Consider the following 144,179-nt stretch of genomic DNA (forward strand, 5'->3'; position numbering starts at 1 on the left):
CTCTCTCTCAGCAACCTTTCAGATGGGATGTTAAACCATTTACACAAAGAAATCTGATGTTCCTATTTCACTCAGATTGGACATACTTTGCTCCAACTTTCTTTTGCGCAGCTTGAATGCTCCATATTCTTCCACATGATAAGCAAACTCCTGGCTTTACAATGCAATAATTTCAGACTAGAAAATAAATTCTTAATGTACTGATGTTACTTTGAGTGGGTTCTTTAGGTTTTGTTTTTACTGGAAAAATATTAAAAGGGTTATCTTGTATGCATGATTTCATTGTGCAGCTTCTCCATGTTGGAACATGATTCTGCTTGCTTAAAATAGACAGCAAAGACACAAGATAATTATCCATACTGTCCATTCACAAACCTCTTCCATTAAAATTATGTAACCATCATACCCCATTCAAAGACCAGAGTAAATTTATTATCAAAGTGCATTTATATCACTATATATTACCCTGAGATTCATTTTCTTGTGGGCATACTCATTAAATCTATAGAATAATACTATTAACATAATCAATGAAAGACTGCCCACTTGGATGTTCAACCAGAGTGCAGAAGACAACAAACTGCAAATACAAAAAGAAGAAATAACAATAATAAATAAATAAGCAATGAATATCAAGAACATGATATGAAGTGTCTTTGAAAGTGAGTCCATTGGTTGTGGGAACATTTTGCCCGATGGCTGACAGGTAGTAACTTCCTAAATCTGATGGTGTGAGTCCTGAGGCTCCTGTACCTTCTTCCTGATGGCAGCAGTGAGAAGAGAGCATTCCTGTGTGGTGGGGGTTCCTGCTGATGGATGCTGCTTTCCTGTAACAGTGTTTTATGTAGATGTCCTCAATGGTTGGGAGGGCTTCACCCATGATGGACTGGGCCACATCCACTACTTTTTGTAGGATTTTCCATTCAAGAGCATTAGTGTTTGAACACCAGTCTGTGATGCAGCCAGTCAATATACACTCCTCTACACATATACAGACGTTTGTCAAAGTCTTCTCTTCCTTGTGCATTTATTTATCTTGCTAGCTTCCATGAATTTCAGACCTCTGGAGAATTAATTTAACAAATTTATTCCTGTTAATTTTGTAACAAGAATCAGGTTTATTAATACTGATTTGTAGGTCAAGAAATTTGTTATGTCAATTATTACTCTTTTTATTTTTACTTGAACATCAAACTTGATGGAATAGATGTTGAGATGTTTCCAAGAGTGAGGGAGTAGCAAACAAGGGGGCATTATAAAGTGCCAGTCATTTAAAACTGAGTTGCATAGATTCACTCTGAGTATAGTGGATCTCTGGACATTTGATGCTGAGGGTATATTGATAGATACTTAAAATATTGAGGGCTATGTGGACCTGCCACAGAAAAGCAGTTAAGGCCATCATAGATCAGCCATGATCTTTTGAATGCTGGGATAGAAATGAGGGGCTAAGTGGCTCCTATTTTCTTGTGGGTACAAGCATCATTTAAACCATTATCATTCAAACAATCTTCATTCAATCCATCCACAAAGTAGATCTGTGACAAATTCATTTATTGGGGCACTATTCCCTTCAGTAGGAACCACTTCATTGACTGCCTGTGCACTTCGTACCTGAGGGATATTTCAACACTTTATTCCCTTTGGAAATTCAACTATCTCAAATGACAATCCAACAAAACACTGTTGAAATACGGGACCAAATTAATTAACAAGGAGAATTGATGGATAATCACTGCAAATGGTTAAGTCTCAAACAAGGCATTTTGAAAATTCAGACAACTTGCCTAATGAGCCACCAATCTCTTTACCAACTGACTGACAAGCCACCTGGCTTCTGACCTGCAGTAACTGTGGCTAGTCTAAATGTCTATCAATGCAAAAAGCGGGTACAATGCAAGCCCAGAATACAAGGGCTGACAACATAAAAGTGTTCCTTGGCAGTATGAACCTGGATGGCAATGATGCACAATCATTTAGCCAATAATGGCCAAAGCTTCCTCTCAGAGTCACAGATAGAGGTAGCATAGAAAGAAAGACCTTCAGCCCACCAAGTCTGTGCTGACTGCTAACTACTCATTCTCTCCTGCGAAACCCTTGGAAAAGTGATGATAGTTGCTATCCTAGACTGTTAAATGAGCTTCACCTTGCAGTGCATGACATCAGTCAGCCAAGCTGTAGTGCCTCAGAATGCAGCCGTGAATGGGCTAATGAGTTAAACCAACTCTTCAATAGGTTTGACAATGGCCAGCCTGTTCACAACAGTTCAGGTACCAAGGCATGCAATGCTCCCTCAGCACCAATGCCTCCTCCAGTTCAACATGTGGATGAACAAAACAGGCTACCACTGTCTACATCCCCTTCTTGCCCTGCACCTACCAACCGCTATCGTCCCGATCTTCACCTCCCCCAGCCCCCACCTTCCACCAACTCTCCAGTCATTGTTGTCTCACCTTCACTCCGGGGCAGTTGAGAAGGACTCTGGGGGGAACTCATACACACCAAAGCACTGGATAGTGTGAACCCCAGGGAGTGTGCTGAGCAGCTGAGTGGAATCCACCTGCACATTGTCAGTCGAAGTCTCAGCCTGGAAAAGATCCCAGCTGTGTGGAAAACATCGTGTGTGGTCCCAATACCCAAGAAGGGCCAGCCAAAAGTCTTTAATGACTACCGTCCTGTTGCCTTGCCCTCACACATCATGAAGACCCTAGAGAGGTTGGTCCTGGCTCTCTTACAAACAAGGTCAGATCAGCCATCAACCCCCTGCAGTTTGCCTACCAGGAGCACATTGGAGTTGACGATATTGTCGTCTACCTGCCGAACAAAGCCTACTCCCATTTGGATAAGCAGGGCAGCACTGTTAGGATAATGTTTTTTTTTTGATTTCTCATGTGCCTTCAATACCATATAGCCCCCATTGTTTGGGGGGGGGGGGAAGCTCCATTCAATGCAGATTGGCACTTCCGTTGCATCCTGGATAATGGACTACCTGACCAGCAGACTACAGTTTGTGTGGCTTCAGAGCTGTGTGTCAGGCATGGCTATAAGCAGCCCTGGGGCCCACAGGGGACTGTATTGGCTCCCTTCCTGTTTACCCTGTATATCTCTGACTTCAGATACAACATGTCATCTGCAGAAATTCTCTGATGACTCAGCTATAGTTGGGTGTATAAAGGGAGGACGGGAGGATGAATACAGGGCCCTGGTGGAGGACTTTGTCAAATGGTGCTAGCTGAATCACCTGCAGCTCAACATCAGTAAGACAAAGGAGATAATGATAATTTTAGGAAGGCTAAGCCTGCACTGCTCCCTGTTACTATTGACGGCGACGACGATGTGGATGTGATGAGGACTTAAAGAGTACCTGGGAGTGCACCTGGATGACAGACTTGAGTGGAGCACCCAACACAGAGACTGTGTACAAGAAAGGCCAGCCACCTCTACTTCCTGAGGAGACTGAGGTCCTCTGGAATATGCAAGCTTCTCCTTCACATGTTCTACCAGTCTGTTGTCGCCAGTATAAATCTTCTACTTGGGGTTGTGCTCTGTTATAGGAGTCAAACTGGACATAATGCAAACAGAGCAAAGAGTTAAATTGCACACAGAGGCAAAATTCAAAATGGCGAAGAATGCAGGACTGAAGGTGTTGTATTTAAATGTGCGTAGCATTCAGAATAAGGTGGATAAGCTCATGGTGCAATTAGAGACTGGTCGGTATGATGTTGTGGGCATCACTGTGTCATAGCTGAACGAAGGCCATAGTTGGGAGCTTAACATCAAAGGATATACAGTACTTTGTATCAAAAGGACAGACAGGAATGCATAGGCAGTCATGTGGTTCTGCTGGTAAGAGATGAAATTACATCTTTAGAAAGAGGTGACATAGGGTCAGAAAATGTTGAATCTTTGTGGGTGGAGTTAAGAAATTACAAGGGTAAAAAAAAATCATGGGAATCATATATAGGCCTCCAAATAGTAGCCAAGGTGTGGGGTTGAGCTTGCAAAGGGAGCTGGAAAAGGCATGTAGTAAGGGTAATGACACAATTGTAATAGGGGGCTTCAATATGCGAGGGGATTTGGGGAAATCAGGTTGGTGTCAGATTACAAGAGAGGGAATTTGTTGAATGCCTACGAGATGGCTTTTTAAGAGTAGCTTGTGCTTCAGCCTACTCGGGGAAAGGCCATCTTAGACTGGCTGTTATGTAATAACCCAGGTCTTATTAGGGAGCTTAATATAAAGGAATCTTTAGGAGGCAGTGATCATAATATGATTGACTTAATAGTGCAATTTGAGAGGGAGAAATACAAGTCACATGTAGCAGTATCGCAATGGAATACAGGGAATTACAGAGGCACAAGAGAGGAGCTTGCTCGGGTGGATTGGAGGGGGATACTGACAGGGATGACAGCAGAGCAGAAATTACTGAAGTTTCTGGGAATAGTTTACAAGGCGCCCGATAGATATGTCCCACAGAGGAAGAAGTTCTCAAATAGCAGGGGTAGGCAACAGTGGCTGATGAAGTAAGTTAAGGACTGCATAAAAGCCAAGGAAAGGGCAAACAAGGTAGCAAAAGTGAGTGGGGAGTTGGATGATTGGCAAGCTTTTAAAACTCAAGGGCACAGCCTCAAAATTGAGGAGTGACCCTTTAGAACACAGAGGTAAGGAGGAAGATTTTTTAGCCAGAGAGTAGTAAAATCTGTGGAATGTTCTGCCACAGATTGCAGTGGAGGCCAAGTTTGTGGTTTTATTTCAGGCGGAAATTGATTGATGCGCTGATTGATCAGGGAACTAAGGATATGGCGAGAAGGCAGGTGAATGGGGTTGAGTGGGATCTGAGTTCAGCCATGATGGAATGGGGAGCAGACTTGATGCGCTGAATGGCCTAGAACGTAGAAAACCTGCAGCACAATACAGGCCCTTCAGCCCACAAAGCTGTGCCGAACATATCCTTACCCTAGAACTACCTAGGCTTGCCCATAGCCCTCTATTTTTCTAAGCTCCACGTGCCAATCCAGGAGCCTCTTAAAACGCCCTATCGTTTCCGCCTCCACCACCGTCGCCGGCAGTCCATTCCACACACTCACCACTCTCTGCGTAAAAAACTTACCCCTGACTTCTCCTCTGTACCTGCTTCCAAGCACCTTAAAACTATGCCCTCTCGTGCTAGCCATTTCAACCCTGGGAAACCCACACGATCAATGCCTCTCACATTATCTTGTGCACCTTGATCAGGTCACCTCTCATCCCGCTCCAAGGAGAAAAGGCAGAGTTCACTTAACCTATTCTCATAAGGCATGCTCCCCAATCCAGGCAACATCCCTGTAAATCTCCTTTGCACCCTTTCTATGGTTTCCACATCCTTCCTGTAGTGAGGCAACCAGAATTGCGAATTGGCCTAATTCTGCTCCTATATCTCATGGATGCTGTTGTGGAACAAAGTATCCTATAGAAAATCCTGGCAATTCTGGACCATGTTTCTCACCCTCTGCATGCCACCTTGGCTGAAAAGAGGAGCACTTTTAGTGATAGACAAGACAACTGCACTGCTCCAAAGAGCACTATATGATGCCTTTCTTACCCTTGACCATTAGGCTCTATAATGAGTCAACTTATAGACGAGCAAGTGATGACCCTCTCCAGTTAGACTGTTCGAGGTAACTTATTTTTTGTTCTGTCTTACTTCTCTTCTAATATTTGTATATCTGCACACTTGTAATGCTACTGTGACACTGATTTGCTTTGGGATCAATTAAGTATCTGTTATTATATTAAATTCTTTGCTTCTATATTTTTAAAAAAAATCACCATCTTTAAAAACACACCCTCTGTAAGATACCAATATAGTGAACTTTGTAGATTTCAGTGAGGATGTTTCTAGAATTGTGTGAAAGGTTCTAAGTGTACTACAATTTGCATATTCTCGGTTTTTTAAGTCCATCCTAACATTTTTAAGTCCATCCTTAGAGTGCTGCTGGTCACTTTTAAAAGTAAACAATGTCTGCTTTTAAAAAATATAATACCAAGAATTGACCATTGGTATTCAAAGCTGAAAACATGTAGAATGTCTTTGGAAAAATTGAAAAATATGAAGCACAGTTAGACAAATTTTAGCATTACAGTCAGGAAGTAAAAGAATTAGATAAAATGACAGATTACAATTTGGAAAGGATGATTAAATCTTTTCCAATAAAGAATAATTTCCCAAAGAGCTATCTGTTTCTTTCCAGTTGCTGACAAAACAATTGCAAAATGTTCTTTTGTCTCTCACCACCTCCTCTTGAGCTAATTTCCTGCAATTTTGAGAGGCTCAACTCACGTAAAAGTGAGATTAATGAGTGAATGCACCACCTTTGCCAGAAATTAATGTGTCACCACATAGGTCTAGAACAGGAACATTTTGTGTGGTAGGACTACCACACAAACTAAATTTACTCTAAATCCTAAATGCAAGTGCCTCAGATTTTAATACAAACTGTGTGAGCAGTTAAAACAACCAATACACAATGCCATTTGTTACATTAATCCCATACCAACTATACAAAATTACTAAAAAAAAATATTTCTGCAAAACAGACAAATACCGGCCTTGTGGAAAACAAGCAACTACTGCTTTGACATTTGGGCTATGGAATCAAAAGGAATTTCAGCCATGTCAGGATTTATTCCATATATATGAAATCAATACTTCCAGTTATTCATCAATGAGCAAATGTGGTCTTAACCCTCTCATTTCCTGACCATTGTGTTGCAAAATTGTTCATGATTATGAATCAGTGACTATAGTTTCAAAGGATGACTCAGACTCTGAAATTCATAACCCATTTATTCCCTTTAAAAAGCCATGAAATACAATTACCCCATAGATATAAGCTATCAAAAGAACAAGTGTAAATTTTAAAAGATACATGCCAAAATACTCATTTACTCATGAAAAAAAGTAAAACCTACAAGCAGAAAGACTGCCTGATATTCTGATCAAAACAAATTCTGAAAATATCTGTGCATTTTATTTTTATTAAATGCAGCATAGTTATCATTAGTAATCAAACAGCTTTATCAACACTTCACAAATGTAAGCAATTTTAAAAACAACAATTGCATTACAACCTGGTTGTCAGCTCAGAACAGGTCAGTCTGTATAAATAAGAATAAAAGAGTGAGCTGAATATTATGTGATGATCCGATGGGGCAGTGAATTGTATTTAGGGTTTCAATGAAGTTACACAAATCTGAGACAGTCTGGGTTATGTAATGCTAAAGAGTGCAACCAAGAAACAGAAAGGTTTCTGGTAAGAGGAGTCCACAGCAAGGAGTATCAAAATACTTCACTGTAGTGCATTGTACATTTGCTCAATAATTCCCACCATTAACCAAAATAAAAAGCAACGAAACTACAAGCCACATTTCTCTCTATTCACCCAATATGGGCGATCAAGTCACATCCTAAGACTTCTTTTAGAAATACATTCTCATTGTAAAACCATTTTCTTTTCTCAAAGTATATTGGCAACAGTCAGGTAATATTACAAAAAAAAGATGTTAATTCACAAATGTAAGCAATTAGTACATTTAAGAGGTCTTATTCTTAAATGACAATCATTTGCTTCTCAGTGAGGATCTACTAACCTATCGTGATATTGCACTTCCAATGTTAGAATGAAAAACAGTTTGCTGCAATTGTATCAGCAACTGTGGCCAAGGATTTCATCATTTAAACCTGCAGCATTTTGCAGATTTTGAAGTGCTACTCAGTGCAATGAAATACATGAACCACATCAGTAGGAACCAGCAAAGCTAAATTTATATTGCGCTTGCTCAACAATTGTACCTACAACCATGTCATTACAAATGAAGATGCTAATTCAGACTGCATTCTTGACAGTTCATTTCATACCACGTTAGTTAGGTTGTTCACTTCAAGTCCAGGGCTTAGGTCTGTTTGGACAGTTTATTTAACATCAAGTGGTGCTTAAGCTTCTGTAGTTCCGTCTCCATTCATTTCCTGCGGCTGAAGCTGCTGCCGTTCGATGGAATCTTCACGCGGTGGTCGGACACGTTTGAAAAAACCAATCTGCACGTAGATATGTGTAAAAAAAAACATTGTAGTCCTTCTAAATTAAATCACATCACTGAACAATACCACATTTAGTGCAAATGCAAATCTAAAAATATGCAAATTGTAGAAACTGGAAATAAAACAACATGATAGAAACAATTAGGAGGTCAGGAAATGGTGGATGGAGGAACAGTTGATATTTCCGTTCTACGACTCTACACCAATATTTTGGTCTTGCTGAAAATGCAGGAAGGTACTGTAGGATGAAGGATTTTCACCTCTCATCAGTACTAAGCACGAATTTACTGAAAACATTTAAAGTTTTCATTTAAGAACTTCAGAGAGTTGATGCTGGCAAGAACATCACTGATGAACAAATCTCTTTTCATCTCAAAGAAACTAAAGCTGTTCCCTTCCAGCAACTGGGTAAAATCTTATAAACATATGGCACTTTGCAATATAATAAATTAAAGAATGCTTTGCTCTTTGGATTTAACTAGAGTTGGTGATTCTGATCATAATGTTATCCAAAACAAAACAACCTACTTCTGCTTCAGGTTGAGTGAACGCGGCCTTTTCTCCATGGAGTGACGGAGGATGAGAGGCGACCTGATAGAGGTGTATAAGATGATGAGAGGCATTGATCATGTGGATAGTCAGAGGCTTTTTTCCCAGGGCTGAAATGGCTGCCACAAGAGGGCACAGGTTTAACATGCTTGGAAGTAGGTACAGAGGATATGTCAGGGGTAAGTTTTTTTTAAATATGCAGAGAGTGGTGAGCGCGTGGAATGGGCTGCCGGCAACGGTGGTGGAGGTGGATACAATAGGGCCTTTTAAGAGACTTTTGGATAGGTATATGGAGCTTAGAAAAATAGAGGGCTATGGGTAACCCTAGTAATTTCTAAGGTAGGGACATGTTGGGCACAACTTTGTGGGCCGAAGGGCCTGTATTGTGCTGTAGGTTTTCTATGTTTCTATAATATCCACAGATTATCAAGACACTGTCTTTTGCTCTCATGGAAGCTACCAGATGCTGTGAAGCACTTAAATTCAGAACACTCCAGTATCCTAAATAAACACCTGGATGAATCGTATAATCTACCTGAAAAGCACAGATCCCAACATTAAGGTTCAATTACTGATTTTTAAATAATCATGACAAATCCCTGCTATGTTTGGATTTACACAGACTTATTCAGATTTACCAGCGACAGCTGGCACCCAGCAATAAAACCTAAAGCTTAAACCTCATCCTTGAAGAGGATTATTATTCCAAACATTACAAACGTAATTATGTTACTTTGCGCCTGTCTTTTAATATGCTTTTTTTTTTATATAAGTAGCTCAGGTAACTAATTAAACCACCACATCTTTCCAAAGATCTATGGTTTACCAAGTTGAGTAATTTCATTTGCCTCTTTTACTTTTCACACATGCTCCTGCAGTGTTAATTACAATATCTTCTGGCTGTCTACAATTTTAGTTTCATGGGTTCATTATTCTCTTTAGTAGTTTCAATGTATTGCATCAAGATTATTTGCCAAATTTATATTGTCTATGTATATTAGAGGAATTTAATTTCCTGCCAACCTCAGTTTACAAATTAATATTGTAACATTAATCATATTAAACTACCAATGAATGCATGTTCAGTATGATAAATAGCTAGCATAGAACAGTTAAACATACACTCAAACATACAGTCAGTGGCCACTTTATCATATACCTAATGTACCTAATAAAGTGGCCACAGCATATTTTATGGACTTCTGCTGTGATAGCCCATCTGCTTCAACAATCGATGTGTTGTCCATTCAAAAATTATATTCTGCACACCACTGTTGTAATGCGTGGTTATTTGAGTTGTTGTCACCTTCCTGGCTGCTTGAACAAGTCTGACCGTTCTCCTCTGACCTCTCTCATTAACAAGGTGCTTTCACATACAGAACGTAAACTCTAGAGCTCTAGTGCATAAAAATCGTAGATAAGCAGTTTCTGAGATACTTACACCACACCATCTGGCACCAACAATTATTCCATAGTCAAAGTCACTTAGACTGAACCTCTTGTCCATGTCTACATGCTTTGATACACTGAGTTACTACCACATGATTGGCCGATTAGATATTTGCATTAACGAGGTGTACAGTTTACTTAATAAAGTAGACTCTGAGTGTACACCCAAAACCTGCCTGTAACTCGGGCCCTTTAGTCCTGACAACATCCTTGTAAATCTTTTCTGCATTCTTTCCAGTTTATCCAGGTCTTGCCTGTAACAGATGGCCAAAACTGTAGAAAGTGCAGCCTCATCAATGACTTATGCAACTGAAACACAATGTCCAAACTTCAGTACTCAGTGCCCTGACTGATGGAGCACTGTGTGCCAAATCCTTTCCATCACACTGTCCACCTGTGATGCTGTTTCACTGAGCAGTACACTCGTACCCCAGAATCTCTGTTCCATTACACTCCTTACTGCCCTACCAATCATAGTACAAGTCCTATTCTGGTTTAACTCTCCAAAATGTCACATTTGTCTGTAACAAAAAAAGAGGGGAAAAAAAAAAGGGAAAATGGTGAGGTGGTGTACATGAGTTTAATCTGCATTCAAAAATTTGATGGCAGAGGGGACGATGCTGTTCCTAAAACACTGAGTGTTTGTCTTTACATTCCTGTACCTCCTCCTTGATGATAGTAATGAGAAGAGGGCATTATCCTGGGTGACAGGGGTCCTTAATGATGGATGCCACCTTTTTGAGGCATCGCCTTTTGAAGATCCAAGTTCAAAGTACATTATCAAAGTATGTATTAAATTATACAACCTTGATATTTGTCAACCAAGAAACTCGAAAGAATCCAATTAAAAGAACAAGACCAATGCGCAAAGAGAGGGAAAAAAAACAAATCATGCAAACAATAAAAGCAAGCAACAGCATTTAGGGCAAAAGTGAGTTTGAACAACCAAAGCAGCCCAGGCAGCCCCATAACCTCAGTCTCAGTTCATCACACAGCAGGGCAAACCGTTGCGAAGCTCGCAGACACAAAACCCGAAGCAGAGCACAGCCTTAGCACCGAGAAGAACAGAATAAATGTCGCAGAGCAGAACCAGCTCCAGCCCTCGCCTCCGGTCCTGCCACCCTTCCTTTTCAGTCCATCTGGTTCGCCATTTAAATTGTCCAAGTACCAAGTCGTCCCCGACACTGGGTTGTCCTCAATGCTTGTGAGGCTAGTGCTCATTTTGGAGCTGGCTGAGTTTGCAACATTCTGCAGCTTTTTACGATCCTGTGCAGCAGCCCCTCCAAACCAGACCTTCACCTAACCAGCTGTCCCTGGATTCCACGAGGTCCACCCATCCAGACCAGCCAGCCATGCAGGACTTTGATGGCCTCTGCATCCACTGGCCTACCTTCATCTACTATTTTGGCTACTGAGTGAAAGATTAGTCTATTATCCAGTGACCTCTCTGCACTTTCCAGAGATTGATCGAAGTTAACTGCCCAGCAATATATAGCACTTCGTAAACACAAGATAATCTGCAGATGCTGTTGTCAAAGGAACACTCACAATGCGCTGGAGGAACTCAGCAGGTCAGTCAGCATCAGTTGGAAAGATTAGTCGACGTTTCAGGCCAAAACCCTTCGTCAGAACTGAAGGAAGATCTTTGGGGAGGGTTTGAGTGTTCCTTCAATATATAGCACTTACCTTGTACATGATAAGTACCAAGAGACCGAGAAGCAGGAGGCCTGCCAGGAGTGCCAGTATAATCACCCAAAATGGCACCTGGTGAGGAGCAGTTGGCTTGTCCCAAGTCACTAAAGTGGTGACCTGCAATTAAAAAAAAACTGCTGGTTATACAACAAAGCTTGATTTTCAGTTGTACTAATAGATCCAAAATAGGCACTTACCACCATAAATCCAGAGGGAAGCTCAGCAGAAAAATTTTTATATGGCATTTCTATGACATTGTATGTTGCTGAAGCATTCAAGGAGTAGGACTGATTTTCTTTCTAGTAACAAAAAAGAAAATGGAAAGACCATTTATTTTGATATTTTTTTAAGAGACTTCCAAGCTGTCTTCTTCAAGAAAGTTCCCATAAGATCCAATAACTGTTTACTAATAACTTGTATATCCTTGCCATTGAATGAATGGTCTCTCTCTCTCTCCCCTACCCCCCACCGCTGCTGTTGGGGGATGGTGCCAGAGGAAGGTTTAATCACCACGGTTTTTAGTTTGTGTGAACTCTAATTCAAGTTTACGATGTGTTCTCGTTTTGGTTGCTCCCTTCTCGTTGCTACTTCCGACTGATTTTTGACTCAGGGCAGCTTGCAGATAATGAACACTGAGCTGAACTGAAATATGCCTTCTGATTTTGCGTTTTATATCCTATGTTTTCGCTCATTTTTTTGCAGCTGTTTGTGTGATTTTTTTTTTGTTTGTGGACGGGGTGTTGATGATTTTCTTTGAACAGGCCGGTTCCATGGTTTTTTTATTTTGTGGCCATCTGTGCAGAAGACAAATTTCAGGGTTGAACGCTGCATACATACTTTAATAATGTACTTTGAATCTTGATTATCCCATAAAATTAACTGCTGGAATAATAAATGTTTTTTCCCCCCCGTCTCTTCCCTGTCTTGAATTGAGTATAATTTGTATTCTGTGCATTGTCTGTACCGACGTGCCTGTAATGCTGATCCAAGTTTTTTGTTGTACCTGGATCTCACTATTGTTGTGCACGTGGCATTAAATTAACTGGATGCGAGTAACAAATAGAACAAAGTTTATGCAGAAGTTACTGTTATAATTCAAACTTCCTGCTACTCACCTGCATAAATGTTTCAGCCCATAATCGTGACCTGATGTGCAGAACTACACTCCTGCCCCTTTCCAGTTTGCCAATCTGACAGCTTATTTTCATACAATCTGCAGAGCCACATTCCTAGGGGAATTAACATATTTAAGAGAACTTATGTCAATGGATTCAAATATGTTCTAAAAAAAGAGGCTAATTACAGGAAACTTAGGACATTCAAAGTATATTTATTTTCCCAACTACATTGTAAATAATTATGAATTAAAGAATTAATCTCAGCTTTTTTCCAATGCTTCATTTTAAAAATGGAAAATGCCACAAGAGTTCTAATAAAACTTGCAGTTTCAATACTGATTTATACTATATCTGCACCATCCACTGAGGGATTTATAAAATAAGTAAAGCCTGATTTATTGGAAGAAAAACTACCAGGCTCCCATTAATGTTCAGTGATACTTTAGGAAGGAATATGGGATTCATGGGGGCTGCATTGCCTCTTGGTTTAGTATCTTGCTAAGGATTGTCATCTAGTCAAAAATCACTGACTGGCACATGTGGAAACAAAATCTGCTGCAAATAAGCATCTTTGGAAGAGGAAAGACATTTTGGAAATGAAAAGGCATTTTAGAAATTACTTTATGCTAGGTTTCCTATCACTTGAAATGCAGAGGACTGGAAAACTGGGTGTTGAGTAAAACTAGAACAATGATATCCTTTAGAACTCAGTTTCTTCAAAACTCCAGATTCAACTTGCCTCTCAATATTGTTACTTATACCAATCGATATTCCTGGTTGAAAGGCTTTGTGCATTGAGGTTTTGAACATCTGTGGGAACACAATTGAGAGTCAAGCATTGGTTTCTGCTGGATACGTACCAGCACTTGAATCCCCTCTAACTCATTCGTACTTCTGCGTTTTCGGTGGTGTCGAGTTTCTGGTTTTGCAGTTGCAGGTGACAACTGGTTTGCCTCAGAATCTGCTGCCTACAATAAAATGAATAATAAAAAAAGGTCATTATTTCTCATCAGAGTACATGCATGTCACCAGATGCAACCCTAAGATTCTTTTTCCTGTGGGCATACTCGGAAAATCTATAGAATAATAACTGTAAACAGGATCAATGTAAGAGCAAGAGTATATTAGACAACAAACTGTGCAAATGCAAATATAGATAAGTAGCAACAAATAACAAGAGCATGAAATAATAAGATAGAGTCCTTGAAGTGAGACCATTGGTTGTGGGAACATTTTGATAGATGAGTGTAGTTATGAGTATAAGTAGATCTTTGACGATGGATGCTGTTTTCATGTAGATGTGCTCAATGGTTGGGAGGGCTTTACCCATGATGTACTGGGCTGAATTCACTACCTTTTGTAGGATTTTCCACTCACAGGTATTGATGCTCCCATACCAGGCTGTAGTGCAGCCAGTCAGAACATTTTCCTCTATACATCTATAGAAGTTTGCCAAGGGGGCGGAGTTGAATGACCACCTCTGACCACATCTATTATTGGGCTCCAGCGCTGCAATTGGCCACATCCACCATCGATTTCAAACAGACACCCATTCCACCACAACTACGATGGGGTTGGGGGGTGGTGGTTTGCAGTTTTATATAATTTCTTTTATACTTTTGTGCATGAAACAATTATCTTCAATTTTCAGTTTGTCATGATAGATCTTTGCTTGTGTCATGATCAGCATACCATTAAGTGGTATATGTTCATTCTGACACTGATGAATCCACTATTTCAATACACAATCAAGATATTCACTTTCTGCTTTATGCAGTGTTTTTCTATTTTTTTTATTAATTTCTATTCATCACATATATAAGCCTTAAGGTAATGTTACAGCTATATAAGACGTTGGTCAAACCCCACTTGGAGTACTCTATTCAGTTCGGGTCACCTCACTACAGGAAGGATGTGGATACTATAGAAAGAGTGCAGAGGAGATTTACAAGGATGTTCAAGCAACACACACAAAATGCTGCTGAATGCAGCGCACCAGGCAGCATCTTATAGAAGTAGTACAGTCAACGTTTCGGGTCGAGACCCTTCATCAGGACTAATGGAAAAAAGAGATAGTAAGAGATTTGAAAGTGGGAGGGGGAGGGGGAGACCCGAAATGATAGGAGAAGACAGGAGGGGGAAGGATGAAGCCAAGAGCTGGGAAGTTGATTGGCAAAAGGGATACAAGGCTGGAGAAGGGGAAGTATCATGGGACGCAAGGCCTTGGAAGAAAAAAATGGGGGAGGGGAGCACCAGAGGAAGATGAAGAACAGGCAAGGAGTTATTGTGAGAGGGAAAGAGAGAAAATAAATAAATAAATTAGGGATGGGGTAAGAAGGGAAGGAGGGGCATTAACAGAAGTTAGAGAAATCAATGTTCACGCCATCAGGTTGGAGGCTACCCAGACTGAATATAAGGTGTTGTTCCTCCAACCTGAGTGTGACTTCATCTCGACAGTAGAGGAGGCCATGGATTGACATATCGGAATGGGAATGGGATGTGGAATTAAAATGTGTGGCCACTGGGAGAAGCGGTCTCCCAATCTGCGTCGGGTCTCACCAATATATAGAAGGCCACACCAGGAGCACCGGACACAGTATATCACCCCAGCCGACTCACAGGTGAAGTGTCACCTCACCTGGAAGGACTGTCTGGGGCCCTGAATGGTGGTGAGGGAGGAAGTCTAAGGGCATGTGTAGCACTTGTTCCGCTTACAAGGATAAGTTGCTTGAATTTCCAGCATCTGCAAATGTTTTCGTGTTTACAAGGATGTTGCCTGGATTGGAGAGCGTACCTTTATGAGAATAGGTTGAGTGAACTTAGCCTTTTCTCCTTGGAGTGATGGAGGATGAGAGGTGATCTGACAGAGGTGTATAAGATGATGAGGGGCATTGATCGTGTGGATAGCCAGAGGGTTTTTCTCCAGGGCTGAAATGGCTAACACAATGGAGGATAGTTTTAAGGTGCTTGGAAGTAGGAACAGAGGGGACGTCAGGGGTAAGATTTTCACACAGAGAGCGTTGGGTGCGTGGAATGCTCTGCGGGTGCTGGTGGTGGAGGCGGATACAATAGGATCTTTTAAGAGACTCTTGGAGAAGTACATCGAGCTTAGAAAAGTAGAGGGCTATGCAGTAGGGTAACTCTAGGCAGTTTCTAAGAGTACGTTACATGGTCAGCACAACATTGTGGGCCGAAGGGCCTGTAATGTACTGTAGATTTCTATGTTCTACGAGAGATCACATCTCAGAACTGGCTGTGCTACAGAGACCCACACATCGCCTGGGAACCTTCCCAGTGCCTTGTGAAATTTTCCATTTGTGACATCATGTCAGCACTCAAAAACATTTGGGAGGTTTTCTAATTTTGGTATTCTGGAAAAGGGGTACTCAACATGTACTTGCACAACTATATTGCTCTCTGTATAATTTTATTTTAATATCTAATATTCCTAAATTATTTGTATATTTCTCCATTCTATTAATTATAGCATAAATTCATTGCATAAAGTGTACATGCAATCAGTTTCACATCAACATCAGTACAGTACTTTAAAATGCCAGTTTTATGAGTATCAACATAATATAATCTCTTTTTAATTTTCCAAGTGCAATACTGTGGGAAACTGAACTGTAGAATATTATGTTCTGATTACATGCAAATTTGCTCATTCTGCCGATAATGAACCTAATAAAAAATGATTGGTTCAATATAGAATACAAAGAGGTCAGGAGCAGTACCATGCACACCTGAGAATAATGCAAAACCTTAATGAAAATACTTACACTGGCAAGTTAAACGCCACAAAAATCTCAAGAAAAATATCAGTCTCACAACCGATTAGGTTAGATGAAACATACATCAAAGTTGCTGGTGAACGCAGCAGGCCAAGCAGCATCTATAGGAAGAGGCGCAGTCGACGTTTCAGGCCGAGACCCTTCGTCAGGACTAACTGAAGGAAGAGTGAGTAAGGGATTTGAAAGCTGGAGGGGGAGGGGGAGATGCAAAATGATAGGAGAAGACAGGAGGGGGAGGGATAGAGCCGAGAGCTGGACAGGTGATAGGCAAAAAGGGATACGAGAGGATCATGGGACAGGAGGTCCGGGAACAACACCTTATATTCCGTCTGGGTAGCCTCCAATCTGATGGCATGAACATCGACTTCTCTAACTTCCGCTAAGGCCCCACCTCCCCCTCGTACCCCATCTGTTACACATTTTTATGCACACATTCTTTCTCTCACTCTCCTTTTTCTCCCTCTGTCCCTCTGAATATACCTCTTGCCCATCCTCTGGGTCACCCCCCCCCCCGTCTTTCTTCCCGGACCTCCTGTCCCATGATCCTCTCGTATCCCCTTTTGCCTATCACCTGTCCAGCTCTCGGCTCTATCCCTCCCCCTCCTGTCTTCTCCTATCATTTTGCATCTCCCCCTCCCCCTCCAGCTTTCAAATCCCTTACTCACTCTTCCTTCAGTTAGTCCTGACGAAGGGTCTCAGCCTGAAACGTCGACTGCGCCTCTTCCTATAGATGCTGCTTGGCCTGCTGCGTTCACCAGCAACTTTGATGTATGTTGCTTGAATTTCCAGCATCTGCAGAATTCCTGTTGTTTAGGTTAGATGAAATCTCTCCTGCTCTATTAAATCCAAAGTGATTGGCAATAGGCATTTAGTTGATAACAAGCACCGAATTCATATACATCACCATATTCAATCATGGTAAAGCACACAATGCAAGCAAAAAGGTTTGAAAAGTGCCTTGCAAATTACTTATAATCACACTAAGTTCCTTTACAGGATCAACATCAGATCCTTTATTATCGCAGTTTTGAGGTTTTCACTGTAGCTGCAGGACAGAGTTAAGGCCTGTATACTCTAATAAATGGCTCACTTCCAAACCCAAAGCCTCCCAATCATCCACAAAGTTTGGCAAAAATGCAGCTGAATTTTCATCACTCACTAAAAGGCTGTTTGTATAGCTTCCCTGCTCTATTCACTTTCCACTTAGGACTATATGACTAACTACAGCTCCAATGCCATATTCAAGTTTGCTGATGATACCACTGTCATAGGCCAAATCAAAGGTGGTGATGAATCAGCATATAGCAGCAAGACTGTTATAAAAACAGTCTCTTAATGTCAACAAGACCAAGGAGCTGATTTTAGACTTCAGAAGGAGGAAACCAGAGGTCCATGAGCCAGTCCTCAGAGGATCAGAGGTGGCGAGGGTTAGAAATTTTAAATTTGTGTTATTATTTTGGAGGGCCTGTTCTGGGCCCAGCACGCAAGTGCAATTACGATGAAAGCACGGTAGCACCTCTACTTCCTAAGGAGTTTGCGGACATTCAGCATGACATCTAAAACTTTGACAAACTTCTATAGTTGTGTAGTGACAAGTGTACTGACTATCTGCATCACAGGCTGGTATGGGAACACCAATCCCCCTGAATGGAAAATCCTACAAGAAGTAGTGGATATGGCCCAGTCCAACACAGGTAATGCCCTCACAATCACTGAGCATACCTACATAAAATGCTGTCGCAGGAAAGTAGCATCCATTATCCAGGAACCCACTATCCAGGTCATGCTCTCTTTTTGCTGCTGCCATCAGGAAGGTGTACAGGAGCCTCAGGACTCACACCACCAGTTCAGGAACAGTTAATACCTCTAAATCATCAGGTTCTTGAAGCAAAGAGGATAACTCAACTTTACTTGCAACATCATCGAAATGTTCCCACATCCAATGAACTCACTTTCAGGGACTCTTAATCTCATGTTCTTGATATTTATTGTTTAATTTATTTACTATTATTACTTCTTTTTGTATTTGCACAGTTTGTCATCTTATGCACTTTGGTTCAACACCCTGGTTGGGTGGTTTCATTGATTCTATTACGGTTATTATTCTTATATAGATTCAGTGCACATGTCCATAAGAAAATGAATCTCAGGGTTGCATATATTGTACTTTGAACTTCGACCTGGGTACAAATGCAAAAAAGAAAAACAGGATCCATGAGAGAGCATTTTACAAATGATCTCACTGAATACCCTTTTCACCCCCAAAGATTACTTGAGATTGAGTAATGTCTCAGGAACCTTCAAGTTACGCTCTGTCCCTGTTAGATAATTTCTTCGTTGTGCTGGATTTAAATTCTCTATCGACCATGATTACGAGAGCATTACCAAAAAAATTTCCAGTCACAGTGCTTTCTCAATACAATTAAGTCATGTGTCCATACACCAAAAACACAAACATAAAAATACAGTGCTTGCTAAAACTAATAAATGCAATATCTACCTTTAAATTCAGAGGGTTAATAATGGTGTCTGACGTACAATTCATAGGACCCTCAGCTGTGTACTCCATAACGTATAACAAGAAATTGTCCTTAAGCTTGTAGGGCCATTGCAGATCAAGCATGGCTTTGCTAAAAGCACTTGGTCCATTATTCCGTAACTTCAAAAGAGAAAATTTAGTTAACACTCATGTTTCCATATTAGCAATTATGATAGCAATAATATCGTTATGTTACTGCGATCCACACTGTTTAGCACACCATTATAGGCTATGGTGTTTTTTTTTAAAACCCTGTCAGTCACTTTTCGCGACACACTCTAGCCCCATGTTGACATTATTTGTACTTATGTAATATTGCCATTGCAGAGGCTACATCTGCATTCTGATGAACTCGAAGGCATGGACTGGATCTTAATTCTTACCAAGTTCAGCCTTCTAAGTGCCAGGTGCTGCATTTCATTAATATATGCACTAGATCAACAGATTCTTAGCTAGTGGTTTTAAATTTAAATCCATTAATGCTGCACCATTCTTGAGAACGTGTTTCCAATAAACCAGACCAGTTCTTTGTATTTCACTGTCTTTCCTGGCACGTTTCCTGCAAACTTTACACCATTAGAACCATGTGAAGAACCTTGGGACTGGGGAGGAAGACAGCACTTTATATCACAGAAGGTCATTTGCTCATCTTCTCCAGGAATTCTGAAAAGTTTTTCAGAAAGAGTTTATTCCCAGTCTTTTACTCTTTTGTCATATCCATAAATATAGGGTCTCGGCCTGAAACGTCGACTGTGCCTCTTCCTATAGATGCTGCCTGGCCTGCTGCGTTCACCAGCAACTTTGATGTGTGTTGCTTGAATTTCCAGCATCTGCAGAATTCCTGTTGTTTGCGTTTATAATATTAATAATGTATTGACTTTCAAAACCAATTATTGTGGGCACTTACTTCCCCACAATTTTAAGTGGATATTGCCAACTTAAAAACAATTTTCTGTGATTAGTTTTTCCTCATAGCTGTTTGCTCCAAGGAAGCTGTACAACACCATCTTCAAATTACAGCTATTAATTGTGTTAAATTCTTAAATTAATTTAATATGAAAAACAATTCTTAATGAAGCAGTTAGTTCAATGAAGGTTTCAGTACTCGGATATCTAAAAGAGAGCTACTTCAATTCATTGGAGAATCTTGGTCTGCCTGCAAAACAGCCTTTTCTGCTATGAAGATCAAAGTCAAGAGGAAGTCTGAAATGCAACCCCTAATAATATAGCAACCACTAAAGTTCAGCTGCAAGGATAAGATTTCTTTCATACATTCATGGAAATGGTAATTTCATCCTTAATGATTATAAATAATGAATCTAATATTAAATGGATATTCAAAATAAGGCAACAATATTATGCCCAAGGACAGATAGAACAGAGCACTCTTAACGAACAAGTCAGTACTAACCTCATAGACATGCATGACTAATGGACCCACTTCCTCCTCATTCTGAGGGTCTTCTTTCCAGTTTGCAATGGGTAAAAACAGCTGATCAGGAGAAGAAACGCTAGCCAAATAATTAAAAATATTAGAGTGGGAAAGAATATAGCAAACTTATAACAAACTATTCACCTACCCAACATTAATAATATAATACTGACATTGGAGCACAAGAGACTAACACTTTACAGCAAAATAACAGAAAGAAACAAGGGAACAGAAACTGCCCATGCTTTCTCTAAGGCACACAATCAGCTTTGCACGCTGCCCCAATTCTGTTAATGGAAGTCATACAAAGAGGTTCAACTAACAGGGTTCACAGAGTCATATTGTCGTTTTCTATGCTGACATTGTTGGTTTCAGCACTGTGTTATAGTCCTCATGTAGGCTAGCAGGTGCAATCTCTGCAGCCAGCTCAAAAGGGAAGCATAATAGAAACACAGCTTTTTCAGTTTTGCCATTGCATGAATGGAAGCAGGTGAGGAAATGCTTGCAAAGGATAAGGAGGACTTGAGACAGGCTAGTGAAGAATAATGGACCTAGCAGGCATGGTCGTTGCTCAAAAGGACTACGGAGATCTCCAAGTCCACCCCAGCTATCCTTGACAAGAGGTTCCCAGAGAATTTTTGAAAATTGACTGGAGTAGAGCATTTTGTGAACATTCACAAAATGTTGGAGGAACTCAGTAGGTCAGGCAGCATCAACGGACATGAATAAAGAGTCGAAGTTTCAGGCTGAGGCACTTCATGTGGACTGGAAAGGAGGGGAGAAGATGCCAGACTAAGAAAGTGGGCAGAGAGGAAGAAGTACAACCTAGAAGGTTAAAGGTGAAGCTAGGTGGATGGGGGAGGGACAATGAAGCAAGAAGCTGTAAAAGGTAAAGGGCTGGAGAAGAAGGAATCCAATGAGGGAGGAGAGTAGACCATGAAGAAAGGGAAGGAGGGACAATAGGGGCAGGTGAGGAGATCTAGTAAAGGGGGGCATAGTGGGAAAAATTGAAGAGGGAAAAATTATCAGAAGTTGGAGAAAATGAAGTTCGTGCCATTGGCCTCATCATGGCAGTAGACCAACATATTGGAATGGGACTGGGAAATGATATTGAAATGGTTGGCCCATCAAAAAATCCTGCTTCTTGCTAGTGGAGTGAAGGTGCCCAAAGTGCTCCCCTAATCTACGTTGGCACTCACCAAAGTAAGGAGGTCCCATCGGGAGCATCAGATACAGTAGACAACCCCAACAGATTCGCAGGTGAAGTGTTGCATCACCTGGAAGGACTGTTTAGGGAGCTGAACAGAGGTGAGGGAGGAGGTAAAGGGGCAATGTAGTACTTCTTCCGCTTGCAGGGATAAGTGCCCGCAGGGAGATTAGTGAGGAAGGACAAATGTATTAGAGAATCATGAGAGGTGGGGGTAATCACTTTAGAAAACAAAGGGAGGGGTATAAAGATACATTTGGTGGTAGAATTCCAATGAAGAAGGTGGAAATTGTGGAAAACGATGCGTTGGATGCAGAAGCTCATGGGGAGGTGGGCGAGGACAACAGAAACTCAATCCCAGTTAAAGCGGCAGGAAGATGAGCTGAGCATGGAAGTTTGGCAAATGGAGATGCAGGTGAAGGCAGCATCAATGGTGGAAGAAAGGAAACACTGTTCTTTGATGTCCTGGAAAGGAAAGTCCTCATCCTGGGAACAGATGCAGTGGAGGTGAAGGAACTGGAAAAAGGAAAAGGCATTTTTACAGGAGACAGAGTGGGAAGAGGATGATGCACTGGATGTAGAGTCAAGATAGCCATGGGAATCAGTAGGCTGTTAAAAATCTATGGGTTTGTTTGCAGAGATGGAGAAAGATCGAGGAGAGAGAGGTGTCAAAAATGGACTAAGTGAATTTAAGATCAGGGTGAAAGTAGGTGGCAAAGTTGATGAAATTGACAAACTCAGCATGGGTGCATGAAGCAGCACCAATGTAATTGTCCATGTAGCAAAGAAATTCCATGAACATCGTTTGGGTAGCTTAGAGGCCCTCCTTGGCACCTTTTTAAAATCTCACTAGTCCTAATGGTCCCAAAATGTTTTATTTCATTCACAGAAATAACAGATTCTACAAATCATTTCCTGCTGAAACCAGGCTATTTAATAGGGTTATCATGGCTATAATCTATGAATGCCTATACTTTGGAGAAGCTATTGCCCACTTAGCCTCCTTTGGAACTGTGATGAAGTCTACTCTCATTGAATACAATCTGAGTGCCCTTCCTAATGCAACAATGAAAAGCAAATTGAGCAGTGGCAAAGTTCAGTGACACCCTGGTATGATTACAAGGATGGGAAGCGAACAGTAACCTTGGGTGAAAGTCAAGATACGTTGGAGGTCATAGGAAATCACAGATCTTGAAGAACAAAGAACAAGCAATACAGTTTGAATGTTATGTCTTTAAGTCACAAGGTGCACATCAGGACCAGTGCATTTGGCCCAATTAAATGTCTTCCCAATTAGCCACGTTTCATAGTAATAGTTAAATAGGCACAATAAAGACAAACTACTGTTTAACTGAGTAACAAATTACGTATTTAAATGAAATACAGAACAAATTGGAACACTACTAAGACTACAACAGTACTATAAAACTGTCTATTAGTTCTTAATAGATACCGACAGCGGAATTCATCCGGAGTACGCTGCCGTGGTCTTTTAATTGACTGTAAATGAACAAAATCAGTGCAGGCACCTTGTACAGATAATGAACTGCCTTCATATAATATTTTCAACAATTGCATCTTTAAAATCTTTATTTTTGTTGTAATATTCAAGATGATTTTTGATGCCTTTAAATTCTTTGTAGTTTCTAACTTGCAAGTAGTGAAATCATTTCATTTTTTCCCCTCCTGGCCTTTTCTTGCACCTCCTCACCTGCATGCTTAAAACCGCAGTGAGCAAAAGAGTTCTAAATGGTCTTACTGCTATTTCTCACCAACTATAAGTGACAATAATCACTGTTTTTTGAGCACAACCATACTCAACTGACACCATTTAAAATCTGTTCGCTCCAAACACAGCATAGTGTCTAACAGCCACGTGTGCACATGACTGACGCTAGTTAGAAACTGTTTGGCAGCTGTCTCCCGTCCCTGTTAAGTGGCAGAGTATTCCAAATAACAAAGGGGATCCTGGCTATTTTCTTGATTACTTTTTGTTCTCTAAGAATTGTTCCAAATATGCAGCTGCCCTGATTAACCGATGGCCCAAGTCACCGGAATGTCTAAGGGATGGCTTTTTAGAACAGCTTGTTGTTGAGCCCACTAGGGGATCAGCTGTGCTAGATTGGGTGTTGTGCAATGATCCAGAGGTGATAAGAGAGCTTAAGGTTAAGGAACACTTTGGGAACAGTGATCACAATATGATCAAGTTCACTTTGAAACTTGAGAAGGAGAAACTAAATTCCAATGTGTCGGTATTTCAGTGGGATAAGGAAATCACAATGCCATGAGAGGGGAATTGGCCAAGGTTGACTGGAAAGGGACACTAGCAGGAAGGACAGCAGAGCAGCAATGGCTGGAGTTTCTGTGAAAAATGAGAGAAGTGCAAGACAGATATATTCCAAATAAGAAGAAATTTTCTAATGGAAGAAGGACACTACCGCGGCTGACAAGTGAAGTCAGAGCCAAAGTAAAAACAAAAGAGAGGGCATACAAGGAAGTCACAATGGGAAGATAGAGGTTGGGAAGCTTTTAAAAATTTGCAGAAGGAAACTAAGGTGGTCAGAGAGTTGAGGGTAGATATAGGACCAATACAAAATGACGCTGGAGATATTGTAATGAGAGACACAGAGATGGCAAAGGAACTAAATGCGTATTTTGCATCAGTCTTCACAGTGGAAGACATCTGCAGTATACCTGACATTCAAGAGTGTCAGGGAAGTGAGGTTTGTGCAGTGAAAATTACGACTGAGAAAGAGCTCAGGAAGTTTAATGGTCTGAGGATGGATAAATCTCCTGGACCTGATGGAATGCACCCTTGGGTTCTGAAGGAAGTAGCTGGAGAGATTGCAGAGGCATTAACAATGATCTTTCAAGAATCGATAGATTCTGGCATTGTACCAGATGACTGGAAAATTGCAAATGTTATTCCACTATTTAAGAAGGGTGGGAGGCAGCAGAAAGGAAACTATAGACCTGTTAGCCTGACATCAGTGGTTGGGAAGTTGTTGGAATATATTGTCAGGGATGAAATTACAGAATACCTGGAGGCAAATGACAAGATAGGCCAAAGCAAGCATGGTTTCCTGAAAGGAAAATCCTGCCCAACTAACCTACTGCAATTTTTTGAGGAAATTACAAGCAGGGTAGACAAAGGAGATGCAGCAGATGTGGTGTACTTGGATTTTCAGAAGGCCTTTGACAAGTTGCTGTACATGAGGCTGCTTAGCAAGATAAGAGCCCAAGGAATTACAGGGGAGTTACTAGCATGAGTGGAACATTCGCTGGTTGGCAGAAAACAGAGAGTGGGAATAAACGGATCCTATTCTGGCTGGCTGCCGATTACCAGTGGAGTTCCACAGGGGTCGATGTTGGGACCGCTGCTTTTTACGATGTATGTCAATGATTTGGACTATGGGATTAATGGCTTTGTGGCTAAATTTGCCAATGATACAAAGTTAGATAGAGGAGCAGGTGGTGTTGAGGAAACAGAGAGCCTGCAGAGAGACTTAGATAGTTTAGAGGAATGGGCAAAGAAGTGGCAAATGAAATATAATGTTGGAAGGTGTATGGTCATGCACTTTGGTGGAAGAAATAATTGGGCAGACTATTATTTAGATGGGGAGAGAATTCAAAATGTAGAGATGCAAAGGGACTTGGGAGTCTTTGTGCAGGATACCCTAAAGGTTAACCTCCAGGTTGAGTCAGTGGTGAATGTGGCGAATGCAATGTTGGCATTCATTTCTAGAGGTATAGAATATAAGAGCAGGGATGTGATGTTGAGGCTCTGTAAGGGACTCATGAGACCACACTTGCAGTATTATGTGCAGTTTTGTGCTCCTTATTTTAGAAAGGATATACTGACATTGGAGAGGGTTCAGAGAAGATTCACGAGAATGATTCCAGGAATGAAAGGGTTACTGTATGAGGAACCTCTGGCAGCTCTTGGGCTGTCTTCCCTGCAGTTCAGGAGAATGGGGGGGGGGGGGGGAATCTCATACAAATATTCCGAATGTTAAAAGACCTGAACAGATTAGATAGGGCAAAGTCATTTCCCATGGTAAGAGATTCTAGGACAAGACGGCATGACTTCAGGATTGAAGGACCTCCATTTAGAACAGAGATGCGGATAAATTACTTTAGTCAGAGGGTTCTGTGGAATTTGTTGCCACAAGCGGCTGTGGAAGCCAATTCATTGGGTGCATTTAAGGCAGAGATAGATAGGTTTTTGATTAGCCAGAGCATCAAAGGGTATGGGGAGAGGGCAGGGGTGTGAGGATAACTGGAAGAATTGGATCAGCCCATGATTGAATGGCGGGACAGACAATGGGCCAAATGGCCTACTTCTGCTCCTATATCTTATGGTCTTATGGAATCCATTGTATATATAGTGCCTATAAAAACTATCCATTCTGCCCCCCCCCAGATGTTTTCATATTTGATTGTTTTACAATATTGAATCACAGTCGATTAATTTGGCTGTTTTGACACTGATCAACAGAAAAGGCTTGTGTGTCAAAGTGAAAACAGATTTCTAAAAATTGGTCTAAATTTACCACAATTATTGAACACAAAATCATTGACTGCAGAAGTATTCACCTCTTCAAGTCAGTATTTAGTAGATGCACCTTTGGTAGCAATTACAGCCTTCAGTCTGTGTGGATAGGTCTCTATCAGCTTTACACATCTGGACATTGCAATTTTTCTCAATTCTTCTTGATCATGAGTGAACAGCCCTTCTCAAGTCCAGCCACAAATTTTCAACTGGACTGAGGTCTGGACTCTGACTTGGCTACTTCAATCCAGCCATTTATGCTGGGGGTCATTGTCTTGCTGGGAAAAAAACCTTCTCCCAAGTCGCAGTTCTGTTGCAGACTGCATCAGGTTTTCCTCCAGGATTTCCCTGTATTTTGCTGCATTCATTTTACCCTCTACAATTAGGAAGCACAGTGATTCTACTCAGGGAAATGGATGAAAGAAATCACATTTTTGACACATTTAGTGCTTGATTCTGCCAATGTGAAATGTTTGATCACTCAATCAATGGCTTCATAAAATTGGCAATAAATTTAATTAAGAGCAAATTAGTGATGATGTTGGAAATCGAAAATAAAACAAATTTTCAAAAATAGTCCGTAATATAGGCAGCACCTACAGTCAGGACAACAGGGTTAACAATGGACAAGGTTTGGACAGCAGAGGAGGGTGGCTGTTCTGATTTGTATGTGAGCATGCACGTTCTCCCTGAGACCATGTATGCTCCTTCCAGAAACTCTGGCTTCCTGTGTCCCAAGAGTTGTCCGCTAATTGATCACTGTGAATTGTCCTATGGTCGGTGGTAGAATCTGAGGCAAGATGATGTGAAAGTGTGGAGAATGAAAAACGTTAGGGTAGGGTTTGTACAAAATGGGTGCCTGATATTCAGCATGGACTTAGCGGGCTAAAAGGCCCACTTCCATATTGTTTCCCTGTGGGACTATGTTTCAGATCAATGTCCTGTCATTAAAATAAACAATCTTATAGTTTTGGTGTATGCACTAGCATAACTGCAGATCACGATGGGCATCCATGCACCTTCAAATGAGCAATATACCATTCATCAAAATGCCAACCTACAGTACATACAGCATGACCTTGGGCACAGATCGATTAATCATATGGGAAAACTCAATTTAAGAAAAAAATAGCCCTTTTTCCATTCTAGGGCATCTGTTAAACAAACTGATTTAATAAAATGCAACTGATGCACAGCAACAACCTAACACCTGGAAGTGAACGTGCATTCTAATTATACAATGTCCTGTTGAAATAAATGCTGGAGTTTCTTTCATGGTGTTGCAAAGTTATTAATCCTGCATGAATTCTTTACGCCATCCATCATTCCACAATTTTAGGAAGAACTTAAAATCAGTCATAATAGCAGATGATATTAATGTTAATTATTTTAATAATTACCCTCTGATATCGACTTGAGCCAGCACAGCAATGTCAACTGCATAGGACACCATTTCACTCTCCCCATTGAATTTGTTGGAACTACAAAATAAACAAATAAAATGTGATAAGTTATGGAAAATATCAAACTAGTCAAATTATTCTTCATTTATTACTGCCATTTGACTTGTTGAAATAACGTAAATCATTTTTTTTAAAACAGATGCATTCACTGAAGTTTTACTCTTTCATTTTGTGTTAATTTATTGCATGAACTAATGGCAATTAATAATCTCATTAATTTTTATTCACCCCCACTTGTTTCTAATAATATTTCCTAAGCAGTGAAGCAGTCCCCTGACTGTATGAGGTGTCAGAAGCCCATTTGTGGACAGGACTTCAGTACTTGCTACTTGTTCTATTGCTCTCGTGCTTTAGGAGTTATGCAACTGCTAAAACTCATTGGCATGGTAACGATCATGAACATGGAATTCAAACAGTACAATCTAACCCAGAATCAAATTCCAAGAAAAGGGGGTCCAATCATGACTTTGTTCACCCCAGGAGCATTTCATCACTATGTACGTGGACAGCTCAGTAGCTCACCATTATAAAATATTCTGAACTGCCTTTCTCATATCTACAATGGCTGTACTTAGTCTTTCCCACTTTAAACTCCATCTACTGTTGTCATTGCCAAAGAAGACCGATGGTAATCATCAAAGTATTTAGTAGTGACCTCAAAGGTCAGACAGGGAGTGTTCTGCTTTTCAGGCAATTGATTTATGTTAAGCACATTCATCTTCTATTTTAAAATGAGCAGTTTCAGATCTGTATTAGGTCACCTCCTGTGCAGCCAGGAAGTAGTAAGTATAAAAGCAGTAGCTGGCAGTAGGCCAGAGTTCTATGTTAGGAGTGAAAGTTTCTATTTAAAGCTATCTTTGTTTTCTCTGCTCCTAGCAGAAGTATTGCTTTTTCAATCCTCATTCACTATGTTATGCCACTGAGTCTGCAATATGGAGCAACTAAGGAGCTCAGAGCCTATACCCTGACTCTCATATCATTTTTGAATATGGAGCTTGGCTGACTGTCTAGTTGATGTTACAGCACCTTAAAGAGGGCAGTACCCTTCAAAGTTCAAATTCAGTTTACTGTCATTTAACTGTACGCATGCATACTGCCAAATGAAGTATTGTTCATCCGGACCAAGGTGCACAACACAGTACATACAACTCATAATATTACCACAAATGAATTAACAAATGAAATAGTGCATATACAAAACCAGTTAAAAGCTGGTGCTTCATACGTGATAAGACCTGTGTGGGGCAGGGAGTTCAGTGGTCTTATGGCCTGGGGAAGAGGCTGTTTTTCATCTCAACAGTTCTTGTCTTAATGCTACAGTACCTCGTGCCCGATGGTAGAGGGTCAAAGAGATTGTGAACTCTGTTACTTACTGTACTGCATACGTTAGAATCACCTTGAAACTTTCTTCATCCTGGCAATCAATACAAGGTTGATGCATTCCCAGGGAACACCAACAGTTGGGGGGGGGGGGGTGGTGTTCAGGGAGGACTGAAGGGTAGTGGGGGGGCAGGGGAAGAAGAGGAATTAGAATTGCCTCCAGCTGGGACAGCAGGATGCATCTGAAGCCAGGCAGTATTGTCATTGCATTGTACAAATTATTTGCTCTCCAATGATTTGTGATATAACATCATGAAGTACAAGCAATTCCAGTTCTAACCAGAGCAAGCCTTTGATACACCAATTGTCGCAAAGATTACAACCTACCTTTTAATTTGCAGGTTAAAGGCAACGACTGCTTCAGCTTCCTGTAACTTGTGTACACTGAATCGCAGGCCAGCTAAGAGCTGTAGAAAAAAAAATTACAAAAATAAATTCTCGATTCTTCAGCTTTTCAATGTAACACACCAAGCTCCTGACTCTACTGCCCAACTCCTGGTAAGTGGACTGAAAAATTTCCTGGAAACATGCCAAGTCAAATCTCTATCTCTCCCTTTGTAACAAAACATGTGCATTGCTTAAAGTGCATCTGTGCAATACAAGGAAAGCATTCTAAAACAACACAATCACAGCCCAAACGGATCCACTAGCATTTTTCACTACAAGTCCCGTTCAACTTGACGTCCAGAGAGGCTGACTGCAGCTACATCGTGGCCGGATTCTGGTGATCCAGTCTGAGGAGCGTCACCACAGAAAGGCTCCAGTTCTTCTGCTCCAGAAGCAGGAGTGGCGGAGTGATGCAGCTGCCTCACAGCAGAGATTCTGGTTCAATACTGACCTTGGTGGGCTGTTTCTGTGGAGCATGTACATTCTCTCTGTGACCATCTGGGTCAGAGGTGTGAGCTTGGTGGGTGAACTGGTCACTGTAAATTACTCCTTGTGTGAAGGGGTACAGAAATCTGAGCAGAGTCAATGGGAATGTGGGGAAGAGTTTAAAAAAAATGGGAGAGTTGGACTCCATAATTTTGTCTTACATCTGGAATTGTAAGAATTACAGGATTTCGAAAATCCATTTGCAAAAGCCCAAGTCTGAAGTAGGGTTGGGATTACCTGTATTCAGACATTATCATTGGGCTGTCAATGTTAGAGCTCTAATGTTTTGGCAACAGGGGGCTCTGGATAACTTAGTTCCTGGGGCCCCCTTGTGGTTATGTATGGAGTCTAACTCTGTTGTCAATTCCTCCTTGCCAGCTATGCTGATCTCCAAGTTAGAAAAGCCTGGGATTTCAAAAAGTTTAAGTTCTGTTTGGAAAAATTCCATCAGAGTTCTAAACCAGAATTTACCAGAGACCTCTGTATAAACACCAATCTGTTTCAGTCACTCCTTTCTACCCTCATGGTCAGATAAAACCTACCATGGTTGGAGGGAGAAGGGTCTAGTTTCTATAGAAGACATGTACATAGAGGGACGGCTTGCAACATTTAGTCTCCTGAAAGAGAAATTTGAGCTGCCTCATTCGCACTTTTTTCATTACTTACAAATTAGACACTACATTCAATCTAAGATTTATAATTTTGAAATCCTTCCAGGAAAGCATATATTTTTTGATATCTTAAAGAACCCTCCTGACTCCAAGCATCTCATTTCTAAGTTTGTACATTTGTTCGATGGTTGTACTATAGTCTCTACTGTGAAGATCAGGGAGGCCTGGAGAGAGGAATTGGGCATTGAACTATCTGAAGCTGCCTGGGACAAGAGTTTGTCTATGATAAGGCTTGCTCTGTTAACAGCAGACACCAAATGATCCAGTTTAAATTTGTCCACCGTCTCCACTACTCTAAACTCAGGTTGCACAGGATTTACCCTTCAGTCTCGCCAATGTGTGATAGACATCAGGGGATGGAGGGCATGTTGTCACACACCTTTTCGTTTTGCCCATCACCGACTGGATTTTGGTCCACAATATTTGACTGCTACTCAAAGGCTTATAAAAGATCCCTCCCCTTGGAAGCTGGTCTCGCCATCTTTGTCTGTTCACAATCCACTCTATGCTTCCCTAGAGCCATTCAACAGTCTCTGATGCTGGGGATGACTGTCGCCAAAAGACTTATCTTGAGGGAATGGAAATCACCTTCTCCCCCTTCTTTTCGGAGATGGATGGCTAACATGACCTCAGTCATACAGATGGAGAGACTTAGGTTCTTGAGAACCAATTCAATTATAAAATATTTGGCTATTTGGGATCCATTTCTTGCCTACCTAGACGAGGCCAGGGGCAGATGAGTAATTTCCCCCCAGCTGATTTCTCACGGCCCTCTATTGAGACTTAATGTTTAGCACTTTTGAGCACTTTGTACAATAGGCATCCCTCTAATGTTATGTTCCTTTTTTTTTCTTATTTTATTTTTATACATGTCTGAGCTTATATGTTCTTGTTGATTTCATTTTTTGAAAATTTTTAAAATAAAGTATTTTTAAAAAATGGGATTAATGCAAGATCAGTGCAAAATGGGTGGCTGATGACAGGCACGGACTTGATGGCCTGAAAGGCTTCTTTCTGTATATTTCCAAGTAATAATTTCTTCAAACACCAAGATTAGTCTCCTTACATTTGTTCCTGCTTTCATAGGGTTTCCAAGATCACAAACTACCATCCGGGTTTCATTTTCTATCTTGTAAGCACAGGACAGTCTGGCAAGACTCTGAAAAACAAAGCAGATAAAGCACGTGTACCAGGAACATGTAGCACAAGCTGTATAACCACCAGTATGAATAGCACACAAAGAAGGAGACAAGTTTCTGCTACATCAATCATAATTATATATAGTAATTTATCAGACAAGTTGTTCCCACATGGACATCAGCATAGTCCACAAACTCAATTTAATGTGAAAGAAAATATTTCCCAGAGATGTGTTCTTTTAATTCTTTCAGATGGAAATAATAGTGAAGATAATCTGTTTTCTTTGCACATCCATCTGACACATGCAAACTTTCTGCATCTGTGAAGCTGTATTTAAACTGGTGGTTCACCTTCCAATTAAAGGCAAACTTTACCAACCCAAGAGAGCTATTAATTAATCATTAAATGGTGGTCAAATGTAATTCTTATTTTACATTCAATACATGGAATCATTTTTTTTTTCCAGATTTCCAGTGACATTCCTTTTTTTTTGTTGTTTAAATTGCAGATCCACTAGGCTTGCAATTACTTTTAGACTATACTTAATGACGAGGATGTAGCCAAGTAGTTTATTTATTCTGATTTAGCATTTGATACCATTCTCTTATTTTTAAACTTCATGGTCACGCTTCCAAAATCACCTTCTAGGGTTGATTCCATTTGGTTAGTGGATACGACTGAAACAGCTCAAGTTGCATTTATGCTGCTAAATTTCAATTTTATGGTTTTAAAAAAGATGAATCAAATGGAACTTGAGTAACATACTGAAAGTGTGTTATATTTTGTTTGTATTTTTAATCCGTGACATTCCTTTGAACATAAGACTAGTAACTCCAAGTGTAATGCTAAAATGGCATTTTAATCATTCTCTTCATTTTCCTTAACTATTCCTTAATTCAATTTCAGATATCCTAAATGATAAATGATTACCTTGAAATTAATAGTTCTTTGTATCATTAAATTTGTTTCCAACATTTTCCAGCTCTGATGACAGACTATCAGCATGAAATGTTAACTGTGTTTCCACTATATACTGAGTTTTAAGCAACATATCCACTTTAGTGTTACGATTTTTAAAAAATAAAATGCTGTTCCAAAAATCTGCATAGCTAAACTATTGCTCCTGTGCATCACTCTACTTAGAGACCTAAAAATGTAACATGTTAAAAACCATCAGCATCACCTTCATATTTTTAAAAACATTGTTGACTGTTCCCAATGTTGTGAGGCGTAATCACTCTTTTACATTTTATCGAAATACATGGAATAACAAGCTTAAAACTTTATTATATTTATTTAGGTAGAACAGCACAATGGACTGTTAGTTAACAAAGCGTACAACTTTAACGTACAAAGTTCATAATGTCTACCTTATTGTTGCGAACAACCCCAACATAGTCCGCCTGAGGTGGTAGTTCAATGTGTAGCTCAGCTTCATAGGCTCCTTCACCTTCATTTTGTGCATTTACAGTCAGAGTTAAGGGATTATCATCCCCAATATACAGCTGCTTTTGATCCCTGAAGATGAAATGGGTCATGACTAAGTAATTTTAAATTGACAGCTTCAAGTAAATCACATTCATAGCAAGTTAAAACTGTCAGAAATACTCAGCAGGTCGGCCTGTATCTGTGGAGACTTAACATTTCAGAAGTTACTATTTAACATTGGAAAAGCTGGAGATAAACACCTTTTAAGATTAAAGGGATAAGGGATAGAGATAAGGAAAGGTTCTGTCATGGTATGCAAGGCAAGAACAATTGAATTGCACAAGGGATGATAGTGCAAGATAAAAAGGGTGTCAATCAGAATACTTGGCTTAGAATTTGCTGACCACAGCTGCCTACCAGACACACAAAATATTCAAACCTGTCTTTAGTCAATCTAACAATGTGATTTTCATATAGTGCAAGGCCTTACACAGACAATATTGCATAGAGTCAAACATGGCTTAAGTTCTGATTGATGCATGACATCACAGAAATCATCTGAAAACACCTTGGTGGTTGGCAAAATCACTGCTGTCATTTTGTTGGCTATCAAAGATGCTAAGACTTTAACATACAAAGGGCTGCTTTGAGGTTACTGAATGGAATGTGCTTTGTGAACCATATGAGGAAGACATTAACGGACTTACTGATCGCATCACTGGCTACATCAGCTTCTGTGTGGGCACTAATACCATCAAGAACTGTTCGCTGCTTCCCTAACAGCAAACCATGGGTCACCAGTGATCTAAAGGCTCTTCTCAACCACAAAAAGAGAGCCTTTCGATCAGGAGACAGAGAGGAATGCGCAGAGGGAGCTAAAGGAGAAGAACAAAGTGGCTGAAGAGGAATACAGGAGAGAGCTGGGGAACAAGCTTGGGCAGGGTAGTACTCGGGTGGTGTGGGGAGGCACGAAGAACATCACTGGCTTCAATCAGCCCAGCTACAGAGCCTCGGAATAGCCATGAATGGGCTAATGAGTTAAACCAATTCTTCAATAGGTTTGACAACTGTCCTCCTAGTCATTCCCCCCCCAAGAACATCGATCCAGATGTAGAGGCACCCAATACTCCCTCAGCTCCAATGCCTCCACTCCCTCCTCCTCCAATTCAACATGTGGATGAACAACATAGGCTACCACTGTCTACATCCCTTCCTTGCCCTACACCTCCACATACCAACTGCTATCATCACAGTCTTCACCTCCACTACTGAACAGGTGAGAAGGGCTCTGGGGAAACTCACACAGAGCAAAACATTGGATGGTGTGGAACCCCAAGGTCCTAAAGGAGTGTGTTGAGCAGTTGTGTGAAGTTCTTTAACACATTTTCAATCTGTTTCTCAGCCTGGAAAGGGTCCCGACTGTGTGCAAATCATGTGTGGTCCCAGTACCCAGATGGGCCAACTGCAAGTCTTGAATGACCCCCGTCCAGTGGCCCTGACTTCACACATCATGAAGATCCTAGAGAGCTCACCTCCAGCCAAGGTCAGAACAGCCCTCAATCCCCTGCGGTTTGGCTATCAGGAGCACATTGGAGTCGATGATGCTGTCATCTAGCAACTGAACAGAGCCTACTCCTATCAGGATAAGCAGGGCAGCTCTATGAGGATCATGTTTTTTGATTTCTCAAGTGCCTTTATACCATACGCCACTCATTGCTGGGGGAAAGCTCCATTCAATACAAATTGGCACTTCTATTGTACCCTGGATAATAGACAACTAACTGGCTGATCGCAGCATGTGTGGCTTCAGAGTTGTGTGTCAGACATGGCGATAAGCCACACTGGAGCCCCACAGGGGACTGTATTGGCTCCCTTCCTATTTACCCTGTATACCTCAGACTTTAGATACAACACAGTCATGTCATCTGCAGAAATTCTTTGATGATTCAGCAATAGCTGGGTGTATAAAGGGAGGACGGGAGGATGAACACAAGACGCTGGTGGAGGACTTTGTCAAATGGTGCAAGCTGAATCATCTGCAGCTCAACATCAGTGAGACAAAGGAGATGGTGATGGACTTTAGGAAGACTAAGCCTGCACTGTTCCCTGTTATTATTGATGGTGAGGACATGGATGTGGTGAGGACCTACAAGTACTTGAGGATGCAGCTGGATGACAGACTTGAGTGGAGCACCAACACAGAGGCTGTGTACATGAAAGCCCAGAGTCGCCTCTGCTTCCTGAGGAGATTGAGGTCCTTCGGAGTATGCAAGCCTTTCCTTCACATGCTCAACCAGTCTGTTGTCACCAGTACAATCTTCCATGCGGAGTGTGCTGGGGCAATGGCATCAACACAAATGATGCTAACAGGCTCAATAAACTGATTAGAAAGGCTGGCTCTCTTATTGGAGCCAAAATGGACACACTGGATGATACTGTAGAACAAAAGGACCCTATGGAAAATTCTGGACAATGTTTCTGACCCTTTGGATGCCACCTTGGCTGAACAGAGGAGCACTTTTACTAATAGATTAGGACAACTATGCTACTGCAAAGAGCACTATATGAGATCATTCTTACCCTCACCATTAGGCTCTATAATGAGTCAACCTACTGCTAGAGAAGTGATGACCCCCTCCTATTAGACTGCTTGTGGCTACTTATTTTTTATTCTTTCTACTTCTTTTCTAATATTTAGATCTTTGCACTTGCAATGCTACTGTGACACTACAATTTCCTTTGGGATCAATAAAGTATTTACCCATCTAAATGTCATGGATGCATTCCAACACCAATTTTAAAAACAATGAAGCAATTACAACTTGGAAGAAAAAAAAATATTAAAAGTCACAAAGAATTATTACGAGCAGGGAAAAAAAATGATTCCATCCTTGACAGCAACACACATAAAAATTGCTAGTGACTGCAGCAGGCCAGGCAGCATCTATAGGAAGAGGTACAGTCAACGTTTCGGGCCGAGACTCTTCGTCAGGACTAACTGAAAGAAGAGATAGTAAGAGATTTGAAAGTGGGAGGGGGAGGGGGACATCCGAAATGATAGGAGAAGACAGGAGGTGGAGGGACCTGGAAAGTTGATTCGGCAAAAGGAATATGAGAGGATCATGGGACGGGAGGCCTAGGGAGAAAGAAAGGGGGGGGGGAGGAAGTTCAGAGGATGGGCAAGGAGTATAGTGAGGGACAGTGGGAGAAAAAGGAGAGAGAGAAAAAAAATAATAATAATAAATGAATAAATAAGGGATGGGGTACCAAGGGAAGGTGGGGCATTAATGGAAGTTAGAGAAATCAATGTTCATGCCATCAGGTTGGAGGCTACCCAGACGGAATACAAGGTGTTGTTCCTCCAACCTGAGGGTGTCCATCCCTGACAAATGCTTTCAAGAACTTGTCTGCTCCATTCAAATGAAAGGGCTTGCTTTTGCTGTGTCAGGTTCAACAAGAATTCTGATTTTCTCTGCTTCCCACCAAGCCTGCATTTGGGTGTTGGATGTTGACACCTGAAGTCATTGTCACAGTCTGGACACCACATTTGCAAGGGAGACCCAAACTTGCTGACATCGTCAGGAACCGACATGGGCAGATTGACACTGAACTATTGACATTTCACAAAAGATCAGTCTAGTATGCTGCTGATGTAATTTGGGGAAGAAAAATCGTGTGACCTGGAAAGTTGACTGTTTTTTCTCCACATACAGTGCCTAACCTGCTAAGTATTTCCACAACTTCTGTCTTATTTCAGATTTCCAAAATCCATATGATGCCATTGTGCAAGCCATTTATAATAAACACAAGAAAATCTGCAGATGCTGGAAATCCAAGGCAAATCACACAAAATCCTGGAAGAACTCAGAAGGTCAGGCAACATCTGTGGAAGTGAATAAACAGCTGATGATTCAGGCCGAGACCCTTCATCAGGACTCTGGATTTTTGTTAAATTGAATCTATCAGTTTTATAAATAGCAATCAGGAAATCAAGGCAACTGCTGGACAGTCTATTTGAACATACCCTTGTACAGACAGCTTAAGATCAGGCTTGCAGATGTCGTCTTCTCCACAATCCAGTAAAATGTGCGCCTGCAGGAGAAGAGGGGTAAAACTAAATCACAGATCAAAACGATGATAAATATATGAAGCAGGTCCATTCAGCCCCCAGAATACAACTTAATTCTAGAGCAAGTATTATTAGAAATGAAAAGTCAACTTCTCTGCTAAACCCAGAAGAAGAGTTTGCGAAAACACTTATGTAGCACTTCATAAAGCAGAGACTCTGCACTGTAGCTGTAACTTTGACAGGCAGAACGCCAGGATGAAATGTCAGAAAAACTGTGTTCAAGCTCTAGTACAATCGGTTTTGAATTCAGCACTCAAAAATCATACCGAAAACCTGTTTAGGCACAGGCTGAACCATCAGTTCTAGGGACCATTAAATACCTTGCACAAGAAATCTGCTGAAATGGGCGCAAACCAGTAAAATGAAAAGGCATTCATCTCAGACGACAAGTAGCTCCCGATCGCAGTTTCCGATTCAAATGATTGATTGGGGGTGGCAATGAAGCATAAATAATGAGTTGCACACTTCCACTCCCAACTAGGAAGAAAAAATGTTAAGGCAGCCAATAGGGCTGCTCTTCCCCCATCTCCCAAAATGAGGCTGCTTGCAATGAAGGATGGGTGGAACAGGTTCCTTACCTGCTTTAGTGGCCAGGGAATGGTCCATGGCCTAAGTATTTGGAGGGCTTGGAGAAAAGGGACAGAGAGAAATAAATTGAAGGGATAGAAGTATATGTGAGCAGTACTAGCATTTTAAAACCACGTAAAAATATCTGAGGTACAAACCATTAGCCAAGTGCACCTCAGTTCAAAATATGAGAAAAGTGAAGATTACTAACCTGTTTGGAAATATTATCTGGAGTAAATTGATTGAGGATTGGTTGCAGCCCATTTATCTTTGTTGCAGTAGTTAAATCTAGGCTGTATTTCATATGGATAACAATTTTATTTAATTTGTCTCTGAACTCCGTCTCATCCTGTAAAGTAAGATAAACACCATTTTGTATGCTTTGTGTGCTTCATTCTTAAAACTCCTACAAGCTGATTAATGAGAAAAAGGCATGATACATTGCATAATCCACAGTAAACTAACTCATTTCCAGATTTCAGAGACTAGGGATTATAATTTATGACCATCGCCATAAAAGGAACTAAAACGTTTTACTGCACAAATCCATTCAGGTGATCGATCATCAGCAAGACAAACTGTTAATACAATAGCAGGCAACACCAGTAGTAACATTAATGTTGGTTTGTTAACTTGATACCAGAAGTAAAACCCCAACTCAACAATAAAAGCAATACCACAAAGATTTATGCAACAAAGATTAAAGCACCTGTGGCCATGTTAAGATGCACTAACTGAAATGAATACATGCTCAAACCCATTACAACAAATATAACACCTATCCAAATGGTCTACATCAGAACTTGTTAATTTTTTTAAAGAACATTGGTGTTTGTACGTGTTTCCATTTTCAACTAAATAAAAACAGTTCAGCTAAAGAATAACAAATGTATGCTACACATATTGAAAGTGGTAATACGTGAAGAAACAACAGATGGTTCTTATGCCACCTGCCTCAGAACAGCATTAGCATGGCGAGGGTGACGACAATCTGTCGACCATCTTAGCCGAAGATAGTGTAGTATATACATACCTTGAGGGGACTAAGAAATGGAGAGCAAATGCTTTGCACCATAAACCAATTATACGTTTTTAAAAAGCTGCTTTCAAGAGGAAAAAAATCCAAATATTAGCTACGTACTCTCAGATAGGCTTGTAATTCTTCACAAACTTTTCTTCGACTATTTTCCGCTTTCATTTTCTTCTCATAAGAAGAAAGCGAACTATGAAGAAACATAGCTCTCTTAATAGCACCCTTCTGCTTTAGTTTATCCAACTGTAATTCCACATTAAAATCTGAAAATATTCCAAGGAAGGAAAATAATAATCAGCAAATTAACAGAAAAAAATTCTTTGAACACTGGCAATGAAACATGCCTTTGCAACGTGACTATTGTCTCAATGGTGTAAATAAGTGGTGTTCATTAATAAAAGTGAAGTTTCTCCAGTGACTTCCTGCAGAAACACCATCACATCTACAGTCTTTACCAATACAAGCAGATGTCTTAGAGCACGTTAGAATGCAGAGGAAAGAGATGGTCCTAGACAGGAAGGAAATGAAGTTACAAAGGAGATACTTTAAAAACTAAGAGAGGGCATTATGTAAAAAATTAAACTCAATTTTGTCTGATGCAGTATTTTGAGATCCTTTACAGACTATTCTTCTCACAAAGAAAGCAAAAGATTATACACAAGAGAAAAGGTCAAAGATTAAATTCCAAACTGTTTCATTAGCAGGACACAAGCTGAAGTGAATGTAGAGGAGCAGAAAGGCACTTCAATGTCTCTGATCAAAGAGGCAAGGTGACCACTGCTCTTCGGCACATCAATTGAACTCTGCATGCAAGTCCACTGCTAATTAAGCAGCCAACACTTGCTGTTTGAGCTCACAGATGCAAAACAAATTGTTCAACTTCTAAAAGCACAGGACAATATTGGAACTTGCATGCAAGTTCTTCAGGTCTCTATCTACCTTAGAGGGGAACGGGGCAGTGGTGAGACAGCTACTGGCTGCAGCTTGGCACGGCAGTAACATTACATACACGATGCACAGCGACAGCACGCAGATTACATCTGCGCCACAGATGGTCCATCCAGCCCACCCACTGACTTGGCTCCGGCAGCCCCGTGATGTTTGCTTCAGTCCTGCCCACACTCATTGCTCTGGCTACTCTGAGGTTTTCTTTTCCCAGTCAAGTTTCCAGTTGCATGCACTTTAGTACTTGTGGTGTTAATTTACCAATTCTGATTGATTGAGGTGTGGAATTTTGTTTGGAATAGTTCATCCAGGAAGTTGTGCTGGTCATCTGAAACAGTAATATGCAGCACATGGCCTGTTAACAACTACCTCACAGGCTCCGTCTAATTGGACAATTAAAGTAAAAACTGTTTCTCATCAAGAGATACATTTAAGCATTTTTTTAAAAATTGTTTATTTATTTGTATACAGTGCCGAATATATCCATCTGGTCCTTCACGCCACGCCGCCCAGCAATCCCCTGATTCAACCTGAGGCTAATCATGGGGCAGTTTACAATGACCAATTAACCTATCAACTGGTACAGTTGTGGACTGTGGAAGGAAACCGGAGCACCCGGAGAAAACCCACATGGTCACAGGGAGAACATACAAACCCCTTACAGACAGAATTGAAGCCGGGTTGCTGGTACCATAAAGAACTGTGCTAACCACTATGCTAAACTGCCTGGGTCATTCACATGATAGTAAGAAATACCAGAATGGAGTGGACCAGTAGAACAATGGCATTTGGCTGTATCTGGTCATGTGCAGTTAAAATAAAACAGCTTTGAATGGCCATTGAAAACTGATTACTGTGCTCATTTAGTCCTCCTGGAAAATAGTAGGGCTCCATTGCATTCACCTAGGGCTATGGATAAAAATAACTGCAGTAGTACCTTTCTAGCATTAGATGGCACCATAACACGCAATGACAAATATCCAGGGCACAAAAACAAGAGAACTCCTTTGCAAGGGAAGCTGGGAAGAGTTTGGCTGATCCTGAAGTAGGTTAATATAGGTCAGCACAACATCGTAGGCCAAAGCGCTATACTGTGCTGTACTGTTCTTTGTTCTAGGAATAATGTTACAGATGTACCAAGACGTGCTTCTAACAGTCACAAGAAAGACTGGTCTCATAAAAGCTTTAAATCCTTTCGTGCAAGATTTAACACTAGAACACCAAAGTACCAACCAAATAGCAAAATTAATGCTCACTGGCTACAATAATTTTGGCAAATATCAATGGATTATAAAGTTTCATGGTCATCTGTTCAGTATGTTTCAGAACATTAAAAAGAAATTTTGCACATCAACAAATCAGTGTTAAAACAAACAAAAATATTCAGATAACATACATCAAAGTTGCTGGTGAACGCAGCAGGCCAAGCAGATATTGGCCTGCTGCGTTCACCAGCAACTTTGATGTATGTTGCTTGAATTTCCAGCATCTGCAGAATTCCTGTTCTTTGCGTTAACAAAAATATTCAGATCTCTTCCTTCATCGAGATTAAACACATACTTTTAGCCTGTATTTATCATGAAGCTAGGGAATTCAGGGAAGAGAACAGAGATGTCCTGAAACATATTGATTTAACAAAAGCGATTTTGTCAGTAATGACGTGTGTCAGACATTAGATGTATCAAGTTGGGTAAATCCTCAAGTCCTGACCAAGTATATCCTGGAATGTTTTGAGAACTGAGGGAAGAACTTGCTGGACAGCTGGCAGAAATTTTTTTAAAATCTTCCTTAGCCACAGGCGAGATCTCAGAAGTCTGGAAGGCGACCAATCTTCTGCTTTTTTTAAATGAAAGGCTACAAGTACAAGCTAGCAGTCCCTTAAAGTAATTTCTGCTTTTATCTGTACATTGCAGACACCAGAAGGTGTTAAAAGCTTTACAGAGAAATGGTGGAGTCTGTAAACAGTTTTGCTGTGATGATAATTGTAAATTCTAGGCCAATACTTTCTTGCTAACTGTACCAAGTTGTTTGTGAATTACACTTCATTTTCAATTTACATATAATAGATCATACCATGGCATTTCACTTGTGTCCTATCACATCTCATTAGTCGCTAACTTAGATCAGCATTGAAGATAATTGAGCCAACCACCTCACTAACTCAGAGCACACAACCTTTTCACTTTAAAATCAGAACTCAAATGGCAGAATCAATAACTATAGTTTTATAGAAATTGAAAACACTGACAAGACAGAACTCACCCAAGTACTCTGTGGCATTTTTTCCAAAGGCACTTAAGCAAAATGTAACTGTGAAGCTAATAAAATACAAGGTTATCAGCAAATTTTACAAACCCAAAATGAAAACTTAACTTCAATTTTAATTTAATTTCAAGTATGGATTAAATACAAAGAGCTTGATGTGAAAATTCAACACGTTCTGAAATTAATTCCCTAAGCCTCTACTTTCTTTTTTGCTTCATTTAAAACACTGAAATCTAAGTCCATCTGTTCTGATGTTATATGCGGTCATCTGTTTTTAAATATTAAGCAAAATTTGACAGTCATTTATTACTCAATTAAAAGCTGTATACATTGTTATATAAACCCTTGTACATATAATTTTTATAAAAATGTTGAAAACTATTGTTTTTTTTAAAAAAGTGAAGGTACAAGTGCTGAAAACTAGAACATTTTCCATTTCAAGCATCCAGGGTAACAATATGGACATTTGAAAACCATCAACTGCAAGATTTCCCCATCCATCAAAATCTCTAGAAGGAAATCTGAATGGAGAATATAGTAACAAAAATGAAAATCAAAAAGTTTGAGGAATGAAAAAAACCTAATCAGCTTAATTAACTCTGAGGTGAAAGATAGAATGTTCTCATGCCCATCTTTCAATGTATAGCAAATATATATGAATAAGGCACCCAAGGAAATACATGAGCCTTTCAATGTTCTTTACTTCAAGCAACTTGTGTTAGACAAGCAATACCACGGTTTGCATGTAGTCACTGAATACCAAGTGCAATGAACTGCTCTGGTTAAGAGGAGTAATTTTATTCCAAATTTGGAATTATTTCAACTACTGTACTTAGTTCTTTGGCTTTACAGCAAACAAAGTTTATAGTGTGTCATCCATGCAAACTGTAACACAAGTGGCTTATTTAAAATTGGTTTGGGGCACTTAAGAGCTGCAACACATGATCAAGTGCTCTGTGTGGCTCTTGTAGCAATATTGCTGAGAAAATGTTTGCCTTTGGGAAGAACCTGTCTGTTTAGTAGAACACAGTAGAGATGTGTTGTTCCTCTCCATAGTTTATTAGAACATTATGACGTATTAAGCTACTATACTCCCATTAAAGGATGTTGACAGAGGCATCAGAAGAACTGGTTGAAGAAAATATGAAATTTGTGCACTGTGTCTGAACTGAAATTTCAAAGGCTGGGTGAAATCCTCCCAACTGAGATAATATACGTGCAGGCAGTGAAACTGAGATTCAACTGAGGCCATACAACAGGGAACAAAAAGTCACACAAAAGGGAAGCACGTCATCCAAAGAATCGAAAAACGGTGAAGGAACAGATTTAGACTGTTTGTTGAGCTGTCAAGAAAGCAGAATGTGAAAGCTAGAATGATTTCGCACTTCACTGGTTATATGGGAGGTGGAATAAAACTCTCATCCAAGACCCCCGAGAGATCACCTGAACACTTGCAACCCACCTGGAAATGAAACAATGTACCATCACCAGTTCTGGACTCACAGCAGGAGCACAGCATGGAAAATTTTAATACTTTGCTAATGCAGTGAAATTGCTACCAGTTGCAGCTATTTTGCAGGTTTGAATGACTCAATCATCAGAGATGAGATTATTTGTGGAATAGGGGAGAAAGGGCAGTCTGTAATATCTCAACTTGACTCAGGAGCAACAAGTAATTTCTTCCTGATGCAAATCATCAAACTTAAGGTGGTGCTGATAAAAATTAAAAAAAAAACGTGTATTGTTTGTGTACAAGATTATAGTGAAGCCAGATAACAGATTCAAATCTGAAGGTGGTGAACCCAAAGAATCAAGGGAGCAACTGATGTACAGCTCCAAGAGGCAGAATACAAGATGTAGGCTGATAAAAGAGATACACAGTGAAAGCATCATGAAGACTGCTTGCTCAGAGACAAATGACTTCAGATTACTTCAGCTATGCAACTCACTGAAAAATGTGCACTCTCTTTTTAAAGAAAACTATATGACAAGCATGACAGAGTCCTAAATGAAAAGTAAAACTGACAGTACACCCACCAAAATGCTTTCAAGGGGCCCTGAAAAAAAAGTGAAACACAAGTATATGCAATGTGGGATATACTGAGAAATCAACTAAAGGACTGAAAAATTGTCCACACCTAACAGATCTTAATGCAGATATGAAGAGGAGCCTTTATCCTCCTCAGAGCTGCATTATGCAGAGTAGCATCGCGGCTAGCATTGCACTATTACAGTGGCAGCTGTACGATCGGGGTTCAATTCCCCCTTCTATCTGTAAGGACCTTTATTTTCTCCCCATGATTCTGAGGGTTTTCCCGGCTGCTCCAGCTTCATCCCGCATTCCAAAAGGTGTACGGTTAGGGTTAGTGAGTGGTGAGCATGCTGTGTTGGCGCCAGAAGCGTGGCGACATTTACAGTTGCCCAGCACAATCCTCTCTGATTTAATTTGACACGTGATGCATTTCACTCTCTGTTTTGATGTACATGTGGCAAATAAACCTGAGGGGAGTTCTGGAGTGTCGGGGGGGTGAGGGTAATGCTGGAAATGCGTGTTATGTTTGTCAAAATTACTTTAGGAATTATCCCATCTGGACAACTGCTTTCTCTGTTGACAATGCAACATGATAATGTGCAGGGAAGTATGCACCAGGGTCTCTGCTCGTCTCTGGACATAAGGTACCTGCTGGCTTGGTAGTAGGCATACAGTGAAGGAATCCCACTTATTAGTCAGCAAGTGTTTAACAAATTGCCTTTGATAATTTAAATAATTTGCTATCCTCCAGTGTTTTCAGAAACCAAGCTTCAGTGAACACAGTACAAGTTACAAGTAATTTCATCAGATGAAGAACAAATCAAATGACCCAGCAACGCACAAGTAAACCAGAAAGAAAAGTTCAGTTGACTCAGATCCTGAAAGTCCCTCAGTATACACAACTGAACTTACCAGGACACCATCACATTGTCTCTAAGCGTACAGCTTTTGTTTTCTGGATTTAACACCGATGGGCTGACTTCTAATGAAGCATTCACATGAATTACTGGTCTGGCTCTGAATGTTAAAAACAAAACAGAAAGTATTTCATTAACAACCTCTTGTTGGAGGGAATCTTAAAATATCATTTTCTGCTCCAGATCACAGGAATCAGAAATCCATGATTTTCGACCAGTTCAAGTTGTAACATCACATTGCACTGCATCATAATTAAAAACTAATATGATTGTACTCATTGCAGGTTAATCACCTGTGCCCTGTGACCACCCTGCAAGAGTTCCTCAGTGCAGTGACTTGGCCCAGCTTTCAGGTGCTTCATCAAACAACTTTCCTTGCACAACGAAGTCAGAAGTGAGGATATTTGCTTGCGATTGTTTAATGCCAAATCTCACTTGGAAATTCCTCAGGAAATGCCAGAAGTCCCTTCTTCATAAATCAATATCATGAATCTGATCTTGATGCATGAAGATCAAATTTCCTGCTTTTCTCCCATATCTCAAAGATATGTGGATCGGTAGGTTAGTTGGTCAGTGTAAACTGCCTCTTCTGTGTGGTTGAGTGGTAGAACATGAAGTGGTTGATTCATGTAAATGGGTGGTTGATTGCAAGCTCAAGTGAACTGAAAGGCTGCTTCTGTGCTGAATCCCTCCATATCTACACATCTAACTTCACCAGAAGGCGGCATCAGCATTGAAGGGCTATTAAGATTGGGAATAAGTGCTGGGCTTGCCAGCAGCTCTAGATTCTTAGAAATCAAACCCAGTAAGATCTGTTTTGCTCTTATTCTTCTAAGTTCCAAGGAGCACAGGCACAGTCTGCAGACAATCCACCCAACCCAGAAACAATCTGATAAAACTTTCTTGCACTCCATTTATAGCAAGTAGCATTACTAGTATCAAATTCCACTGAAATAATGGGAAAACCAGCCCTATGTATACTTTATTACAAAACATTTCACTATCAACATAACTTCAATTTTAACCTGTAAAATTCTGCAGTAAATCTGACCAGAAATCTATCTACTAACTGCAACTGATCTGCAATTCATTGTTGTGAACTGTGCAGCAGCAGAAATGCATTAAGGTAAATGTTGCAGAATTCAGCTTATTGTTTGGTGATGGCCTTTTTACTCTACCTGGTACTATTAAAGTGATCTTTATGTCACTGAAGGTACTGTATTGTACTCAGCACCACACTCACAAGGATGCCACGAGATAAACATTCAACATGTCAGCTGAATTGAATTAACACACACCCAATGTACTATTTAGACCCAAATAGTATTATTCCAGAGCTGAGCACATCATTTTAATTTTACTCTAAAAACTACTTTAGCTTGGGCTTTCTGGAACCCAACTGTAAATATTATTTAGAATTCCTTTGAGGCCACTAAGTGTTTTGCTTGTAATTGTGATCTAAACACATCTCTTTCCTAGATAGAAGCAATTCCTTGAAAGTTTACTTGGACAAAATATTTTCAGGGAAAAATAAGCAAGTTACTTTAGATTAGAATGCGTTCAATAGAATTCCTGTTCCATAAAGTGTGATGTCAGCATTGGGAGGCTTATTCCAAAATTATTTGCATCCTTTTTTTTAAATAAACATTACTGAATTCATACCGTAGAACCAGCTGATCACAGTTAAATGGTCAGAACACCGAGCTGAATAAAAATATTATATCTACCTCCTACAGAAGCCAACTACCCTCAAAGTTCAAAATTTTCAGACATTTTTAGCTCTAGTTTTTCTTTTAAATTTTGGAAATGCTTAACACTAACCATAAATGGGCATACAAATCCAACCAGGAATAAAAAGCCCAGCTGTACTGGCCTAAATGAATAAATAAAAATATTACTTTAACTCATTTCCAAGTTTATACCATTAAAACAAAGGTAGAGATGAAAGCTATTCCAGATCAGCCTGCCCTTTCAGGAGGTAATTTTATTCTGCATCCACCACAGTATCAATAACATAAAATAGAGCAATTGTGTCCAATTGCGGATTCTCCCCCAAACCCAAAGCTAGAGAGCATGTCTGCTCTTCTCTTCCCTCCGACATCTCCCCAAGGCATACCTCAGCTACTTGTAGCTTAATCTCTCGTCGTCAGCCTGTACCACCACATGTTCACTTTATCCCACCTTATCGACAAATTTTCCTTCTGTTCTCCGTCCCTCCCCATTTTCAATGCAACTTAATACTTCATTTCCCACTTTTGCCAGTTCTGATTATAGATCACAACCTTAAAGCATTAACACTGTTACCTTTTTTCACATCTCCTACATTGCCTGCTGAGTAACCCCAGCATTTTCTACTCACTGTGTTCCACTTCAAGGAAAATTGTTTTGCTCAGCACTTGGACACAGATTAAAAAGCAACTTCACTGTTATTGAAATCAATAAAGAGTACACACCGACTTAAGCTTAATACATCAAATCAACAGCATGACCGATGCACTTATGAACCACAATGTTTGGCATAACTTTTAATCTATTCTGAAATGCAATTCAAAAATAGAAAACCTTTCATGGACTCTCAGACCATTTTGATGGTGGTAGAGCAAAACAGATTTTCATTATAATTGATAGAGTATTTTTAGAATGAAAATTCAGCAATGTACATTATTCTACATTGACTTTCAAGGCATTGGCTGACAGTAAAAAGTTAGTTACATAAGTGATTCAACAGAAGATAGAAATGAAGGACTGAAAATGTTGAACACACATACATGCAAGAAACTGAGATTTAAACACGTTATAAAATTACACACTAGAAAACTAAAATGCTAAAGGGGTCATTCAGAGTATTGAAGTTAAAGTTCAAGTTCATCCCAGTTAACACCAAAGTTCCGAGACACAATGAACAATAAGCACATTTTAGAAAAAAATGATATAAAGTTCCACAGCCAATCTGCAATTCACTTTGACAGAAGGATCTAGCCTCAATATCCACCTTATTCATATCTGAACTTAAAACAAAAGAGCAAAATACAAACAAGGCAGCTTTTCAAAGACAAGACTTTAGCCACCATAGGTAATTCCCCCCCCCCCCCCCGGATGAACTGCAGTTATAGTGGAGAAGAAACAAAGTGCAGTGGATTCAGGTTAATTGAGACACATCAGGACCAGTGCATTTTGACACAATTATGCAGCTACCCCAATCAGCTGAAGTTTCATGAAAATAGTTATAAAGGTATAAAAAAGGTGAACTACTATTTAATAGAGTAACAATTTATGGATTTAAATGAAATACAGAAGTTAGAATACTACAGTCCTATGAAACTGTGTATTAGTTTCTCATAGTTAGCGACAGCGAAATTCATCCAGTATATGCTGCCATGTTCTTTTGATTGACTGTAAAGGAACAAAATCAGTGCAGCCGCCCAATACAGGTAATGGACTGCCTTCATACAATGCTTTCAACAATTGCATCCTCCAAATCTTCATTTTCATGGTAACATTCAAAATGATTGTTGATACCTTTTTATAGTAATTTATAATACTATAAACTGCACATTTAGACGGAGACGTAACGTAAAGATTTTTATTTCTCATGTACATGAAGGATGTAAGTAATAAAGTCAATACAATTCGATGAGTTTTTGTTCTTCAAGAGTTGTCATAAATAAGTGGCTGCCCCAATTAACCGATGCCCCAATTAACCAGAATCCACTAGCTTCCAAGTAAATGAGAACACATGAAAGCAAGTAACAAGTTGTCAGTGCTAATAAAGGGGAAAAAATAGAGAATATACATGAGGGTTATTTGATTACAATGCCACTATTTAAGAGAGAAAGCCAGTTATTTTAAAATAATTATTAATACTGCAATTAAAACTGCAGAAAGATAAAAACGCAAAACAAAAAATTACCTACCTGTAAACCGCTACTTTGTCAACACCAAAAGCTCCCACAATTAAATCTAGAAAAATATTTCAGAGTAGGCTTATTATGAAAATCAATTTCTTACCACAATGATTTTCAGGTTCTTAATTTTTTTTTTAAACACTTCAGTCCAACCTTTAAAACCATCTTTGTGGTTGTCCTGGTTCATTTCATATACAACCACAAAAATGTTTCCTGGTCTACAGATGGAACCATTTCACATGCATAAGTACAATTCCCAAGCAACATGAAACAGGACTTTGCCAATCTTCCCAACTGACTCCAAGCAATAACAAGAAAACACAAAAATCCCATTGCAATCTTAAACAGGAATGCAACAGCATTCCTACTCCCACATTCAACATACTTCAACTCCAGCAGTCTAAATCAAAGACTAATTGCCAGAGTGTCTTCAAACTGCTGAGCAGGAGTTTTCTGAGATTTAATGAGCTTATCCAGGGAAGACAATGATTAGAAAGGCTGCTTTGGTCAATTTAGCTTTGCTGAATTACCCATGCTCAGCATCATCATGGCATTGGACTCAAGTGCTTAGGAGAGTCAATGGTGCCTAACGGCGACTCCTTTGCTTGCTTCTTCGGAAACAGCTCTATTGCTATCTTTAATATCTCTATTTTTCCCTTTCAGGTTTCTTTTGAAGATTCTGACCTGGAGTTACATGCTGACTATGGTTCTTTGCGGGAATGGGACCCGCTCTTGGGGTTTCATGACTGGCCATTATTTGACACGCCAAGGGCGCAGCCTGAGGGCTTCGCTCACCTTCGGAGGTCCGAGATTTCGTGGCTCTGGAGATGGTTGGATCGAAGGTTGGTGTTAGGGCGGGAGATCGGTGTGTCGTGGGAGTTGGAAGATCCTTGGCTGTGTGCCCAAAGACCTGAGCTCTTTGGGCACAGAGCTCGGAAAAAGCTACGCAACAGAGTTTTAACATCGTAAACCAGCGAGTTGTTTGTTATGTCTCCCCTCTCGCTGTGAAACGGAGACACCTCTTTCTCCCTTATTCGGGAGAGAGCGAGCCTGTGGTACATCGAATACTGGGTGAACGAGTAGTCTTTGGGGTACTGCAAGTCTGTGTCTTTGCAGCAAAGCAACAGTGCGCTTGAGTACTTGGTAGTGGGTGCTGATTGCTCTTTTTTTTGCTGGTGTTGGGGGGTGCGGGAGATCATTGCTTGCTGCTACTTACACACAAGAGGGAGGGGAGCGCGGGGGGATTTTGGGGTTCTAACAGTCAACTGACATTCACTCATTGGGGGCACTTCTCCGTTTTCATGGATGGTTGTGAAGAAAAACCATTTCAGGATGTATATTGTATACATTTCCCTGACATTAAATGTACCTTTGAAACCTTTGAGATACTCAGGTTTAGTAAGGGAAAAGTATTGCTCTTCTTGAAACAACTGTGCATTGGTGGTGCAGAGGAGCAGAAGCCATCCTCCCCTCCAGTCCTTATGATCATACCCATCAATTCTTCAATGTTAATAACAGCCTTAACAATATCAGAAGATGTCAACATCTTCACATGAAAATGTAAAATTTTGCTGAAAATCATCATTGGAAGAGTAATTTTACTGACTTTTGAAAGAAAGTCCACTTTTGGAATAAGGCGTTACCACATTCTGAAAAATTATTCACACAAGGTATATTGGGATCCTGACTAAGCATAGCATGTGTAAAATCTTGATGACATATTTTAGAGGGTACCAAGCAGTACAATTCCCCCAAGAGGACCACAACCTTGTCATGGATTGGAGGCTTGTGTGCCTCAATGACCCAGAGAGCAATGTTAGCTGGAATCAGGGCTTTATGCTTTGGCTCTTGGTAGGGTCACCCATGCCAAACAGGTCAAAGGGCAGAAGCCAGACTAAGAGTGGTCCACCGATCCTCCAGGTTCGGGGGCTCAGCTCAGGGCTAACAACCCTGACTGGTAAAACAGAATTGTTACAGAAACAGCAATGAAAAATTCTTCTACATCTGAGTGTGAAGGTATTCCTGAGTCTCCACCCGGGACTTCAACGACTGACAATTGTGAAAACCGAGCTACTGACGCGATAAGGGAAGCACTAAACATCGCCAGAGATGGAGGACCTTCATTCCTGCCCGAAATGCCAATGGCATAACAAGCAGTAGAAGTAAAAGTAGCAGCATAATTCAATTAAAAAGTGTGAAACGTCCAATGGGATCCAATCCAGAAAGCTGACTTTCTAGTCAAATAAAAATGTAACATACAAAATGTGTTTCAGAATAAAGTTGATTCATGAAGACAACAGCATATACACATACACACACACGTATAGTTTTGTGTAAATCATGGCTATTTTCTTTTGTTCACTATTTTGATTCATGTTCTGTATATATTTTGGACTTTGGCTGCTTGGGAACGCTGTTTCGTTCGGCTGTATTCATGTATGGTTGAATGATAATTAAACTTGAACTTGATTTGATTTGATTTGATTTGGTTATTTGAGTTAATGTCGCCTCCTGTCAGCTTGAATAAGTCTGGCCATTTTCATTTGATCTCTCTAATTAAAAGGCATTTTTGCCCACAGAACTGCTGCTCATTTGATTTTTGTTTTTTTTTTTGTTTTTCCACACCATACTCTGAAAAATCTCGAGACCTGTGCATGGAAATCCTAGGTGATCAGAAGTTTCCAAGGTATTCTAACCACTCCGTCTGGCACCAATCATTCCACAGTCAAAGTCACTTAGATCTCTTCCTCATTCTGATGTTTGGTCTAAACCACAACTGAATCTCTTGACCATGTCTGCATGCTTTTATGCTTTGAGTTGCTGTTACATGATTGGCTGATTAGATATTTGCATTAACAAGCAGGAGTACCTAATCAAGTGGCCACTTGGTGTACACAACCAGTTTACAGGAATAAGGTCGAGTACAGATTGGTTTTGTTAAAACAGATCTACTGTACATTGGAACAACTGCTATAGTAGCCAAACATATTTTATACATTAAAAAATCTAAATTAACTTGGATTACTACAAATTTAAGATCACTTTTTCACCTGCTGGACATACCTGGATATCCATTTATGTCAATATCAACAGCACCATGCATGGCATAACCAAAACTGGCAGGCATTCTGTCAGATGCCCATTGTCCTTCTAACATCTGAGATGGACGAGGATTTAAACCAGAAGACTTCCCATTATAAATATAAACAAGGCCTTTACGATTTTCTCCTCCATAAGGAATGCCAATCGCAATATCTACAAGTAAAAGCAAACATAGTTAATCTTTTGTGTCACTATTACAAATTTGGTCCCTCAAAATAAATTATGTAATATTATTCACTCCTTCAGTTTGCACTCAGTGAAAATTTTAGCTCTCCCACACATCATTTCTGCTTATCACTGATCTATTTTGCCAATTTGATTTAACTCAGAGAAAATGTTAATTACTTTAGTAATACTTAGTTAAAAGATTACAGGCTGATCTCACTTTTGATAGCCTTTGATTGCAGGGTGTGAGTAAACTTTTAGGAAAAATACATCAAAGGCTTGTATCTTAGGATATGTGTAGAAAATAAAGATCAAGGTGGACTCAATTGCGAAGGCCCCTTCAGTTATTCACACTCTAGGAGTCAGGATATAGAAGCAAAGTGTGGCTGGCTCAAATGTAATTATACCTCTGCAAGAATCACTGCCTTCAGGAGACGGAAGACAAAGAAGTTGTTTTAAGAGACCAAATCATGAAGTAGAACTTCAGTGTTAATTTTGTTTTTTTAAATGAGACCTTTTTAAGTAAGACCTGCAGCCTTAGAAACTCTACAGAAAAAAAAGTGAAAAGCAAAACCAACTATGTCATAAAGAACATCCACAAATAAAAATGACACAAACCGGCAAAGATGAGATAAGCAACATCTGTTATGGAACACTTCAAGATACTAATCAACCCAAATATTCATTGGAATAGAACCAAACCAGTCATAAGATTAAAAAGGTGACTGACATGCAAGAACATTTGCTTAGTCCAGATGGATTGCCCTGGGCAGTATACAATTCAACTGCACACCATATTGTTCGCATTACAGCAGAAATGAAAAAATAATTTGTTTGACTGTTTAAGATAAAGCTTAAAAGTGCCTGCACTCCTCTATTATTCAAATAAAATTGCGGAAAGCGCTTCACTACAGATCATAATAGAGTGCATTTATTAATTCGAACAGTCAGAAGTACATTGGGGCTAACAATAAAAAACAAATTTCTGTTCTGAAAGATCATTGACCTTTAAGGTCAACTCCAATTCTCTCTGCAGATGCGACCTGACTTGCAGAGCTTTTTCCAGCATTGTCTTTACTTCAGACTTATTGGTACTATACTTTCCCCATTTATTGATTATTTTAAGAAAATAGCCTTTAAGCCTTCTCCCCACCTAACTGGCTCATCCTACTTCTTCCACTATTTCACGCCTCTGAAAATGCAACATTTATCAAGGAACATGTACAAACATCTCACTTGTCATGCTCATTTGGTTATGACGAATCCTTGAAAACAATGGAGGATTATTCAGCTATACGGAGCATCACAGCCAACGAAATAGTTTCCATTAAAGTGTGGCAATGCCCATTAACAATCAAGATAGAAAATGTTTAACATTCATTCTTGACCCTCAGATACAGAAATAGAGTGTAATGTTCATAAAACAAGAACCAGAAATATCTGCTTACTCAAAATATCACCAAATTTAACTTCCTTGAGACAGTACATTTGGCTAGCAGCTTTTTTTTTGGGAGGGTGGGTTTGTTATTCTTAATCAACACTGTGATTAAACAGCATAATTTAGTGAGAATCCAAGTGATGATTGATGAAGAAGTGGCTGGATAAAAGTAGGGAAGCTGCCCACAAGTAGAATAAGGACCAGTTCCAAACACAAAACCTGAAGCTGCATGGAAAAGCATCAGAGAAAGTGCAAAGCAATTTACTAAGATGATTATAGGAATGAGAGATTGTAGTTATATGGTTAGACTGGGTATGCTTACGTTGTCTTCCTGAGATCAGAGAAGGCAGTGAGGAAATCCAAAGGAGGGGCCCAGAATGATGATAAGTATAGACAGAGTAGACAGAAGCTAATTTCATTGGGAGAAAGGTCAAAAACTAAGCCACATAGCATGAAGGCAACTGGCAAAAGAACCAAAAAATTTTAAATAAGTGACAAAAATAATTTACGCAGCAAGAAGGATCTTAAAAGCACTGCCAGGGATAGGAGTGGAGGAGGCAGGTTCAACTGTAGCATTTAGAAAGTTGGGTAATTATCAGAAAGGTAAAATTGGCAAGGTTATAGAGGACAGGAAATAGGACAACCAGGATTACTTTTAAGTTCAGCCAATAATTACTTGACAGGTTAAAGGTCTCCACCCAACCCATTTTCATATGTCTCCAAGATATGTGTACAAAACTTACGTGCTGTGTCAATAAATAACCGTACCCCTACCACAACTATCCATGACTCTCCTTTAAAAATGTCAGATTTTGGAAAATACTGCTCAGCAATTAACCAATAATATGATCCAGATTTACACAAACAGGCATGTTTTCTACTTCTGCTGCAAAATTACAGCTAAATAGAAATTATACCATGAAATAAGAATCCAAAAATTTTAGGTTAAACAGGGCAAGCATGGGAGGGCTGGAGACCATGCACATGTTGAAGGAAACCATCCAATAATAGTCTTCATGTCTATGTTAAAAAGAAAACAAATGATTTTTTATTTTGCAGACTTGTTTAAAACTAAGGTAGATTTTTATCTAACAAAATGAAAGTATGAATGTGCTTGGTCAGCAGGGTCAAGTTTCTGTGTTATACAAGGCCCCTACACAAAAATCACTGGTTTTGCTATGGAACTGTTGTAATTGAAATCAGTCCTATTTTCTTACAGTTGTCCACCTTACAACAACTGCAGCCACCCCAAAAACCTCTCTTCTAACAGTCCATAATCATAGGGACTTTCCATATCTTCTTGTGTGCTCTTTAATTCATGACATCGCCCACTCAGCTTTGCTTCAGAATGCAAAAAGCAGGGTCTAACTCCAATGTGAAAATATGCAGCTCATATTTTCGTTCAGTTGTGGTTCAGAGATTCTGGACCAGGATCTTAGACATCTGGTCAAAAGAGCAAAAGACGCAATTGTCCAATCTTGTTAATAGAAAATAGATTACAGTCTGGCATGGAATAAGTGCAGAGTGGTTATTTCTATTGCATTTGGCAAACAAGCTAATGAAACACTGCCAATTGACACAAAATTTTTTAACTGAATGGAACTTTTTCCTGATCACAAGTTACAAGCATAGTCTATTACAACCCACTATGCCACACAGTCCCCACATATGGCCATGAACTCAAAGAATCCAGCCACTGTACAGTCATAGATACATCCTTTTGAAAAACTAATAATATCCTTAGTTCTTTACAAATGAAGGACTGTTGCATTAACATTGCAGCACAGCTTTGCAGGGAGGCAGAAATAAGTTCCAACCCAGGCCAAGCTACCATTATTACAGTAAAACTTTTCAGGCTGGACTGAAGGAAAAGGCAAAGTATTCACAGTGAAGCACACTGGACATAAGTGTACAATTCTTGCTCCAGGGGTGATGTTTATGATGAGGGAAAAGCTACAGGGTAAATTTCAGACATCTTTGCATGTACAATGACAGTAGGGCTTATATTACGTAACAATGACTGGGCTGCACAATTTGTTTTGTATTACGTTAACGAGAAAGATTGAGGGATGCTTGAATATAAAAATAGAATTTGTTCATTTTGATAGAAAAAATCTATTTCTCTCGAAAGGGAAAGGAAGAGTACTAGAGGACTCCACTTGAGGACTCAGATGCAGGCAGTTACCATAGTAACAATCTGGATATTTTCCAATAAGTTAGCGCCACTATGATGATAAACTTGTTAAATTCAACATTAATAAATTTCTCTTGGGCAAGAATGTCAAGGGCATCAAAATTCAAGTGTTACATATTGCAAAGTTAATGCAACAAAATAAATACAAATCAATTTCCCACTTGCTATGACATAACATAGTTTAGCAGAGCTTTCAGGGATCAACAGTTAAATGACAGGCAGCAGGTTTATTCCTGTTCCCCCGCCCCCCCCCCCCCCAGTTAAACTGAATTTCAGCAATGATTTTTCGTTTCTGGATGGAGAATACAAAGGTGTAATAAAAGGTCAGATGTTCCTCAAATAACTTGGTACTAAATTAAAAGTGGATACCTTCAAAAATGAACAAGATCACTGTGTAGCCTGAACTCTCCTGGAGCACGACAGATTCCCCTCCCTAGATAAGACGAAACATCTATGCTGACAACACACTTTACTTATGCTGACCAATCTTTTTCTAAGCTGAAAGAGAGAAATTTATGAGTTTTGTTTGTGGTGGGAGGGGAGGAGGGGTAGGATAGTGGTTGAGCAAAGTGTGTCTCTATATACACACACACACACACATACACACATATATACACACACACACATACATATATACACACACATACATACACACACACACATACACACACATATATATACACATACACACACACACATACATACATATATAGACACACACACACACAGACACACACACACACAGACACACACACTTTTTTTCTTTTTTTTCCAGGTGCAACTCAGGATAGATTTGAGAGTAAAGACTGAATCTAAAATGAATCTCACTTTTACTAGCATTAACCGCAAAGGTATGCATCAAAAAGGCAAGGTCTGTTTGTACAGTTACAGCCATAAAATCAGCTGTGAACAATTAAGGCCTCCGAATATCATTAATAACCAAATATTAGAAAGGGTGCAAATAAACAAAAGTATTTTTTATTTTAAAAAGCCCTAGAACCCACCTTTATAGCCATCCTGATCCAAGTCTCCCAAAGGTGTAATTGAAGATCCAAATCTGGCATAAGTCTCTGTGCCGGTCAGCTTCATGGAATTTTTAAAACTAGTTGGAGCGTCTTGTAAATAAATATACACTTGTCCCACCTCTCGGTATTTCCCATCAGAGCCACGAACCATAAAAAGTGGTGCTCCAGCCAACAGATCATCTAGTCTGGAAGAGGGAATAGCAGCATTAAAAGTAGTGAGAAATAATTGCTCAAGAATTACTGTATAACTGCACAGTGATTTAGAAACAAAGGGAGCAATTTTTATATTGTGTGCAGTCCGATATCATCAAGCTGTTTTGATAATCACTTTGATAAGTTATTTCCATCACTGGGCTAATGTACGCAAGCTTTTAAGGTATCATGCAAATATATTAGCAAATAATAACTGCTATTTATTCTTAATTTTGTTATCAGCTTTAGCTGCAAGATTCCAGAAGCAATGTCTCTCTAGAAACTAAATCCATTACACCCAAACAACAGGAATTCTTCAGATGCTGGAAATTCAAGCAACACACATCAAAGTTGCTGGTGAACGCAGCAGGCCAGGCAGCATCTCTAGGAAGAGGTACAGTCGACGTTTCAGGCTCTATGACAATGTTAAGCAATATTGCCAACACTGACTAAATAGCTGCTCAACCATCCTTTCAATCAGACAGTCTGGAGCTGACATTACACTCAACTTAGTCATACGGCATGCAATTGATATTTCTTGCATTCTTCACATACATGAGTAAAAACCTTTACGTTACGTCTCTGTCTAAATGTGCAATCATAGTAATTTATAATAAATAGAACAGTCAATGTAACAGAAGTACAGTGTGAGTTAATCAGCCTGATGGCCTGGTGGAAGAAGCTGTCCCGGAGCCTTTTGGTCCTGGCTTTTATGCTGCAGTCCTTTAACACAATTGGTCTTTACCTACTAATTCCAGGAATGAAGGGGTTAACATAGGAGGAGGCAAAGAGGATTTTTTTTTTTAGCCAGGGAGTAGTGAATCTGTAGAACGCTCTGCCACAGACTGTGGTGGAGGCCAAGTCCACGGGTATGTTTAAGGCAGAAGTTGATCATTTCCTGATCGGTCAGGATATCAAAGAATTTGGCGAAAAGGCAGGTGTATGGGATTGAGTGGGATTCGGGATCAGCCATGATGGAACTGTGGAGCAGACTCGGCATGCTAAATGGCCTAATTCTGCTCCCATGCCTTATGGTCCATGCAAGTTAGTCCACTTGCCAGTATTTGGCCCATAAGCCAAAACCTTTCTATACATGTAATGTACATATACCAATACATTTTAAAATATGGTATCAAATCTGTCTCAGCCATATCTTCTGACAGCTCATTCCACATAGGTACCATTCTCTGTGTAATAAAGTTGTCTCTCAGGTTCCTAAAAAACCTTTCCCCCTTTGGTCAACATAGACCGGCTGAGCCAAAGGGCCTGTTCCTGTGCTGAGTAACTCAGATCGTTTTCAAATCTAAGCCATCTTGTTCTCAATTCTCCAACCTTAGCAAAAAAAAGACCGAGTGCATTCACGATTTTATACAGCTTTGTAAGATAACCTCTTAGTCTCCTATGCTCCACGGAATAACTTCTCTCTGCTCTAGCTGTTTAACAATCTCAGCACAAAGTTTTCAACCCACTCAATATTATGTCATGAAATTAGTCATGAGATTATTTAGTCACAGCAGCAATGGTAAGTTCTTGTTTCAGATCTCCTAAATCATATCTGCATGTGAAACACTACCAATTTTGAAATGACTGAACTCTGGGACATAACTGCTGAGCTGGGCATACCTGCAAAAAAATTCACAAAAAACAGTCTAAAAAGTCACAGCTACAACATGGCTAGATGAAGAACATGGGTGACCTGCCCTTTATTTCTCATAAACCCCATAATTAACAGCTAAAACTTATTGTGAAAGCTCTTTTGAAGCCATGTGATCATGTTAAGGGGAAAGATCAACTGCTCCAGGCTCGGCCAAAAACAAAATTTAGCAGGTATTTACCAATTCAATGGATCTTTTTTCTTCCAATGAATTTGAGTTATGCTTTCATGAAGTTGTTTACTGAAATAAGGATTATATTGTAAACTATGAGACCATAATCCTCTTCTTGTACACAAGGCTAAAAGGAGATTGAAGTGATTTCCAGAAAACAAGTTACAGAAGTCGAAGGGTTTTATTCAGTACCAGGCAATACAATAGCACCAGGTATCAAACTGTGATCATGCATATCTGTTATGAAATGGTTTGTTCTTATTGCCTCCTTTGCATCGAGTACCTGGCACATTCAATAACATACTTTCCACACCAAGATTGGTGATAATCAAGATTTACATTGCAAAATAGTTGACTGAATTTGGGTAAATAAATTATTACTTCCATTACATTATTAGATCCAATTAAACTCCCATGTGCAGAACATTGTCATGGGATAAATGAAAATGAGAAAAGCCGTTTTATCTCAACTCATGCATTTGAAATAGAATCCAATGTTCTCAACTCAGAAACTAAATATTTATAAAACGATTTTCAAGTTTTTATTTATGAAGATTTGTGCTTATTGTAATGAAACGATGAGCATTTAACTAGTTTTCTAATATGATTAATACTATTTATACGGATACCATTAATACAATTTCTACAGATTTACCTTTCCCAGCATACTTTATAATATCTTACAAGTTTATAAGATCAGGTCTTATTCATCCTTAAATATCAAGCTTTCAGTCTTTCTAAAGACAAATCTCTTAACGTTAAAATTCCTTGAACTGCCTCCAGCATATTCTTATCTTCTGTGACAAAAACTGGTCCCTGCTTTCAATGGGGGTGGATCTTGTGTGCCACCTCCAGAAGTTTCCTTGGATGTCCTGATTCTAGTGCTGGCCTCAGCTGGAAATGACACCTTCAAGTCAGCCTCCACCAGCCACAAGAGCCCCTGTTCTGTCTTAATGCACACATCATGAAGTCCAACTGGGTGATGCAATCCTGCACAGACTTCTCAGCTGTCAGGCCTGGATAGACAGGCACAACATCAGAATGGGAGAAAATGACTCTTGGGAGAAAGGATGTCTGGTTGTATTATATAAATTTTAAAAAACCTATTTAATCATAAAACAATTGACTTCCTTGATTGCCTTTTCTGCATTATTTCAAAACACTTAATGTTTTGTTTTATTTATGAGTGTTACTGAATATTTGCAAATGTCAAGTGTTTGGAAACATTCAGTAGCTGCAACTGCACCGAAACCTTTGACAGCCACATCTACCAGTGGGTCCTCACTGGCTGCCAACCTTTCTAAAGTGCCAGTTGCCCATGTCAAGACAACCACTCATAGTACATTGGACTGCAGTAAGATGCTTGGAGCAGGGCTCCCAGTGTTTGATGGCACTGGGGCCACTCTGGACCAAGTGACTTGTCCAGAGATTTTAGGGTATGGAACATGTGCCCCAGTATGTGCTCCAACTCCAGGACAGTCTAACATTGCTTCCTCTGAACTCTACTGACCATATGCACTTGCAGTAAGCTAATATTAAGTATACCAACATTATTGCTGGCAGTCTTTTACCACTTAAAGTACTGAGCTTTAAAATAGTCCACTCCAGTCCAGTTAACGTTATTGTCATTTAATTTTATACACGTATGCTACCAAATGAGACAATATTTCTCTGGACCAAGGTATAAAGTGCAGTAGTACACATAACACACACACAACAACTTAGGAAAACAAGGATAAAATTTACAGATGAATTACACATAAATAAAGTGCATAAATTAAATATCGTTAGTGTTACATACCAGCAGCAATAGACCACTAACTGAGTCAGGATTTAATGCTAAGCCACTATATTTATTAGTATCTACTCAAAATACAGAAAATTAAACAAACTACTCTTCTAAACAGAAGTTAACAGTGATGTGCGTTGTAGCTCCCAGCTATCAAGCTTAGGAACAGTTCTTAAAGCTTTAAGATGGCAAACTGAAAAGTTTCAGCTATCCACGGAATAGGTGAAGGAAGAAACTTGTAAATCCACATTAAGATGCAACGAGGAGGCGATCATGAAAAATTCCACAGGTTCCACGCTGGGAAAACGAAGTAACAGTCACAGAAGATCTCAGCCGTCGAGTTGTATTCCGAAATCCACGTAGAGAAATTACAAGGTGACAGTCACGGAATATTCCTTAGCACAAGTCGTCACCACATAACACATCCGAATCCATGTAAGGATTAACAAAAGTAGTTGCCACAGAATACTCCAAAAATCCACGTATGGATCATAAGAAGTGACAGTCACATATCCAATAATGCACTGTGTGCCACTCACTCACCCAATCCTTTGGGCATGGGAAAGTATCAAATTTCATCCATTACAGTTGCGAGCTGCTGCTCGCAGTCCAGAGTCTTAACACTCTCTCTCTCTCTCTACTGAATGTCCCAGCACTCTGTCCGCATTCTGTAATACTGACGTCATACTCCCGCCTCGTCCAGGTGCTTAAAGTGACACCCACAGTAAACAAAACCCGTGGTCATGTAACATAAGGTACAGAACAGATTAATTGGTGACAGCTCAAATGCAATGCGCAGGGAGCTCAGAAGCCTAACAGCCTGAGGAATGAAACTGTTTCCCATCCTAACTATTCTTGTTTTATGCATTGGAGTGTCTTGCCTGATGGTAGAAAGTCAGAGAGGATGTTGGATGGATGAGCGGGATCCTTGATAATACGCAGCACTCCTGATAAATGCCCACGATGGATAGTAGGGAGATCCCTATTATCCTCTCAGCTCTTCTCATAGTCCTTTGTAGGGACTTCTGATCTGAGGCCCTTTCTCTACCTTAGGATATTCTTTATGTGCAGCTCATCATCGAAGTCTAATAATGGTTGTGAAACATCTTGTGACATTTTATGTGGAAAAGTCAACATCCAGTTCGCAACATTATAAAATCAGTACGATTCTGTTGGCTTTCACTACACCAGACAATTCCTAAAGAATCAACTGTTAATCCAGTGACCATTTCAGCTTCAGCTATTAATTGCAGCCAGAGATCCCACTCCTGAACCAAAGTACAGGAAATGTCTAAATCAAGCCAAAAAAAATCCATATACTTTTTGCTCTTGTATACAATAGCAACTTCAAATTTGCCACCATTCTGTGACCTTCAGCTAATTCTACGCATCTCCAAGATTTTCATTCTCATTGAAATGCATCCATAACATGCTGCACTACAAAGCAATCTCAGTCTTATCCCACCTGAGGCTATGAAACCTGGACCCCATCCAATTGTTTCTTCTCTTTCCCAATTACAGGTAAGTCTAAAACATACGGTTTTTTTTTGTTTGGACCTACAATTGTAAGAGTTGTTATTAATGCCATTTGGAGCTATTTGACTTAATTTACAAATAATCACCCATTTTTCTTTAAACAAAAATCACAAGGTGTGTATACGTGTTATTAAATTTCACCTTTTATTCCATACTCTTGCCAACACACTTTATGCTTTCTAAGCTGCCTCTTCAGAATGAAACAACCTCTCTGGCCTGAGGTCATTCACAAATCTGAACAATTAGTATTCAGTCTCCAGCATTATTCAGTCTCCAGCATTAATGCAAGTTAGAACATGTTGCAGACCCAGTATTTAAACTACTTCTCAATCATCATTTCAACACATTTTTAAATGAACAAACTGATTTTAAAATTGGAGAATCCCAGAAGGATAAAGGAAGTTCAACAGTGCAAAGTTTATGTAGCTTCTCATAATTTATAGCTAGTCATTATCACACTAACTTCAGCTTTTAAATTTAATAGAACAGATCAACAAAATCCCCCAAATGGTCAGTCTTTATCAATGGCCACAGAACAAGACATATTTTTAAACAAGATAAAGTTGAAATGCAGCCCATCCCTTCAACACACATAACCTTACCCATCATTGTTGATATCTGTAACAGCAACAGAGTATCCGAAGTAAGCAGCCATCTAAGAAAGAGACAGATGAGTCATGGTCTTATTCTGGTATTGACAATCACAATTAACAAATCAATTATTTTAAATTGAACAAAAAAGTTTACTTACCTGCTCCCCAGTAAAATTGTAAAGTGATTCCATGTTAACTCCATTTAAAATAGTCACCTGTCAATGTTAAGAACAGTTTATACATTGAAAGGTGTAATTTTACTTCAGATACAAATATCTTGCTTCAGCCAGAAGCTATGGGTTAAATAGCTCAAATGAGCATTTAAGCATATAATCTTAATCAATATTTCTGTTTCTGTGGTACTAAATTGGAAACACACTTTTTTTATCCTGAAATATGGATGCAAAATATCACACTATACCATTTTTTTTTAAGTGAAAATTCAACATCCTAAGGAACAATAACCATTCTCAACCCACCTTCAACACAGCTAAGTTGTCATTTACACTTAGGCTGCCCATGTAATTCTGTTGTATTAAACTATCTACATCTAATATAGTAAAAAGGTAATAGCTATAGAGTACTTTCAACTACCCTTGAGGAGTGATAACATAAATTTAGTTCACTTTCATTTTTCTAATTATTTAAATCAGTTCACAAATACAGTTGTATAAAATAAGCATTCCTTACATAACCCAGAGACTTTGCTCCTCTTGGAATACCAGTAACAAAATCTAAAATGAAGAGAAATGTTTCATATGTTTAGTTAGAAATAATCAGTTAATTTACACAATAGCCTACACATAGTAACCGCTCTCAAACTAGAAGTCACTATCGTTTAATCTCCTTCCTCTCCCAATGATAGTAATGCCTGCTCAGGTGTGGATCACCCTTTGTCAATAGACATTTTATGTCTGTGTTTATAGAGAACATAAAGAACGTGAATAGTTACTGGTAAGGCCACTCTAGCACTTAGCAGATAACAAATTGTTCTAGATTGCAAAGAGGGCTGTGTGGGACAATGTTTTTTTAAAAAATGCCATACATGGAACAGATCAGCTTTCACTCATCTCATTGGCATGCATGACCTTTCAAAAATACTAACAAAACATTGTAAACTAGTTGGCCAAAGTTAAAAATCAGAAATGCACTAGGTGATCTAATTAACTCCAAACTTCTTCTCTAGGGAAGATGAAACAGATCTGATTTATTTTTTTTATTATTTCTTATTGTTTCTCCCCATTAGAGGTATCAGACAATGTTATTGTGCAACTGACAACCACCACAATCTTCTTCCTACACCCTCGATGCGCATTCCAAATTAGTCTCTCCTTCTGTCAAATAGGTGCACAATTTCTTGCTAGGGAAGTGACTGGGCATTGATGGGCTATACTGATGTGAAAGAAAAGAGAAAACTCTAGGACAAAACTGAAAAAAATAAAAAAATCTTCACAATCTTTTTCCCCTAATTCCTAGGCAATCAAAATGTGAACTCTATCCATACTGGTTATCTGTGATTAGTGCATTGCTTAGTGAACTTTGCTCAGGAACACATCACTAACTTTTCTGAATGTTTCAACAAATGTGCAAAAATTAAAAAAAAACAACACATCCAGTGGTTCGGTGTTGCTTCTCTGGATTTTAATATCCAACCTAGAAGAGGACAACTGAATATACCAGTTGTTGGATTTCAAACAACAATGAGATGGAATACAGGAAGGAGATAGAGAGCCTAATGGAACAACATCAAGAACTTCTTCTTCAGTATCAGCAAAACAAAAGAGCTGGTTATGAACCTTAGGAAGCAGAATGGAGTACACATCCCTGGCTGTATCAGGGATGGTGAGGTGGAAAAGGCTGAGAGCTTCAAGTTCTTGAAATGTACATATCAACGTAGATTCTCTCATCAAGAAAGCATAACAACACCTCTACTTCTTCTTCAGATTTGGCGTGTCCCCAATGACCCTCACCAATTTTTACAGATGCATTAGAGAAAACATCCTAACTGGATGCATCACAGCATGGTATGGCAACTTCTATGTCCAAGACTGCAAGAAATTGCAGAAAGATGTGAAAACTGCCCAGTCTGTCATGAAAACCAGCCTCCTCTCCATTGCCTCTGTCTACAGTTTCAATGCCTCAGGAAAGCAGGCAACATAATCAAAGACCTTTCCCACTCCAGACATTCTCTCTTCTCCCCACTTCCATCGGAAAGAAGATGCACAAGCTTGAGAACAGAAGGCTCAAGGACAGCTTCTACCCCAATGTTAACAGAATTTTGAACAGGACTCCTGTATAGTAAAGGTTAACTCTTGATTGATCAGTCTTTCTCATTATGGTGCCAGCATCTTATTTGCCTGTCTACATGACACTTTCTCATTAATTGTAACACTTAATTCTGTATTCCATTATTGTTTTCCTTCTCTAAGGCCTTGATGTACTGATGAGTGGAATGATTTCTCAGATTGCCATGAAAACAAAAGCTTTACATTGTACCTTCATGTATGCGACCATAATGAATCAATCAACAATCATTTCAAACCATTACTCTAGTTCAGGAACTTGCAGAACTGGGGCTTTTTCAGTACAACTAAGCCAAGCGTGCAAGGAGACTCAACGAAGATCTATAACGTAATGGTAGTTAATCCTAGGAGGTGGTGAACACACTTCCCCAGTAGCATCGTAAACGACAAGAGACAAAAGTGCAAGCTATAGATGCACAGACCTTGATCCTATGTTCCAGGATAGAAAAATGTCAACAGCTAGTTTCCAGATTAAGGATGTTTATTGAAATGGTCACAAAAGCTAGTGTTTGATGTAGAATACGGTATGTCAAACAACACACAATTGGCAAAAGGCCATTACAGGTTTCTCCAAAACACTGTATTCACCTTGAAACTTTCTGACTCCTTTGGGGTCTGAAAAGGTATTTCATGTCTTATCACTAAATTTTGTCCTAAAAACTTGCGCAAGCTTTTCCTCCCAACTGAGGGAATTGTGAAGCTCTTAAATGGAGACAAGTTTTGAGACCGTATGCAGGCATAGGTGGAGCAGGCACTTTGATACCTGGTGCACTTGGTGAACGGGGGGTATTATGGGATATGCACAATAGGTGAACGGGGGGTATTATGGGATATGCACAATAGGTGAACGGGGGGTATTATGGGATATGCACAATAGGTAGATACCAATAAGAACAAAAAAAATCCTGCTTAGTAGGGGAACATGACCACCCTTCACATGTCCCCAACTTCCATTTAAATAAAATCCAAGGATTAAGTCAATCATATAGATCCTAATTTCAGCTCTCCATTGTCTTTAAATAAACACATTGAATATAGCCTTACCTTCTACCAAATCATTGTTGAAGTTTCCAACAGTAACTGAATAGCCTGTGGAAGATATTTCAGTAATCAGAAGAATGGTGAAAATGTTTTGATCATCCTCTTACTTAGAACGAAGCTAGCCAAAAAATAATATTGATATGCTTTATGGCTGGTCACACGTTATTTTTAAGTCTTTCGAAATACAAAATTTAGAGTTACTGTAAAGGTTATTTAGTGCAAGTATGTTCCAATACTTCAGAGTACCATTAAAATTAATCATAGTTATAAATAAAAATCAAAACAAAATTCCTGATCAGATCTGAAGTTTTTAAAAAATCTAAGAGGAGAAGGCACTTTTATTATTCAATGCAAGAATTCAAACTGACATTGAAGAAATAGGTTTTAAAATAAACTTCCTAAAATCCCAAGTTATAGATGAAATTACTTTCAGGTATTAAATTAATTTGAAATAACTCAAGAAAAGAAATTTAAACATAATAACTTTGTGTTCCAGATTCATTTCTATTTACTTCAGAACAATATATTGAAATGCAAGCCCTACTTACCAAGGTAGCTGTCATCAAACACAGCGTTAGCCCCACGGGTTGAAATTTGATTCCGATATTGTGTGATAAACGATGAAGAGTTATACAATTCCACAATGTCCTGAATCTCATCAGAGATTAACTGCCCTGTGGAATAATTGTTTGGTGAGAAAAAGTATTTGAAGAAATGTTCAAGTTTTAACACAAAGCTTGTTTTAAAAATTCAATTCTGTTTAATAACCATGATAAAACATTAAATGATATATTAGTATACACAAATATTACTTGGAGGAAGAAAATATGTTTCTCCCACTGAAGGATTAGTGCATTTTAAAAGCTGGATAGCAATCAAAGTCATTGAAGTATTGTTTTTTCAAAAAGCTGACCAGTTGAATTTAGCTAATATTTGCATGGCTGCAACTAGACAGCATTTAATACTGCATTTTGACCAAGTGCTTTTGCATTTTACCTTGCCAGTAAAAACTGCCAGGTCCACCAAGAACCACTCTACCAGCCTGCAATTCACAAAAGGACAAAAGAGTGAGATTTATGGACATCTATTACCTGGTGTAGTACTTTTCTCTACTTTCAAAGCGCAAGGTTTTCCAAGTGGAAATTCAAGCTCATAGAAGAGTACAAAAGTGGTGAATATTCCCAACATTAATCACTCATTTGGAGTCGAAATAACTTAACTTCATTCCCAAATATGTCAGTAAAAAAATCTACCTAACACATAATCTAATCTTGAGTAGGTTTAAAACAAGATGACACACAACCCAATGAAACAGACCAATTCTAATAACCAAAGTTACAATGATATTATAGCTTTAAAAGTTTTCAAAGGGAAACTACAAGATCAAATGTCATCACATGCATTGATTGGTTAAATTGTGGTAACATCCAAGTCAAATTATCAACACAAAATATAGAAATAATCTTTGAGATAAACAGATGGATCAGTTTAAAAACTAAAATGGTCATTCCTCACTTTTAGGTAACGTGTTAGTCCAGCAAAAAAAAATTAGTGCGCAAGGGTTAACAAACAAGAGAAAATCTGCAAAGGCTGGAAATCCAAGCAACACACAAAGTGCTGGAGGAACTCAGCAGGATCTCCAACAGGATCCCACCACCAACCACATCTTTCACTCCCACTCCCTCCTTTCTGCTTTAGCAAGCGCCCTATGCGACTCACTTGTCCATTCATCCCTCCCCACCATTCTCCCTCCTAGCACTGATCCTTGCAAGCAGAGCAAGAGCTACACCTCCTCCCTCATTACTATTCAGGGCCCCAAACAGTCTTTCCAGGTGACGTGACACTTCACTTGTGTGCTTCCGGTGTGGCCTCCTGTATATCAGTGAGATCCAACATAGGTTGGGAGACTGCTTCGCTCTGACGGCCAGAAAAAGCAGGAACTCCCAGTGGTCACCCATTTTATTTCCACTTCCCATTCTCATTCCAACATGTCAGTCCATGGCCTCCTCTACTGTAACGATGATGCTACACTCTGGTTGGAGGAGCAGCACCTTATATTCCATCTGGGTAGCCTCCAACCTGACGGCATGAACATCGGTTACTTGTACTTCCGATAATGCCCTTCCCACCTCCTTCACCATTCCCCATTCCTATTTCCCATTCTCATCTTATCTCTTTACCTGCCCATCACCTCCCTCTGGTGCTCCTCCTCCTTTTATTTCTTCCATAGCCTTCTGTCCTCTCCCATCAGGTTCCCCCTTCTCCAGCCCTGTATCTCTCTCACCAATCAACTTCCCAGATCTTTACTTCACCCCTTCCCCCTTTCTAGTTTCACCAGCACCTTGTGTTTCTTCCTCCCCCACCCCCCCAACTGTCTAACTCTGACTCCTCATTTTTTTCCCCTCCAGTCTTGTTAAAGGGTCTCAGCCCAAAACTTCAACTGCACTCTTTCCCATAGATGCTGCTTGACCTGCTGAGTTCCTCCAGCATTTTGTGTGTGTCACAAGGGTTAACAGTTTACTGGAGTGACACGCTTCTACTGGCCTTTAATATTGAATGAGAGAAAAGTTCCTACCGTTGTAAAGTCAATGCTGAAACCTCCCTGACAAAATCCTTGACCATCAGCTTCAGGTTTATCTATATATAAAGAAATACAGAAGTCATGAATTACTGAGATAATTCTTTTAAAGTAATTCCCACAGTACTGACAATGAAACATGACCTTCTGGGTGAGTTTAAGTCCAATGGGAAATTAAAATTTTATTTTTAATTCAAAAACATGCTGACTTGAACATGCCAATTTCCATTTCAAACGGAGACAAAACAAGAGGTAGTTGACCATTCTGCCCCGAAGAGACAATCATTGAAACCTTTGGAATAGTCCGTGAATGTCTACTTTAACAAAGTTTCTATCTTAACACATTCCTCTGAGTTCCGGGGTAAAAGATGGATGCAAAGAGTCCAACTGGTGGGTTAGGGAGCCAATTACTTGTTGTGGGCTATGAGGAACCTGACTGCTTCTTCTAAGGCAACAAAGCTAATAGTTCAAATTCTAGCCGCTACTTCAAAAATATTTAGGTATGCTTCTCAGTCCCAACTCTAAATGGGTGAACTGAGATTCTTTTAAACAAAGTGAGTTACTTCCAGCTTTTTGTTACGTATCTAAAAGAACTAGTAAATTTATCTCAATTTTTTCCACAGAACCTCTACATGAATGGATAGTGCTGCCACATTCAAACTAAAGTTACAGTATGGAAAAATGCCAAAATGTTCCAGAACATCTGTTAGTATTTAAATGAAACTGCACAATGTAGTCTATAAAACCATTTTGTGAAGGACTCAACTTGCATTTGTGAAGACCCCATTCACATGTGGGCAAGAGAGGAAACTATTACATGGGAAATGAATGCAGGGAATTTGACCTCAATGACCAGAGATTGCAACTATCAGTGAAGTTTATCTCAAGTTTTAAAAAAAAGCTGACTCCAAACAATTCAGTTATTTTGGCAGCACTCTTCCTTTTCCATAGGTTCTGGAGGGGATATTTTTAAAACTAACACTGACCTCATTATCGGAATCAATCTGGTTGTAATGAACGATTAAGCATTAAAGAATTACCAAGCTGAATGCAGGCCGTTGAGAAAAATTCATGATAATTTCCAGTGGGGTCAATTTAACTACTTGCAGAAAACCCCTCAAGGCACTTCTACTAATTAAGTCAACACTGGAGAGTTAAAAATAAACTTCATTATTTGTTTACCCTGTCCAACTTATCCAGAAGTAAAGTTAAATTCCGAACAACCCTGCTCCATCAAAAGACCCGATTGTTTTTAAATGATTCCAGTGTGACTGTTTCTACCAACTAATCCAGCAGTCATGTTTGTGTAAGAAAATATTAACTTTAAGTGCACTTCTCACCAATTTAATACATGCACCCCCTGCAATGCACAAATAATAAACAAAACAGGCAAGGTAAACATAGCCAGAGGATGAGAAAATGTGGACAAATCTTCAACCTCGTTCAATGTTGCCGTTAATAGAAAAATTGCAGGCAACACGTTTATAATTTCCTGGTGAGCTAGCCAGTACATGAACAGAGTAGAATTCAGAATCCAGTACCTGCCAGATTAAAAAAGAACTCTCTTGTTTTGTAGTATTTTTAAACAATGAACAAAGGGCATGAATATAATTAGTCAATATTTTTGAACTTTATAACAGATTTCAAAAGGATCCTGATCTTAACAGCAACTTCAAGCCCATCTTAAACAGACACTTAAACAGCTGTTTAATGGCAGTAACACATCTTACACTGACCTGATCGGCACGGTGCATACTCCACTATCTTTTCTCCATTGGCAAGGTAACAGGAACCCACGGGTTCACGTTCTGGGCGATTCAATGTTCTCCAGTGATAACGAGGTGCACAAGCCTAGGTACACATAAAAATGAGGGAAGTCTAAAATAGTCCAACTCTCAATAATCAGGTACCGAATTATTTGCCATTTTTAAGCAACCCGTGACATTGGTAGCCTCCAAGAGGACCACAATCTTGCCATGGTTTGGAGGCTCGTGCGCCACAATGACCCAGAGAGCTACAATGGCTGAAGTCAGAGCCTTTGCTTTGGCTCTTGGTGGGGTCACCAATGCCAAACAGGTCAAAGGTTTGAGGACAGACGAAGAGTGGTCTGCCGGTCCTCCAGGTTCGAGGGCTCAGCTCAGGACTAACAATCCTGACTGGTAAAACTGAATTGTTACAGAAACAGCACTAAAGAGTCCTTCTACATCAGATTGCAAGAGTATTCCAGGGTCCCTATTCAGATAAAAAAAAAACAAGAGAGCAACTGGCATGAAGTTGAAGCCTTGAATACCACAGGAGATGGAGAACCTTCATTTCTGCCTTAAATGCCAGCAGCATAAAGGGCAGCAAGCATGACCAAGGTACGGTCTAGAATATACAGTGCCTATAAAAAGTACTCCCCCCCCTTCTCCACCCCCCCCCCCCAGAAGTTTTAGTGTTTTATTGTTTTACAACATTGAATCACAGTGGATTTAATTTGGCTTTTTGACACTGATCAATAGAAAAGGCTCTTGCATGTCAAAGTGAAAACAGATTTCTACAAACTGGTTTAAATTTATTACAATTATTTTTACACAAAATCATTGACCCCCTTCAAGTCAGTACTTAGTAGATGCGACTTTGGCAGCAATTACAGCCTTAAGTCTATGTGGATCAACCTCTATCAGCTTTGTACATCTGGACACCGCAATATTTCCCCATTCTTCTTGACAAAACTGCTCAAGCATGGGGCTCGTGAGTCAACAGCCCTTTTCAAGTCCAGCCATAAATTCCCAATTGGATTAAGGCCCTTACTCGGCCACTCCAGGACATTAACTTTGTTGTTTTATGCCATTCCTGTGTAACTTTGTTTTTTTTTTGCTTGAAGTCATTCTCTTGCTGGAAAACAAATCTTCGCCTAAGTCGCAGTTCTCTTGCAGACTGTATCAGGTTTTCCTCCAGGATTTCCCTGTATTTTGCTGCATTCATTTTACCCTCTACCTTCACAAGCCTTCCAGGGCCTGCTGCAGAGAAGCATCCCCACAGCATGATGCAGCCACCTCCATGCTTCATGGTAGGGAAGGTGTGTTTTTGATGATGTGCAGTGTTTGGCTCAATCCAAACATGGTGTTTAATCTGATGGCCAAAAAGCTCAATTTTGGTTTCATCAGACCATGGAACCTTCTTCCATCTGACAGCAGACTCTCCCACATGCCTTCTGGCAAACTCTAGCTGAGATTTCATGTGAATTTTTTTTCCCAACAGTGGCTTTCTCTTGCCACTGTCCCATAAAGCTGGTGAAGCACCCAGGCAACAGTTGTTGTATGCACAGTCTCTCTCATCTCAGCCACTGAAGCTTGCAACTCCTCCAGAGTTGTCACAGGTCTCTGGGTGTCCTCCCTGACTAGTCCCCTTCTTGCACGGTCATTCAGTTTTTGAGGAAGGCCTGGTCTAGGCAGATTTACAGCTGTGCAATATTCTTTCCATCACTTGATGACTGACTTAACTGTATTCCAAAGGATATTCAGTGACTTTGAAATTTTCTTGTATCTATCTTCTGACTTGTAGTTTTCAATAACCTTTATGCAGAGTTGCTTGGAGTGTTCTTTTCTCTTCATGGCATTGTTTTTGCCAGAATAGTGACTCAAACACATGTGTATTTTTACTAGAATCAATTGAAGCACTTTGACTGCACACATGTGATCTTCATTTAACTAATTATGTCGCTTCTAAAACCAATCGGTTGAACCAGTGATGAATTGGTGTATCATATTAAAGGGGATGAATACTTACGTAATCAATTATTTTGTGTTATATATTACCTTAGATCACTTTGTAGAGATCTGTTTTCATTTTGACACAAAAGAGTATTTTTCTGCTGCTCAGTGTCAAAAAAAGCCAAATTACATCCACTCAGATTCAATGTTGTAAAACAATAGAACATGAAAACTTCCAAGGTGGGCAAATACTTTTTTTAATAGGCACTGTATGATGTAATTATGTAAAGCAAGCTAGACTACACAAGACTTGTAACAGTCTTTATATTGTTGTAATTTTAAGTGAGACTATCAATACTGACTTCAGCAATTATTTCACTGTCAAATAGCTGAGCTTAAGATACCTGTGGAAAATGAGATTAAGATGCTTGTGAAAAATGAGAAACAACGAAAGGAAGGTGTAGGTGGATGTGACTTTCAGAGAACAAGGACCGTAATGAATCAAAGATCGCAAGATGTGCTTGGAATGATAGTAAACAATTACAAGTACAGGAAAAGTACTATTTAAGATTATAATTGGAGGCTTGAACAAACAAGATCTATTAAGCTAGGGGAAGGATGAGGTAGCAGCTCAAGAATTTGGAAGACTTAAAAACCAACTTTTTGGAGTAATGATAGATAAAGAAAACAATGACAATGGAGCAATGTACTAGCAAAAATAAGTGAAAGATCTGAATTAGCCGAATTTCGTCCTGGATATCATTACAGAAAGTAATTATGAAGTAATGAAGTGTTATAATAATTTAGTCAACAATGAACTCATCTGAGGTAAATAAAAAAAAGTCCTAACTGGGGACCAGATGTCAGACGTGGGCCTTGTAATAAATAGCAGAGGAGGGAATGGTGGAGATCCATCTTCTTAATTATATCATAATAAATTAAACCACTTCCCACTGCCAGACTTCTGCCAAATACCAAAACCATCACAGTTCATTCAGCAAATGTTGAAAGGCAAATTCCTTACTGCTCTTCATTTCCTCTTTGGTGCTGTAATAAAGCATCAGACTGGAGCACAGCAGGAGATTCAAACAAATCATCCCACTGCAATAAGTCAATGGAGAAAGGATAATAAATACATCAAAAAGAGCCTGTCCTACAAAACTGAACATGAACAAAATAGGAAAAAAAACACAACAAAAACTGCTGAAAATACTGAGCAACTCAGGGAGGTTTATGGACAGAATAACACAATTAACACTTCTGGTAATGGGCTCCCAGCAGAAACAGGAAAATTGTAAAAGCAGACATCTGTTTTCAAGTACAGAGGAATGATAGAGGTCAAAGCAGAGAAAACACAAAAATAGAAAGTCCTCGAAGCCCCAGTGCATCTCAACACAAACCTTGCATACCCCCCACCAACATTGATTTAAAAGAAATGCCAAAAAAATTCAATATCTAATTCACTTAATGACATACCCACCTCTTACATTGACTTTCTAAATTCCATCATCATGAAAAGTAGGTGCAGCAAATGTTACCCAGCCACTGCCAGTCTTGACAGAAGTGACACAATGAGTAACTTTGCTTTCTTATCTCTACAACTGCGTAGTGACATACTGCAATCATGCGTTTTATCATGGATGTGTCACAATCTTATTTGGCAAGTGTCTCATGATAGCACATTATTCTGCTTATTGAATCAAGATTGTTTGTCTAACACAAGACCATAAACACAGGCGCAGAATAAGGACATTCATCCCATCAAGTCTCCTCTGCCATGCGAACATGGCTGATTTATTTTCCCTCTCAACCTCATTCTCCTATCTTCTCCCTGCAACCTTTACTAATCAGGAACCTATCAAGCACCAGTTCAGACAGACTCAATGACCTGGCCTCCACAGCCATCTAAGCAGAACAGTTCAACAGATTCACCACCCTCTGGCTAAAGAGACTCCTCCTCAGCTCTGATATTTATTCCCTCTATTATGAGGCTGGGCTCTCTGCTCATAGTTTAGCCCACTAAAACTTGGACAAATTTCTGTAGATGCATTGTGGGGAGTATAGTGACTGCCCGCATCACAGCCTGGGTTGCAAACACCAATGCCTTGGAATGGAAAATCTTGCAAATGTAGTAGATATGACCCAGTCAATTCTGGGTAAAGCCCTTCCCACCACTGAGCACATCTATGCAAAGTGCAGGAAAGCAGCATCCACCATCAAGGACCCCCACAACCCAGGGCATGCTCTCTGCTCACTGCTACCATCAAGAAGAAAGCACAGGAGCCTCAGGACTCACACCAGCAGGTTCACAAACAGCTATTACTCCACAACCATCAAGCTGTTGAACCGTAGGGGATGACTTCACTCGCCCCACCATTGAAATGTTCTCACAACCTATGGGCTCACTTCCAAGGACTCCATCTCATGTTCTCAATATTCATTATCATTTCTTTCACTTGGCAGTTGCACAGTTTGTTGTCTTTTGCACACCGGTTGAACACTGAAGTTGGTAAGGTCTTTCATCGATCTTATTATGGTTATTATTCAATTATGGATGCACTGAGTATGCCCACAGGAAAATCAATCTCATGGTTGTATATAGTATCATAGGCCTTTCAATATTTGGTAGGTTTCAATGAGATCTCCCCTCATTCTTCTAAACTCCAGTGAGTACAGGCCCAGAGCCACAAACGTTTATACGTTAAACCTTTCATTCCTGGAAACATTCTTGAAAGCCTCCTTTGGACTCTCGCTAATGCCAGCACATCTATATTAGATATGGAGCCCAAAACTACTTGAAATACTCCAAATACAAACTGACCAATGCCTTAAAGCCTCAACATTACATCCTTGCTTTTATATTCTAGTCCTCTCAAATTGAATGCTCACATTACATTTCCCTTTCTTACTACCTACTCCATGGGGACTCCCAGTCTCTTTGCACCTCAGATTATTAAATTCAATCCCTGTTTAGAAAATAGACTATTCCTTCTACGAAAGTACATGACTATACACTTCACAACATTGTATTCCATCTGCAACTTATTTGCCCATTGTCTAATCTTTCCAAGTCCTTCTGCAGACTCCCTGCTTCCTGAACAGTATCTGTCCCTGCACCTACCTTTGTATCATCTGCAAACCTGGCAACAAAGCCATCAACTTCATCATCCAGACCATTAACATAGAACATGAAAAGTAGTGGACCCAACTCTGACCCTTTGGAACACCTCTGATCACTGTCAGGCAACCAGAAAAGCTCACCGCCCCCCCCCCGCCCTTTACATTCACACTTTGTCTTCTGACTGTCACCCAATCTCCTGTCGATGTTACTACCTTACTTTGGTTAGCAGCATCATGAGAGGCATCTTGTCAAAGCCTTTTGGATATCTGAGTAAACATCCACCCACTCTCCTTTGTCTATTGCACCTGTTATTTCCTCAGAATAATTCCAACACATGTGGCAGGTAAGAGAGAGACAGAGACACGCCACCATGCTGACTCTGGCTTTTTGTTTGTGTATCCTGAAACAGCATCCTTAATAAAGGAATCTAATATCTTCAAAACCACTGAAGTCAAGCTAATTGATTTATAATTTCCTGCCTTTTGCCTCTCTCACTTCTTAAAATTCGACTGACATTTGTGATTTTCCAGTCCTCCAAAATCATTTCAGAATCTATTGATTCTAGAAAAGATCACTACTAAATCCTCCACAAACTCTTCAGCTGTCTCTTTCAGAACCCTGAGATGAACTTTAGATAATAACATCAGCTATACTACTCCCCAGCAGAGACTAGATAAATGCAGAATAAGACTAATATATGGTATATAACATTCAAACCAAATAATCATCTCCAACAGATAGTCCGACAATCTTCTCATGGTCACCCAACAACACTGCCAGTCCTGACGAAGGGTCCCGGCCTGAAACGTCAACAGTACCTCTTCCTATAGATGCTGCCTGGCCTGCTGCATTCACCAGCATTTTGTGTGTGTTACCACTGCTTCCCGTCTACTCACCAGTCCAACCAACCCTTTACACACTGGAATTTAAAAGAATGAGGTGATGGGTCCTCATTGAAACCTATCGAATGTTGCAAGACCAAGCCAGAATGGGTGTGGAGAGGATGATTCCCACAGATGTGGAGTCTGGGAACAGAGGGCACAACCTCAGAATAGAAGGATGTCCATTCAGAACAGAGTTGAGGAGGAACTTCTTTAGCCAGAGAGGAGAGAATACGTGTATTTCATTGCCACTAGCGGATGTCAGGGCAGGTCATTGGGTATATTTAAGGGGGAGGTTGATATAGATTCTTGATAAGGCAGGGTGTGAAGTGTTGGGGAAAAGGCAGGAGAATGGGGTTGAGGGGGAAATGGATTAGCCATGATCAAATGCAGAGTAGACTCAATGGGTCGAAAGGCCTAACTCTGCTCCAAAGTTTTATGGACTAAATCATGCTTTGGTAGGCACCACAGACCCAGAAAATGGACAGGATTAGAGACTTCCATTTCAGCAAGGAACCATTCTCTCACAGAACAACTGAAGGAGCATAAATGCTACCTTCAAGAATCATCAACATTACAACAAAGCACATATTTGCAGCCTCTCATGGCTTTTGGTTCAAGAAGTGAATAATTCAGTCATACAGATCATTTTCTCTACTGATTAATTAGTATAATTGCCTGGTGGATAAATCTGGCAATATTCACAGTGTGAGGATTGCCATTTGTGTACTGTACTGCAGCGTGCAAGCAAGTTATACCTGTGCATACATGTTCTTGTGTGTGTGACAATAAACTCAACTTTAACTTTGAAGAGATAAACAATTGCTCAAGAAGTTTCGAATGCCTGTGGTTCAAATGCCTAGGGGTCAGGGTTTCAGATTTCAGGATCATTGGGACCTCTCCTGGGGCAGGTGGGACCTGTACAAGAGAGACGGGTTACACTTGAACTACAAGGGGACCAATATCCTTTCAGGGAGGTTTGTTCGTGCTGTTGGGGAGGCTTTAAACTAGATTTGCAGGGGGATGGGAACCACAGTACCAGAGCTGACAGCGTGGCTGGGGTGAAAATAAATGATAAAAGTTCAAGCAAAGCAGCAAATAGAAAGGTTGTGAGTGGTGGTAAAAATCTTCTGAGGTGTATATATTTCAATGCTAGGAGTATTGTGAGGAAGGCGGACGAGTTGAGGGCATGGATTGACACGTGGAATTATGACGTTATAGCAATTAGTGAAACTTGTCTACAGGAGGGGCAGGACTGGCAGCTTAATATTCCAGGGTTCCGATGTTTCAGATGTGATAGAGGCAGAGGAATGAAAGGTGGGGGGCGGGGGGGCTAGCATTGCTTGTCAGGGAAAATGTTACAGCAGTGCTCAGGCAGGACAGATTAGAGGGCTTGTCTACTGAGTCCTTATGGGTGGAGCTGAAAAACAGGAAAGGTATGGCCACATTAGTGGGGTTGTATTATAGACCACCCAATAGTCAGCGAGAATTGGAGGAGAATATCTGCAGAGAGATAGCAGGCAACTGCAGGAAACAAAGTTATGGTGGTAGGGGATTTTAATTTTCCATATATAGATTGGGGCTCCCATACTGTTAGGGGTCTAGATGGTTTAGAGTTTGTAAAATGTGTTCAGGAAAGTTTTCTAAATCAATATATAGAGGTATCAACTAGAGGGGATGCAATATTGGATCTCCTGTTAGGAAACGAGTTAGGACAAGTGACGGAAGTGTGTGTAGGGGAGCACTTTGGTTCCAGTGATCATAACACCATTAGTTTCAACTTGATCATGGACAAGGTTAGATCTGGTCCTAGGGTTGAGGTTCCGAACTGGAAGAAGGCTAAATTTGAAGAAATGAGAAAGGATCTAAAAAACGTGGATTGGGACAGGTTGTTCTCTGGCAAGGATGTGATCGGTAAGTGGGAAGCCTTCAAAGGAGAAATTTTGAGAGTGCAGAGCTTATATGTTCCTGTCAGGATTAAAGGCAAAGTGAATAGAAATAAGGAACCTTGGTTCTCAAGGGATATTGCAACTCTGATAAAGACGAAGAGAGAGTTGTATGACATGTATAGGAAACAGGGAGTAAATAAGGCGCTTGAGGAGTATAAGAAGTGCAAGAAAATACTTAAGAAAGAAATCAGGAGGGTTAAAAGAAAACATGAGGTTGCCTTGGCAGTCAAAGTGAAGGATAATCCAAAGAGCTTTTACGGGTATATTAAGAGTAAAAGGATTGTAAGGGATAAAATTGGTCCTCTTGAAGATCAGAGTGGTCGGCTATGTGCGGAACCAAAAGAAATGGCAAACTAAAGTGGATAAATCCGCAGGACCTGACAGGGTATTCCCTCCGACCTTGAAGGAGACTAGTGTTGAAATTGCAGGGGCCCTGGCAGATATATTTAAAATGTCAGTGTCTATGGGTGAGGTGCTGGAGGATTGGAGAGTAGCTCATGTCGTTCCGTTGTTTAAAAAAGGATCGAAAAGTAATCTGGGAAAATTATAGGCTGGTAAGTTTGATGTCGGTAGTGGGTAAGTTATTGGAGGGAGTACGAAGAGACAGAATCTACAAGCATTTGGATAGACAGGCGCTTATTAGGGAGAGTCAACATGGCTTTGTACGTGGTAGGTCATGTTTGACCAATCTATTGGAGTTTTTCGAAGAGGTTACCAAGAAAGTAGATGAAGTGAAGGCAGTGAATGTTGTCTACAGGGACTTCAGTAAGGCCTTTGACAAGGTCCCGCATGGGAGGTTAGTTAGGAATATTCAGTTGCTAGGTATACATGGAGAGGTGGTAAATTGGATTAGACATTGGCTCAATGGAAGAAGCCAAAGAGTGGTAGCAGAGAATTGCTTCTCAGAGTGGAGACCTGTGACTAGTGGCGTGCCACAGGGATCAGTGCTGGGTCCATTGTTATTTGTCATCTATATCAATGATCTGGATGATAATGTGGTAAATTGGATCAGCAAATTTGCTGATGATACAAAGATTGGAGGTGTAGTAGACAGTGAGGAAAGTTTTCAGAGCCTGCAGAGGGACTTGGACCAGCTGGAAAAGTGGGCTGAAAAATGGCAGATGGAGTTTAATACAGACAAGTGTGAGGTATTGCACTTTGGAAGGACAAACCAAGGTAGAACATACAGGGTAAACGGTAAGGCACTGAGGAGTGCAGTAGAACAGAGGGATCTGGGAATACAGATACAAAATTCCCTAAAAGTGTCGTCACAGGTAGATAGGGTCGTAAAGAGAGCTTTTGGTACATTGGCCTTTATTAATCAAAGTATTGAGTATAAGAGCTGGAATGTTATGATGAGGTTGTATAAGGCATTGGTGAGGCCGAATCTGGAGTATTGTGTTCAGTTTTGGTCACCAAATTACAGGAAGGATATTAATAAGGTTGAAAGAGTGCAGAGAAGGTTTACAAGGATGTTGCCGGGACTTGAGAAACTCAGTTACAGACAAAGGTTGAATAGGTTATTCCCTGGAGTGTAGAAGAATGAGTGGAGATTTGATAGAGGTATATAAAATTATGGTGGGTATAGAAAGAGTGAATGCAAGCAGGCTTTTTCCACTGAGGCAAGGGGAGAAAAAAAACAGAGGACATGGGTTAAGGGTGAGGGGGGAAAAGTTTAAAGGGAACATTAGGGGGGGCTTCTTCACACAGAGAGTGGTGGGAGTATGGAATGAGCTGCCAGACAAGGTGGTAAATGCGGGTTCTTTTTTAACATTTAAGAATAAATTGGACAGATACATGGATGGGAGGTGTATGGAGGGATATGGTCCGTGTGCAGGTCAGTGGGACTAGGCAGAAAATAGTTCGGCACAGCCAAGAAGAGCCAAAAGGCCTGTTTCTGTGCTGTAGTTTTTCTATGGTTTCTATGGTTATTCCATACCAGACAATCCGAAAGTCTGTTTCACTCACCAGAATTTTATCATCCTGAGCTCTCAGTGATGCTCCAAACCACTGGTGGGATTTGAATTCCATCAGCTCATCCTTGTTTAAATGTCTGTTACCTTTAAGAATATATTTAAGAAGTCATTAGAGTGGGTCATTTCAAAATTTCCACAATATTATGACCATCATCTAAAAAGAGCAACTTCATACCAGCTGTTGCAAAATCATTAATTATTTCAAAATTATTTCAGAATTCCTCTCCAGCAACTCCAGATTTCACATGCCTTCCCTAATGATTAAACACTGATAACAAGCAAAAAGAACACTGCCCGAACATGGGCCAGGGCAGAGCAACCAATTTGCACTTTACCATTGAAAAAGGACACAAGTTCCCCGAGGCCAAAACAAATAATTCAACACAGTCTTTAGACCATGTTGGTGCAGAAACAAGGCTGAGCTTTCTCAATGTCACAGAAGCACCATGGAGTCAAAGCACTTGCAATGGATTTGAAATATAATAGCACAGCAATAAATCTTAACTTTCCGTTCCTAAATTTGGGTTATTTACTTGGCTACTGAAACAAGGGAAATACTTCTATTTCCAATGATACAAATGTTAATTTTATAACATGAATAGTTCCTGAAACATCTTGATTTCTGAACAAAAGCAAATAGGCATCAACTAGTCAGTTTCAGTGATGTTTAATGTTAACATTACTGGAACTTTTGCTACATTACATCAACTGAAAAAAATCAATTCCTTCATTTATTTCCTCTCGTAAAAATTTTGCTTCTAACTGGAGTAGTACTTTGACAATTCCAGGAACTCCAGTTTATGCCATTTATGCCTTGATGACAGCATGTACTTTTGCCACAGCTAGTCATAATTGTTGGCAGACAATTTATCTGCTAAGATGAGGCAGCTCCAATTTCATTGCTAGGACAGCAGGACCCAGCACGTGACTGTCAAAGGCAAGGCTTGAGTATTTTCAACCACACTCACAGGAAGTGAATGATCCAGATCAGCTTTCGCGCAAGATTTTCACCACCACAGTAGAGTGTTTCTAGTGCATTAGATCCTCCCCACGCGAAATTAAGTGGCTGAAAGCAAGGGGTATAGCAAAGACTAAGGCAGCAGGCAACTTCCAAATAACGGAACTACAGCATAAAATCTTGTTACATTTATAGCGGAACTGTTGCATTACAGTTACAGCGATGACTTTTACCTGACGATGTGGAAAATTATCCAGATAAAGCCAATATTTGGCCATATTGGTGCATTATCATTACATGTACCAAGATGCAGAGAAAAGCTTGTCTTGTGTACTATTCGTCGGGATCAAATCTCTTTGCAGTTAATTGAGGTAAAACAAACAAAAAACATTAAAAAGTAAAACGTAAAAACTGTGGGGAAAGTGTAGCATGGGTAAACAACAAGGTGCAATGTTCAAATTCAAAAGGTAAAATTCTAACAACATGCTTCTGATTATTGGAAAACTCTCAAGGTCCAGCAACTAGCTCAGCCATTACCATTTCCTGTGCTCTTTTAATCTCACAAGAGCCCCAATCCCTGCTTTCCTCAAACTCACTGTACCAATGAAAAATTCGTTATGCTACTATAGAGTGAATTAAAAGTAGGCTGGAGTACGAATAGTGAAATATCTTGAAGATCTACTGGTTCAATGTCACCAAACTGCCAATGATCCCGGATTTTGAGTTTTCCTGCATTTAACCCCTCATCCATTCTCAGAAGTAGGTTGCCTGACAAAGCTGTCAAGTAGCACTTACACACTGAAGCTCACTTGAACTTTGCAGCAGCCTTGATTCTAACCATGGACCTAAGAGGTGAATTCCAGAGCTGAAGAGAGAGTGGATGCTTGGGTGAGTCAGAGGCCAAGTAGCCGGAATTCATAAGCATTAAGGGGAAAGCATTCCAATGGTCACAAAATGCTCGTGCTTTTGCCTAAAGCCCTTTTCTTCCATTTCCCTTCTGACCCTTTTCTACCCCAGTCCACCACCTCACGACACTCCCTCTTGCCCCCCTTCACAAATGTTCCTCTCATCTGCAAATCCCTGCCTGCTCACAGTTCTCATTTCTTTCCAAAGCATCATGGTCTTCCAAGGTAATCTTCATCCCTGATGTTAACTGCAAATAAATAATAATTATACACACTAGCCAAAATTACGTGGAATCACAAAACTAGTCTTTTATCATGATAAATCTAAGTTTTGGTTATATGTTCGTTTCTCTTTCTATTTAAAATTTTTCTCACTTAGATTTCTCAACCTACCTTTTCACCAGGATGCTTAAATCATCAAGTATCCAAAATGGCAAACAGTTATGAGCTGATTTTTTTTTATATAAAGTTTTCAAATTTTGTACACTTTCAGAATTTAATTTTGAGACTGCCTAAATTTCATTCTCTTAAGTGGTAATTAAATTTTAGCTCATGAGAATCTGCAGCTATAATTAAAAAGTCACATCCCCACTTCTTTCCACCATCATCAAGAAACCTATGACAGTATTTAATCAAAAATTCAAAACACAGCAAGCATTGTGGAAATACTCAATCCCATCCTCTCTATTGTTTGGGCTTGTTGGAATCTGCTCTATTACTATCAAATACAAAAATATATGCACCCAGGTTTATTAGAATATTTAGAATTGTCTGCTTTTAAATGCAAATTGCACACTTTGATGATACAACAGGACCTTAGCTTCGCCATACATCTGTAGAAATTTGCTAGTCTTTGGTGACATACCAAGTCATCAAGGAGATGTGGTATGTCAAAGACCCTTGCAAATTTCAAGAGATGTACAATGGAAAGGATTGTGACTGGTTGCATTACTGCCTGGTAAAAGGGACCATATTACTCCTGTCCTGGCCTCCCTCCACTGGTTGCCAGTACGGTTCAGAATTAACTTTAGGATTCTCCTGTTTGTTTATAAAGCCCTAAATGGGCTGGCTCCCCCCTTATATCGCAGACCTTCTAACCCCTTATCCTACTTCCAGGTCCCTCAGGTCAGCCGATTTGGGGCTCCTGGTTGTCCCGCAATCTAAACTTAAGCTCCGGGGTGGCCGCGCCTTTGCTATTGTAGCCCCTAGACTGTGGAACAGCATTCCCCTCCTATCAGATCTGCCCCCTCCATCGACTCTTTTAAATCTAGGCTCAAATCTTACTTTTATTCATTAGCGTTTGAATCCTCCTGATAGGGCTGATTTTTTGGCTTGTGCCTAGGCCCATGTGTTGTTTTTTTTGTGCCTATAAGCTGTTTGGCTTGTTGGTTATGTCTGTGTTTCTTGTATTTCTGCTGATCTGTACAGCACTTTGGTCAACATGGGTTGTTTTTAAATGTGCTATATAAATAAACCTGATGACTTGACTTGGTATGGAGGCTCCAAATCACAGGGTTGTAGATTCAGCCAACTCCATCAAGGGTACAATCCATCTTACCATCAAGAACATCTTTAAAGGGATGCCTCAGGAATGCAGCATCCATCATTAATATCCTCAGCACCTGGGAAATGCCCTCTTCTCATTACTACCATCAGGGAACTGATGCAGAAGCCTAAAGATCCATGTTCATTGTTTCAGCTGTAGCTTCTTCCCCACTACTATCAGATTTCTGAATGGTACATAAACCCATGAATGCTATGTCACTATTCCTCTTTTTCATTATTTTATATTTATATTGTAAATTTATTGTAATTTTTTGTGTATTGCACTTTACTGCTGCCACAAAACAACACATTTCATGATATATGTTGGTAATAATCAGCCCGATTCTGATTCAGAACCATGATCAATGTGCTATTTAATACATAACCTACAGACATGAAAAAAAAATGCTGAATGAATTTGCCTTGCATGTATTCCGTCAGGGCACAGAATGAGTTCATAGCAGGGAACTACTTTTAACGTTGTCTCTCAGAATTCTCAAAAATCTACAACACGTTCCATTCCCTTTCAAAGCATTAATATTGAACCCACTTCCAGCATATAAAAATGATTCATTTGGAATTTTTAAAAAAGTACACAAAAGAAACTCCTCCCAATAATTATAAGGATTCTGTTAGGAAAAATTAAGAGGGAATTGATCATTTCAGCTTCATTGCTTATAAGAATTCAAAACAGAGTTCTGGATAGCATACATCAAAATCATTTTGCTGACATGGTTGTAAATTGGTGACTTAAATAAAGTGATAATAAATCGAAGTACACAAACGTTAATAAAAATATTGTTATTTTGTGGCAGCTGGGAGCTGCCACTTGCAAATTTAATTAAGTATAGCAAATGTTGGAAACATTCAAGCAAGCAGCATCTATAGAGCAAGCGAATGGTTCAGGTCACTGAATCTGACTTGGAAAATGTCATTCTGGCTGTAATAGGCTTCTAGCAAGGGCAGGGAAAGTGCAGGGTATGAACACTCAATCTATAAAACATGCTACTGCCAATGTTCCTATTATCCCTATTTACACTTCCTTGGCTCCATCTTTTCTCTTTCAAGTCTTTCATTCTCATCCTTCGGTTTTGTTCCCCAACCTTCGTCATTTTAAAATATCCCGCCTTGTAGCCTTCTGTTCTTTCCTCCATTCTTTCCTTCCCCTGGCTTTGCTCTTGCTAACAGCCTGAATCTTTTCAGTTCTGATGAAGGTTGATGACCAAAAAATATTCATTCAGTCGTTAAACCCCACAGAATCAGCAGGTTGAGTCTGCGGTAAAGGCGGCAAATGCAATTATAGCATTCATGTCAAGAGGACTAGAATAGAAAAGCGATGTAATGTTGAGGCTTTATAAAGCCCTGGTGAGGCCTCACAGAGTATCGTGAACAGTTTTGGGCCCCTAATTTAGAAAGGATATACTGACACTTGGAGAAGGTTCAAAGGAGGTTCACAAAAATTATTCCGGGACTGAACAGCTTGTCACATGAAGGGTTTCTGATGGCTCCAGGCCTGTATCCATTGGAATTCAGAAGAATGAAGGGTGACCTGAATGAAACCTATCAAATAGTGAAAGGCCTCAATAGAGTGGATGTGGAGAGGGAGAGTCTAGCACCAGACGACACAGTTGCAGAATAGAAGGATGTTCTTTTAGAACAAAGATGAGGAGGAACTTCTTTAGCCAGATGGTGATGAATCATTGACACAGGTAGCGGTGGAGGCCAAATCATTGGGCAATGGTTGATAGATTCTTGATTAGTCAGGGGATAGAGGGACATGGGGAGAAGGCAGGAAATTGAGACTGAGGGGAAAATGGATCAACTATGATAAAATGGCAGAGCAGACTCGATGGGCCAAATAGCCTAATTCTGTTCCTATATCTTATGGTCTAAACCTTCAGAGTGATGATGATGATGACGATATTTCTGCATATGCTCCACGTTATCTGGTAGACTGAAAGTTGTTTGAATGAGGAACATGAGCGGAAAAACATTCTATGGAACTGACCAAGGAGTCATTGAAACAAAAAAAACATTAACTTCGCAGGGTGCTCCAACACAATACTGAAGTTTGCTGCCCAAGTAATCTTAGGAAACATGGTTGTATTACAGTGCAGATTCATCAGAATATCATCTGGGCTCACAATACTGTCAAGGATGGTTTATTATATGAAGTTGCATTGCATCCCCTGATGTTCATAAAAGATAGGGAACTCTTCTAATTGATTTTTTTTAAGTTATATAAAAAATCTAATTAAAAAAATACCCACAAGGAAATCATTTCCATCAGAGAGAAGCATAAACATATCTTTTCTAAGCAAAATCAAGAACACATTTCCCACACAGAGACCTGGAAATGCCTTCTGAAACATCTCCATGCTCCATCCTTTACAAATGTAATAGAATACTAAAAACTTAAGTGTGCAATAAGATGGTGGGATGTAAGAAAGGCAAATAAATGAGTTGCAGCAGACTTTATCCACCATCGATATTTTCTTAGCAAATGGCAATTACCAAATGTTTCTAATATTATGCATTACAGTAACTTTACTCATGAAGCACTCTACAGAGATGGTTTGGAAAACTCATTTCTTTGGGAATTTCTTAACCTTGTCCTACCACTATTGTTTATTTCAGCTCACATAACTATACATGTAAGTCTAGTCTCCGGACAGAAAGCAGTACAAACAGTCACTGAAATATGAGCCAAACAGAGCATCTTTGTAATTTGTGCCAGATTTATTGAAAGTTGATGCACAATTTATTTTTTTCAGTTGTCCTCAAGAAACCATAATTCGCTGCAGTTACAGTACTGAAATTTCACAAATAATTTCCACAACAAAACAGGGAGGGGCATTCTGGTAGAGTGGATGAGGGATTTGCAGAAAGAAAGGAAGTGCAAGAGAAACCATATTTAGGCACAATTTGGATCCAGTGCTAGATAGGGAACAGCTGTCCAAATGCAAGTTGTTAAGCAATGACACACCACATGGGCCCCATTCATTCCATTCCAATATTTGCCCAATTTGAACAGTTTTCACATTTTGATAAGGGCTGAAGACTTGGACTGCGACGTCCATCAAGGTCACGGCACAGACTTAGTTGATTTTTAGGTTCATCGGGTTGGTTTTGGGGACAGCGTGTGGAGTTAGGGCTCAGGTTAGGATCCAGAGACAGGGATAAGGGCGAGTTAGAGGTCAGGCCCGAGTTCAAGTTGGAGTGGCCAGTGATCCCCAGGGATATCGGCCAAGGTTGGCAGGTCCCGCGGACATAGGCTGGTAATTTCACCACCCACCCCACCGCCCCCCCCCAGGTCAGCAGGTTCAGGCAGGAGCCAAGAGGGCCTGTGACCCCACCCCCATAGGTTGGCAAGTCCTGGCATTGAAGGTCCATGTGAGACCGGAGTTCATGACCTGGAGTTCAGGATCCTGCCATCACCGAGTCCTGGGGCTAATACAAAAGATCAAATTCCATGATCGGGTCCAATGTTCCAAGCCTTGGGTCAGTGTCTCCAGGTGCTGGCGGCTCAGAGTATGCAGGTCCTCTAGGGAAGTCATAGACGGAAGGCTGGAAGCCTGGAGGAGGCCTGTCTGTGTGTATGAGCGACTGGGTGGGAGCAAAGGAGCTTGTTTTCAAGTTGTTGTTTTGTTTTGCTGAGGTTGTGTGGTAGTAGTTATCACTTGTTTTGCTCGAATAAACATTGTGGGAATGCTATGTTAGAGCCAGAATAAAATCATAAGACACAGGAACAGAGTTAGGCCATTCAGCCCATCACTCAGCTATGCATTCAATCATGGCTGTCTGTTTCTTTTGACACCTTAACTAATCAAGAACCTATGAACCTTTTCTTTAAATATACATAATAACTTGTCCTCACAGCTGTCTGTTGCAATGAATTTCACACCCTCTGGCTTAGGAAATTCCTTATCATCTCTGTTCTAAAGGATCATCCTTCTATTCTGAGGTAATGCCCTCTGGTCCTAGACTCTCACTCTATTGGAAACTGTTTTTCTTGCACATTCACTCTGCCTAGGCCTTTCATTATTCTACAGTTTTCAATGAGATCATCCTTCATTCTTCTAAACCAGGTATTCCCGATCTGGGGTCCACAGACCCCTCGATCAATGCTAGGCATCCATGACATAAAAAAGGTTAGGAAACCATTCTAAACTCTGGTGAGTACAGGTCCAGAGCTATCAAATTAACTCCTTAATTCCCAGGATCATTCTCATGAACCACATAAGCTTCATAGGTTCATGAACCACTTCTGGACTCTCTCCATTGCCAACATATCCTTTCTTAGATATGGGGCCCAAAACTTCAAAATGGAGTCTGACCGATGCCTTCTAAAGTCTCAGCATTACATTCCTCCTTTTATATTCTAGTCCTCTCAAAATTAATGCTGATATTGCATTTGCCTTCCTTACTACCAACACACCCTGCAAGTTGTGGAATCCTACAAGAGGACTCCCAAGTCTTCTGCTCCTCCGATTTCAGAATTCTCTCCCCATTCAGAAAACAATCTACACCTTTATTCCTTATGCCAAAATACATGACCATACACTTCCCTACACTGCATTCTATCTGCCACTTCTGTGCCATGCTTCTCATTTATTCAAGTCCTTCTACAGGCTCCCTGCTTCCTCAAAACTGTCTGCACCATTGGCAAACTTGGTCACAAAGCCAACAATTCCATCATTCAGATCATTAACATATAATGTTAAGCTAGCGGACCCATACAAACCCCTGCAGAACACCAAGAGTCACAGGCAGCCAATGAGAAAATGCCCCCTTTATTCCCACTCTTTGCCTCCTGCCAGCCAATCTTCTGTCTATACTGGCATCTTTCTGGTCATACCATAGAAACATACAAAATCTACAGCACAATACAGGCACTTCAGCCCACAAGGCTGTGCCGAACATGTCCTTATCTGACAAATTACCTAGGGTTACCTATAGCCCTCTATTTTTCTAAGCTCCACGTATCCATCCAGGAGTCTCTTAAAAGACGCTATCATATCCGCCTCCACCACCGTTGCCAGAAGCCCATTCCACGCACTCATCACTCTGTGTAAAGAAAACTTACCTCCGACATCTCCTCTACTTCCCAGCACCTTAAATCCATGCCCTCTCATGCTAGCCATTCCAGCCCTGGGAAAAAGCTTTTGACTATCCACATGATCAATGCCTCTCATCATCTTATACACCTCTATCAGGTCACCTCTCATCCTCCGTCACTCCAAGGAAAAAAGGCCGAGTTCACTCAACCTATTCTCATGAGGCATGCTCCCCAATCCAGCAACATCCTTGTAAATCTTCTCTGCACCCTATCTATGGTTTCCACATCCTTCCTGTAGTAAGGCAACCGGAACAGAGCACAGTACTCCAAGTGGGGTCTGACCAGGGTCCTATATAGCTGCAACATTACCTCTCGGCTCCTAAATTCAACTCCATGATTGATGGTATGCCTTCTTAACCACAGAGTCAACCTGCACAGTAGCTTTGAGTGTCCTATGGACTCAGACCCCAAAATTCTTCTGATCTTCCACACTGCCAAGAGTCTTACAACTAATACTATATTCTGACATATTTGACCTACCAAAATGAACCACCTCAAACTTATCTAGGTTGAACACCATCTGCCACTTCTCAGCCCAGTTTTGCATCCTATCAATGTCCCTGCTGTAACCTCTGACAGCCCTCCACACTATCCACAATTCCCCCAACCTTTGGATCATCAGTAAATTTATTAATCCATCCCTCCACTTCCTCATCCGGGTCATTTATAAAAAAATCACAAAGAGTAGGGATCCCAGAACAGATCCCTGAGGCACACCACTGGTCACTGACCTCCATGCAGAATACGACCCATCTACAACTACTCTTTGTCTTCTGTGGGTAAGCCAGTTCTGGATCCACAAAGCTATGTCCCCTTGGATCCCATGCCTCCTTACTTTCTCAATAAGCCCTGCATGGGGTACCTTATCAAATGCCTTGCTGAAATCCATATACACTACATCTACTACTCCAGCTTCATCAATGGGTTTGGTCACATCCTCAAAAAATTCAATCAGGTTCGTAAGGCATGACCTGCCTTTGACAAAGCCATGCTGACTATTCCTAATCATATTATGCCTCTCCAAATGTTCATAAATCCTGCCTCAGGATCTTTTCCATCAACTTACCAACCACTGAAGTAAATCTAACTGGCCTATAATTTTCTGGGATATCTCTACTTCCTTTCTTGAATAAGGGAACAACATCCACAACCCTCTAATTCTCCAGAACCTCTCCCATCTCCATTGATGATGGAAAGATCATCGCCAGAGGCTCATCAATTTCCTCCCTCACCTCCCACAGTAGCCTGGGGTATACCTCATCCGGTCCCAGTAATTTATCCAACTTTACGCTTTCCAAAAGCTCCAGCACATCCTCTTTCTTAATATCTACATGCTCAAGCTTTTCAGTCCCCTTTAAGTCTTCCCTACAATCGCCAAGATCCCTTTCCGTAGCGAATACTGAAGCGATGTACTCATTCTCAAAGTCCTCTGCTTTCTCCTCCGATTCCATACACTGTTTTCCACTGTCACACTTGATTGGTCCTATTCTCTCATATCTTATCCTCTTGCTCTTCACATACTTGTAGAATGCCTTGGGGTTTTCCCTAATCCTGTCTGCCAAGGCCTTCTCATTGCCCCCTTCTGGCTCTCCCAATTCATTCTTAAGCTCCTTCCTATTAGCCTTATAATATTCTAGATTCCTGTCATTACCTAGTTTTATGATCCTTTCATAAGCTTTTCTATTCTTCTTGACTAGATTTACAACAGCCTTTGTACACCACAGTTCCTGTACCCTACCATTCTTTCCCCGTCTCATTGGAACGTACCCATGCAGAACTCCAGGCAAAGATTCCCTGAACATTTGCCACATTTCTCCCGTACATTTTCCTGAGAACATCTGTTCCCAATTTATGCTTGACAAGGTTCATTTCCCAATACCAGATCAAGTACAGCCTCTCCTCTTGTAGGCTTATCTACATATTGTGTCAAGAAACCTTCCTGAACACACCTAACAAACTCCACCCCATCTAAACCCCTTGCTGTAGGGAGATGTCAATCAATATATGGGAAATTAAAATCTCCCATCATGACAACCCTGTTATTATTAAACCTTTCCAGAATCTGTCTCCCTATCTGCCCCTCGATGTCCCTGTTACTATTGGGTGGTCGATGAAAAACAGCCAGTAGATTTATTGACCACTTCCTGTTCCCAACTTCCACCCATAGAGACTCCGTAGACAATCCCTCCATGACTTCCTCCTTTTCTGCAGCTGTGACACTATCTCTGATCAATAGTGCCACACACCCACCTCTCTTGCCTCCCCCCCCTGTCGTTTCTAAAACATCTAAAGCCTGGCACTCAAAGTAGCCATTCCTGCCCTTGAGCCATTTAAGTCTCTGTAATGGCCACAACATCATCACCCCAAGTACTGATCCACGGTCTAAGCTCATCCACTTTGTTCATAATACTCCTTGCAATAAAATGGACACATCTCAAACCATTAGTATGAGCGTATCTCTTCTCTATCACCTGCCTATCATCCCTCTCGCACTGTCTCCAAGCTTTCTCAATTTGTGAGCCAACCGCCTCTTCCTCCGTCTCTTCAGTTTGGTTCCCACCCACCCCCCCCCCCCCCCCCAGCAATCCTACTTTAAACTCGCCTTAGCAAACCTCCCTGCCAGGATATTGGTCCCCCTGAGATTCAAGTGCAACCGGTCCTATTTGTACAGGTCACACTTGCCCCAAAAGAGGTCCCAATTATTCAGAAATCTGAATCCCTGCCCCCTGCTCCAATCCCTCAGCCACGAATTTATCCTCCACCACAACCTCTGGCTGCTCTCCATCCCACTTCAGGATATCATGGATGCAATCAGAAATATCCCGATCCTGGCACCTGGGTGGCAAACTACCATCCGTGTTTCTTTCCTGCGTCCACAGAATCGCCTGTCTGATCACCTAACTATGACGTCCCCTATCACTGCTGCCATCCTCTCCCTTTCCTTACCCTTCTGACCCACAGGGCCAGACTCTGTGCTTCCCCCAGATAGGTCGTTCCTCCCCCCCCCCCGCCACCAACAGTACTCAAACAGGAGTACTTATTGTTAAGGGGGACAGCCACAGGGGTACTCTCTAGTATCTGACTCTTGCCCTTCCATCTTCTGACTGTTACCCACTTATCTGTCTCCTGAGGCCCCGGTGTGACTACCTGCCTATAGCTCCTCTCTATCACTTCCTCACTCTCCCTGACCAGACGAAGGTCATCGAGCTGCATCTCCAGTTCCCTAACCCGGTCCCTAAGGAACTGCAGTTCGATGCACCTGGTGCAGATGCAGCAGTCCAGGAGGCTGGGAGTCTCCAGGACTTCCCACATCTGACACTCAGCACAGAACACCAGCCTCACAGACATACCTCCTGTCTGTATTCTACACAGGCAACCCACCTCGCCTCGACCCGTTAACTCCTAAGCCCTGTTAAGCCAAAGGCTTCCTACTCTGTCTCCCTCTACTCTGATGCCCGCTCTATAAAGCTGTCTCCTTCTAAACTCCTCTCGCTGCTCTAACTGGCTGACATCCATGCACTTGCACAGTCGTACCTCGATCAAACCGCTGAAGAAATCATCATCTACCCTTATCTTGTTTAGCAGCCCTCATGTGCAGCATACCACAGAATCTTTTCTTTATTTTTAAGTGACCTCGTGTGCAGAACGTGTGTCAACACTTGCAAGATGCCCCAACACATCCTTAGATTGTGTTGGTTATTAATGCAAATGGCAAGTCACTGTATGTTTCGATGTACATGTGATAAATACATTAATCTCAATCTGAAGTGCCAGGTCTATACAAGGGCTGAAGTAGAAGCAGAAAATAACTGCGACAGCAAGTTGGAGCACGAAAGCGAATGCTTATATCTCTCTGTGCATCTGCACCAGCAAAATATACATGACAAACACACAGCTCAGGCTAGTAACATATCAGTATTGTTTGAAAAGTAACATAATGAAGAGCCACGTGCATTTTTATACAATCTTCAACACAATTAAATATATCCGGGTGCTTTCCAAGAACATGAACAAAAAAAAAATCTGCAGGGAGCCAGAGGGAAACTGGAATCTACAGCCAAAAATCTTGCCAAAGATATGGGTTTTAAGTTCCACCTTAAATCATTAACACTGTGGCTAAGACCACATTTCTAAAACATCACAGTCCATATTGTAGCTGTTCTCTTCCATTTTTGAGCAGAAATCCATGATGAAAACAGTTGACATCTGCAGCTCCTAAGTTCCCAAACACAGAGTGGAGCAACAAAATTCAGTAAAATGAAGCACCCAGGACACTGAGATTATATTTCTTGCCTTGATGCCCAAACAAGTAAAGTGGAAGGAAAGGATAGCAAAAGATAGATAGGTAGGTAGATATTTCATTGATTTCAAAAGGAAAGTACAGTGTCACAGTCGCATTGCAAGTGCAGGGATATAAATATTAGAAGTAGAAAGAATAAAAATTGTTACCTCAAAGTCTAATGGCGGGGGGGGGGGGGGTTCATCACTTCCCTGGCTATAGGTTGACTCATTATACAGCCTAATCAGCTCAGTTGTCTTAGTCTATTACTAAAAGTGCTCCTCTGTTTATCAAGGTGGCATACAGGGGGTGAGAATCACTTGAGGAGTATGTGATAAAGAGGTAATCTACAATTATGAACAATTACATCAAAAGAGCATCAGGTGTTAGAATTAAGCACAATATTGAGCCTCAGGGTTCAAGTACAGGAATTTAAAAGTTCATTTATATTAAAAAGTGCTCCAAGGTCACTTAAAAATTACTATGTTTATCTTCCGGTCATCAAGCCAAAGTACTCCTCAATACCCAGAGCCTGGACTGACACCAACCTACTGCCCTCTACTGTGCCTATTGTCATGTTTATTATTTATTGTAATGCCTGCACTGTTTTGTGCACTTTACGCAGTCCTGGTTAGGTCTGTAGTCTAGTGTAGTTTTTGTGTTGTTTTACGTAGTTCAGTGTAGTTTTCGTATTGTTTCATGTAGCACCATGGTCCTGAAAAACGTCGTCTCGTTTTTACTGTGTACTGTACCAGCAGTTATGGTCGAAACGACAATATAAAGTGACTTGACTTGACTTGTACTGCACAGCCTTTTTACAATCAAGGCCAGAGAACAAATTCATAAAATACACTTTATCTACAAGTCATTGCCACATACTTGTCGCCTTCCTGTTTCTATACAGGAGGCATTAACCCCATATTTGTATGATTACTTTATGACTTTTACAAATGGTTTTACACATTATCATACAATAAGTTAAAGTTCTTAGTTCCAGAAGCCTACTGCGCTGGTTAATTGGTTTTAAAAGGACATACTTAGTGCCAGTGAAATGAATGCAACCTATTTACACTAAAGGCTTTACTCTGTTAGTAACTAATTTTGTGACTCCACATTATATGGTTCAAAACTTAGTTCAAGCCAGCTCCTTAATGGAGGTAAGAATATATGCATTCAAGTTGTTGTTGGTATGGATGTGGCAGCCAAGAAGCCCACCCATGCAATTAAGTATTTTAGGCCATGCCAAGTTATTGCTTCAACTGTACCATGCCAGAGGTTCAGAAAGTTCAAGTACAAGCTCCCTCACTTCCTTGAAGTACTTCATTCAACAGCATGCAATATCCCTTGTATTATAAAACTTGCAACAAACATGAAACAAAAGATTTTTTAAGAAATCTTAAAAAAAAACAGGGATTATTCAAAGATCCAATATCAATACCCACAAAAAGCTGCAGGAACTCAGCAAATTAGGCAGCCTCTACGAAGAGGTCTAAACAGTCGACGTTTCAGGCCAAGACTCTTCATCAGGACTGAAGATGGGTCTCAGTTCAAAACGTTAATTGCTTATTCTCCTCTACAGATGCTGTCTGACTTGCTGAGTTCCTGCAAGCATTTTTTGTGCTGCTCAAGATTCCCAACATCTGAAGAATCTTGTGTTTCGAAATATCAATAAGATGATTTTTCTACATGATCTTTTAAGACACATGCATCCTTTAACATTGCTAATTCTCAATACCCATTACATAAAGTTAATAACTGTGGTCACCTTTAATCTCTTTGGCTCTGAAAGGTTATGGAGATGATCCAGCAGTTATACTCCAAGTGTGGCTCACCAGATCTTCACTGTCAGTACTGTGGGCTTACTACTTAACCGAAAGCCTCACAGAAAAACTAGCTCTGGTAAGACAATTAAAAGTGAATATCTAATGTGAAAGATATTCACATTACTAGCATCCAAAGGTCATGCTGCCCCTTCTAGATCTCCTTGTTAAAAAAAAACACCAGAAAAAATTGAGGAAATAGGATAATGCTGAGGAAAACTGTAAAAAAAAAATTAAAATTAGAAGTTTCAATCTACCATTCAATGTACAATGAATTGTCAATTCAACCCATCCTATCTCTCAGGAAATTGAAACCAATACCACCTGGCATTAGAAAGGGTTGGCAACACAGAATGTGAGGAACAGCCAAGATACTTTTTTGTTATTTTGTCACCCTGAATTTCCAATTAATAGTAAGTACAGAGAACAGTTAAGTGCATTCTACAATTTTACACATCAGCTTGGGTTCTGGAAAAATTAAAGATGAAGACTGGAATGCTTGACAAATTATTGTTCAATAAGCTCTTTTTTTAAAAAAAAAGGGAGTGAAAGCTTAAAATAGAGCTGCCTGCCTTAAATCAGTAGCTCTTGGTCACAAAATTCACTCTCATTAAACTCAACATGCTCTGGGCTGTTTCTGTTCAGTAATTAATCACTGTGTAATTGCTGGGTTAACAAATGTCTCTGTATAGAACAAGCTCAAATGCAGTCCCATAAAAAAAGCAAACTCACTGAGATAATGTGTTCATCATACATAAAGTCTGTTATCAGTTTAATCACAAGGTTTCACAATCCCGAGACAGCTACTCCAGTTCAACCCATAAACCCACATTCACAACCAAAATTAAAGCTGAAATAAATACTTACTTTGTTTTGTAAACATATGCATTGTACCTAGAGGTCTTTATGTATTTACTGAAGTAGGTGTTTCATAAAGAAGGTCTTTTAATGAGGTACAGGTTGTGTGACACTTCAGCACACAAAAAGAATATCAGACTAATAAAGTGTGGTAACCCCCTCCCATCCCCCCACCCCAATATACCACAACCCCCTGTGGATTCTCCCAACATTTTGTTTAAAGTTCTCCATCTAAATTGTTTATTTGGGGAAGTTGAGTTCAGTAATTGTGGTTAAGAAATGGAATAGGAACAAAACATCCAGTAAGAGCCCCTTATGTAAACACAAAATACTCTGCAGATGCTGGGGTCAAAGCAACACTCACAACACGCTGGAGGAACTCAGGTCAGGCAGCATCCGTGGAAACGATCAGTCAATGTTTCGGGCCGGAACCCTTCATCAGGACTGAAGAGGGAAGGGGCAGAGGCCCTATAAAGAAGGTGGGGGGAGGGTGGAAAGGAGAAGGCTGGAAGGTTCCAGGTGAAAAACCAGTAAGGGGAAAGATAAAGGGGTGGGGGAGGGAATAGGCAGAAAGGTGAAGAAGGAAAAGGGGAAAGCCCAATGGGTAGTAGAAGAAGGCGGAACCAAAAGGGAGATAGTAGGCAGCTGGAGGAGGGGGCAGAGTGAAACTGGGATAGGGGAAGGGAGGGGGAGGGAATTACCGGAAGTTGGAGAATTCGATGTTCATGCCAAGGGACTGGAGACTACCCAGACGGTATATGAGGTGTGGCTCCTCCAACATGAGTTTCGGATATGTCCATACATAGTCATAGTCATACTTTATTGATCCCGGGGGAAATTGGTTTTCATTACAGTTGCACCATAAATAATAAATAGTAATAAAACCATAAATAGTTAAATAGGAATATGTAAATTGTGCCAGGAAATAAGTCCAGGCCCAGCCTATTGGCTCAGGGTGTCTGACCCTCCAAGGGAGGAGTTGTAAAGTTTGATGGCCACAGGCAGGAATGACTTCCTATGACGCTCTGTGTTGCATCTCGGAGGAATGAGTCTCTGGCTGAATGTACTCCTGTGCCCACCCAGTACATTATGTAGTGGATGGGAGACTTGTCCAAGATGGCATGCAACTTGTTCAGCATCCTCTTTTCAGACACCACCGTGAGAGGGTGGCCTCCTCTACTGCCATGATAAGGCTAAACTCAGGTTGGAGGAGCAACACCTCATATACCATCTGGGTAGTCTCTAGCCCCTTGGCATGAACATCAAATTCTCCAACTTCCAGTAATTCCCTCCCCCTCCCTTCCCCTATCCCAGTTTCACTCTGCCCCCTCCCCCAGCTACCTACTACCTCCCTTTTGGTCCTGCCTCCTTCTACTACCCATTGTGCTTTCCCCTATTCCTTCTTCACCTTTCCTGCCCATCACCTCCCTGCTTCCCCTCCCCCACCCCTTTATCTTTCCCCTTACTGGTTTTTCCACCTGGTACCTACCAGCCTTCTCCTTCCCACCCTCCCCCCACCTTATTTATAGGGCCTCTGCCCCTTCCCTTTACAGTCCTGATGAAGGGTTCTGGCCTGAAACATCGACCAATCTTTTCCACGGATGCTGCCCGACCTGCTGAGTTCCTCCAGCGTGTTGCAAGAACCCCCCCAGGTACATCTTCTGTTTTGTAACGTCCAGCATCTCAGAATCAGATTTATTATCACTGAAATACGTTGCAAAATTTGTGTCTGTAACTTTTTGTTGGAGTACAGCAAATCCTTGTATGACTTCAATGCAGTTTTACTAAACTGTATTTTTTAGTAAAAGTAACAAACAGCAAATTACATTTACTGTGTATGGTTGCCAAAAATTTATTTACAAGAACAGTAAATTCTTTGTTAGCATTGGCTGACTCCAACTCAAAAGCATTAATATTAAGATTGTAACATTATGGCAACTGTGGTGGTGGGGAGGGGGAGAGGAGTCATAAGTCATATTATCGACTTTCATCCCAAAAATGCAACTTTGTCCTCAATTGGAAAGTGATACAACCAGCTTCCAGCTCTGCTCCAATGACTTTCTCTGGCTACTTTTCACGAGGGGAAATACCTGCCACAAGACAAGCAATGAGCTTCTTTCCAAGATAGTAAGCATTTCATAGTTAAACAAGCACAGACTATAACATGACAGGTGTCAAGGTGTAATATATAAAATGATTCAGTGGGTGGGGGGGGGGGAAGAGCAGGAAAAAGATGTTTGAAAATAACAGCAGAGGTGCTGGTGTGCTGATTTGCTTTCAGTCATTTATGTTACTACTTAGAACTGTTAAGAAACACGTTGAGTTCTACTCCCACTGAAAAATTCAGTGGTAAGGCAGCATCTGCAAAGAGACACAAGACTCAGTATTCACGACCCTTTCATCAAATGGGAGGTCATCGACCGACAGCATTAACCCACTCTTATCTGGAGGTGCTACCCAGCCTGTTGAGTACTTACAACAGCATTTTATGCTTCTAAAGGTTCTTGCAGTTGCTGTATTTATCTGAATTTTATAGGAGCACCATTGAGAGCATCCTGATGAGTTGCATCTCCATCTGGCATGGGAGCAGCCAAGCATCAGACCGGAAGTCCCTACAAAGGACTGTGAGAATAGCTGAGAGGATCATAGGAGTCTCCTTGTCAACCTCTGGGGACATTCATCAGGAGTGCTGTGTGCCCAGGGCCCTTAGTATTATGCACCCATCCATCCAGCATCCTCTTTGACTTTCTACCATCAGGCAGGAGACTCCAATGTATTAAGACAACAGCAGTCAGGTTGGGAGACAATTTTTTCCCTCAGGCCATTGGGCTTCTGAACTCCCGGCCACATCGCATTCGAAGTGTCACCGGTTAATCTGTTCTGTATCTAACAATATTTAATTTATGCACTTTATTTATTTATGCATAATTCATCTGTTGATTTTATCCATATTTGCCCAAGTTTTTGTGTGTTACATTTGTGTTATGCACACTACAGTACTTTACACTCTGTTCCAGAGAAACAAGGTTCCGTTTGACGATATACATGTATATAGTTAAATGACAATAAACTTGAATTAATAACCATTATCAGACACTGATACTGTTACCCTTGGGAATTACAGAAACTCTAAAGCAACCTTTTACATTCCATGCGTCAATTTTTTCACGCATGAGTTCTATATTAACATATTTTTACAAGGATTGAATGGGAGTACATGAGTTGTATGGCACATCTGAACCTGAGTGAAAAAATTGATGCATGGAATGTAAAAGGTTGGCCACCCCTGCTCTAAAAGAACCAAGGAAGAGAGACCAGAACAAAGACAGTATTATTTTGCTCCAAGCAGAAAGAGCAGAGTTCCTGTTGTGGGAAAGTATGGATGACATCCATGACGCAACATTAGTGACTCCCGTATAAGTCCTGCTGAAGGGTTTTGGCCTAAAACGCCAGCAATACTCTTCTCCATAGATGCTACTTGGCCTGCTGAGTTCCTGCAGTATTGTGTGTGTGTTGTAGAGGAACCTGAGGTTGGATCAGTCAACTTCTGCTTCAGCACAGCTGTGGAAAAATTACTTAAGGCAAGCTTGAAACATGCTCAAATTGCCTTTGCATCCTTCTATAGGTCATCTGCACAAATTGGAGAGATGTTCTCTCCCCTGCCCCCCCCCCCAATATAGGGTTCTGTCATTGTCATCGGTTATATCTATGTAGAAACATGCACTAAACTGCAAAGGTCAGATAATTTGAATGAGGAATTGCTATGTTTAGATATTTCTAATCTCAATCCTTTCTCAAGACGTGCAATTGCAGTCAAATTGGCTGTTTCATACAAAGCATAATTAAGAATGCCCTCACAATTAAGTCATCGCGTTATAAGATTACTTGAAATACAGTTAATATTAAAATATTACAACAAATGGACAAGTTTTAGGTATTTTTCCCCACAGTCCAGGTTCTCCCCAAATTACAAATATCAATTTATGTCCACATTTGGAATACCAGTGGGATGGGTTTGCTGACCGCTGCAGATGTCTTCAGCCAGTCATTTCACCCCATGTGCCTTCTCTTACCACCAACCTTCATCCCTGCTACAATAACTGGGAGCTGGGTTGAGCCAAGCAGAGCTGCAAGCACTGAGCAGATTCGGTAATTCCAGACGTGCTGGAAATCAAACATGCTGTGTTTACTTGTTCTCCCATCACAGCAGTTTCTGTGATCCCGGACCACACACCATTTTTAAGAACATAGAACAGTACAGGCCCTTCGGCCCACAATGTTATGCTAACCTTATAATCTAATCTAAGATCAATATATCTCTTCCCTTCCACATAGCCCTCCATTTTCTATCATCCATGGCCTACTTAAGTGTCTTATGTCTCTAATGTATCCTCCTCCACTATCACCCCTGGTGGGCATTCCACACCCACCAGTCTCTGTGCAAAAAGAATTTACCTCTGATAACCCCTCTATAATTTTAAGTTGATTGCAGAAAAGTATGCCCCCTTGTTCGTCTCCAGAATCAGATTTAGTATCACCATCACATGTTGTGAAATTTGTTAACTTTGCAGCAGCAGAATGTAATATGTGATAATATCGGGAAAAAAAATCTGTGAATTACATTCAGTATATATGTGTGTATCAAATAATTAAATTAGTGCAAAAACAGAAATAGAGAAGTATGAGTTAGTTTTCATGATCTCAATGTCCATTCATAAATCAGTTGGCAGAGGGGAAGAAGCTGTTCCTGAATCGAGCTTAGTAACTTCAGCTTACTGTTTTCAGGAGCAGAACCCTGTCTTAACCTGGGGCCTGTCTGTACTTGCACTTGTGTGTTGTATTAAACTTGTAATCTGCTGGCCTCTTGTCCTAAATATCAGTTTCCATGTTTCATAATTCAATTTCAAAGTAAATAGGCATTGTCAATGTCTTTGAATAGAAAAGTCATGTTTGGCCAATTACACTTTTATGGAGTAACACACATTGTGGATAAAGGTGAACCAATGGATACAAAATACTTACTTCCAGAAGGCATTTGGTAAAGTGCTGCATCAGAAGTAATCGCAGCGGGAAAAAACTCCTAGTGTAGGAGGTATGGATAAAAAAAGCTGGCTGGCTACCAAGAAATAATGAGGAGGAATAATTGATTGCCTTTGGGGTTGCCGAGATATTACAAGGGATCAGTTTTGGGGCCTCAACTTTTATGCAAGTGAAGTGAACAAAGGCTTTGAGGTCATGGTTGCTACATACGTTGATGATACAAAGATAACAAGAAAGTAAGCTTTTAAGAAGACATATGGAGGTTATAAAGAGATATTAATAGATTAATTGCATAGGCAAAGATCTGACAAATGGAATATAATTTGGCAGGAAAAATAAAGACAAAAGCACTTTATCTAACTGGTAACAGACATCCATGTTCTGAGAAGCAGAAGATTTGGGTGTACCAGTACATGATTCACAAATGGCTAGTGTGCAGTTATAGCAAGTAAACAGGAAAGCGAGCAAAAAAATTTTCATTTACTACTAGGGATATGAAATACAAAAGTATAGACATTATGTTTTCATTACATAGAGCATTGGTAAGAATACAGTATGCAATTTTGGCCTTATTATTTAAGTTTAATGCTTGGAATGGATCGTTTTACCAGAAAAGGTTTGACAGGCTTTGTTTCAGGATTGAAAAAAGCTGCACAGGTTGTAGTCTTAGGCTACTCCATCATGGGCACTAGCCTCCCCACCTTTTGAGGACAACTTCAAATGGTTGTGACTCAAGAAAACGCCATCCAATTTTAAAGACATTCACCATCCAGGACGTGCTCTCTTCCCATTCCTGCCAGAGAAGAGGAACAAGAGTCTGCAGAGCCTTCAAAAGCCTCAATGTTTTAGAGACAGCTTTTTTCCCTCTACCATCAGATTTCTGAATGATCCATGAACTCACTAGTCTGCTCAATCACAAAGGATCATATTTTACAATGTACATCAGTGATAGTAAACCTGATTCTATCTTCTCGAGTTTAAACAAAAGGACTTGACTAAAGAATTCAGATCCCAAGGAGACTTAACATGATGGACATGGAGGCAGAGAATTCCTTTATAGGAGTGTCTAGATATAGAGAGTCACTGTTAAAAAAAACACAAGGGTTGCCCATACAAGACAGATGAATTTTAACATTTTCTCTCAGGGGGCCATGTGTTCATTTTTTGAACTATTCCCCATGTTCTGATGGAAGCAGAGTTTTCAAATTTAGATAGACTCTTGATAAGGGAATGAAGAGTTACCATGGTTGCAGTGGAATGTGATGTTGAGGTTACAATCAGTTCAACCATGATCGTATTAAAAGGTGGAGCAGGGCCAACAGGCAACTGCTGCTCTTCATTTATACATTCATTAAGTCTCTACACTTAGCACAGAAATGGACTCTTTGGCTCTCCATCCATGCCAACCTTTTAGAACATACACTAATTCTACTTGCCCACATTAGGTCTGCATCCTTCTATGTTTTGCCTATTTCAGTGCCCGTCTTCACATGTGGTCAGAATGCTGGCACAGGACAGAGTGTGACCTTGTCACACTGTCGTCATTCCACACCATGAACCTCCAGAAGATCCCCCCTACTTTCTAACCAAGAAAGATCTCTAACCACACCTTCTTCAGTGTCATCAAGAGAACATTACCACAATCATTATGATGGGGCACGAGATGAGAAGAGAGGCCAACTCCATCATCAAGACAGTATTTCATTGGACCCCTGAAGAGCAGAGGAAACACGGGAACCTAGAGACAACTTGACACCCTACTGTAGAGGCAGAAATGAAGTCCCTGAACCACACCTGGGGCACAATAAAGAAGACAGCTAAGGACAGACAGAGATGGAGGACCTTCATTGCTTCAATTCATATTTAGAATCTGCTGCCCGAGGATGTGGTGAAATGAGAGATATGAATCTTTACAGTAGAGATCGTACATTTAGTCACTTACTGCCTACCAGTGCTTATTGCCTACTGTCCTGACGAAGGGTCTCGGCCTGAAACGTCGACTGTACCACTTCCTAGAGATGCTGCCTGGGCTGCTGCATTCACCAGCAACTTTGATGTGTGTTGCATCTATTTCAGGGGTTCCCTTTATGCCATGGACCCCTGCCATTAACCGAGGGGTCTGGGAACCTTCTGCCGATAACCCAGTGATACTGGGAATTAAAAGCAGCTACAGCTTGTCATAACCAGGTTTTTTTTTGAAAAATGGCTGCTACAGTACAATAAGGTCTTTGGATACAATAGGCTCTTTTAAGAGCCTCTTAGATGGAGCTTGGAAAAATAGAGGGCTATGCGCTAGGGAAATTCTAGGCAGTTTCTAGAGTAGGTTACATAGTCAGCACAACATTGTGGCCAAGGGGCCTGTAATGTACTATGAATTTCTATGTTCTACAATTAGAAGGAAATTCCAAAAACACAACTTTGTCTGTTCCTCTGGATCCACATTAGTTACATGAAATCAATCAAGCCTGCTATAATTAATTTAGTGGAAAAAGGATATGATAACTAAAAGAGATTCCACATGAAACTTCAAGCATGCCAATTAAATCCTTGTCAGGGGAGTAGAAGCAATCTTAATCCTTTTCAATAGCATTCATGACACAGACATAATTGTCAGAATTTCTAAACTAGGATGTTATACTTGACTTACTGTCTTACACTGATATCCCATATAGACAAATTCCAAAAGGTTTTGAAAAGAGCTCTCAGTAGTACTTGGTTGAAGAAGTTCCTATTGGAAGTCTTACATTTACAAAATGCTAAAACCATATAGCCTCAGTTTAAATGTAATCACATTTTCTTGGAGCTACTTTATGTGTAACATTTGAGGTCTGCCATCCTGCTGTACTACAAGCTGACTTAGAAGAACTAATTCAGTGCTCAAACTGAACAAATGACAGGTCATCTCATATCATTCCACCAACATCCAAGGAATTACTGGAAGGAAGAAATGTTATATTAAATGCTTTAGAGTTTGTATACGTCAACTTATTGCCCAATTAAGCTCGCCATTTTTGTATTATTCTAGGAAAAATTCTTAACTCTTCACTATATGAAAACAAAATCTCCTGAAGCTATTGTCATAACATTGCATAATTTTCTAGACGTAGCAGTAAACATTAATACATAACTTATTATTCAATCAAATCAGAAAAATAACACTTATGGTAATGTCATCTTAGTGCTTCAGGTCAATTGTTGCATAGTTCAAAATCATCCTCCAATAACCATCTGCCCTCCTTCCACTTCACACAACCTTTTCTTTTGTGAGAATGTGCGATGCCTCCAGCAATGCAGATACACACTCTCAATGTTTAGCTATTGCAACATAGTCCTAATCAAGCATCCTTTGGATAATTGACAATATAATCCTAGGCAACCCCTACAGTTAATTCACAATTCTTGTCTTGGGTCACAGTCAGGTTATTAATGACAAAAAAGGAAACTACTTTACTGTCATATAATAGCTCCATGGTAAAAGCAGGAGTACTTCCTCTGCTATAATGCTTTGAGAACCATTTGTCCATCAACGCAAACTTAGACCATAAGATCTATTCTGCCATCCAACAATTGCCGAATTTGTAAACCCCTATTCTCCTGAGTTCTCCTCATAACCCTCAACTGTGCAAGCTTAATTCAAAACTTCTGACTTGGGTGTGGGAGTACAAAACCTCTTAGAAATTTGTTTTATGAGATCACTACTTTCATAACCTTCCTACTACTGTAACACATCATTCATGAAGACACTAATATTTTGCCCATTTAAAATGCTTCTTCTGGCCCTTAAAAGATGCTACTTCCTATTAATAATCCACAACTTTCAGTGATAAAGCAAATCTAACAATGTTCTTGTAATAAAAGAACCTAAAGATTAATCAGTTTCTGTAAAGAGCAAAGATACCTTAAGCTCCAGGGACAACAATGCACCTAGAAAAGAGAAAAATAATCATAGCCTAACTTCCTTTTCAGATGCTACCTGGCACAAATTATGAGAATCTTCTGTTTACATTAGTTGTTTAAATTTAATATATAGTATGAATACCTATAAAAGCAAGCCCTTATGTCTTTATTTCTTGCAGTACTTCAGTGATGATGCACATTTCTCATTTTCACCAGAAATGGTTTCCATTCATTCAAAACACCAGATTCCTGTCAGAACCCGTGTGCATAATGTTGGTAAACGAAAGGTTCCACAGTCACCGGGGTTTGTCTGGCATTTCGCAATATAATCGTTTTTATTGGCTTAGCAGGTGTTGATTTGTCAAGAAACACCAGAGCAACTACTTTATAAAACATATAAACCATCCATTTCTCATGGCTTATTAGCATAATACCACTACCTTCAAGATTGCCACAGTCAACTTTAGAATATCAAAATGATTTCTTTTAATGATTCTTAGAAAATTTAGGCATATGTATTAACAATGTTTCCAAGATTTACATTTTATTTCCTAGAGATCTTATAAATGTCCTACAGTTCAAAATATGGTACCGAAAGCATTTTTCAATTCTTCCTATCACCCCCCGAGCAGCCAGTGTAGGCCCAAGCTTTGGTTTCAGTAGCAAAGCAGCTGGAGCAGTTCACCGCCAAGAGATGAACGAACATTTCAGGAAAGTGAGCGAAATCACACCGACCTTCACTTCCAGTCCCAAGCCTCAGGCTTTCCAGTCCATCCGGACCGGCGTTTAAATTGTCCAATCACGGGGTCGTGCTTTGCTCTAGGATCCGTACCGTGGCATAGCGATACCCTTGGGCCGCCCAGCCCGAAACCATTCTCGATCTCGGCTCGGCACTTGGAACAATCCAACCTCACAGCCGGGTTAGGTGGACAGGGATCAACTCCTCTCCAAATTGCTCACTCTAATTCCATTGCTGACACAATACCAACTCTGTCTGCGACATCATGAACATGTTGCACTTTGGCTTTGTGATCACCAAAATGGCCCATCCTTCAATTCAGCTTCACCTCTGCTTACTTTTTCATTGCTTGCAGTGTTAGTTTACAATTTTCTTCAAAAAATGTGTTATTAGTAATGTGTTTAGTAAAATTTCTTGCCTTCCTAACTACCAGTAAGCTGTTGATTACGCCATCTTAAACTGAAAGTTTTTTTTTGTTTTCATTAAACACCTTTTAATATAAATTTCTAAACCAAACCTGTTGTTCTGTCAATTCCTGCAGTGTACAATTGATTACAAAAGATTGCTCTGTAAAAATCTGCTGACTTTTACATTGCTATGTTTAATTCAGATTTCTGTTCCCTCTTCCACCAGGACACTGCTTAGTTGTGCCATTGAAATTTGCAATGGCTTTGACTTTAAACGTCTCTAATCAAGATCTCCTCAACAAATTTTTGGGTCTGATGGCAACCCTCATTTCTCTAGTACGGATGAATACTGTTGGCGTGGATACAGTAGACGGAAGGGCTGCTTCTGTGCAGTATGACTATGATTTCATTAAAATTTAATTTTTTTCTCTTCCCCCCCGCCCACCCCCATTGCCAATATCATTCAAATAAATTCCGGAATCCTTGCTATCCTTAAGTGAGGTGACCGGAACTCGCAAGCACACTTAAAGCCAAGAACCTTGAATTTATTTACATTATTCTTGATTGGACCTTCCACCCCCAGATATAAACACAGTCTCTTGTTTCAGCACCTTATTTCTACACTTAAAATTGTTTGACAGCTTATATTATCTCCCTCAATCATCATAGCCAGATACTTAGACCACCTAATTCAGTGCACAAACAGAATAAATTATGGCTTTTCTCTTATCATTCCACCAACATCCAAGGAATCACGGGGGAGATAAATGTTATATTAAATGCTTCAAAGTTACATGTCCTCAAGTGCTTACATTAGAATCAAACATATTGAATGAGTGATGGAACTCCCATTTCCAACACAGAGCGTTATAGGAAGTCATTCCTGCCTGTGGCCTTCAAACTTTACAACTCCTCCCTTGGAGAGTCAGACACCCTGAGCCAACAGGCTGGTCCTGGATTTATTTCCTGGCATAATTTACATATTACTATTTAACTATTTATGTTTCTATTAATATTTAATTATTTATGGTGCAACTGTAACAAAAACCAATTTCCCCTGGGATCAATAAAGTATGACTATGACTATTTCCCCTCATCTGCAGAGTATCCTGAAGTCTGGTACTCAGGTCCTTACTGCTTACTACTTTTGAGATTCACATATTCCGCTAAATTTGAAATTATACCATCTCTTCAATGTATCAAAATGATATTCTTCATGCACAGACTCACCAGAACATTCAGGTCAAATTACTTTTCCAGATTTTAAGACTTTATATTTATGATTAAGAATTGTTGCACTCAGTGCTAAATACTCAAAATGCCATAATTCACTATCTCCTTCAAAAACCTTAAACCACTTTACAGCAAATGCAGGAAACCAGACAAGTAATTTAAACACAGCACACTTCCATGAATATTGTGATATTGATCTGTTTTTATGATGTTGACTAACAGACATACATTGACCAGGACAACGTTATCAGCCACAGTCACTGAGTAATAGGATCTCTCATGCTCTCTCATGGCTTAATAAGGGAATAATCACGTAATCATTTTTACAACTCATCTAAGACAACACTTCAGAAAAATGCAGCTGCACTGGAATACAAGCCTAGTCTTCTGTGCTCAACTTTCACACACAGGGCATTGTACTTGCTGACTTAGAGGAAGAGTAAAATCCTTTCCACTTCTATTATTTAGAATATAGAAATTCCCTCGTTTTTATATACGCTAACAGCAATCTATTCCAAATCGTTAAAGGTAATTTGCAAATATATCCAACATACCATTACTATTTAACATCTATTAGCTGCAGCACAATGGTTAGCACAAGACTTTACAGTACCAGCAACCCACGTTCAATTCCTGCTGCTGCCTGTAAGCTTGTGACTGCGTGGCTTTCCTCTCACAGTCCAAAGACATATGCGCTGCTTGGTTAGGTTAAATGGTCATTGTAAATTGTCCCCGTGATTAAACTGGGGTTGAATCGGGGGCGGGGGGGGGGGTTGCTGAGTGGCGTGGCTCAAAGAGCCGATTCCACACTGCATCTCAATAAATAAATATAACTGTCATCTAAAAGATGGCACAATCAATAACATAGCACTTCATTGTAAATCGTGTAAACCATGCAATCAGTTCACGGATTGTGATCTGTATAATGCACTCAAATTTCAGGACTAGGTCTTGAACACACAACATTGAAAGCAAGGCAATATTACTGCCGCCAAGCCAATACATCCATTGCATTACACTTATGAAATAAACAGACTTCAACAATGGTGACCATATTGGTATACTCTCTACAAGTTATATCAAATAGAATATTTACTAAATACTGTGTCAAACTTGCAGAAACTATAATGTAAAATTGGGTAAGCAACTCACATTTTAAAATACATGGAAGAAAATATGGATGCATCGACATTAATCAGCTAAAAATCAAAAGCTGTTTTTTAACGTTGTATGAAGTATGAAAACAGTTTATGCACCTCTAGGTCACACCAAAATAACAGTGGAATGTGAGGGATCATAGCAGTCCCAAGCACATAAAATGCAATTGGAAATTGCACTATTTATCAACTGGTGCAGGTTGAAAAATTAAAAAAAGTGTTTATTCGATATTACCATGTACAATTAGACTCTGTGCAGGCATAACTTTAATCAAACCTGCCACCAACTCAGGTGAAATTGCTACGTTTGACGAGGACGGGGTTGCTTGATGGGAAAAGATCTTCATACCTGTGTTGTCAAAAGGGTACTGCTCACAGCTGCTGCCCCCACTTTTCCAGGGACATTTGTACACGGCTCCACCTTCGACTATCTCCGGCTGAGAAGTATTCGCCTTTGGGGCTCCAACTAAAATATTCCTTCTAGGAACATTATAAAAAGGGTAGAGAAACAAAAGTCTTTGTTCGGGTTACTGTGTAGTCACCTTTCAACCAATATATTTCATCCTACGACAGCAGCAAAGACGCATCACTTACTGAAAGTAGCTTGCTTCACAGATTTTATGTTTTACTTTTGACCAACAAAAAGAGATGAAATATTTAATAATCACACAGGATACATACTTTGTCTCAATGTGTACAGCAGCTAATTCAGTAGAAGGTACGGTAGCCCCGTATCTGCTACATTTCGATAAACACTATAACATTTGTAATATTTTGCTGCAACTTGTGTGTTCGTAGAGAGAAAAAGAATTCTGGACAATAAACTCATTCAGAGAATGTTTTTTAACCTTCCACTTACTGTGTCAAGGCAGGTGTGAAGAAGTCGACAGCAAATCCGAAGTAACTACCCTGAGGACCGGAGTAAACCGACGGGCTGGTGTCCAAGTTAAAGCCAGAACAACAGGAGAGCGAGAGCAAAATCACGACAAGCGCCTGGTTCCCCGTCTCCAAACCCATTATTGAGCTTTGAGTCTTTTTCTTCGCTTTACAACGTAGTGGAGTGCTCCCACCCCCGCCCGTCCCGTCCCGTCCCGTCGCAGAACGAGGACTGATCCCGTGGACGAGGCTGCCGGTTTGTCTGCGGCGACGAGACGAGCCGAGCCTAGTGCTGCGGACTGCTTGGCTCTGCGCGAACGAGGACAGCTGCACCCGCCGCGTGTTCGGCTTCGATCCTAGACTAGACAGTCTCAAGGTTCCGATTCAGAACTCTAGCCCGGCGCTGCCAATAGCAACCGGACGGCCGCACGCCGCTCGTGGCAGGAAGTGAAGTGTAAGCAGCGTTCGATGTGAATGGTTCACTTCTACGTGAATCGGTCTCGCCCCCGACGCCCGGACTGCGGTGTAAAAGGCAGCTTTCCTCCCACGTCTTTCTGCGAGAGGGAAGCTCCACCTACCTGCTGTCTTGCGGTGATTCAATTCTAGTCATACATTTCAACGTCTTACATGGTATATTGCAGCTAGAGAACAATGTAGCCGCTAGGCTCCGTCTCAAGAGTTCTTGTACTGACTGGAAACTTGAAACAATTACTCAGCAGTTTCCCAGGCTATAAATAACACAACGAAAGCAGATAGCTTGCGGAATGAGACATACTTAATGGCTCTTGGGAGACGTCACTGGTGATAGAGATGGCAAGAATCATTTGAAGCAGGATACATTATAAACTTCGTAGACGTTATCGAGAAGATTAATTGAAGAGCAAAACACCTGCAGACGCTGGAAATCAGACATAAAATGCAGAAAGTGTAGGATGTACGTAGCAAATCAAGCAGCATCTGTAGAGAGAGAAAAAAGTAGAAGTTTAAATGTTCCGCGTGCATTATCTTCCCCAGACCTGCTGGGTGTTTCTAATATTGTTCTATTTTTTCTGTCATCTTAAACGTTCAGAACGGATTACAAAAAAACAGCGGCTAACATTTCTGATCAATGCGTAGTAATATCGCTTAAAAGTAATGTCCAATTTTGTTTTTCAGAATGACACATTTAGAAGCTTTAGTCACTGATTAAGAATACGCAAGCCATGTCCCTAAACATAAGTAGGACCTGTTAGTGTACTGTTATGAACTTGACTTGACTTGAATTTTCTTGCTATTTAAAAAAAATGCTCAACCACGTAAAATACTCCATAAATTATAGATCTTTGGCATTCTATCTCATGTCTTCAAATCCAGGGATAGCTATTTACCAGCGCAGTGACCAAGGTTTTTCAGCCTTCAAAGCTCTTAAACTACTACGTGGGATAAATTGCTGGCAATTACCATCCCAACTAAGAGAAAATACTCATCATCTAAAAAGGTGCCGCCAGGCAGATAGGAAAACAGATGGAGTTCCAAGGACTATCTCTATTAATTCATGAGGTTGTGGATGTGCACATACACATCTGCCCCATAACATTATTGGTATTGGCTTCTTATTCCACCATTTACATTGGCACAAGTGCACCACAAGGCTGTGTACTTCACTCCCCACTCTACGCTCTTTATACTTATGACTGTCTGGCTAAGCACAGCTGCAATGCTATTTTCAAGTTTGCTGATGACCCCACTGTTGTTGGCTGAATCAGAGGTGGAGACGAGTCAGCATTCAGAAGGGAGATTGACAATCTGGCCGAGTGGTGCCACAACAACAACCTCTTACTCAATGTCAGCAAGACCAAGGTGCTGATTACTGACTGCACAAGAGGAAACCAGAGGTCCATGAGCTAGTCCTCGTCGGAGGATCAGAGGTGGAGAGGGTCAGCAACTTTAACTTCTTCAGTGTTATTATTTTGGAGGGTTGTCCTGGGCCCAACACGTAAGTGCAATTATGAGGAAAGCACGGAGTTTGTGAAGATTCAGCATGACATCTAAAACTTTGACAAACTTCTACAGAAGTGTAGAGAATATAGTGACTGGCTGCATCACAGCCTGGTATGGAAACACCAAATGCCCTTGAATGGAAAACCCTACTAAAAGTAGTGGATATGGCCCAGTCCATCACAGATAAAGACATTGAGCACACTTACATTACACGTTGTTCCAGAAAAGCAACATCCATCATCAGGGACCCCCAGCACTTCATGTCATGTTCTCTTCCCCCGCCCCCCACCCCCATTGCCAGGAGTCTTAGGACTCACACCTCCAGATCCAGGAACAGTCATTACCCCTCAACCATGAACCAAACTTCAGTTGCCCCATCATTGAAATGTTCCTGCAACCTCTAGACTCACCTTCAAGGATCTTCATCTCATATTCTTGTTATTTATTGCTTATTAATTTATTTGTATTATTATTTTTTATTTCTTTTTTAATTTGCACAGTTCATTGTCTTTTACGCACCAGCTGAACACCCAAGTTTGTGCAGTCTTTCATTGATTATCTTAATATTATTATTCTGTTAATGGATTTGTTGAGTATGCCCACAAGAAAATGAATCTCAGGGTAATATATAGTGACATATACTTTATACAAATGTACTTTATTGTCGCCAAACAATTGATACTAGAACATACAATCATCACAGTGATATTTGATTCTGCTTTTCGTGCTCCCTGGAGTACAAATCGATAGTAAATATCAAAAATTTAAATTATAAATCATAAATGGAAAATAGAAAAGGGAAAGTAAGGTAGTGCAAAAAAACTGAGAGGCAGGTCCAGATATTTGGAGGGTACGGCCCAGATCCAGGTCAGGATCCGTTCAGCAGTCTTATCATAGTTGGAAAGAAGCTGTTCCCAAATCTGGCCGTATGAGTCTTCAAGCTCCTGAGCCTTCTCCCGGAGGGAAGAGGGATGAAAAGTGTGTTGGCTGGATGGGTCGTGTCCTTGATTATCCTGGCAGCACTGCTCCGACAGCGTGCGGTGTAAAGTGAGTCCAAGGACGGAAGATTGGTTTGTGTGATGTGCTGGGCTGTGTTCACGATCTTCTGCAGCTTCTTCCAGTCTTGGACAGGACAACTTCCATACCAGGTCATGATGCACCCCAGAAGAATGCTTTCATATATGTACTTTGATACTAATTTACTTTAAACATTGTGCTTTTAAATTGTCATGTACTGAAAGTTGTTACTCGTGGGCCATCCAGATGATTCTGTATACAAATACACTGAAGTAGTAAAAAGGAAAACAAAGTGCAAAATAAAGCATTACACCTACAGAGAAAGTGCATCGCCAGGTCAAATAATGTGCAAGGCCCAAGGTAAAGTAGCACAGATGATCACAAATTCATCTTTAAGTGTGTGAGCAAACTGTTCAAGAGTCTGATAACAGCTGGATAAAAGCTGTCCTTCAGCCTGGTGGTACCTGCTCGTGAATTTTTGCATCTTCTGCCCAACAAGAGGGTAGAGAGGAAAGTATGAGTCAGGCAAACGGGGTCCTTAGTTATGTCGGCTGCTCTTCCAAAGCAGTAGGAAATGTAGACAAAATTGCTGCCGGGGCTGGGGGTGGGGAGGCTAGATGTTTGCAAAAAGAGAGCAAAAAAGTCTACATGGGTTCATTGTCCATTCAGAAAGCTGATGGTGTAGGTGAAGCAGCTATTCCTAAAACCTTGAGTGTGGGTCTTCAGACTCCGTACCACTTTCCTGATGTGTGTACATGTGTTTCCAAAACCAAACAAGTAATGCTGTGTGCACCCACTAAGCACAATTATCATCAATGAATTCTTCATGGTCTATACTGAATCTTGGGGATTAATATTGACTGGAAACTTAACTGGACTACCGATAGCAGTACTGTTTCTGAAACTGCAGGGAAAGGGAGCTCATTTCACTAATGAAAGCCTCTCCAGCTTAAGGAATACAGAGGATGACTAGCACTCCTTTTAGCCTCCTTGTGATATATATACCCAATCAAGGAAGCATTTAGGATGGAGTTTCAAGTTCATCTGGTATGGCCCAGTTTCACTGGTAACTTATGATCGAAATAAATAATACAATTGAAAGTAAATCCTTCCAGTTTATAAATGCACTCGTGTTATTGAGAATGGACTACATAATCAGATCTAAGACAGTATGTTAATTTAAACTTCATGTGGACTGTCAGGTTACTGAGCTTCTGACATGAAAATTACTTATGTTGTTCTCTCTCCACTTCCCTATTAAATTAACAACAGTGGTATTCTCTTGCAAGCACTAGCCAATCAAAAATGAGACATCTATCATTAAGAACCTATCACCCAGGACGTGCCATCTGGCTTATGTAGTTTAGTTTTGAATATGTATTTCTTATTGTAATGTATAGGTTTTTAAAATTGTTATGTTTTTCAATGTACTGCTGCTGCAAAACGACAAATATCCCAACATATCCAGTGATATTAAACCTGATTCTGATTCTGATCTCTGCTACCTCACCCATTCACAAGAAAGTAAGTGAAGGCAGGGCTTTAAACTGAGAGAGGGAAATATGTAGGCAAGTACTTTTTACACAAAGAATGGTAAGTGTCTGGGGAAGTGGTGGAAGTGAATACAATAGTGGCTTTTAAAGGGCTTTTAGATAAGTGCATCATTTGCAGAGAATGGCGGGAAATGATTCATGTTTAAGAGAAGAGATTTGGTTTAACTTGGCATCATTTTCAGTGCAGATATTGCAAGGTGAAGAGCCTGTTTCAATAATCTGACTGCTTACCAACTGGGGGCGATCAACCAGCCCCTCCAAGATGGGGGATACCCAGTCTCAGACCATTGGCACCACATGTAGCAAACTTTGTAGTTTATGAGATGGAAGCAAATGAGAAAAAAAATGAGTATGACATTAGTGAATAAAACTGACAGCATCAATATTTGAATATGACTTTCATAACCCCAAATAGCACAGCAGATGAGGGGATACAGGATGTATAAGTGCTAAATGGTAGAAATAAGAAACAAAATAAACCAAGGTGTTTTTTTTTCGTATCTTAAGGATACATTGACCAAACTTGGGTACATTAGCCTAGTAGTTCTGGTTCTTTCTACAGAAAGCTTGAGATTGTCAATTAAAATCTACTATGACAAGTCATGGAACAGAATTTAATAAATATCATAATTGGCATCAGCAATTGGACATGAAAGCTGCTGGTTTACTGTAAAAACTCAAATGCTTTGTGAATGTACTTCAGGGAAAAGGACTTGGCACATTACATGTGAATTCACTTAAACAATTTGAAGTCAACTCTTCATGCCTTTGGACAAAAGCATCATCCTACCAGTGTTATAGAGGAAGAAGTATAATTTGATCATATATGTGGTTTATTGAGTATTTGACATCTCATTTTGGATTTGGGGATTTAAACAAAATAGAAAATTCAATAAATGAAATATTTTGTAAATTCACCTATCTGATTGCTTTCTGCTTTTTCACTCCTTCATCAAAGTTTTTCCTGATGGCTCCAATTCTGAAAACATAATCTTGGATTTATTATTTTTGTCTGAGAGACTCAGCCAAATTCTGCGGTGTCAGTACCAGCCGACAGACCTTGAGCACTGTGCAAGAGCTTGTGGGGCCTCAATGTATCCTAAACTGGTCTGTGTAGATGTCAGAGTACAAACATGAGCCCACGCCCTTTTGGGTCACAGTGCTGCAGTGACCTGGAGGAAAGCGTGGGATGTAGCCACAAAGTATGCATTTGTTTTCCAACTAAACAGTGAAATGATCTGGCTTTCTGGAGCATTACATAATCTCTCAATCAGCTTAGTCACTTGATGTTCCAAGGACCAAAAAGGAGTTTTGTAAGAAGTGATTCTGATAATTCTGATCAAGCTATGCACCAAATAATAGCTCACTGTATGTATGCAAATGAGGAAAATGTTGGAAACTCTCAGCAGGTCAGACAGCATTTGTAGAGAGTGAAACAAACAATATTTTAGGTCAATGACATTTCAAGTGGTCTCTTGTTTCAAGCATTCATGGTTTTTTTTTTCAGTTTCAGTTTTAGATTTTCAGCAGCTCTAATGTTTTCCTCATAAACTTGATGGTAATGTTGATGAGGTAAATCTCTTGGCTTCAAGGTTGCTAGCTTGATTAATTAACACCACTTCGGTCCAAACCAACTATTCAAAAGAAGTTATGGCAGCCTGTTTGTGTTTTGCATGTAGAATATAGAACAGTACGGCACAGTACAGGCCCTTCAGCCCATGGTGTTATGCTGACCTTTCAGCCTACTCCAAGATCAATCTAACTCTTCCCTCCCATGTCTTTCTCCATTTTTTTTTCATCCATGTATCTATCTAAAACTCTCTTAATTATCCCTAATGTATCTCCTGGCAGTGCATTCCATGAACTTTTCACTCTCTGTGTAAGAGCCTACCTCTGACATCCCTCCTACACACAATCACCCTTAAAAGTATGTCCTCTCATATTAGTCATTGCCACACTGGGAAAGGAGCTATAACTGTCCACTCTATCTATGCCTCTTATCATCTAATACATCTCTTAACCTCCTGTGCTCCAAAGTGAAAAGCCATACCTAACTCAACCTTTCCTTATAAGACATGTTCTCTAATCTAGGCAGCATCCTGGTAAATCCACTCTAAAGCTTCCACATCCTTCCAATAATGAGGTGGCCAGAGCTGAACACAATGCTCCAAGTGAGGTCAAAACAGAATTTCATAGAACTGCACCATTAATTCATAGCTTTTCAACTCAATCCTTGACTAATGAAGGCCAACACATCATATACCTTCTTAAACACTCTCATCAATTTGAGCAGCAATGTTGAGGGATTTGTGGACTTAATTCCAAAGATCCCTCTATTCCTCCTCACTGCTAAGAATCTTACCATTAACCCTTATACTCTGCCTTCAAGTTTGACTTTCCAAAGTGTATCACTTTGCACTTTTCCGGATTGAACCCCACCTACCACTTCCTGGTTCCACCCCTCCATCATTCTGGTGCAGAGATAACTACATTGATACTGGTTTCTGTTCCCATGCAGAACATAACAACCTTATCACCTTTGCTGTTTTCACCCTGTTCTTACTTTCACATGGTTTGTTCTTGACTTTTCCTTTCCTTCATTCCTCTATCTCCTTTCAGAGGATCAACCAAGACAATGGCTTATCAGCATCTCTACTTTCTTATATGTCTATGGAGATTCAGCCTGACATCAAAAACTGTCTAACTTCTACAGATGTGTAACGAAAAGCATTCTGATTGGTTTTGGAACTCCAATACACAGGAACTCAATAGGCAGCAAGGAGTGGTGGATGCAGCAAGTTCCATCACAGGTACATTTCTCCCCATCATCAGGAACATCTACTCTACAGGAGATGCTGTCCCAGGAAGGTGGCCTCATTATCAAGGACCTCACCATCTGGGCCAAGCCCCTTTCCTGATGCCTCCATTAGGCAGGAGATACAGGAGGCTGAAGACTGGCACCTTACCATTCAAATACAGCTACTTCCCCACTGCCATCAGGTTCTTGAACCAACATTTAAAAAAAACAAATTCTACCTCAGACTATATTTCTGTCAGCTTGCACTAATGTCATTATGTTAATTTTTCATTATTTTCTTATATATACTTTAACGTTAGTTTAACTGTATGTAATGTATGCTTTTTTTTTGTATGTAATGTACCATGTTACTGCTCCAAAAATGGCATTTTTGAAGACTTTTGTTTTCATGATGAGGGCCAATTGTCATGTATATTTGATTATTGTTCGTCCATGCCTAGTTACAATAATACAGAATCAGGATGTCCAAAACTCAGTGGCTGGTTTCAATGGGCTTGAAGTATAAGTGAATGCTACATTGCCTAATAAAGTAATGTTGCATGAATGTCAATAGAAACCATTGCAGGTCAATTTCCAAAGCAAGTGAGCTCCTGTGGTGACCATGGTAGCCTGCGTTCTTAGGAGACAATGGTATTTGATTACAGTGGGGAGGTTGTGTGTAAGCCTGGTTCCTGTTTGAATTTAGTAATAAAGTTTATGGGAATTGTTCATATATCTGGAGTGTTCAAATGTCAGCTGGTCATAAACCAGAGGAGTGGTGTAGATCCATACCTTGTACATTAATTTAGACTTATACACAAAATTAAAGTTCATCATATTAGAAATAAAGGATTATAAGTGCACTGTTCCTCATTAAAGATTCTTCATCAGGAGAATAGTGCTAATGTCTCTCAGGATGATGACCTGTCTTATTAAAAACGCTTATTTCTTACTCAAAAGAAACTTCTCAAATTGTTCAGTGCTTCTGGTATTTTTATTTGTATATATTTGCAGAATTTTACAATAGTAATATTATTTTCAGCGTTTTTGTACAGAGGTACGTTAGCCACCCATAGGCCAACAACATCCCCTAATAGCCCTTTTGCTTTCACTGATGGATACTTCCATTGTACTGTCAATGTAGACAATACACATCATCTAAAATAAATAAAGTAGGCGAATTTGTTGTAAAATCTAAAAATCTAAAAATAAATTTAAATTAAAAGAAAAAAGTAGAAGAATTTGTTGTAGCATTATATGTCAGAAGACACCCTAAAGACCTTTGCTCCAAAACTAGCTGTGCCTCTCACCAGGCTGTCCCAGTGGAGCTACAACCATGAAAAATTCTGATTCTGATGCCCGCGTATATCCCATTCACAAATCCAGTTCAGTAAATTACCACCCAATCAGTCTGCTCTCAATCATCAGCAAGGTGATGGAAGTTATCACTAACATTGCTGTCAGGCAGCACTTATCAATAACTGGCCAAGTCTGAATTTTTCCATGACCACTAGGCTCCTTAGCCTCATTACAGGCAAAGAGCTTGAATTCCAGAGTGAGGTGAGAGTGTCTACCCTTGATATCAAGCCAACCCCTGACCAAGAGTTGCATCAAAAGGCCTTTGAAAAAAGTAATGTTAGTGGGCATCATTGGCTCTAGTCTAAGGAAAATGGTGGTGGTTATATGTGGTCTGCAGTCAGAAGCTCCAGCGCATCACTACAGTCCTCAGAGCACTGTCCAGGAAGAACATGATCGCATGGAGCAAGATTCGGACATCAGTCAAGCATGAAGTGACTAGATCCATTGAGTCATGGGGCATGGAAACAGTACCTTCAGCCCATTACATCCATGCCAACCCAGTTGTTCAGCTACTTTAATCCCACTTGCTTATATTATGTATTTATTTATTTATTTAGAGATACGCACAGAATAGGTCCTTGCAGCACTTCAAGCTATGCTGCAGGCAGCCCATCGACTTAACCCTAGTCTAATCACGAGTTAATTCACAGTGACCATTAATCTACTCACCAGTAAGTCTTTGGACTATAGGAGGAAACTAATGCGTACATGGGGAGGATGTACAAACTCCTTACAGATGGTTTCGGAATTGAAATCTGAACTCTGACGTCCCGAGCTGTAATAGCATTGTTCTAACTGCTACACTCTGTGGCGCTTACTCGGACTGTATCTTTCTTTTTCTTGCCTATTTGTAACCTTTTAAATGTAGGAATGCCTTTTAAATTCCTTTTAAATGTAGGAATTGTATTTAGTTCTATGACCGCTTCTGGCAATGGCTTCCAGTTAGTAGCCTAAGTACCTACCCTTGATACTTACTGGTATTAACGTTACCAAGTCCCCCAACACTGGCCTCTTGAGGAATCACATTCACCAGAAACTCAGCTGAACCACCCATAATACCATGGCAACAGAAGTGGGTATCCAGGGAAGTGTCTTTCCTCCTGATCCCAAATCCTTCCTACCATATACAGTACGCATGCGCTATGTGCCGCTTGGTAAATGCAATCTGGTTAGACATCTAGGGTACTCCAACAACAAACCAGAATGTATAAACTCTATCACCAAGAAGGACAAAGGGCACATGAGAGCATTTTCACCTGCCCACCAACACCACAATTTTGAATTGATTCCACAAACTACAGACTAATTTTCAAGGACTCTGCAACGCATGCTGTCAGTATTATTTATTTTTTGTTTGCACCGTGTCTTCTTTTGCACATTGGTTATTTGTCAGTCTTCGTTTCTGTATAGTTTTTTAATAAATTATATTACATTTCTTTATTTTACTGTAAATGCTTAATATCTCAATGTAGCACATGGTAGCATATGCATACTTTGGTAACAAATTTGAATTTGATTTTGATGTTCACTTTGGAAGCCCCCTTCCCAGTCACTCATCGCTGATCTGGAAATAGACTACTGGCCTTCAATATTTATTGGATCTTAGCCATGGAGCTCCGCGTTACAGCACTGTGGGAGTGCTTTCAGCAGAAGGGTTGCAATGGTCAAGAAGGCAGCTTACTCCTACTTTCTCAGGGACAATCAGGGGTGGGCCCAGAAAATGAGCAGATAGGATAAAGAAGTTGGCGATGCTGCTGAATGAGAGGTTACACTCCAGGGAGGTAATGGTTGACTGGAGAACAAACAAAATTAAAGATCAGATAGGTAGCTCAGGAGACAAGTTAATAAGTCTGAATACTGATAGAGGAGGAAAGTTTCCTTGGGAAGTGCAGCAAGGAGCAAGACTAAACACCAGAGGAAGGAAGCAAATAATGGTGTCTAATGGATGTCTTAGTAGCTGAAAGGTTGTTGCTGGTACACTTCCAACAGGCTCAGTACTTAGTCCACTCATTTTCTGTGAATACAGTAATGAAGAAATTTCCAGATGATACAAAATTGGCTATGTGGTGAAGGTTAGGAAAGCAGCAGGAAGACATAGATGATCAGATTAGTCATGCTAATGGAATTTAATCCACAGAAGAGTGAGGTAATGGACTAGGGAGGCACAATAAGTAAGGAAATGTATCAAGTCAAGTCGCATTTAATGTCATATGCACAAGTATGCACAGGTGCAATGAAAAACTGACTTCCATTAGTACCACAGGCATGTTGCATTACAAGAAAAAGATGAATTAATCATAAATCATACAAACAATAAATCAAAGGGTATTTAGTCTGTGGACACAAAGGGACCTTAGACTGTATGAGTTCAGGTCCTTAAAAGCAGCAGAATGGATCAGTAAGTTGAACATTTTATCTTTATTAGAGGATGCAATAAATATCGGGAGTTATCCTCAAATGTACACAACACAAGATAGAATACTGCTTGAATACTATCCTGGTACAGTTATGGTCACCAGATAATAGGATCAGATTATAGTGTTATGGAAAAACTGCAGAGGAAGTGACAAGGATGTTGCCAGGACTGGAGAATTTTAAATATGAAGAAAGATGAAGTAACTCTTTACATTGATGCATAGGATGCTGGGAAAGGGGGGGGGGATTAACTGAGATGTATACAATTATGGGGGAGGATCCTACACAGACAAAACAGGATCTGTTTCCCTTAGCAGAATAGTCAAGAATTAGGAAGCACTGATTTGTTGATGGAAGAATTATAGGAAGAGTGAAGAAAAGTATTTCCCACCAGAAGGTGGATGAGGTCTGGAACTCATTGCCGGAGAGGATGGTAGGTGCAGAAAGTCAAACAGTATTTAAGAAGTGTTTGGATATATATATATGTGTGCAGAACAGAGGTCGGCAGATATGGTGCCTGAAGTTGAATGAGTTTTGAACACCACAGATGCATTGGGCTATAAGGCCTCCTTATATATCATATCATTATTATGGCTATACAGATATCTGGTTCTGAGGAGGAGAAGGTTCTTTGATTGGAGGTAAAAGTCCCCAGGGCAAATATTGATTTGAATTGCATGGATATCTGAAGAGACACTACTGAGAGAGGTTTCTATTCACTTTCCTAAGTTCATTTTTTCAGGACAAATGATGTGTTTTGACATGAATTGCATTATTATGGCACAGTTCTTTACAAACACAATGAAAATTCTTTGGCAATCCCTTTGACCAAAACAGTGGCATTTTCTGGCTGGCTGCTTGTTGATCATCATTTTAAATCTGCGATAAACTGTAATTTTTAGTGTAATGTGCTCTTCAATGGTTTACAGTTTCAATTTGTTATCAGTCGAACATCTGTCTAGGAAAGACACACAGCAAGAAATTAATCAAGAATAATTAATATACTCTAAACAGGCTCTCACTGTCTGAGTTTTGAATAGCCTTGGAGATTACCATAACACAGATGACTAATTCTTTTCCACGGTTTGATTTGCAGTCTACCAATTATAGGCCATGACTCAAGTAGCTCAGGGTGGTGGGGGGTTTTTTTGAGGGTAGACTGTTTTCAATTCTCCCTGTAACACAAAGTAACAATGAGAGATTTGTTTGAAGTGACTGTCTGCACTTTGGGTATCTACAACTAAAAATAAAAGTCCAAATGCTCTCATTACATAACATGCTGGCAGAGTTTGTTTCCTGAGTCATTCCACAGAGATTTCTAATGTTTCAGAGTAAGTTATGGTAAATGTTTGGCTCTGACATTCTAGGATATCATCTGGACTTCAAGATTCACTTTCCCTTAGTATGTTCTGCAGCTGCTCTTAGACGATGAAATCGCCTTTGATTTCTAAGTGAATTCTTGCATTTATAGAGGCTAAACACACTCATGTAAAAAGCAAAAGAAAACAAATTCGGCAATCTTGTTGGAAATTAGAATGTCCAGATGTCCTATAAATGAAGGATAGTTTGCAGTGACTTATACAATGAAGCTTAACAAAATATGTAATAGACAGAGTAGGTGTTTCTTTTAATAACACTAAAATACTGGGGATATCTATAGAGGTAAACATAGAATTAGTATTTCAACTCAATCTTTCATCAGATGCTGCAACAAAGAAACTATCAGTCACCTGCCCTACGTACTTGTGCCCGTACATGAGTTCCTGGAATTATCTCAGGCTAAAACCAGGAAGAAACCCATAGCAAAGAAGCTGGCAACTTGAATGTTAGCAAGTTTGTCAGGTACTTGTAAAGTATGGCTACCAAATCCACTTAGCAGGAGGTCCCATTCCAACATTTGGCACAAGATATCACAATCTGGGATTGCTGTGGTCCTGCTGCCTAAGCAGGTCAGGAAGCTCATCTTCTTGCCTGCAGGATCTTGTTGGCCAGACGCTGCCTGCTGAGCGCAGCCTCTCTGCACTGATCTCCACCCTCCTACAGCTGCAAACACAAAAGGAACAAACTACTGCTGCTCTGCAAGCCTCTGATCAGAGGTCCAAGGGCAGTGAAGTTGGGAGTTCAGAGCAGCAGAACAGATCACACACAGGAAACTTCAGTGTTTGGAAACTAACCTCTAGAGTTTACAAAGTTTGTGCTCACCACAGTTTCTGTGAATTGGGTCTTTCACTGAGCCATTCCAGTGAGGTTGAAGTATTTACTAATAGATTTGACTGTCAAATCGTCATTTCCAACCCCACCCCCCACCCCCACAGACACACACAGTGCTCTTGTTTCCTCTACCAGTGACTTTGAGTAAAATGAAGGAGACAGTTGATTTTGGAGACTCAGTTTAAACTCATTCTAATTATGGAATCAACATATTGAAAGTTGCTAACTGTATTCCCAAAAGCAGTTGCTCTCAAACAAGTGGAGACACACTAGTTAAATACTAACAATGTGGCATTTAAATCTCTCTTTGATCACCCTGTTCAACCAATAAACTCAACCATGTTAACGATCAGTCCAAGATATCTAGCATGTGATATAACTTATTTTGTGTCCAGCAGTTTCCTATCTAGTGGGGAGATTTATGCAGATTTATTTTGAGTTTGAGCTTAAATTTGCTCTCAGATTTGTTTATTTGCAGTTTATCTTCTTTTGCACATTGGTTATTTGACAGTCTTTACGTGTAATTTTTCATCGATTCAATTGTATTCCTCTCTTCTACTGTGAATACTTTCAAGAAAATAGTGACATATAAAACACTTCAATAAGAAATTTACTTTAAACTTTAATCAACAGTCTTTCACGCAGAATTTCATCCAACACCTTTTTGACAAGTCAAAATACCAATTACCAATTTCCACTGTCAACTTGTGAAATCAATTCTTGAAAAGAAAGGTAGGATTTTCCCCATCTAATAGAGCGCTAACTGAAACTTACTAGATTGTTGCTCAGACAAGCCTTAAAGTCTGTAACTAATAATTGTGCAACTAAACTATCTATAGTTCTGTTTCTTATTACCCTAAAATAGTTTCCATTTTACTAATAGCTCCTCAGCGTCTAGCGACTGACTCAAAATGATGTTTGGTAATGAAGAAAAACATAGAAAACATAGAAAATAGGTGCAGGAGCAGGCCATTCGGCCCTTCGAGCCTGCACCACCATTCAGTATGATCATGGCTGATCATCCAACTCAGAACCCTGTACCTGCCTTCTCTCCATACCCCCTGATCCCTTTAGCCACAAGGGCCATATCTAACTCCCTCTTAAATATAGCCAATGAACTGGCCTCAACTGTTTCCTGTGGCAGAGGATTCTGTGTGAAGAAGTTTTTCCTCATCTCGGTCCTAAAAGGCTTCCCCTTTATCCTTAAACTGTGACCCCTCGTTCTGGACTTCCCCAACATTGGGAACAATCTTCCTGCATCTAGCCTGTCCAATCCCTTTAGAATTTTATACGTTTCAATAAGATCTCCCCTCAATCTTCTAAATTCCAGCAAGTATAAGCCTAGTCAATCCAGTCTTTCTTCATACGAAAGTCCTGCCATCCCAGGAATCAATCCGGTGAACCTCCTTTGTACTCCTTCTTTGGCAAGAATATCTTTCCTCAGATTACGGGACCAAAACTGCACACAATACTCCAGGTGTGGTCTCACCAAGGCCTTGTACAACTGCAGTAGTACCTCCCTGCTCCTGTACTTGAATCCCCTTGCTATGAATGCTAGCATACCATTCGCTTTTTTCACCACCTGCTATACCTGCATGCCCACTTTTAATGACTGGTGTACAATGACACCCAGGTCTCACTGCACCTCCCCTTTTCCTAATTAGCCACCATTCAGATAATAATCTGTTTTCCTGTTCTTGCCACGAAAGTGGATAACCTCACATTTATCCAATTTAAATTGCATCTGCCATGAATTTGCCCACTCACCTAACCTATCCAAGTCACCCTGCATTCTCTTAGCATCCTCCTCACAGCTAACACTGCTGTCCAGCTTCGTGTCATCCGCAAACTTGGAGATGCTGCATTTAATTCCCTCATCTAAGTCATTAATATATATTGTAAACAACTGGGGTCGCAGCACTGAGCCTTGCGGTACCCCACTAGTCACTGCCTGCCATTCTGAAAAGGTCCCATTTATTCCCACTCTTTGCTTCCTGTCTGCCAACCAATTCTCTATCCACATCAATACCATACTCCCAATACCATGTGCTTTAAGTTTGCACACTAATCTCCTGTGTGGGACCTTGTCAAAAGCCTTTTGAAAATCCAAATATACGACATCCACTGGTTCTCCCCTATCCACTCTACTAGTTACATCCTCAAGTAATTCTATGAGATTCATCAGACATGATTTTCCTTTCACAAATCCATGCTGACTTTGTCCGATGATTTCACCGCTTTCCAAATGTGCTGTTATCACATCTTTGATAACTGACTCTAGCATTTTCCCCCACCACCGATGTCAAGCTAACCGGTCTATAATTCCCCGGTTTCTCTCTCCCTCCTTTTTTAAAAAGCAGTGTTACGTTAGCCACCCTCCATTCCTTAGGAACTAATTCAGAATCTAAAGAGTTTTGAAAAATTATCACTAATTCATCCACTATTTCTTGGGCTACTTCCTTAAGCACTCTGGGATGCAGACCATCTGGCCCTGGGGATTTATCTGCCTTTAATCCCTTCAATTTACCTAACATCACTTCCCTACTAACATGTATTTCCTTCAGTTCCTCCATCTCACTAGACCCTCGGTCCCCTACTATTTCCGAAAGATTATTTATGTCCTCCTTCATGAAGACAGAACCAAAGTAGTTATTCAATTGGTCTGCCATGTCCTTGTTCCCCATGATCAATTCACCTGTTTCTGACTGTAAGGGACCTACATTTGTCTTAACCAGTCTTTTTCCTTTCACATATCTATAAAAGCTTTTATAGTTAGTTTTTATGTTCCCTGCCAGCTTTCTGTCATAATCTTTTTTCCCTTTCCTAGCTAAACCCTTTGTCCTCCTCTGCTGAACTCTGAATTTCTCCCAGTCCTCAGGTGTGCCGCTTTTTCTAGCTAATTTGTATGTTTCTTCTTTGGAATTGATACTATCCCTAATTTCCCTTGTCAGCCACGGGTGCACTACCTTCCTTGGTTTAATCTTTTGCCAAACTGGGATGAACAATTGTTGTAGTTCATCCATGTGATCTTTAAATGCTTGCCATTGCATATCCACCATCAACCCTTTAACTATCATTTGGAACTATTTCAAATCAAATTCATTATCACACGCACAAGTATATTGAGGTACAGGTACATTGAAAAACTTGCCTGCATCAGCATAACAGACACGTAGTTTCAGACAACATACTGAATTTAGATTGTACTGTATATTCATTATACAAGACAGTCAAGAAAAAGACCATGCAAGACAAGACATAAATGCAAGAATTCTTTCAGAAACAAGTTCATGGTAGTGCAAGAAGTAGTTTAAGTGTTCCGATGGTGAGGTAGGGTTAGTGTTGTGCAGGTTGGTTCAGGAACCCAACATCTGTAGAACTTCAGGCTTCTATAGCAGTGCAATTGAAGTAGCAGGAAGGGAGCAAGGCCCAAATGGTGGGGATCACTGATTATCGATGTCGCCGTCTAGAGGCAGCACATATTCATTTGGAATCATGTTGAGAACATTATAGAAAATCAAAGACAGGCTGCAGTGGTATCTTCCATGGTTTTATGAGGTGCAACAGTGGTAATAAGTTGATTTAATTACAGCCTTACAAAATATCTTGATCTTTTCAGTCACAAACATGAGTAAATCTGCAGATGTTGGAATTTCAAGCAACACACATAAAAGTTGCTAGTGAATGCAGCAGGCCAGGCAGCATCTATAGGAAGAGGTACAGTCGACGTTTCGGGCCGAGACCCTTTGTCAGGACTAACTGAAAGAAGAGCTAGTAAGAGATTTGCAAGTGGGAGGGGGAGGGGGAGATCTGAAATGATAGGAGAAGACAGGATGGGGAGGGATGGAGCCAAGAGCTGTTGATTGGCAAAAGGGATATGAGAAGATCATGGGATAGGAGGCCTAGGGAGAAAGAAAAAGGGGATGGGGGGAAACCAGAGGATGGGCAAGAGGTATAGTGAGAGGGACAGAGGAAGAAAAAGGAGAGAGAAAAAGAAAGTGTGTATATTAATTAATAACGGATGGGGTACAAGGGGGAGGTGGGGCATTAGTGGAAGTTTGAGAAGTCAATGCCCCACTTCCTCCTCGTACCCCATCCGTTATTTCTTTATATACACACATTCTTTTTCTCTCTCTCCTTTTTCTCCCTCTGTCCCCCTCACTATACCCCTTGCTGGATATCTGGAATTAAACATAAATTAATATTAAAATAGAAAGTGTTGTTACCATTCAGTAGCAAGCATCATTTATGGAGAGAGAAACAGTCAATGTTTCAGGCCAATAATCTTTCATCAGATCACTTCAGATTTCAACAGGAATATATATTGCTTAGGGCAAAGATACGCTCATTACCTGAATCATAACTTCATCATTCCCACAAATGTTTTTCCTTATTTTTAATTATCCATTGGGTGTGAGCTTCCTTGTCAATTGACCAACACCTAAATCCCATGATGATGGTGAGTCACATTCTTGAACTTTTGCAGTCTTACTAATTAAGATTCATTCAAACTCATTTGTGGTTCATCTAAAAGGTATGATTTTTAAGTTGCATTAGTAAGTTGATAACAATAGAGTTAACACACAAACAAGAAATATACTGCCCTTTGTTTAACTTCTAGCAAAAGTACCTTCAATATTTTTGAACCCATTTAGGAGACCTATTCCATCCTGATAATTCCAAATGAAAAATTCAAATTGTCTTAAAAAAATCAAGTGCTATCTATCACTCCCTTAGAATCCAGTTAACACATTAGTTTGCACTTTAGCCAAATATAGTAGCTAATTTTCATACAGCAAATGAAATAAATTATGTATACTTTTGTTAACCAAAGATGGTCTAATCCAAAATTAGCTCTTTTAAAAGTACTTCTTTTGTAAATATTTGCAGATTTTATATTGACAAGAGTTTTCTCTTTAATTTATTAGCCAATGTATTTAAGAGGTCCTGCACACCAGTTTAAATTGATTTACAAATTGAATTATTTTTAATATCTGCTTCCAAAACAGCGATCGATATGAACTACACATACTGCTGTAAATTGCATTTTCTCAAACACCTCACTTGGTTACCTGATAAAATAAGGTAACTTAATTTAGTTACAACAATATCTGCAAAAAGATTTGAGTAATTTGTGATTACTCAATTCATGGAGAAAATGTTAATTCAAATCACTTTTTATTGTCATTTCGACCATAAGTGCTGGTACAGTACACAGTAAAAACGAGACAATGTTTTTCAGGACCATGGTGCTACATGAAACAATACAAAAACTACACTGAACTATGTAAAACAACACAAAACTACACTAGACTACAGACCTACACAAGACTGCATAAAGTGCACAAAACAGTGCAGGTATTACAACAAATAATAAACAGGACAATAGGCGCAGCAAAGGGCAGTAGGTTGGTGTCAGTTCAGGCTTTGGGTATTGAGGAGCCTGATGGCTTGGGGGAAGAAACTGTTACTGTGTTTTCCTAGGAATTCCTCTTAGTCCAGAATAATTTAATGAAGATTAAGGAAGAGTTAATTTTCTGTAACCTTGTTAGAGCCGGCTCTGTAACCACACAAAATATTTTTCTGGGATTGTCACCTGATCCAAGGTGTCTGGCAGGAGTGGTTGGCATCTTCACTTCATTACAAACGATGTTTGTCAAATGAATTTTCCAGCCACCTAGATGGGACATTATAAAATTTTATTGTTTTGCTCTGTTTGGCTCCATAAATTAAGGTTAGCAAATTTCCTTACTTAAACATAATTTCCTTTTCACTTCTTTTTACTTGTAATAATTTACCAATATCATTTTATTATCTAATATGCAATTGAATTCAGAAGATTGTAACCAAATGCCATATTCAGAGAGATGGAATCATTTAAAATTAAAGCAACAAACAGTTGGTTAATGATCTGTTATCTTTTGTAAAACAATAAATGTTCCCAAAGGTTTGATCTCACGCCTCTGGCAGGAAACCATCTAGTCAGTTGCGTGAAAGCTTTTCTGCATTACTCAATTATACAGTACAGTCATAGCTGTAACTGTATTGACTTCCATATATGGCTGCACTGCACAAAAGCCGGAAGACTGTTTTGTTAATGTTGAAAATGGTTCTGTCTTTATCCAAGAAATAGTATTATTTAATAATAGTAATAATAATATTACTGATTTAATGGTTACAATAAATTACCATAAGTTTAAACCACTTCTAATTTGTCTGTCTTAATGTGCATTGTACATTTTTTGCTCCTGATACACCATTTTTGATAGTGTTCATTAAATGCAAGCAGAAGTAGAGTCTGAAAAAATTATTGATCACAAACCTGCACAGGAGTCAAATTGCCACAAATACTAACTCTTCAACAAGTAGCAGGAGTTGGCCACTCGTCCCTTGAAGCCTGTTTCAATAATGTCTTTGCTAATCTAACCTTAAGCTCTCAGTAACTACTTATCCTCTTCTAACCTTTACTTTAAAGATCGTCAAAAGCTTCACATCTGGGGCAATTTGAGGGAAAGAATTCCAAAGAATGAGACATCAAAATTAGGTTTCATCTTTTCTTTAATGGGGTAACACTTTATTTTTTAATGGTGAACCCACTAATTTTAGATTCTCCCAACAGAAAAAAGACTCTTTTTAGATTCAGCTAAAATCAACCACTGGAAAAAAGCCCTCTAGTTGGAGAAGATAAATGAGAGAAATCAAGAAGTTGTTCTCTGATTATTGTTTTACTTCAGCAGTTTGCTACAGCTAGCACAGTCAGTGATTCATTTTCATAGACATTGGCAGTCTTCCAGTTCTTCACACAAGTGGCTATAATAGAACCTAGACAATGCTAAATAGCTATTGGCAAGTGGAGGCATAACATTTTGTGTAGTTTTGTACTAGCCTGTCACACACTCAGTAACAATGAAGAACAAAATAAAATGAATTATTTATTTTATCGTGGTGCTGCTGATGTAGGGAAAACAAGGATTTTCTCAAAGGTGCAATCAGATTTTGAGACAGCGGAGGAAATATTAGGGTGTGTGACTAAGAGCTTGGACAAAGAGGTGTAACAGAGGAAAGGAAGGTGACGGGGTTGATATAGTATTTGTAGAATAACATGGCACAAAAGAGATTTTGTGGGCAGCATGGTAGTGTAGAAGTTAGCGTAACATTTTAAAGCTCCAGTGATCCAGGTTCAATTCCTACTGCAAAGGAATGTGTTCATTCTCACCATGACTACGTGGCTTTCCTCTGGGTGTTCTGGTTTCCTCCCATATTCCAAACGTGCAAGTTAGATTTAGTAAGTTGTGAGCATGGTATATTGGCACTGAAACCGTGGAGACATACGTGGGCTGTCTCGAGCACAACCTGAATTGTGTTGGATACTGGCACATATCACTGAATGTTTCAATGTACAATCCATGTGACAAATAAAGCTAATCTATCATTGGATTAAGCTAATTACCTGAAAGAGGTATTAATCCTGATCCCTTGTTCTTTCTCCATATTCATACATTTTTATATTAATCGAAATGTTCATTAAATCCTCCTCTGAGTTTTGTTATGACTTCATATAATATCATTTTAGATAATACATCTCAGATCCAGACAAATTGTTGCATACAAGATTTCCTTTTGTCTCTTGAGGATTTTTAGGGAAAAACCTTAAATCTGTGCCCCCTGGTAATCAATTGTTTTCCTGATTGAAATATTTTCTTATAAGACCATAAGACATAGGAGCAGAATTAGGCCATTCAGTCTATCTAGTCTGCTCTGTCAGTCCCTCATGGCTGATCCCAGATCCCACTCAGCCTCATACACCTGCCTTCTCCCCATATTCTTTCATTCTCTGACCAATCAGGAAACTATCGACTTCCGCTTAAATATACTAACAAACATGCCCCCCACTGCAGTCCATAGACTCACTACTCTCTGGCTAAAAAAAAAATCCTCCTTAGCTCTGTTCTGAAAGGTCACCCCTCAAGTTTGAGGCTGTGCCCTCTAGTTCTGGATACCCCCACCACAGGAAATCTTCTCCACATTCACCTTATCTAGTCCCTTCAACATTTGGTAGGTTTCAATGAAATCCTCTGCATTCTTCTAAATTCTAGTGAGTACAGGCCAAAAGCTGCTAAACTCTCCTCATATGTTAACCCCTTCATTCCTGGAATCATCCTCGGGAACCTCCTCTGGACTCTCTCCAATGACAACACATCCTTTCTAAGTGTGGCTTGACTAGTCTCTTATAAAGGCTCAGCATGATCTCCTCGCTTTTATATTCTATTCCCCTTGAAATAAATGTCAAGATTGCATTTGCCGTCTTTACCACAGACTCAACCCACAAATTAACCTTCTGTGAGTCTTGCACGAGGACTCACAAGTGCCTTTGCACCTCTGATATCTGAATTTTCTCCCCATTTAGGTAATAGTCTGCACTATTGTTCTTTTTTACCAAAGTGCGTTAGGAGACATTTCCGAAAACTGTGTTCCATCTGCCACTTCTTGCCCATTCTTCCAATTAGTCTAAGTCCTGCTGCAATCACATTGTTTCCTCAGCACTAATTATCCCTCCACCTATCTTCGTATCATCTGCAAACCTTTTCCATGAAGTCATCAATTCCATCATCTACTTTGTAAATCATTGATAAACAACGATGTGAAAAGTAGCGGTCCCAATACTGGCCCCTGAAGAACAAAACTTGTCACTGGCAGCCAACCAGAAAAGACCCCCTTTATTCCCACTTGCTGCCTCCTGCCTGTCAGCCATTCCTCTATCCATGCCAGTATCTTTCCTGTAAAGCCATAAGATTTTATCTTGTTAAGCAGCCTCATGCGTCATCAAATCCCTCTGAAAATCTAAGTAAATGATATCCACTGCTGTTGTCCACTCTGCTTGTTAATTCCTCAAAGAACTCTAACAGATTTGTCAGGCAGGATTTCCCTTTAGAGAAACTTTGACTTATTTTATCATTAGTCCCCAAGTACCTCAAAACCTCATCCTTAATAATAGTCGCCAATACCTTCCCACCTGCTGAGGTTAGGCTAACTGGCCTATAATTTCCTTTCTTTTGCCTTCCTTCCTGGAATGGCATTTGCAATCTTCCAGTCCTCCAGGACCATGACAGAGTTAAGTGATTCTTGAAAGATCATGATCAATGCATCTGTTATCTCTTCAGCAACCTATCTCAGGACTCTGGGATGTAGTCCATCTGGTGCAGGTGACTTATCCACATTAAGACCTTTGAGTTAGTCCAGCACTTTTGCCCTTTGTAATAGCAATGGCACTCACTCCTGCTCTCTGACATTCACAGACCTCTGGAACACTGCTCATGTCTTCCACAATGAACTTACCATGATTAAGTTCATCTGCCATTTCTATTTTTATCTCCCCATTACTACCTCACCAGCATCATTTTCCAGTGGTCCAATATTTACTCTCACCTCCCTTTTACTCTTTATAAAACTAAACAATATTTTAGTATGCTGCCTTTTATTATTGGCTCATTTGCCCTCATATTTCATCTTTTCCCTTCTTATAGCTTTTCAGTTGCCCTTTGTTGAATTTTAAAAGCTTCCCAACATTCAACTTCCCACTTACGTTTGTAGAAGAGATCCCAATTATCCAGAAATCTGTATCCCAGTCCCCTGCTCCGATTCCCCAGCCACGCATTTATCTGCCACCTCATTCTATTCCTATCTTCACTGTCGCGTGGCTCAGGCAGCAATCCGAGATTACTACACTTCAGGTCCTGCTTCTCAGCTTCCTTCCTAACTCTATGTATTCTGTTTTCCGGACCTTCGTTCTTTTTCTACCTATGTCATTGGTACCAATATGTATCACGGTTTCTGGCTGCTCACCCTCTCTTTTCAGGATACTGTGGACGTGTTCAGAAACATCACAGACCCTGGCACCTGCAGCGCAAACTACCATCTGCGTTTCTTTTTCACGTCCACAGAATCGCCCGTCTGTCGCCCTCACTATAGAGTCCTCAATTACTGCTGTTACTCTCTTAAGTTTCCTGCCCCTCTGAGCCACAGGGTCAGACTTAGTGCCAGAGGCACAGATGGTGTCACTTCCCCCAGGCAGATCGTTGTCCCCCATCCCACTACTACTCAAGATGGAGTACTTATTGTTGAGAGGGATGGCGTCAGGGGTGTTCTCCCTTCCCTCTCCTGACGGTCACTCCTTTACCTATTTTATCAAAACCATGTGGGATTTTGGAGAAATATATGAAAAATAAGAGGTAAAGATCATCTGGTCCAGTTCCACATGATTGTAATACCCACATGTCAAAATGCGTGCTTTTTACCTTTACCAAAATCACAAGATCTCCTGAAAGACGAGAAAAAAAACAGACCAAATATCCATGTTGAAAATAAAGAAGGGACTTCAGATGTTAGAAGTCCAAAAGTAAAAGTAGAAAATGCTAAAAAAAAACCTAGCAGGTCATAGAGTCATAGAATCATAGAAAACCACAGAACAGGAACAGGCCATTCGGCCCATCTAGTCCATGCCAAACCATTTTACCTGCCTTGTCCAATCGACTTGCTCCTGTAGCATAGCCCTCCGTACCCCACCATCCATGTACCTATCCAAGCTTCTCATAAAGGTTGAAATTAAAGTCGTATCCACCACTTGCACTGGCACCTTGTTCCACCCTCTCACCACCCTCTGAGTGAAGAAGTTCCCCCTATGTTCCCCTTAAATATTTCACCTTTCACCCTCAACCTATGACCTCTAGTGCTATTCTCATTAAAACTCAGTGGAAAATGTCTGTTTGTATTTACCCGATTTATACCCCCCATAATTTTGTATACCTCTATCAAATCTCCCCTACATTCTAGGGAATAAAGTTTAACCTATTCAATCTTTCCTTAGACCTACCCTTTTCCATAACACCTTGAAATTACAATGGCATTTTGACCGCTCGGTTCAAAGTGTTTCCCTACACAAACTTCTGTCACCTGCTCTGTCAAGCAGAATGTTTGGAAAAGGAAAAGACCCTGGATCCTTCATCAGAACCAAGAAAGAGAGAAAGCAAAATGTGATTATGATTAGAACACACAATCCCCTTTTATTGTCATTTAGTAATGCATGTATTAAGAAATGATAAGATGTTTTTTCCAGAATGATGTCACGAAAACACATGACAAACCGACTTAAAAACTAACAAAAACCACATAATTATAACACATAGTTACAACAGTGCAAAGCGATACTGTAATTTGATAAGAACAGACCATGGCACAGTGAAAGTCTCAAAGTCTCTCGAAAGTCCCATCATCTCACACAGACGGTAAACCTCCATCGCCGCCAACTTGCCGGTGCAGCATCCTGGAAGCATCCCACCACAGTCCGACTCCGAGTCCGTCCGAAAAACTCCGAGCCTCCGAGCACCGAGCACCATCTCTGCCGAGCGCTTCGACCCCGGCCCTGGCAACAGGCGATACGCAAAGCCGAGGATTTGGGGCCTTCGTCTCCTGAGGTTCTCGATCACACAGTAGCAATGACGGCGAAGCAGGCATTTCAGAAGTTACTCCAGACGTTCCTCTGCGCTTCTCACGGCTGTCTCCATCAAATCCGGATTGTGCACGGCACCCCTAGTTACACATATCGATATCATTCGGAACGGCCGCGCACGCTTCCATTAGCTTTCCATTGCAGAGAAAGTATTGATAAAGAAAGAATGAGTAGAGCAAATAGAGTATCACTGAGGGACTGAGACCAAATGGATTCATGGAGGCAGCTCGTGGCATATTATGCTTCTTTGTCTAAGCTATGTGTTGTAAAGAGCAGGGCTGGGAGACACGTCCTGCAGTCAGGTTTTACTAATGGAGAGAGGAAAACCGAGTCAAAAATCACAGGTGGATTTTTGGCAGGAATGACCAGCTCTGATACAGACAGAAGGAAACTGTGTGTTACCCAAAGCTGAAGTATTTGGTCTTGAGTTCATTGGGCTCTAAGACGCCCAGATGAAAGGTGAGCTATTGTTTCTCATGCTTGCATTGGGTCTCATTGTGAGAATGTAGGAGGGTACAGACAGATTAGTCAGAGCAGGAGTGGGATGCAAAATTAAAAACAGCAGGCACCTGGGAAAACAGGGTCACTCCTGTGTACTGAGTGCAGGTGTTCCCCAGAGCAAGCACAATACAGTACCTGCATTTCTTGTCTTCATTTTCTAGCAAACCACAATAACCACAATATGAAAAATGAATGCAGTTCACCAGATTGGAGAAATTGCACATGAATCACAGTTTCACTTGGAAAGACCACTTAGGTCCCTGGACAGTGGGAAGTAATGAGGTGAAAGGCCAAGTACCAAATCTCTTGCAGTCACATGAGAAAGACAGAGAGCTAAAAATTGATCATTTTGATTAAACACAGTTACTAATCTTATTTGATCCTTTAATATGTGGTGCTTCAACCATTCATCTCAGCATTTTTCTAAATGTAATGACTACTTCTATCGTCATCACTTTTCCAGTCATTGTTTTTCACCACCACGTTCCGTTATATAAAAACAGATTTACTCACTATTTATTTAATTTTCAAATCTATGCTCTCTGATTACTGTCCACACTATTAAGGAAAAATAGTCTTTCCTGCTGATCTAAGCTGCTCAATTAATTCTCCACCCAACCATCATGTGTTTAACTTGAACGCATTAAAGTGAGCACACCCAGTCTAGTGTGATTTCAGGCTTACAACCAGGAAGATAACTTCAGGAAGCGAATACTATCTTTAATATATGGTGACACCCATTACCAATCTACTACAGTTCTTCTTTAACAAGTCAACAAGTTCTTGCATCTGAACTGACATAATGGATGGGATGGCAGCCAGGAAACAGTTACCAGTAACTAATCTCTGATCAGGAGCTTATTCCACCGGATGACTTCAGTTGTGTCACAGTGAGCCAATCCCATTTAGCCTTTGTTAACTAAAGAAGCTTTTTATGAGTCATTATCTTCCAACATGTCAGAAATGGACAATGTCTAATCCTACAAACAAAGCAAATGATTGTACTTCTAACAAGTTTTTTACAAATATTCCCAAAAAAATTATTTATGGGTCTCTCAACTTTCCTGTCAGGAATGTTTATTTTTGTATGCAATCTCTCTAAATTAAGTGCATGTTTTGAATCTAGAGACCACTCCAAGGCGGTAGAGCTATTTGCACAGTCCCACAACTGAATTAATCTACATGTCATGGGCTCTCTTGAATTCATTTGAACTATATCAATAAACAGGGTCTCATTTGAAAGTTTCATGTGTGTGTAAGCATTTCCAGTACTGTCAATGTTTTTTGTCTAAATATGTTGTGCTTAAGTTTGTTTAAATGAAGGACTTTTCTCTTATAAACTATTAACTGAAAAATGGGGCTGCTTCAATCAATTGGGTACTGCAGGTGTAGAAGTTTTGGTTAGCTAGTTGCCACCACACACATGTAAAGTCTTTTCATGTAGTGTATTGAGGATCCAGCTGTGTGGATACGACCATGTCAGCCAACAAGTTTTTACTTGACTATGAATGGATGAAGCGAGATGGAGAAAAATAACAAACAAAATGTTTCTTTTAAATTTAGAGATTTAGAGCACAGAAGAGGCCCAGAATTCCAAACCACGCCACCCAGTATCCCACTGAATTAACCCTAGCCTAATCACAAGACAATTTACAATGACCAATTAACCTACTAATTGGTAGGTCTTTGGGCTGTGGGAGGGAATCAGCAGATCATTACTTCTTTAAAGTAGCCTCTCAGGCAATGTGCTTGAAAATCAAACCATCCTCTGGGCTAAAGTGTATCCTGAACTCTTTCTTGAAGTATGTGTATTTGATATATATATATATTATATACACACACTAGAATAAACAAATTATGGCTGACTCCACTGCAGCAATATGAACTTTTAAAAATACCTGATGATAAAAAGTTTATCTTTGAAAAATAATCCAAACATCCATTTTGTTTAACGAAGTAACCAAGGGAGCCACACTAAATAAGTGCTGAGAAGAATGAAGCTTTTTCATTCTATTGAATACTACTGAAGAACTTTATCTCTAATTATCTGAAACACAGTTGGTACTGGGCAATATTAAGTACATAATCCCATCTGTTTACCACATATCTAGGGAGTTGTGACACTTAGTTTAATTATTTATGATAAAGCCAAACCTTTTCCAGATATCTTAAATAAACAGATGAGAGTACAGGGAAAGATTACAATATCGCAGGTACGTTGCAATCCCAGCACTGCTTCAAATAATGGGTCAGCATGATAGAAACCAGCCTCTGCTCTAAGTGATACCTCTTTACTGATATTGACTATGTCTAGCATAGGTTAGGACTGATTTCTTAACAAACATTTATATGTTTGATATTTATTTATAGGCATATATCTGAATGAAATCAGTGAACTGTTGACCTTGCAGTACATACCTGAAACTTCCTTTATAGTGATTATGAAAATGTGTACTGGTATACGTCTAGGTGATTAATGAGATGAAAATGATGGCTTCTGTCATCTCCAGACCTTCAGGTGGTATCTGGCCATACAGTCTGTGTATATAGACTAAGCTGGAAAAGTGCCTTAACATCCCTAAGAATAAGGAAACTACTGATGCAACAAATAATCAAATAACTGTCAAAATCCAATGCAATGGACAGACATGATATATTCCAAGTTTAGGCTGGAATATATTTTAGCATTCATATTCCTGAGAAAGACTTTACTGTATTGGTACATGTTGCAGGCTTTTAAATCATACACAATTACAATGCAGGAGATAGCCACTCAGCCCATGCAGGCATAATCCTGCTTATCAGATCTCACCTCCGTAACCTTATAGTCAGAGTCAGAGTATGGAAATGTTAGTCAATCAAACAACTACTGACATTAATCCAATATTATTCCCATTTTTCTCCCAACATTCCCATCTATTCCTGCTGGATTCTACCAGAACACTACACACTAGTGCAATTTACAGCAGCTAACTAACCTAGCAACTCGCATGTCTTTTGGGAAATGGGAGGGAAACAGCTCATCAATACTTGTTTAAAGTAGCCTTTCAGGCAATGAGCTTGAACCATCCTCTGTGCAAAAGCGTATCTTGAACTTCTGTTTTATTTCTTTCACAAATTACTTTAAATCTATATTCCTAACTTATTAAGCCTTCCACTGGGAAAATGGGTCATTTTTATCCTCTCTATCTAGACCTCTCACTATTTTACAGACCCAGTTAAATTTCCTCATGATCCCTTCTGTTTCAAAGAAAACAACCCAAGGTCAATCAATCTCCCTTCATGAAACAAGGTCTCCAACCCTAGTAACGTCCTACTAAATCTCCTCCGAGCTCCCAATGGCATTGTTACATAGCTCCTGTAATATGGCAAGCAGGAATGTTAGCAACAGTTCACTGCAGGTGAATGAGTGTTCATAGAATTCAAGCATTTTTGCATTCTGTGTGTCAGCCACTAAATATAAAGTATCTTCAAATAATTAAATTTAATGTCATGACATGTAGTTAAAATTTATTGAACAAAGTAGAGTCTTGTTATTGTATTTTAGGATTTAAATTTTTTAATGTGACAAACTGTTGGGAAGATGAACTGACAGCATAAAATTTAAGGAAATTGCATTTGAGACCTCAGTGAAATGACCTAATGACTGTATTGACATTGAAGCACTGTCCAATTAATAAAATAGATTAAAAAGGAAGAAAAACTGTGCTAATTCACCACCAGATTAGGTTCGGAATAAAAATAAAAACTGATTAGATTAGGAGTGACAAAAAGAAAAAGGGACATTGCAAAGTAAACAAAAATGCTTTCTGAACATGCTTGTAATTTCAAAGAAAGAGATTTCACTTATGTAATTTTTAATTTTCAATGTCAGAAAAGATTGATTGACTTTAATTAAGATTTCCCACATCATTAAATATATAGACTGAAATGAACAAGTCTCAACTTTGTTAAGTTTAAAACACAAATAACTTTCAGAAAATCATATTAATTTTATTGAAAACATTGCACAAAATAATGCAGAAATCAAAAATAATCAAATACAAATTACATCTAGAGAGCACATATGATATTTTGTTACTATTGCTGAGATCCAACCTGGAACTGAGATTCTGACCACTCAGAATTGTTGCTGTCCACTCCATTGGCATTAGGCTCAGTTTTATTTCGATAGAAAAGAATCGTCCAAGATGTATGGGAAATCACCTAAGAAAAATTAATCACAGCATGAAAGAATTGGAAAATACAAGAATTACTACAAATTTTAAAAAAAAGTAGAACATTTTCTGCTACATCCTTTCATATCCCAATGACCTTCTCTTTCTTTTTAGAGGAGATAAAGGTAGGATATTTTAATCTCAAGATTGAAAGCTGGGCTGAGGAGTTTATTCAGTTATGATTGATTAATAAGAAATGCATTCAATTAGCTGAGATAATGTGGGTTAAAATGTCTGGAAGGTCTGATATGTGGGATAGTGAATGCCTACTGTCAAAGGCATCCCACTGCTCCACGAACAATTATGTAGTTCCTTGATTATTTTATAACAATAGTTGCCAAACACTGATGATTACAAGTTACAGGATGTGCTTATGCAATCTTTTCAATTTTAACACGTACAAAGTCAAAGCTCATTTTTAGTTTGTGACCCAACCATTTTTTCAGGCAGCAATCCGAACACTAATCTCTTTACTCCCAAGACATTTAAAGAGACTTGGAGGATTTCCTATTGTATGAGATATAAATCATTAGATGCTGTTCTTCAGACTAAATAAAAGGTTTCAAGTAGATTGAGTAGGATCAAAGTTTGGATCATCGCCACACACATGTATGACTGATTGTTGTAAAAGCAGTTTTTTGAATAAATTCATTTGTGGACTGTTTATCAAGCTAGGATAGTAGTGGAGGACGATTCAATTGTATCATACAACAGGCAGGTGGCTAACTCTTTTGAAAGAAGAAATTTGCAGGATCATGGGGTTATGGATCTCATTGTTTTACACAGAGCTGGCTGACAGGTCAAATGGCTGCTTTCCATGGTGTACCTATTTAGTGATCCTTTTAACTGTCATAAAATACTTTACACTAAAGGTACTGTTTTTTTAATTAATTCTTGGAACATTGGTGTCTCTGGCAAGAACATTTATAGCTTGTCCCAGAAAGTGTTGAAAGGGTCTTCTTGGCAGATGTGTGGAATGCCAGCCACTTTAAGGGGGGAGGGGAGCTTAGAGTCAATGCATTACTGACAGCCTTTAATAAAGTGGTAGATACCTTTCCTAAGAAGACAATGATAATAAAGCAGATTTTTGTTCTTAAAGCAACTATTGGTCATCTCAAAACTGTAAAGTTCATATATTTGCTATTTAAAAACCTCGAGGTACTGTTCAATCCGGAGGCACAAATTCATGCCTTAGTATTACTAGCCCATGACTGAACCACGAATCTCGATATGCAAGTTCAGTTTGTTCACCATTTCCAAATACACCAAATGAACTATTGCAGCCTGTTAAAGTTGTCATCAATTATTTCCAGAAATATAGCTTTGCCGACAGTTTTCTTGATGCATTAAAGGTAGGGAGAATAGAATTAGGAATTATTTTGGCCTACTGATAACTAAATGCTTGCACACACTACCTGACAGGATCCCACCCTGCCGTCAGCAGGAAGCACAATCAGCCTTTTGTGTTGCACTTGACGGGTACATCATATGCCAGCTGGTGTTTAGCACCATGTGACTGAAGCAGCTGAGTTGCTTTGCTCACAATGGGGCCTGTAATTCCTCAGTAGTTCAGGGCACAGAGGATTAGCTGCACTCAGGCTTTCAAATGTGGCAGATCAATGTTCCTTGCGTCTTTTCAATGTAACCATTCATTTCATCTCCAGGCTGTTGGAAGTGCACAATTTAATGGAATTTTGATGGAAATCCCTCCTCCCAGTCCCATTCCCCCCTCCCCTCCTCAAATCTGCATTGAAAGCAAGATGCTAAGCTGTTGTTTTGCAGAGATCCAATCATTCAGTGAAGGCTTCATTGTGAACATCAAACAATGTGCCATCTCATTGGAGCTAAATATTCAGGCTTATTTTAAAGCTAGTTTCACAGTAAAATCCATTTTACAGTCATTGGGGTCATTCAGACTCCTTGGGTTCTACATTTGGCAGTTTTTGGAAATGGATAGTATAAAAATGCAAAATATCATTTGTGTAAACATATTCATTTTATTTTAATTGTCATGGTTCATCAGTAAAATGATTTTTGTATATTTTTTAAGAATGAGAATGCTACTAATGGCCAATTGCTAAGCAACAGGGTAATTACACAGGTATTCCCTCATCAGCTCATGGGCCTTCTGATCCTTGGTCTGTGCTGATCTCATTAAGTACAGTGTTAGAGGGACTGTATTTTATCTCAGTTAGGCAGAGAGTAGTTCTATTTTTTTTACATAAGGCTTGCCAATAATGATAGCTTACTAACACAATCAATGATTCGATAAGTTCTGGATCATATGTTTTCATTATACACTCACCAGTGGTTGTAATGGGCTGGTTTGATCAGACCCAAAAGATCCAAACCAATTTGAGTGTCCTGGAAATATGGTAACAAGCATTCATGCATAACTAAGTAACTTAAGCCTAATTTGTTATCATAAAATGGGAAGAGACTTCAAGGCTCACGATTCTTAGTCTCCATTTGATTGCTGCTGTTGTTGGAGACTTTATTGTTGCTATTACTGGAGGAACTCCAAATTCCGACTTGTGAAATCACCCTGCGTCCATCCTAGACACCGATGAGCTTGGTCTAGGTGAAGTCTCAACAACTGAGAGAAAGAAAGGTCCTTAATTCAGGGTTCAATCCACAAGCATTGAGAGACACACAAAGACAGATAAACTCTTTGGTCTTTTGTTCTCATACCACGAACTCAGCATGGTTCCTTTCATTCGAACAACTTGTGTTCATCAACAGGCATCCTCATGCCACTTGTGCTTTGAGGCCAAGGAAGACTCCCACCACTATAAACAAACATTAGACATTAACAATCATACAGTGTTTAACTTGTACAGACGCCTTGACACCTTGCGTGCTCTGAGCTCACAAAGAGTTGAAGTGTCACCTGGAGATGTTCAGACTTTCATCCAATATTTTTTTACAAAATTTAATGCTCGACAACACAGTGATCAATTCAGTAAAAGTATATCACAGTATATTGCATCATGGGAAAAAGCAATTAAAATTCAGTCAACAATTTTCAGCTGGGAATTGTGAGTAGATGATTTTTATGTTTTATATGGAAAAGAGTTGCCGTCCATACTTGGCCAGGCTTATACATTTAACTCTAGATTCAGAGCTTTAGGGGTGATTTTCAATCACCCTCATTGGATCAGATGATCATGTAAACAAAAACTTTGCAACAGCTTAGGCACCAGATTCAATCATTGCAAAATTGTACCTAGCACACAGTTGCAGAGTCATCTCAAAACCAAGATTGGAAGAATTGTCTGATAGACTACAGACTTTCTTTCAACATCCCACACACCTGCATTCCAATTGGACCTTAGAAAGTATTCTGCCTAGATGTACAATATAATGGCTTGGTGTGGCAACAGCTCTGTACATGACGAGAAACTGCAGAGAGTTGTGGACACAACTCAGCACATTACAGGAATCAGCCTCCCCTCTACAGACTTTGTCTTTACTACTCCTCCCTCAGTAAAGCAGCCAGCAACATCAGAGACCCCACCTTCCGCAGACATTTCCACTTCTCCCCTCTCCTATCAGACAGAAAATGCAAAAGACAGAAAGCTGATACCACCAGGCTCAAGGACAACGTCTACCCTGCTCTTATAAGGCTATTAAATGGTTTACTAGTATGATAAAATTGACTCTTGGTCTTACAATCTACCTCGTTATGATTTTGCAATTTATTATCTACACGCACTGCATATTTTCTGTGGTTGTTACACTTTATCCTGCATTCTGTTATCATTTTAACTTGTTATATCTCAGTGCACTTTGTAATGATTTGATCTGTATGAACAGTACCTAAGGCAAGCTTTACGCTTCATCTCAGTACCTGTGACAATAACAAACCAATTCCAGTGATGCGCTGACATCACCACCGTTGCAAATTGGCAGGGCAGAATGAGTGGTGCAAAGCTGTATTCACACAGCACTGTGGTAATTACTGCAGTTTGTAACCTCAAGGCCTGGCAGTGTCGGAGTTGGTAGTGGTGCTGGCAGTGAGGGGAGGGATGGAGATGGATGTAGGGGAGCATAGGTTCTTCCCAAAGATCATTGAAATCAGGGATGTGCACCTGTACATGTATGTAACGTGCATGCTTAACATGTTCATCCAAATGCAGTAACATTTATATTCATGGGCATACTCCTGAGGGAATTATGAATGGGAAAAGGAGGCTCAGTGAAGATGGACTCCACTGGAACCATAACATTACCATTGTTTAATCCTCTTCTATTGCATCCCGAAAGCTCAACAAGTTGTACTTATTATTCCCAGGTACACTGTATACTCTGTGAGTTTCACCGCTAGCAAGGAATTTCATTGCACCCTGATGCATATGACCATAAACTAATCTGAAATGTAAATACTGTGGTACAGGGACACATCAGAAACCGGGCAATCCCGTCGCAACAAGTGAGTTCCAAGAGTGAGAAGAGGCAAGAGGTGGTTCTTGCCAAAGGAGGGCAATATTAGGACAATGGTAGCACCAATGTGGAAGACAGTTCAGACTTGAAGGAAACATCTATCTGGCTGGAATTACACCCAGCACGCATAAAGAAACATAATGCCTATACTTGTCCCAGGCCAACCATCACAGTTCAGTGATCTGATACAGGACTTCCAGAGGAGAGTATTCTTGGAACATTTCTCCTTCCAGGTTGCAGTGCAAGACGAGTGTGAGGATTAAGTTGATGATTGTATTATTTTCAATTCCACTTCAAACTTCTCAGATAATGAAGTACATTTATTATCAAAGAATGTATAAATTATTAATATAGATTATACAACCTTGCTCACAGGTAGCCACAAAGCAAGAAACCCAAAAGACCTCAATTAGATAAAAAAAAAAGAAAAATAAAAGACGGATAGAAAAAAAAATACGAATCATGCACAAAATTGAAGTGAACAACAATCCAAACCAAAGTTGAGTCCTCAGATCCCTACATGCAGCAAGACCAGGGTAATCTTATGACATGCTAGTAAATGGCAAGTGACATTCATACTAGCCATCTTGGATGAAAGGGCGTTCATGTGGCAGTTAACTATATTAGCACTGCCAAACTCCCTGCCATCAACTTCTTGGGAGGGTAAAGCAGAGCCTCAAATTAAATTAGCTGTATTTACTATTATGAACGTTGCTTACTCTGGAGTCTCACCCCTAGCAAGGATTTTCATTACACTCTGGTGTAATCTCAATTATAAATACTGAAAC

The 144,179-nt window shown here is 40.0% G+C and overlaps 1 protein-coding gene across 1 annotated transcript; it reads right to left on the minus strand.

The window, feature by feature from the left end:
- Positions 1–6,800: 6,800 nt before the first annotated feature.
- On the minus strand, positions 6,801–110,112 carry itgav (integrin, alpha V). Its single transcript, XM_063052025.1, has 30 exons — positions 109,376–110,112; positions 108,866–108,996; positions 80,552–80,643; positions 70,674–70,788; positions 68,935–68,996; positions 67,356–67,401; positions 66,908–67,033; positions 66,363–66,407; positions 63,706–63,749; positions 63,174–63,230; positions 63,025–63,077; positions 57,059–57,264; positions 52,219–52,410; positions 49,165–49,210; positions 45,246–45,350; positions 42,299–42,354; positions 39,200–39,354; positions 38,270–38,407; positions 37,387–37,454; positions 33,305–33,452; positions 31,861–31,953; positions 29,578–29,657; positions 27,808–27,888; positions 20,628–20,727; positions 19,178–19,336; positions 13,744–13,851; positions 12,881–12,994; positions 11,963–12,064; positions 11,760–11,882; positions 6,801–8,072 (listed from the first exon to the last, which is right to left on the minus strand). Exons 1-30 carry the CDS (start codon positions 109,531–109,533, stop codon positions 7,971–7,973), a joined length of 3,105 nt encoding a protein of 1,034 aa, XP_062908095.1. The 5' UTR covers positions 109,534–110,112; the 3' UTR covers positions 6,801–7,970.
- Between the last annotated feature and the right edge of the window lie 34,067 nt (positions 110,113–144,179).

This window comes from Mobula hypostoma, chromosome 6 (genome assembly GCF_963921235.1).
Source record: "Mobula hypostoma chromosome 6, sMobHyp1.1, whole genome shotgun sequence".
Classification (NCBI taxonomy): domain Eukaryota; kingdom Metazoa; phylum Chordata; class Chondrichthyes; order Myliobatiformes; family Myliobatidae; genus Mobula; species Mobula hypostoma.

What these genes read in the sequence shown, in the direction of transcription:
- itgav (XM_063052025.1), bottom strand. Translation starts at nt 109,533, where the DNA reads ATGGGTTTGGAGACGGGGAACCAGGCGCTTGTCGTGATTTTGCTCTCG. An exon ending in TGGCAGTTTTTACTGGCAAG is followed by an intron (nt 67,034 to 67,355) that starts GTAAAATGCAAA and finishes ATTATTCCACAG; the next exon opens with GGCAGTTAATCTCTGATGAG. An exon ending in TAGTCATGCATGTCTATGAG is followed by an intron (nt 19,337 to 20,627) that starts GTTAGTACTGAC and finishes TCTCTTTTGAAG; the next exon opens with TTACGGAATAATGGACCAAG.